Source organism: Aptenodytes patagonicus, chromosome 6 (genome assembly GCF_965638725.1).
Source record: "Aptenodytes patagonicus chromosome 6, bAptPat1.pri.cur, whole genome shotgun sequence".
In the NCBI taxonomy this organism is placed as follows: domain Eukaryota; kingdom Metazoa; phylum Chordata; class Aves; order Sphenisciformes; family Spheniscidae; genus Aptenodytes; species Aptenodytes patagonicus.
This window is the reverse complement of record NC_134954.1, coordinates 59,042,576-59,183,767: the sequence shown is the minus strand read 5'-3', so window position 1 is coordinate 59,183,767 and position 141,192 is coordinate 59,042,576. Positions and strand designations below refer to the sequence as shown.

At 50.0% G+C, this 141,192-nt stretch overlaps 2 protein-coding genes across 2 annotated transcripts; one reads left to right on the top strand and one right to left on the bottom strand.

Annotated features, from left to right (window-relative positions):
• The first annotated feature begins 25,102 nt into the window (after positions 1–25,102).
• IGFBP2 (insulin like growth factor binding protein 2) lies at positions 25,103–88,832 on the top strand. Its single transcript, XM_076342881.1, has 4 exons — positions 25,103–25,505; positions 82,515–82,738; positions 84,222–84,362; positions 86,453–88,832. The coding sequence occupies exons 1-4, from the start codon at positions 25,103–25,105 to the stop codon at positions 86,618–86,620; spliced, it is 936 nt and encodes a 311-aa protein (XP_076198996.1). The 3' UTR covers positions 86,621–88,832.
• A 7,332-nt stretch (positions 88,833–96,164) lies between these two features.
• On the bottom strand, positions 96,165–116,538 carry IGFBP5 (insulin like growth factor binding protein 5). The gene is made up of 4 exons (XM_076342880.1): positions 116,185–116,538; positions 97,339–97,565; positions 97,045–97,164; positions 96,165–96,632 (listed from the first exon to the last, which is right to left on the bottom strand). Exons 1-4 carry the CDS (start codon positions 116,513–116,515, stop codon positions 96,501–96,503), a joined length of 810 nt encoding a protein of 269 aa, XP_076198995.1. The 5' UTR covers positions 116,516–116,538; the 3' UTR covers positions 96,165–96,500.
• Positions 116,539–141,192: the final 24,654 nt, after the last annotated feature.

Below are 141,192 nucleotides of genomic sequence, written 5' to 3'. Positions count from 1 at the left end.
TGATGGTTTTTACAGTATAGACCTTAAGCAGTGATAAGTCATTTCACATTGCTCACTTGGAGAATCCAAGGCATTAGACAGGGCAGTAGAGCTGCCAGTTGCATTACCTCTTATATTTCCAAAGGGTGGAGGTCACTGATCAGAGTGGTTGTACGTAGGGATCAGGCTACTTCATTTGGCCAATGTACTGTCCTCCCCTTTCCCACTATTTCCTTTTTTGGTGTGTTCTCACCTTACATGCACCTTCCTGGAGGATGTGAGGTCCTTGAGGCATGGAATATCTTCTTGTTTTGCCCATCTCTGGAGAGCTGAGCACAGAGGACCCTGCCTGCTGCCTTTTACCTCTGTTGTTCATCTATAGGATGGAGATCACCTAAGCCTTTGAGAATACATTTCAGGAGCATTCCCTGCCATCACTGCAGGAAGATGGTACCCTTTGTGATGGTACCCTCCCTTTGTCAAAGGGAGAACTTGCCATCGCTTGTAGAAAAAGGGGTTGCATGGAAATGAGAGAGAGACTGGCTTGTGGTCTTGCTCTAAATCAGCTGCATTTTTAACATTCAGAAGCCAACAAAGATTAAAGACTCCTGGTCAACCTCGCTACTCCCTTGGAAAAAAAAAAAAAACAAAGACTTGATAAATATTTTGCATTAATAAATTCCATTTGTCTTATAAAACAAAGTTTGCCAACTACCAAAGCAGGGAAAATATTTTACATAACTCTGAGTGCGACGTCTAAAAGGTTGCTATGAGCCTGGTTTGAACAACTCTTTCCACAATCCAGAATGTGAAGGAATGCTAAGCTTTACCCAGGCTAGGACCAAGCTTGCTGTGTGTGTGTGCTTTTCTGCTGGCTGGTTGGTTTTATTGCAGTGGAAGTGGCAGGCTGGCTGCCTTCTGGTGAGTGGAGTCCAGCAGGTGAGAGGTAGGCCACAGAAAAAGAGATGAAGGCAAGAACATGGCCCAAAAGCTGTTTGTGAACCCAAAACGATGTCTCTCACTGTGCTGTGGGAACGTTGCTATAAAAGGCAGGAAAAGCACAGCTGTCTACTATTATTGTTTTGTTATTAATTTTTAAGGATGATGGTGATTAACCGGTGGAGCAGATTCCCCAGGGATGTTTCTCAGTCTGGGCTACCAAGACTTTCTCATTCTCAGGGCTGGGACGGAGCACTGGCTGTTCCTGCTAACCCTGATAGGGTCTACGTGATGGTTGACATCATCCTGCTCTGGTTTTGCATCAGGCTGCGGAGTGGCGGTGATCAGCTGCAGAGTCTAGGGGAGCTGCAGAAGGATTTTCTTGCCACTTGCAAGCCCGCGCCCGTTACCTTGGTTAGCACTTCCCAGCATACAGAAATACGAATTATTATGGGTGGTAGAGGGAGGGGACACCCACGCCTGAGATGAGCAGGGTGCAGCTGAGGTCTGCCTTCAAATGACAGTCTCGAGACCGCTCAGGATTTGGCACTCAAAACTCCAAGCCAAGCATGCTCTTTTGGCTTTGTAGGATGCACCTCATCACAGCTGACCAACCTCCCTCCACCCTTCCATCAGGCCTCTGCCAGTCCTCTCCTAGGTTATCAGCTTGGCTTGCAGGAGCTGGGTTGTTTCTCTGCTCAGTTTAAATCCATCTCCTGGTCACGTCTGCCTACCCCCTTGAAGATGAGCTGGCTGCAGCTTTTTACATGCTTACACTTCTGCTTGAGCCTCCCTTTGCCCTGGGCCATCTGCCACCAGCCAACCTCTTGGAGGGCAGGAGGCAACCAAAGGCTCCCAAGCCTCTGTCAGTGCCAAGGCCAGGCGATGCTGTGAGTTAAAACATGCAGAAAATGAGGGATGCAGCAACTCCGGGTGCACAAGCACAGTCTGGAGCTCAGCTCCTACAAGCATCGAAGCCTCCCAGCCCTGCTGCCTGGGATATGCATACCAGGAAGATATGCCATGGCTAGAGCCACATGGGAAGTGGCCGTTCCCTCTTGGGAAAGCATCTGAAACAGTCGACTAAGGATAAATCCTGAATTAGGGTGAAAATTTATTTGTGAATCCCAAACAATCTCTCTCGCGGAGCTGTGGGAATGTTGCTATAAAAGGCACGAAAGGCCCAGCTGTCTATGATTATTGTTTTGTTGTTAATTTTTAACAATGAGGGTAATTACCCATTGGAACAGATCCCCCCTGGGATGTTTGTTGGTCTTGAGTATTTAAACTATGAGGTCCTCTGAGCAGAGACGTGTCTAGGGCAAAGTGTACGTACAGCACCAAAAACCGCAGCGCCTTCAGCCACAGCTTGTGCAAACCTACTTTCGGTTGCGCTGCAGCAGCCTGGGAGGACGTGTGTGGCCAGACACGCTGTCTCACCAGAGGGGTATTAGTTCCCACTGGGGTGGCAGTAAGTCTTAGGAAAACCTGGAGAGCTGGGTAGCCCCGAGCGCCTGCAAGTCTTTATCAATTTCATCAGATTGGTATTTTACAGCAGAACGTCTTCAGTCAGACTATTTCTAGCCGGCCCCTGGCTGAGAACAATTAGTATTTGTTTTAACAGTGATTGAGGCTCTTAGGAAAGAGTTTCAACAGCTAAAGGATCAGCACTTGGTAACCAAGGGTGGGGGTTTTTTTTGTTTTTCCCTCCCCTTCTCCCCCTCAATAGATTGTGCACGTGCCTTCTCTTTTAGGAATCAGTTCTGGAGCAAATGGAGACTCGCCACTAAATTATATCTCAGAGCAGAAAAGCAATGCCAAACCGGTCCGTTGATTTTGTAATATAGGACACAGCCCCCCTTGCCCTGCATGCAGTCATGCACAGACTCCCTGGCATCTAATTAATAATTTGCAGTTAAGCAGCGGCTACTTCCTTGCATCATTTCAACGCGGTTGCCAAGTGGAAAATTGAAAAGCAAGAGAGAGCCAAAGAAACGACGACAACAACAACAAAGGTTTAAAGTTCTAGGAAATTTCACTATGTGAGGTCAAAATTCCTTGCGCGTTCAGGGGCTGGGCTGTTGGCTGGCAGGCGCCTCTAGTTAACGCGGCAAGGCCCTTTCTCTTCAAAGCCCTGCTCTCCTAAAGCACCTCCTGTTTCACTGGAGTTTCTCAGCCCTAAAATGCGCGTGTGTTTGTGGAGGGAGAGGACGTGGGGAGAATGCAGGATTAGGGCAGGTTGAAGGGAAGTCAAGTGAGGGTTTTTCTTGTGGTTGGGGAGGTGACAAACACTCTGGGGGATGGGGACAGGCAAGGAAGGATGGTGAAGCAGAGCTCCCAGGATAGGGCTAGGAAGTAGATGGGGTGATGCAGCTGAGGGATTTGCAGAGCAGAGGATATCCAAGAGTGGGCTTACAGCCAAGGGAGACATGGTCCTAACTTTTCTGGGTCTTGAGGAACGCATCTTGCCATGAGCCTCTCCTCCCAGTCTGCTGGTCAGCAGTTGGACTGTGTTTGGCCTGTTAATGGCACAAAAGGGCTTTCCTCTGGGTGGAGGGTTTTCTAGCACAGCCCTGTTAGAAAACAATAACAGTAATGTCTTGTGAGTTAGGTTTTCCACTCTTTTATGCTCTTAGCCCTGGGGAAGCGCTGGGGCGTGCAACATTGTTGGCACAGAAAGAAGTACCACAGCTATCAACAGCTGAACTGAGCACTTGGGTTTTTTTATGCATCTTCATGCTCGAGGTAGTCGGAGATGTGAGGAGAAGGGGCCCAACGGAAGGCTGGCATTCAGAGCATCTGACGAGCTGTTTTTGTTTTGCCTGCCTTTCTTCTGTCTTCTCCTCTCCATGGAGGAAGCCTATGGAGGCACATGCTTCTAACTCTTCCCGTTTACAGCTGCAGTAGTCTTCATGAGGCTGGCAGCTCCAGGATCTGTGTGGCTGGAGGCAAGCAACTGTCTGTGGGAGGCAGGCATAAAAGATCAGCAATCTCAAAAACATGACCTATGAGGAAAGGCTGAAGGATCTGAAGAAAGAAAGGCTTTTTGAAAACACTTTTTAAATACACAAACAATTTTGCTGTAAGGTGAAAGGTAGTCATTGGTTCTCCGTATCCATGGCAGACCTGACAAGAAGTGATGGTTGAAACTGCAGCAAGAGACATACAGATTAGGCGTTGGTTGGCAAACATCTGGCCAAGTAGATCTGGTTGGCCTTCCTTTGAGTTGGGGTTGGAGCAGAGACCTCCAGAGGTCCTTTCCAGCTTCAAAATTCTACAATTCTGCGATAGGAACAACTTCCCCGCAATAAGGAAGGCCACATAGCGATGAAGCGAGGTGGTAGCAGTGTCAGTTCTGGAAGTTTCAAGTTGGAGATTAGGCAAACACTTGTCAGAAGAGGCTCGGGTAGAGCTGACACTGTTTGGAGGAGTGAAAGCAGACCGTCCTCCTGAGGTCCCTTCTTGCTTTGGCTTTAAAAAACAGCAGGTCCTACCTTTTAAGCACTGATGTCTGAGGGCACCAGGCTATGCATCCTCCATTTCTGCTTGGAGGAGCTTGAGGCTTCTACAGATACCTGGCATGAGAAAAGATAGGGGAACCCAGGAGGCTGAACGGTTTCATCAAGAAAAATGCTGTTCCTCTGTGTTCACCCTCCTGGGTTTGGGGTGTTCTAGAGGGAAGGAACCAATGGTGTGGATGACTCATGGCCTGTTTCTAAAAGATCCAATAACGCTGGGTTGAATCACTGAGCAAACACAGGCAAAGCTGCAAACAATACCCAGAAGTCCTGGCCTCCTTCCCCTGCTCCCATTTCACGATTTTATTACTAAATCTAAACCTGAGGCTCGCAGTCCTTTCCAGGGAGGTATGTTTAACAGCACGCATGTATCATCAGCCAGATCTCTTCCTCTTTGCCCTGAGCCTTTGTACACAAAGCAATGATGGGGGGGCCTGTAGCTTCTTGCAGTTTCTTGCTTCTGTGGGATTCCCGTGGGCTGAGCATGACTGAATGGCTGCGGTCCTGTGGATGAGAAATGCCTCACACCCTGCTGGCATCGAAAAAGGATTACTGTTCCCCTGCTTAATGCATTTGTTTAATGCCTGTTCCATGAGGCTGTTTCTCAGGCTGTTTTCCTTGCAGGATATGTCTCTGTGTGTGCAATTAGCCAAGAAACATTAGCTTAATAACTTGTGAGTGTCTGAGTTAGGCCCGGCCCCATCCCAGATTTCTGCCTTTTCCCTCACCTTTCTCCTGTCTGAAGACTTTTAATTCTCTGTAGCACAAACTGCCCTGTCATGCTTATCCTGAGGGCTGGATGCAGACAGTGTCTCTTGCTGGTCCCCAGCCAAAGAAACCCTGCTATCACACGTAATTACCTCCTTGACTCATCATGTCTTTTATTGCCCTTTCCCCCCCTTTTTTTTTGTTTTATAAGTTTGATTTTCTCTTTCAAAGCTATTGTTTCCAGCCCTGTATTCCCAGTGGCTCTGGATGACTGCAGTGTATTCATGCAGGAATTACTGGGGCAGGCTCTGTGGTCTGCTTTGTGCAAGAGTTCAGACTGAGTGATCATTTTGGTCTCTTCTGGCTGGTTTCTGAGCTAATGGGTTAGGCAGGGGGAGAGAAGTATCTGGCCAGCAGGCTGCATTGTTCAGGAGCCTGGTGCTGAAGCAGAGTCCTTCACTGAAATGTAGGTCATCAGTTCATTTTCATGAACTGATTGTCTTGGTCATCTCAAGTGGTCCCCAGCAGGTAGCTGAGTAGTGGCTCAGGTAAGATGAAGGGAACACTGATCATCCAGACTCCTGAATAGTGCTAGAAGTTTTCAGGACTGCAAGAGCAGATCTTGTAGGGAAATATCTACCCGCTGTTCTTAACCGTCAGTGATGAAGAAGCCATCACAGCCATCGGTGAGTTGTGCCAATGGGTGATTCCTTCTACCAAGTTTATTTCTAGGCTGAATTTGGCCAGTTTTGCTGCTATACCATGGATTGCATTATGCTTCTGTCTGTGAGGCTGAAGGGCCCCTGTCATATCAGTTCTCTTCTCCATGTGCATAATTATTGGCTCAACAAAGTCACCCTGGGGTTGTGTCATTGACGGGCTGAATGGTTCATGTCGCATTTTCAGATTTAAAGTTACACCTCTGAACCTGTCCTCCTCCTTCACCTTTTGTTCTCAGTCATTTTCTTTCCCATATACTTCAGCCCCAGCTCCAAAACTCAGCCCAACAAACATGTCTGCAGAGGGCACTGGTAAAAGACAGGCTCCTCTTTCTCCGTTCCTGGCTGGACTGAAGCTTGTGCTGGCTCAGCTGTCCGGCTTCTCCTCTGGGCACAAATGGACGAAGTTTCCAGAACCACCAGTGTGGAACTGTTTGCAGTGACCAGACCTGCACAACAACATTTATGGAAAGAAAGGCAAGCAGATCTGGGTATCTTGTGGGCTTGCTGATAGATAAAAGCATGGTCAGATCGTTCATTTGAGCCAGACATTATCTGCCTAATGCCATCTCTGGCCCTTTCCTTAAATGTGGGGACAGGAGGGGTGCTGTACATTTTGGATAGCAGTAAGTCACTTTATCTGCATCTTTGGCCTTGTGAAAGGTTTCATTTGGCATGCAGAAGTGTCAATATCCTTTCCAGTTCCTCCTTCCTCACTCTCCTACCCATAGGTAAGGTCCTTGAATTCATCATCTGCAGCTCACACTGAGGGGACCTGAAGAAAAAAGGGGCGTTTGGGTGGACCATGGTGGAAGACTTTCTTCAAGAATTTTTCTTTGGGTAGGATGTGTGTGCCATGGAGCCAGCTGTTTTGGAGAAGGTAGTTTGAGATCCAGTCTGGAGCAACAGGAAAGTAAGTGACAAGTTCATATCTTTCATTGCTTTTCCTCACCAATTTGCACTTCTAAAGTAGATTTGGCAAGGCATCAGCTTCAGACTTGGCACCAGGAGGAACAATCCGAATTAATTTACTTTATCCTTGCTTTAAAAACTCCAAGACCTATCAGTTTATTGTCATCCTGGAAAGCACTGTGACATTTCTCTTATTGCTCAATACATTGTTCCTATTAAAAAGTGTCACTCATAATGGTTTTTGACGTAGATGGATATAAATCAAATGCATTCCTTTCATTGATGCAATTAATGAGCAGAAGGCATGAGGAAATTGTTAAGCTGTTGAATACTGCAAATTAAGGCCTTCAAGAACAACAACAAATCCCTGTCTATAATGAAAAGAGCAAAGACCTGTCAGTCTTGTTTAGTTACCTGGTTATAGGATGCAGGTTCTTTTACTGACAGTTTCAGAAAGAGTGTGACAGGGTAAAAATATAAGAGTACCAGATCCAGTAGCTCCTATTGAACCAAACCCGTATGAACTATCTCATCAGACATGCTTCTAATTTTCTTACAGGAATTGTTTATCTACAATGAAAACCACTCCTTTTTGTGAAACTGAGCATTTCAACAGGGCACATGTCTCTCTCAGGATTTTTTTCCTGGATTTTTCACGGGAAACTGACCAAATAACCCCAACTCTGAGGTTATTTTCTTTTAAAACAAATTTATTGGCCTTTGCTGAAAGCTTTGGAGGTTTTGTTTCTTCATCCTAAACCTGAGAAACATGTTATAAATAGGTCAAGGATAATGACATTTTTTAGCAGGGAAAAGCAACAACATTTTAACAACCTTTCTTCCTGACCAACTTGGCTAATTCTTCATTAAACCACTGTTAAAAGCCTTAGAGAGGAACAAAACCTCCATGCTTAGGTGGCAGCAAAGCCAGCTGCCTGGAAGGTCCCTCTCAAACAGCCTGGTGATGGTGCCACAACCTTGCCAGTCTGGTGTCATAAGCTGGCCAGCCCAACTCATTTAGTTGCCAGTTCCCGTGACCCAAGCCTTGGAGTTTTGATCCCAGTGGGATTCACTTGCACAGAAGTGAGAAACCTCAGCTTGTGCACAAGCTCCAGTTTTTCCACACCTCCAAGGGAAAGGGTTCTCCTGGGAGATGGGCAGTGAAGCCACCAGGAGCACATGGAGCAGGGACTGGACTCTGGTCCTCATCTGCTCTTTGCATCTTCCTCCCGCAGAAGGCATTGAAGGTCATTGCCATGCCCACTTCTCAGGGCTTGGTTTTCGTTGAGCACGTGGGCTTGGGTTTGCTATCTCTGGCTCTGCTTGCAGGCTCTCTCTGACCCCTGGACCAAACTGTTTCCACAAAGAAAAATCCAGACAAATCCCATGAATAGGACTCTCATGTCTTTCCCCTTTCAGGCCTTGAAGACAAAGCTCCATTTGGGCTTGTGGCCATCTTTAAATAATTAGAGTTGTGTCAAAAGCTGGGTTTATCCCTTCATTTATTGGACAAAGCAGCCTGATCTCTCTGCCTTTCAGGTCTTGCAGTAAAGCTTCGCAAGTATCAGATACGGCTGGCTGAGCCGGCGTGCCTGGCTTCACTGCTGCCATCATGCTTTGCGTTATCAGTGAAGAAGTGAGAACATCAGACACACACAAACGTGCCCATGCACAGGTAATTCCCCCTCCCGCAAACACCACAGGCCAGGTCACCCTGCTGCTGCCAAGTTCTCTCTGTTGGACTCAGAGGGATGGAGAGAGTAAAAGGGGTGCCCGGGCTGCAGTGAGCCAGGGACAGAGGCCAGCTGTCCCATGCACAGGCCTCCAGGGCTTTAACCTCCAGACCACAGTGCTCAGCTCCTTCTGAAAAAGGACAAAGCTGTTCAGCAAAACTGTGGAACTGGGAGGCTTGCGGGCTGAAATGAGTCCAAAAGACATATTAACAGGCATGAGAGGCCTGTGATGAAATAGCTAAGGTATTAATGCAGCCAGAGGCTGGTAATGAATACAAGAAATGCCCACGTTTACCCAAGAGGTCCCAAAGGTCTCTTGTCCAGAACATTGTGATCCTTAAAGGAATCTTAAGAAAGTTAAACCCTAGGGTTAGGGCTCCAGCAACAATATCTGGGCTAGTGTGGTCTCTCAGCTGCTCTGACCTCTTAGCTGATAAGACCCTATTTAGGAACTTTGTGCTTTTTAAAAAGCATGGATATTATCCTCTGGGGCTTGTCACCCAGAGCCCTGTCAGATGAGGGTGCCCCCTTATCCCTATGGATGTCAGTGCCCCGTGGCTGTGATGCAGGTAACAAAGCTTAATTCTCATTTTTCAGATGAGGCTCTGTCACCTAGTGGCAGGGGAAATCCTGAATGCTCAGGTATTACCCGGTGATGTACAATATGCCCTTCTAGTACTTCACTGTCTCTTTCCATCTCTCAGCTGCTGTAGGAAACCTATGAGGTGCAGAGCATGGGCCAGTGCAGGCTAAACTGCTATCGTCACAATTTCACCTTCACTTCTTCTCCTTGTTGATTTGTCCCATTACTTCTTTAATGCACAGAGGGCCTGGAGATGGTCCATCAGTGCTGAGCAGAGCTGGGCTGCAAGGAGAAGGTGGGAGCTGGAGGCTGATGAAAGCAGACAGTTGTTGGGTGGCTGAGCATCCCTGGTGCTGGCAAGCACCATGGCGATGAGGAAACCAAAGCAGATTTGATAGATCTTTCTCTAAAGTTAATTCCAAACCAGTGCCCATCTGACCTGGTTTTTGGAGGAGCTGAACCCACCTTTTAGGAGTCATTCACTGCAGTCAGGCACCTTTTTGACCCATACAAGGGAGACAGTCCCACCATTGGTGTGGGCAGGTCCTGCCTGTCCCCAAGGCTGTACCCACACTGCTCAACCCATGTCTGGGTGTCCTTTAGCCTCTCTATCCCTGAGAATTTGTTCTTCTTTTGTATGTACTTCTTCCCATTCAGGATGCCCCAATGAGGAAGGGCTGGTGAGTGGAGGTCTTGTCATATGGTACTGGGCCCCTTGGCATGAAAACACCACCACGCTGTCGTTATTTGTGCACCTGATGTGATAGTCCTTACAGCCATTCTTTGCTTTGACCATTTACAAGCCCTGATTTTAGTCCAAAACAAGCTTCCTTGAAATAAAATAGTCATTTTCCAGTCTTCCTGTAGAAGCCAAAAGTATTTCAAGTTGGACTGGACTGGCCTAAACACAGGGTGGGGAGGGAGTCAGTAGGTTGGGGACATTTTAATAATGAAAAGGAGAATGTGAAAGGAAGGATTAAACCCAGTGTTTTATGTGTATTTATTGAGTCAATTTATAAGGTGCCTTTTGCAAAATATCTTGAGCACTGCATGAAAAACCACAAAGCAAAATATTTGAAAAATTTGGACATGAAGCCAGCATGTCCCAGCGTACAGCCAGGCAGTGGAGGAGAACCTGGCACTGGGAGCAGCTCCCTAAGCACCAGGCACCAGCAGAAGGAGATCTGTGTCTGTAGGGCAAAGTGAGCCATCAAGGGAAGGATCTGTTCCCTGTGGGCCAGCCAGCCACTGGTGGGTCTCTGTAGACAGCCTGGAGGATGGGGTGGCTCAGGCCACCAGATCTCCTCCAAGCGGAGAGTCTTGGGGTGAAGGACTTTATTGGAGATGGGGTGACCCTGGCTGAGCCAGGAGGCCTGGAGGTAACCCACAGCAAGCCTGGCTGGTGAACACACAGTCCCCAGGAGCGGGGCTGCCCAGACGGGGAGCACACTGGGGAGTGCAACCATTGCTCCTCCTGTACTGCACGATCCCCGGCACTGCCGCCCCTGGACCGGTTTCACGGAGAGGCCAATTTACAGCCCATTACAGTAATTTCACCTGGCCACGGCGAGAGCACAGATGTTTGTGGCACAGTCTCTGTTACGGGATTTTCTTGCTCGCAGTTGAAGGTCAGCATGAGTGTTGACTCTGGCACACTGCCGCACTGACGGCATGTTCCCGTGAGACGTCCAGAGCTTCCCCTTCCAGCCGCAGGGCTCTGCTCAGCCCTGCAGAGGGGCTGCCAAGTGCCGCCCCAGGGTGGCTGCCTCCCCAAAACCTTTGGGAACTGTGTGGGACACCTATGTGGTGAGGAGCACTATAAAGTAAGTGGTTAATGAGAGTGCTTTGCAGTCACAGGTAGCTGGGTAAGCTTTTGAATGGTGGACTGCTTTTGGACAGGCATGTGAAAAATATTCTGTTGAGGGTTTAGCTGAATTAAAGAGCAGGTAAAGACCTCAGAACAAAATTGCAGGACCTCTATTATGTGCTTTCCTCAATCTTTTTTAAGGGTGGCAAGGAACTGAAATTGTGTAGAGCAGAAAAATGACCATGCTGATTGCTTTGAGCCATACAAGATACATTTTTTAGCAGCTGTAGTGTAGTTAATTTCCTGATGCAGTATTTTTCCTGAAAATAGATTACTATAATAAAAATGAAGGAACACCATGCCCAGGGGACAGTGATTAATCTGCTGCGCACAAGGACATTTCTTCAGGGGAGTAAGCATACCTACAAGATGAGGTTTCATTGCAGGAAATACTGCTCACCAAAATGCCGAACTAAACATATTTGAAGAGATAACTTTGTCTTACAGATCTAACTTGTGCAGTATCTGCTGTGGCTCAGGCTGGGGGAGATGAGTGAGATCAACAAAACATTGTGAGTGGGGTGGGCTTCATCACTTCCTTCCCTACAGTCAACCACTTGCCTCTCTTCCAATCAGGAGGAGAGTAAAATACTTAAAAACCCAAGAAAACCAGCTCATAAAACTACATCTGTTGGCAGTGAGGCCCAAGATAGCACTTCAGTCTGGTTTTAGCTCTTGCTTTTGTCAACTGACTGGAGCTCAATCCACAAAATAGCCCTTTGGTTGGCTGGGACAGTTACTACAAATAATAAGGTTTTGGGCAATCTCTGTTGGGAAAGGGATTTTGGATAGGTGTCCCTTGAGAGTGGTCCAGAGTCTTTCAGGTTGGCTTCCCAGTGGGAAGAAGACCATGGTGAAGAGTCAGAGGTGCTCTAAATGTGATCCATTTTACTGATGTATGATCTGCTTGTCCGCCTGTCCCTCTGTCTGTCCCAGTCTTGGAAGAGAGGTGATAGCAAGAATTATGAAGCCCAAACCTTCTGTGAGAAGCATGGGCTGATGCACCCACATCTTGGTGTGAGAAAGATAGCACCACCTGGCTTTCTGTCACGTGGTTTTTAGGTATTATTTGGAGAATCTCCTTGCCTTGAGGACTTTACCAGCTAAGAGTAGAGCTGATTTACAGCCTGATTTTTTTCAGAAATATGTGTGTGCCCAAAGAAGGGAGGTACTTGTGTGGAAGATGTTAGAATAGGAGCTGATACTTGGCACTGCTGCAAAGCATTGCCGGAGGAGCTGGTTTGCATGCAGGAGGACTTGACCTTGAACTTTCTCCTGCAGTTCAAGCCAACATCCTCTACCCCCTAGGCCTGAAAAATGTTCCTCCCCCTTGTTTTAAAAATACATTTGTTATGTCTAATGTTTCTGGCTGGAGCAATGGTACAGACTTTTACCCGCAGAGCTATGCGGGTCAGGGGTGGGGGTGATGTGATTTGTGAGTGGCTTTAGCTGGGCTCACTGAAGTCCCCAGTGCAGTTACACCAGCAGAGCTGTTCTTTTCTGGGGACAGTTTATTGCTGTCCTGGGGGATGGTGGCTTTATTGTCCCAGCGTGAAGTACAGCCCTGCCAGACTTTCTGGGCTCACACTAGGCTGTGGCAGCCACGAGCTAGCTGTGACATCCATGCTGCCAGTTTAAGAGTGGGTTTGAAAGCAGATGCCTAGAGCTCTGACCTCTCATGTTCAAAGGACATGCCAAAGGGCTCAGGCTCTGGATGTCTGTCCAGGACCGGAGCAGTGTCTCTGATCACCCAGAGCACATGAAACAAATCTTGGATCTTGGCTGCAGGGCTCCAGGCCTCACGTGGGGCAAGTGTTCATGTGTGAGTAACATGGCTAGCAGATGAATCCCATTTTGGGGACAAGCTCAGGTAGAGTAGTCACGTCCCCTGTGATCCCACGAGCTAGGTACAGAACACGGCATGGACAGAAGCGGTGATGGAGCGGGTTTGTCTGCCTGTGCTCTCAGAGCCGGGCGCAAAGGTTGCAGCCAGACTGCCTGGTCCCCAGCTGGAACATCTCAGCACCCAGGCCCGGCTGCAGACTGGTTCTCCTTGGGATCATGCACACAACCTCCTCCACCCTGGCTGTTGGGTTTTGCGGGGGGGAGCGGAGGCCACTGCCATGCTACCAGGTGCCTGGGGTGAGTCACGGAGTGCAACACCCCCCCCTCCCCCAAGTCAGTCTAGACACAGGGGAAGTCCAGCTGCCTGCAAGCACCCCATCCCATCAGCTTCCTGGCCAAGCTGCGCTGTCCTGGCTGGCTTGGGTAATTTGGAAAGGGTCCAGCGGAGGATCTGGCAGGCTGACCTCTCACAGCTCTTCCCAGTTCAGACCAATGTGGTGAACTGGTTTACCGAGCACTTCATACTGTTCACTGGGCTTTTGCCCTTCTTCAAGTAATGACTGTGTTTATTGGCAAAATGGCAACGTGCCTGCGGTGACACCCTTTGTCCTTACGTGAGAGGTTACCGTCATGCTGGAGTGGGACCATCTACTTGCTTTTGTGGGAGAAAAGTGGGTTTAGAGGGCAACCGTGGTGATTTTACAAGCAGCAGTGTTGGGTATAGGAAGCCCCATGGTTGGGTCTCATCTCTGCCACACCAGGGTGGGCTTTCCAGTGAATTCCCAGCAGTGGGGGATCTGCGAGGTGCCCTAAGAAAGACTCTACCTGTCTGGGAGGATGCAGGCAAAAGAGCGGATATCATGGCGCCATGTGGCTCACGCTGAGCTTGCTATCAAACCTCTCCAGGTGGATTTTTTTGATGTGAATAGCTTGTCTAGAGAAGCTGACATTTTCCCACAGACCATGATTTAAACCTCGTGGGAGCTCATGTGCAAGCTGCTAGTGGTGTGTGTATACAGGAATCCTGGCTGGCTCCCATGCAGCTCCCTGCCCTGACTTGTCCCATGAAATTAAGAGATGCAGAAGCTATTTCCTAGGAGGTCTTTTGTGTTTATGCTCTGCTGGGTTGGGCTGGTCCACAAAAGCCATTGGGCTGGGGGTTGTTTCTGCAGTGGCTAAGTAGCTGGGGGAGTTTGAAAGCTGGACGTCTTTTCATAGGGCCAGCCGTGCCCCCATCTCCTCTGCGTTGGGCAGGGCAGTCCTGCTTGGACAGAAGGATTGCAGTACCCTCCTGACATCCAGCTCTTGCTCTTCTAGGCACATTAATGCAGCACTAGAAATTAGTGTTAATCTCCTTCAGGAAGACAGACGCCCCAATCTTGAGAACCTGAGCTAGAAAAAGCTTGTTTCATTGAGACACTGGGCACTTCAGAGAGGTACAAGTGGCAAGAAGAAGATGTTTCTTCTTTTTTTAACTTGCCCTCCATCACTTTCTGTATCCATTGCAGTTTCTAGCTCTGCCATACCTTGTGTTCAGCTTTTCCCTACCCCCTCCCCTTGCAGTTCCCAGTGCATGCAGCCCTGCAGAAATGCAGCACTGGACTGTAAGAGAGCTGACTTTAACCCTGGTGCTCTGGGTATCAGGCTGGGCTCGCTGAGCTCCTGGCATCCGGCAGAGGGCAAGCGAGCTAAGAGAGCAATCCTGTCCCTGTCCCTCCTGCACTGCTCACATCAGGCCCAGAGCAGCAAATACAGCAAATTGCTCAGGAAAGATCCTTTGGGATTGTTCTGGGCTCTCATCAGACAAGATCACATTATCCAACCCCCTTTTTCCCCTCCTCACCTGGCTGCATCTTGCCATTTCTCCTGGCCAGTAACACCATATTTTATTCTTTGCTACATTGGTGTCCTGATTAGTACTGACATGATCTTATATTAAAAATTTTTAGCTATTTTTCAGCCTTACTAATGTGGCTAGATACAAGAAGTATTTTTTGTATGGTTTTTGTTTCCTGTGTCTGTTTCCTGCTGTTTTGGAAGACATCTTCCTCTTTTTTTGGTCCACTTTGGAGCACAAGCCCTGGGGTCTTGAAAGCTGATTCCCTGGAAGAGCTGCTGTTTCCCCAGCCTGCCTGCTACAAGCAAGGAGCAGTTCTGCCCAACGTGTGCACAAACATTGCTCAAATTGTGCCTGCCGCTCCTTTACAGCTATAGTGCATCCATACATTCACGCTGTTACCTGTTACTGTTCCAGCTGGCAGGTATACAGTCCCACGTGCTCCAGGACAGAATTTTCCTAATCAAATCCCCTTCTTTCTGGGGATGTGCACTGTTCACCCTTAGACGTGGCTGAGGTTTAAGATTTAAGATTTAACCAGCAAATTAAAAAAAACAAGTTTGAAGTGAAGCAGATATTTCTGTCTTTTTTTTTTTTGGGACGCTCTCTCTTTGTTCTCAGGACAAATTAGTGTGTGTGCATCATCAAAGTGATTTAAAGTGTGGTTCAAATCTCAAAGGACACTGTGGAAAAACAGCACCAGTTGTTGTGCATTTGCTTCCTTTGAAGGGTCAGAATTGGGCTGTACTTGCTGCAGGCTGGGAGAGTTAAAAATGCTGTAGGAAATCATGTACTCATTTGCCTTTTAATGCCTGCAGTGCACAGGCTCCTGGTTCTCTTAGGCTCTTCTGAAAAATCCCAGCAGTGAAGGTAAGTAGACTCTACTCCAGCTCATAGCTGTTCTGGTAGGTAAAAAAGTGAGTAACTGGTTTATTGCCTAAGATAAGGGCTGTGTTTTCTCTTGACTGCTCTCTATACCCCCCTGCAGCCACACCAGCAGTGCCCACCGGGACAGTGACCCATGGGAGAGGAGAATGCTGGAGGAGAAGGATGGATCCAGCACGGAGCAAGAAAGCGGATTAGCAGGTGCTGGCTGGGTGGACATCCCAAAAGCCAGGCTGTTGCATAGTGTTTAGGGAGGTAGATTTGGATCCTTTGTTTTAGAGCTCGTGGGTGAGGGAGGAGAACCTGCATTTGCAGAAGGCTTGTTAGAAAACAGCTCTCTTTGGTGGGATGGGTTTCATCTGGAGTCTGCGAGACACAATAAACAGGAAATCCCGCAATGACATTTTTATACAGCTGCTTTGCAGAGTGGGGCTGCGCTTAAAGTCCAAATTTATTTTATTTGAGTGGGAGCATCCTTGGCTTTAACGTCCGCTTGCTTTCAAAGCAAAGTGATAGAGCTTGGCTCATGCAGCTCTGATGTCCAGGCAAACCCGTGATCTGGATCCCTCCCGTATTCTTCCTAAAAACCATCTGCCCCTTCATTGGGCTACGCTGGTGCTCATGCTTTGAGATCTTAGCTGTAGTGTTTTTGTGACGGGTTAATTAGCAAGCTGTGTTCTGCAGCAGAGATGACTTCATTTTAAGGTTTAAGTAGCTTTGTACATCAGGCCAGTAAAATATTCTTGGAAATAGACACAGAGCTATAAACCTAAAATCATGTTCTACTGCTGAGTGAGACACCAGAATCTTTAATAAAAGGTCTGGTTAATAACTAGCATGTAATAGCAAGCGATGAGGAGAGGCTGTTGCCTGGGTTTGTTCAACCTGGAGAAGAGAGGGCAAGACCTAACTTCTGTATTTGACTCTCCAAAGGGGGTGTTCAGAGAAGATGGAGCAGGTCTATTCTCAGAGGGGCACCACGAAAGGACAAGAAGCAACAGGGACAAATTGCTGTGAGGGAAGTTCTGTCTCGATAAAAAGAAATTAAGTTCACAGAGAGAGTGGTTTAGCCCAGAGAGTCTGTGGGATCTCCATCCCTGGAGATACTCAAAACTGGACCGGAACAGACCCTGAGCAACCTTTTCCAGCTCTGAAGGGAACCTCTGAACATCTCTAGCCAAACCCTCTGCTTTGCATGGCATCTGTTTGCTTGTGGTGGGGAGCTCTAGGAGGTACTGGTTTGTGGGGTCACCAGGGAACCTTTTCTTGGGGTGGAAGGAATATACAGCCTTGGGCAATGGTGGCCGATCCTTGTTACTTTTGTCATGCATTTTCTTTGGCAGGGTGTCCATGTCAGCAAGGAAAGGGAGAGTTTGTTAGTCCAGCTCCTTCTGTGTAACAGGAATCAGTGAGGATCCAGAGCGGCAAGCTAGAAATGAGCAGTGATGCTTGGGCAGAAGATCGTGGATGAGGTCTTGCTTGTGGGTTGCATGTCACTGCTTGTATTCACAGGCTGGTACATATAAACATACTGAAGAAATGGAAAGACTTGCTGCCGTGGGAGTGTCCTGCAAGGGGAAACCCACCCGCCAGGCTGCCTGGCTCTCTCAGCAAGACTGCAACAGTGCAGGAGGACTCATCGTGTTACCTTGGACTGATATCATCCAGATCACCTGCTCCCACACCTGCCTTGACAGGTAGCATGCTTTAAAGCATATGATTAAATATTCTGAGTGGAGGCCCTGTGTTTTTCTGCTGGCTTCTTGGTTAAGTACCGTTATTGGTTGAACGGCTGTGATGCTCACCAGAGATGTTCATCTGTAGCTGCTAGCAGAAAAGGACACTTTTATACAGGGTTGGTTCCTCAGTCTTTCTCCTGTGCTGTTGCTGAGGAGGGCAAGGGGTTTTGTCTGGAGGCAGAAAGGCAGAGCTGGTGTTGCCCCGAGATGCCCTATGAGTAGTCTCTGCCTTTACCACTGAGCAGGGACAGAGGTGGGACAGAGGTTGTCTGAGGTCAGGGGAGCTGTGGGATGAGGACCTGTTTCTGCAAGATGCTCTGTCCCCTCAGCTCTTGGATCCGTCTCCCTCTGCCTCAGCCACATCTCCAGAAATGAGTCAGACCCGAGAGAGGTGCAGGCACAGGACCAGGGAAATGGGACTGGGGAAATTTTTGTTTTAAGAGTTGGTAGGGGGTCGAAGGCAGCACGGCCCTGCGTGCTCCCTAGTCCTGGAGTAGCTCCTGTTCCTCAACAGCCAGGAGATTGTAGGGGCCTGGGGTTTCCTTTGTGTTAGAGGTAAATATCAATGCACCTTCAAATACTTCTCTTGCCCTAGGAGAGCCCTGTGCTCTGGGTTAAGATCTGAATGGTCTGCCTTGTCCCCGGCCAACACAAGACTGTTCCCTGTATTTTTTCCAGTACTTGTTTTATTTGCCCGAGGAGACAAATAAAGTTACTTCCCTGAGGAGGCTTTGACATAGGCAGCTAGTGACCAGCAGCTGGAGTCTTTTCTTGATATGTAGTTGCACCACACTTTCCTTTCCTTCATCCTGTTCCATCTAAGCACTTTCCGTGGACTCGTGTAAGCAATCCCTGCTCCTCCTGGGGCTGCAGCCCCTTTCCACTCCATTCCTCCATGCAATGTTGTTACTCAAAGCAGTATCCCAGCGTGGTGCCTAGGAAAGAGCTGTTTTCTCTCCTGAGTAGGTTCTCCAAAGCTGTTATTACTTTTCCAACAGCAAATACAAAGCAAGTGGAAATGTTGGCTGATGCTGCAAATAAAATTCTTAAGCATCTACGTGTGCTTTGAAATGCTTTCATCCTGCTGCCCTGCTCAAGGGGTACCAGACGCCGAGGGAAAGCCTGTCAATGTAAATGTCAAAGGGATCTTTGGGTTCTCATATTTGTCAGGGGGATCCCACCTGTTTCCTATTCCCACTGTGTCATGGGGCTGGGAGGCTGTTCCAGCCCTCTCCAAGGAGCTGGACCCTCTAGCATCTGGGCTTACTGAAACAAAGGGAATTTGAATCTAACTTTTATCTGGGGTTCTAAATCCCCATGGAAACCAAGGAGCACGTTGGAAGACTCAGTAGGTGTAAGCAATGTGGTGGCTCTTAAGCCCAGACCCGTGAGTTTGTGGGAGCACTCCTACCACTGAAGGGAAATCAGGGTTGAGTGGCCTGGAGAGGGAAGGTCTCTGAGGCCAGAGGAGCAGGTCCTCAGGTAAGAAGCTAGGGCTGTTAGCCACCAAACCCAGAGAGTATTAACCCCCGTTCCCTATAGGTTAGGGCTGGGATTCTGTGATGTCTGAAAAGGTGCTGAAGTTTTAGGGTCTTTGCAAAGAGGTCACCTTCTGCTGATATCCTGAGGACTGCAACTGGGAAACTGTAATACAGAAGCTGTGGGTAGTACCAGGTCCTTTAGCCACCCAAAACAGAGATTTGTTTGAAGCCACGGGAGCTCATGGGGTACCCGTGCTCCTCGCACCAGAGCCAGCCAAGCTCCAGAGAGCAAATGCTGAGGGAAGCATGAAACATGCTGGATGAGTTTTGGTGGGAGGGAAGGACAAGACACTTCAAACAGAGATTTGTTTGAAGTAGGAATATCTCCGCAAAGATGCTCTGCTACCTTGCACTGAGATAAAGGCTCTTCCTTCCCCTCCCTCAGATACATCTCCTTCATCCTCACCAGGTCTTCTTCCAACAGCAATTAACCCTGGTACCTGCTGAAGTCAAGAACAATCATCTCCACACAAATCCTCTCTGCTCTTGTTTTATCATCCCTGTAAGCCGAGTCACAGTGCCTGACCAGCCTAGGTCAATATTTAAACCTTTTTGCATCACCTCCTCCTGGTCAGCTGCTTGTTTTCAAACTGCTTTGTGCACCTGAGACTAATGAAGGCATCTTTGAGGGATGCTTAAGGATGAGCGAGGAGTTTGGCTACGAGGGTGTCCAAAATCCACAAGCCTCTGCTATGTATGGCAACTGCAGACCAGACAAACTCATGGCACCCTGCTTCCCTCCCCTGCACCCTCGCTGGAGAGTGGCAGTGCCTAGGAGACGGGCAGGTACAAAGCACCTGGCCCCTGAGCCTGAAAACCACCACTGCTTTATGCCTTCCGGCTAATGGGTGGTTTTAGCTCTGCTAATCTCTAATCAGTGCTGGAGAAACCTAAACAAACTAGCCTGGACCACTCCAAAGCATTCGTAATTACTAGATCAGGCTCATAGATAATGCATTTAGGGCTGCTCTGAAACATCTCAGATAGGGTAAATGTAAAGAAAGTGGCCTGTAATTGACCCTTCTGCTGACATCTGAACTCTGGCCAGGCTGATGCACCTGGGGAAAACAATTTGAGGATGGAGAGGGGGGCCTGGGGCATCAGGCAAGTTCAGACCTACCTCTGAGTGTGACCTGTGGAGCAGCAGAGCTAAGGGTGCGGATCAGAGCCACAGGAGCTCGTGGGGTACCCGTGCTCCTCGCACTGGAGCCAGCCAAGCTCCAGAGAGCAAGTGCTGAGGGAAGCATGAAACATGCTGGATGAGTTTTGGTGGGAGGGAAGGACAAGAGGCTGAGGTGTAACCGCAGGGCAAACAAAAGTGAGTCACCACCAGGGGCGAAGGCTGGAGGGCAGGGACAGGCAGAGGGTGTGCTGGGGAGACGTGCAACATCCCAGGTGGTGCAGCTCTGTCCCTGCCTTGTGCGGGAGCAAGGGGAGTGCTCGGAGCCCGCTCATTCCTCAAAGTGAGAAAATGAGCTTCATTTCAGATGAGAACCATTCCCACTTCCATGTTCAACCACTTCTGCTGACCGAACCTGGTGGGTGGGCAAAATCTGGTCTTGCACCACTTGAAACTTTGCTCCCTCCTGCCTGCCCTGGCATGGTAAGGTTTGCAGCAAACCTCTGGGCATCTAACCCTGAGGAGGAAGAAGAGGTGATGCTGGCAACTTATTTCTGGGCCATTCTTTTGTTTCCTCGAGAGCTTGCCATTTTCAGCGTGATTGCCTTGGGGAACAGCTAGCACTGTGGGCAGGCTGGATCAAGTGGATCTTGCAGTGCCACCCTCCTCCCTGCAGTGCCCTGCTCAGCTCACTCCCACCACCCCGACTGGTGGGCGAAACTGCTGAACTGGAGTGTCTGGAGGCAGGTTAAGTTTTGCCCTCCCTGCTCCTGCGGTCAGGGGGCAAGGCAGCATGGGACTGGTGTGTTGGGGGCCTATGGTCCTAGGGAGCATGTGGGGGGGGGCAGGGAGCTATTTCCCAGATGCCAGCGTAGGGAAGGGGAGCTGGGCTTGTGGGTAAGGTTGGATTTCCCTTCAAGAGCATGTGAGGGGAGGATCAGGCCCCCAGAACTCGGGCAGCATGCTTGATCTGCTGCTGAGGGGAAAAACTTGCTGGCCGGCAAGGGCCAGGGCATCACCCGAGACCCTGAACGCACACATGTCTCATGAAGAGACTTGGCATCTTTGTAATTGGATTTTAAGGCTATTTTGTTCCTTTTGAGAGGGAGTCAGGGTCCCCCCTGCAAAGGACAGGGATCGGGGCAGAGCTCCTTCTGCCCCCACTACCAACTCGGCCTGACCTTGGGCATGTCCCCCTGCCACTCCCTGGGGAGGGACGGGGGCGAGGGAGGGCAGACCCCTCGCTGTCCCACCCTGATGTGCTTCGCTGTGAGTTGGTGGCAATTCCCAGGTCCCAGCCCCCCAGCAAACCTTTATTCATGGCCGAAGTTTGCTGAATCTCCAGGGAGAAAGCAAGATGCTGGCCACCAAATACTCACATCAGGCCCAGCAAGCATCCTCGCAGCCTTCCTCCTCGCAGCTTTCCCTTCCTCATCACCTGCCCCTCACCATGCTAGCTCTGGGACACAGGAGGCTTTCTCCAGCACTCGCCGTAAAGCACTTCATGTCAGTCTATTGAAAAGGAGGCCTTTAAAAATAAGAAGACTGTTTTATTCTTCTTTCCTCTTTTTTTTCCTTCCCCCCCCCACCCCCATTACCCACCGAGCTAAAAATGAGGGAAAGAAAAACGCAGGAGGACACATTGTTTTCTCCCCCGCCCCCCGCACCCGGAGCTGTAAAATACTTCTTAATCATTGGGAGCAAGAGGATCTCTGTGCTGGGCCTCCACTTTTTGTTTGCAAGTTTATTTTTCCTAATTCATCCTTGACAAAGGACAGAGCCATAAAAGAATCGACCAGCACGTCTGTGGGAAAAAACTGCCCTGAAAAGGGTCGGAGGAATACTGTAGCATTTCCAAACAATTCCAAGGGCTAAAGCCTCTGTGAGATGCAGCTTCAGCTATAACTTGCCTTTCTAGGAACAAGCCTACATCTGTTTGGCAATGCCATATTTTGTAGGGTAAAATAAACCCTTGAGAACAAACAGGCCAGCTTATCCAGAGGGGTAAATGCCTGGGAACAGACCTCACTTGTTAATCCTAAAACTGTCAGCAAAGACCCACTGGAGAAATTATAGCCGGCCACGGGCATTCAAGCTGTTTTCCCTCTGCCTCCCCGCCTCCCCCCCATCCCCACAACAGCTGTAAAATCTTCTTTATTGTTCTGCTCGAGTTGGAGAGCGGCAGAGAGAGGTCTCCCGGCCGAGGGCTGCAGCAGCAGGGGCAGGGGGAACATCTGATCCATTGTATCTGCACCAGCTTTATTGCTTCGGTGGCGGACAAAGAAAATGACGGCGATAAAAGGAGGAGAACAGCCCAAGCACCTACTAAAGAGGCATATGAACAGGAAATCCTGGCTCATTCCCACATCTGAGCTGCATACGGTTTCTTTCCCTCCAGGATCATTATGTTTAATGTCCTCCTGCAATTCAGGCAGCTGAGCCGATGGAGCCCCTTCCCTCCCCCTCCTCTTTCCCTTCCCTTCTCTCATCAGATTTCGAGCCCTCCCCATGGAAAAATGATTTGTGCACAAGCAGCCTATACAATGGTGCTCATAAGGAATTTGCCCCTGCCAGGAGTTATTAATAGCACCCCAGTAAATGCCCCCAGCAAAACGGGCTGCTGCAAGCATCAAGTGCGTGTTGAAAAATCGGGTTTAAATCGTCCCTTGGGGAATGACCTATTGGCCACCTAAAAAATGCAGGATTGGTTCGCTGTATAATTAAGTTCAGGCCATCCCTTGTGCTTACACATGCAGAAACCCAGATGTCAGCTTGGTACGAGTCAAAGTGCTGGGCTGCTTTTAAAGCACCGGGAGAAGACAGACCGTGGGGGCATAACATTTGCCACTGGAAGAAAACCTACTTTGAATACTTGGAATATTTAACTGACTGCAACAGATAATTAGCCAAGCCCTCTTACGCCTCCAAATATAGATTCATTAGTCATATGAAAATATCTCATTGGAACCAAATGTGAGTCATTAGTGAAGTCAACGACAGATCATAAAAAAGGTACTGAGAGCCTCCTTCCCCCATCCCTGAGAAGGCGTGAGTGTGCGGTGAAAATAATTCGCTCCATTTTCTATTGAACATCTGCTGGCAAATCTGTTTTAAAGGGAGGCTTTTGAGGGGCTGCTTGTGTGCAGGGCTGTGCATCCCGTTTTCCCACTTTGCGATTTGTGGGAGTAATGAATGCAAAGTCTGTGATGGGCTTTTTTATATATATATTATTTTTTGTCTTCTTGAAGAGACTTCCTTGAGTCATTCAGGCTAAAATTCGGGTTCTGTAATACAAAAAGGGATTTTGTAACGTGAAGTGGAATAAAAATATCTTCGTTATTTGTTTCTAATTTCAGGGGAACATTTTGTTGGCTTGGAGTTTCGGAGTCCCCTACACTCAGAGCAACGAGTGCCGAGAGCAGCAATGAGTGCTGCTGCCACAGGGACCCCAAAACAAACTGGATTCCTCCAGAAGTGAAACGGGGATGGGTAAAATCACCACCCAGCTTGAGCGAGGTGCAAACAAGCAATAGTACGTTTTAAAAAGTAAAGCAAATGGGCAGCTCTTCCACGACGAGGTATCTGCAGAGCGATGGGCAGCCAGAGAAAGGGACCATGCTTGATTAAATTCTTTTAAAAACCGAGTTATTGCTTGGGAAGACACAGGGGCCGAGATGGAACCACGTGCTTGGTCCCAGGATGTTTCACAGGGATTTCACAGAGCGTGCTGAATGCCGCAGACCATCGTCCCACCCTGCGCTCGTCGATCCCACAAACATGTTGTTGTATAACTCCAGGGCCATGAGTAATCCTGTGCCGAAAGTTGTGCCGCGCGAGTCATCAACAGCAGCATTTTGCATTTTTCTTAATTTGAAAAAAACAAAACCAAAACAACAAAAAACTACAGCAGCAAATGTTAACTTTAAGTGCCCCAAAGCTGACATTCCCACGGCTGAGGGAACTCGGGCTGCCTCAGTGCCTGACTTTAACCATACAACCCCACAACGGTATTAACCGAGTTTTCCAGCTTCCTTAGCTTGGTTGCATTCCCTTGGCTTTGTTGCTATTATTTTTTATTAGTAAAGAAAGGTTACCTCTGTGTAATACCCCTTGTACTTAAAATCCTCTGTGTGGCCTGTGACAGTCAGGCAGCAGGGAGAGGAGTGTGATAGGGTTTGAAACGGGTATTTCACACCAAAACCCCAAACCCCGGCTTTCGGGCACCCTCGCGGGGCAGTGCCGCAGGAAAGGCACTGAGCCTGCTGCAGATGGCTTTGGTCTGGGGGTGTAAATGCCCGCTGGGGAGCCAGGCTGGAGATGCAGGCAGCCCTACGGGCCTGGAGCCTTGCGTCTCCAAGGGGGCTCACCCGACCTCAGGGTCCTGCTCCCCTGGAGGCAGGGTGGCTCCCAGGCCCAGCGTTTGGTGGGGGGCTGGATGGTGGGACTGTCCCCGAGCCCAGGTTTTGCCCCTCCATCCTCATGGTGGGACCTGGCCTGAAATGTGGCTGCTTGTGCCTGGCCTGGCGCTTCTGGAGCAGTGGGGTGAGAGTGGGCCCCCACCTGTCCCCCAGCCACCCTCTTGTCTCTCTCTGGGGGTGTGGAGATCACCCAGTTCCCCCCGCAGCACTAGATGTCTCTGTGGGGCAGGCTGCAATCCCCCCTTTGGGGCAGGCCTCGATTCCCTCTGGGTTTGGCCCCGCTCTACCCAGCGGGGCAGACCCCAACCTCCTTGCAAGGCAGATCCCCATCCCCCGTGGGGCAGACCCTGACTCCCATTGCAGCAGGCCCTCGCCCCATGTTGGCCACCATTTCCTCTTTGGGGCATCCCCAACCTCCCGTGCGGCAGCCCCCGACCCGCTCTGGGTCTGATCCCCTCTCCCCTTTGGGGTAGCCCCCCTCTCCCCTCCGGGGCAGCCCCGACCCCCGCGGGGGGGGGGGGGGGGGGGGGGGGGGGCGGGCGCGGGGGCGGCTCTAGGACCCGGCGGCGCCGCGGCGCGCCCGGCCCCGCTCCGCTCCGCGCCGCGCCGCGCCGAGCCGCACCGTGCCGTGCCGTGCCGCTCGGCTCCGCTCCTCTCCGCGCCGTGCCGTGCCGTGCCGCGCCGCGCCGCGCCGCGCCGCGCCGCCGGGGGGCCGAGCGGCGTGTCCACCTGCCGGCCCCGCCGCCCGTCAGTCCCGCCATGGCGCTCGGCGGGGTCGGTCGCGGCGGCGCGGCGCGGGCCGCCTGGCCGCGGCTGCTGGTGGCGGCGGCGGCGGCGGCGCTGGCGCTGGCGGGGCCGGCGCTGCCCGAGGTGCTGTTCCGCTGCCCGCCCTGCACGGCGGAGCGCCTGGCCGCCTGCCCCCCGGCCGCCCGGCCGCCCTGCCCCGAGCTGGTGCGGGAGCCGGGCTGCGGCTGCTGCCCGGTGTGCGCCCGCCTGGAGGCCGAGGCGTGCGGCGTCTACACGCCGCGCTGCGCCGCCGGCTTGCGCTGCTACCCCGACCCCGGCGCCGAGCTGCCCCTCCAAGCCCTGGTGCAGGGGCAGGGCACCTGCGCCCGCCGCCGCGACACGGCCGAGTACGGCGCCAGCGCCGAGCGCCCCGCAGGTGAGCCGCGCCCGGCACCGCGCACCCCGCGCAGCCGGCACCGGGGACCGCGGGTCAGGCACGGCGCACGGAGAGCCGCGCACCGAGGACGGGGCGCCGAGCGCCCTGCGCGGCGCGCTGCGTGCTAGGGACCGGGCACCGCGCACCGGCACCGGGCGCCGGCGACCTGGTGCTGGGCACCGGGCACTGTGCGCGGCGCTCCGGGCACCGGGTGCCGGGGACAGTGCGTTGTGCACTGCGCACCGGGCATGGGGCACTGGGCACCACGCTGCCGGGACCGAGCGCCGAGGGCAGCGCCGGGGCAGCGGGGTACCGGCGCGTCCCGAGGACAAAGGGATCCTAAAGGGTGGCCTAAAGGGGATCCTCGCGGGGCAGAGGGACCCCTCGGGAGGGCAGGGAAGGGGGATCCCTGCGGGAGAGGAGAGAGCGAGAGTCCAGGGAGGGCAGGAATGAGAGGGGCGCTGGAGGCGGGGAAGGAGCGTGAGTGCATCCCTGGGGGTGTGGGGAAAATGGGGTATTTGGGGTGCAGCTACCCCGGGAGTTAGAGAGGTTTCCTTGGCACAGGGCAGGAACCCCAGGGGTGGGGTGTGGCGGGGGGGAATGCAGGGACTGCCCCGGGGGGCAGGGTGGAGGTTGGGGTCTTCTAGAGAAGAAAACCCATGGGGGCAGATAAAGGTGAAGTTTGGGGAGATGCAACTGAGGGGAGGGGGAGTCCTTCGGGGAGCAGAGGTTCAGATTTGGGTTTGGTGGGGGAGTAAAATCACCCTGGAGGGTGACGGATGCCCCAAAGATACAGGGAGAGGTGGTGTGGGAGGACTATGAGCTGCCTGGTTGGAAGAGGGTGGCTGAGGGACTGCGGGGGCCCTGCTATGTGGGGAGCCCGCTCCCTATGGCTACCTTCCCAGCAGAGCACACCTTGGAGCTGGGGTGGCCGCTGCCGGCTCTTGTGGGGGTCCTGGCCCCTTCTGCCCCCCGTGGTCCAGGCACTGGGTGCCAGGGGAAGAGGAGCGTCCCCCGAGGGCACAGCCCCGGGGACGGGGACGCGAACAGGCTCCTGACCTGTTGCTGCGATTGCTATGGGAGGGAGCGCTCCTGGGGATGCCGATACAGCAGAGCCTGCTTTTATTAATGCCTCCTCTCCCTTGCGATCGGCCGCAAGCTCTTTCCCTTTCCGTGGGATGTTGAAAATTGCCGAATCAGGTCTGGGAGTAGAAACCAGCGCTTTTGCCTTTGAAATCACCCGTCCTTGACTTCTGCATCCTTGCTGGTTTTGCTCCCCTGGCTACGACTGGGGCTCTGACCCTGTTTGCATAACTAGTTCAGCAGCACTACTTTGAATTCCCTCCCTTCCCTCTTGTTGAGGCTTTATTTAAAAGCGCTCTGAACCGGGCTGTACCTCTCGGCTTCGCTCCCCGGGAGGATGGGAGTGCAGCCGGGTACCTGCGCACGCTGCTCCGCTCGAGGGGGAGAGATGGGGAGAGGGAAGTGAAGAAAGACCAGCAGCAGGGAAAACTTTGCACCTTGCAAGCTGCTGCTTCTGTGCACTCAGGCTGCGACTGCTGCGGTCCCCACTCCTGTCCCCACTGCTGTCCCCCTTCCTTTGCCCAGCTGCAAAGGGCTGTGGAGAGCCGAGAGTCTGGAGAACACGTTGATGTGAAATCTTCCTTGACTACAGAATATGAGTGTCAAGGGAGTGAATTTTACACTCTCCAGAAGAAGCCAAGGGCATTTAGATTTAAGGAATCTGGCGCTGACTTCCAGGCTTATGCTTTTACAAGAAGTTGGGGGGGTGGGGTGGAGAGCATTGCAGTGATGGGTTGAGAGGTGATTTTCTGAGTTAATGCTGCTTTTTTTGCTTTTATGGACTTTATTTCAGAATTATGTTACTTCACGGGGTATTTTGCTTGATTTTATTATCTTTATTCCTTTACAATGGATGTGATTTATTTGACTGTATCTCTGTGTGTAATACACACACACGTAAATAGCACAGTTTAAGAACACTTTAATGTATGTGGTGCTCTGTAATGTCCATAGGGGGTGAATAATAAAAATACTGGCACATCCTTAACCAGCGTGATGTGAAACATGCAGCTGGAATATTCACAGTTGAGCATGTCTTGGCAAGAGGAGCTTGGACATCCAGAAAAGGGTTTGCTCTCTTCAGATTACAAAACTTTTAACAGGTTGTTGTAGCCATTGGAAAAAAAAAACAAAACAACCAAACCCACAACAAAAACAAAACCCAAATCTGCCAGCTTCACTTGGTACTCTTCTTTTCAGACTCACATCGTTGCTTCCATCTGCAGCGTGCCTGCAAAACATATAAGAGGGAGAGGTTGCTTTTCGTTTAAAGCAGTGACAGGGAAAGCAGTCTGGCACCCGAAAGAGCAGGGATTGGAATTCCCTTTCAAATGCTGATGTCAAGCTAGTTTCAAGAGTGCCCGGAGAGCAGGTTTTTGCCTGCAAAAGGCAGGTGTTGAGTCTTTTTTTTTTTTTTTTAAATGTGCTTAAAGGTATTTGCCCTTTTTCCCCTTTCCAGCTTGAAAAGGCTCCTTTGGCTGATTCAGGGCTGGAATGCAGAGCTCGTGCTATTCCTAAATTAAGAGGTTGGCAAGTTTTTTTGTCCCTGATGAGAGGCAGAAGGATTGCCCAAATGAAACAAGGAATAAAACTCTGCAAATTCTCCTGCTGTGGCTCCAGCATTGTTTAGTCTTCCACTTAGGTCTGTAAAGCCAATCCTGAAATGGTTGTAGGCGGAAAGTAACATAAAACACCATGTAGCTAGGAAGCAGGGGATGTTGCTCATTGCACAAGAGGCTTTGGGTATTTTGAAGATGTTGGGAATGTTGGAACAAAATAGCAGCAGTCTGTGGAAATCAGGCTGAGAACTTCTACCCCCCTCCCCGGGGAGGTGAGTGCACGAACTCCCACCGATGGTGGGAGTGAGACGGAGGCTCAGCACCTCCAGGGATCAAGGCCTCTGAAATAGTTTCAATGCCACTGGACCACACTGTTTTGCAGTTCATTTCAGGTCATCGCGTAACAAACTTTATGTACCGCTGACTGAAACCGCCTGAACTGGGGACAGAGGGTTGTTATTGTGCACGTGAAGCTTGCGGAGAGTTCATGCCAGTCTCAAGTATGTTTATTCTCTCAGCACCTCAGCGAGATCGGCACGCTGTTTTGCATACAGGGAGCAGAGTGAGGACTGTCTGCACATCATGTTAGGAGTCTGTGTCCTAGCAGATAACGTCCCAGTCCCCGATAGCCATCTTCTCTCCAAGCAGGCCTAGGGTGTCCGAGGACCAAATGGGTCCTGGAGACATAAAGTGCTTTGAGAGGCATTTCAGGTAACGTTGGGGTCTCTCAATCTCTCCAATCTCAGCCAGAGGGTGGGGATGCTGCCTTCTGCTTTGGCCATGGCAGACTGGAATCGGGGGCTTGTGTGGTCTTGTCCAGCTCTCAGCTGCACCGTCCCTCTTCCTTCTGCTGGGTTTAACTCTCACCTTGTGTCAGAGTAGGCTGGCTCAGGAGCTAACCCTGCAGAAAGCCATTCCCGGGAAACAAGTCAATGATTTTCTGTCGGATCAATGATCTCAACTGGCTCAAGGTGCAGCAGGGTACCAGTGCTGCTCCAAGGTGGGAACTTGTGCTAGGGGGTGGAGCAGGTCTTAGCGATGTCAGCAAATGTCCTAAACTGTCTTGTCCGAGTTATGAGAATAGCTGAAGAACATCTATTTTCTCCTAATGGAGACAAGGTCCTAGGAATAAAACTTGTTCCACTCTGAAAAAAAAGGCTCTCGAGCCACTGTTCAAAGCTGACCAGTTAAGGGATTTTTTTTTTTTTTCCCCTTTGCCAGTGCAGTTCAGTTGGGTTTGTAGTATTGTTTTATTTTGTTGTTGGGATATTTGTACTAATTCAGTGGGATCTGCCTCTGAACCCACTGCTGGCTATTGAGTCCTGCTTTGGAATCTCACTTTTTTATTAAAACAAATGTGTATTTTTAGTCCATGCCAGTGCAAAGTAACCTTTCCAAATGGAAAGAGAGCTGTGCAAAGAATGTGGCCCCAGGCAAGCTTGAACTTGCAGGGCTGGGGTTGCCTCTTTCACCTGGTCAGGAACTCCACTTTGAACTCCCAAGATACAAAAACAGCGTCAAAATAATTAACTGTTAAAAACACAAATCGTTTTAGCATCCAACTAAAATCCTTATTTGGGTAGCCCCAAATGACACACATCCTTCCTTATGGGTCAAATGTCAAAACCTCCATTTCCCCTTGGCAGGCAGCTGCTAAAAGACAGTTTAATGTATTGCTCCAAAACACAGAAGACTCTGAGGTTGGAGGTAGCATAATATAAGTGGAATTTTAACAGCAACTTGAAAACCATGCCAGTAATGCTATGAGTGCATTTTTCATGTCCACTGAGTTGCCAGGAAGACTTCTGCTTTTCTCCTGCTTTTATAAGGAAACGAAGCATCTGTCATGATATGTGTGTGCACGTGTGTATCTGTCCTTCTGCCCCCACAACTTCTGACCCTGTCAGTCAAGTTGGCCAGATCTGGCACAGCAGTGGAGGTCCCGAAGGCACCGTGTTGCTAGAAAGTGGACGAGGGGTAGAGGAGAGCCAGGCCATGAGTGTCCCCTTCGCCCCGTGCTAGATGCCTTTTGAGGCAGAAGCATATGAGCAAGAGGGAGGTTAGTTACGAGTCCTGCAACCAGGCGTGCAGCCTGGCTTATGCAAGCTTGGACATTACTAGACATCATAGAAGCCAACTGCAAGAACCAAATCCACAGGACTATGTTAATACGTCCACAGCCACTACAGCGGCTCTGCCCAGGCTAAACTGAATGTCTGCAGAGCTCCTTGCCATGGAAAGAAAAGTATTAAAAGTGAAATGCAATTAATACCAGCTCTAAGGATGATACGTGAAAGAAAAAAAATCACACAGCTTATCTGTCCTTGCTGCCTCTGAGGCTTTGCCAGTAGGTGGACCAGGTGTCCAAGCTCCTTCGTGGCAGCTGTGTCTGGTCAAGAGCTAACCTGGTCGGGCTCTGGGCTGGCTGTCATCTTTAAATATTAAGACAATAAATAACACCTTGTGGAGCAGCTTCTTGAAAATAATGCTACCCCCTGCCCCAGTCTCACTTGAGTTTGCTGTAGGGGGGTGATGGTGGTGTGAAAATGGTGGTTTGGAGGGAAGGGGAGGCCAGGGAAGGTTTAAAGGCTCTGGCCCAAAGGAGAAATGTGTTTTCATGCTGTCTCTTGGCAAATGATCCATTTCCTTCTTGCCCTTTGCAGTTGTTTCCTTTCCTCTGGGTTTCAGGCTCATACTCGCTGAGCATGGTATTTGTCAAGGGAACAGCAAGAAGCCCCATCTGTGAGAAAGTCCATGTCATTTGTTTTATCCACATCCAGGAATTGAGCTGAGATAAACAATTCAGGAGGCAAAACAGTGAAAACTGGAATGCGAGAGGTGTGTTTGTGTATGGCTCTGTCCTAGACCTGGCTGCAGTGTTAGCTGGGGCTAATTTGTCTGCCTGATGGGTGACTGTCAATGTTACCCACAAACATGACTGGATTTGTGAAGGCAGGGTTTCATCCCAGTGGCCAGCAGCACTCCTATACCTGTTTTTCCTGGTCACCTATTCAGCACTAGCGATCTGGGAGGAACAGCAGTTTCCCTGGTGGATTTTTTGTGTTTCTGCTTGGATTGGGCAATTCCAGCTTTCTGATCATGGTCACAGCTGCCTTCCCTGCTGGGGCTCTGATTCCTTCAGGGAGGGTCTTTTGCTTTAGGCAGACAGAATAAGGCGGCGGCCAAGGTAAAATGTAAAGAAGCTTTTAAAGCATTTCTGTTACAGGAGGAGGGCTGAGCTTGGTGGTATACTGAGTTTCCAGGTGTAAGAATACCTGGTTTCTTTCCTTGAATCAGGGTGCAATACATAACTTTGAGCCAGTGGCTACTTAGCAGACCCCTTCTGTATCAGAGGGATGCAAAGCCATTGCCATTGCGTGTGCTTCCACTATTGCTTCCGCCCATCTTCACCCCTGGCTCTTCCTTGGGGAGGTGCTGCCTGAATCAGTGCATGTGTGACTGCTTTTGAGGGTGTTCTTTAGCAGCACATATTGAACACACTGGGCTTGGCTTTCCAACTTGTCCTTGCTGACTGTTTGCATTTGCCAGAAGAGGCAGGTTTGTCCTCAGTGGAAGAGCGAGGCTTTACCAGATAGTATTAGCCTTGTGGAGAAAGCTGTGTTAGGGACCTGTGTCTGCCTGGGGGAGGGAGTTGTGTTACGTGTCCCTTTGCTGTGTGCCATGCAACACCATGCTGCTTCATGGATGCCGAGTGTGCTATGTGATTTGGAGGCTAACCGTAGTGCATGCTCCTGGTGTGGACTCAGGAGAGAAGGAGGAATCCTTGCTGGGGGTCCTAAAATGTTGTTCCTAACAGATTATTCTTGGCTGCCTTTCATCCCTGCTGAGCTGATCTCATGGCAGTCGTGCCCTACTCTCTCCCTGTCCTTGTGCATATCCTCGTGCTCCATCATACAGGTCTTGGTCCTTGTCTGGACCCTGGGTGAGCCATGACAGGCAATCAACCCAACAAAATCTTCACTTTTCTGGAAGGATGAGTTTTCTGCCAGTTTAGCAGATTGCAAATCCAGTTTTATTATTGTTTCCACAAAGACAAACTACCTTCAGCAGACCGAGTCTCTGACTGAAACATCCTTGCCCACCTTCAGCAGTCACTGCCAGCAAGCTGGGAGGTGTTCTTCATTCATGAACTGGCCAAGTGTGACCTCATTAAACGTGTGAGTTGACATCTAATTACAAGTGAACATGATGTGGTGGTTATCCTGGGCAAAGGCTTAAGAGAAAGGAGTTAGTGCACAGTTATTGGAGCTTTGCTGCAGCCCAGCATTTGACAGCTTGTTGTAACTGCATTATTGATTGTCTTCTGTTCAGTGTTTTACCCCACATGTAATTTAGCTAGATACCTGTGGGAAGATAAAGTCTCTTGCTGCATCAGCTTGTGGTAGAAATAAATTGTTTTAGAAAGGAACGGGTCAGTAATCACGTGCCTTTCTTACGGACTGGAATACTGGGATATATCAGGTCACTTTTATAAGCCTTAAACTATTCTTTGACATTGCAGCTTTTATTCTGAAGAAAGCTGCACTGTGCCTCTTGGCTGGTAAGGGAGCAAGTTCACTGCCTGGTGCTCTCTGTAGTCAAAGATCTCATTAATTCTGCCGGCCGTGAGGAACGATTTCTTGGTATTTCATTCTGGACTGTAATTGAGAGTGACACAAAGCGCTGGTGGGAATTGGACCATGTTGAAATCCCTGCTTTTCCTTACAATTTTCTGCAGATAAACCAGCTCAGGTGGGATGAGGGGATTTCTGATGCTCTGCCTTTGAAATTAATAATGTCTCTAACACCTTACTTGCTGGAGGCAATTTTAGAGAGGAGCTTTTGTGCCTCCTTGCAGCTTGTCCTTGTAGCCAAGTGATGCAGGATACCTACAACAGTGACATGCTGTTGCAGTCACTTGCATGGCGTTGTCTATGGGAGAGTCCTGTAGTCCTATAATGTAGGGAAAATCCATTAAGCCTTGCCCAGTGTTTCTGCTTGAGACCGCAGCAAGACTTCCCTGTAAGATCTTGCTTTTCAGACTTCAGCCAGGGCAGTCTGTTCTCAGCTCTTCTGGCTAGTTGTAGAAGACCCAGTCCATGCTAATGGACTTCTCTTGGCTTGGTGAGGAGGTTGTCTGATAACCTTCCCATGTTTTCCTCTTGCTGTTTTAAAACTAGAAAAGGGTGGGCACCTGATGTCCACATTCCAGGAGTGCTTGCTGTTCAGTCTTGGGGTCTGGTGGGTGCAGTGAGTTGTTGAAGGTGTTTTTGTGGTTTTGAGTGTCCTCCAAGACCTTTTTGGTACCTCCAAAGATCAGGTGTGTCCCCCCCAGCGTGACCTGTCTCCTGTAGGGGAGGGAGTGCCCTGTATTTTAGAAGACCCAAATTTTGCTCTCGAGGGGAGCAGGACAGATCCTGAGCGGCCCCAGTGAAGGCAGAAGAGCAGAAGCAGTGAAACTGGCCAGAATCTAACCTTTTTTTGCGTCTGGAAAGTTGCTCAGGGGTAATTTTCTGTTTGAATCCAGGAGGTTTTGTCTGTGGTGCTCGGCACACTGTTCGGCTTCGGGGGGAGACTCAGGTTTGCGACCGGCGCGATGGCAGTCCTCCCACACAGCCCATGTGGAAATGCTCGTCTCCTGTTGCTTTCAGCGGGCGAGCGGCTCGCCTCCATCTGGTGCTGTTTCATCTGGCACTTCAAAAGCAAGCAGAAATGGAGAGAGGAACTCAGGTTTAGCAAAGAGGAATGGCATGAGGAGGAAGAGCAGGAGGGGTGGCTGGCGTGGGGCTCCATCCTCCCGCACCATTGGAGCCCAGGGCTGGTGCTGGGCTGCTGCTGCCCTGTACCCCCAGCAGGGATGTGGAGCTACTGAGGCTGTGGATAATCTGAGGTGCCTGGCCTGGGGGCTCCCCAGGTGCCTGGTTTGTGTCCTCTGGGTCCTGGCCACCGGGAGAGTTCGGTGTGGGGGTTGTAGGGTCAGCGTGGTTGGCCACCATGGTGTTTCTGTTAGCGGTAAGGCTAACCCAACAGCCCTGGGGCTTTCTGTGGCTGTTTTCTGTTCCTCCTGGTCCTCCTTGCTCACCTTGCAGTGCCTTTGCTAAAGATAAATTCCAGTTATATTGGTGAATTATGTCTTTGCTTCTTGGGGACACTTGTCAGCGGTGCTGCAATGCACATGGTAGCTGCTTTGCTCTTCTAGGTTTGCAGCTGACCCAGTGCAAGGAAAATGCTGAGTGATAGCACTGTAATGAGTCTTACCACTGTTTTCTGAAGGTTAGAAGAACTCCTCCAGGCTCCATCCCAGGCTCTGGCAAGGCATCTCTTAGTCCAGTTGGTCAAGGATAACATTCCTGTGGTGGAACCTTCTCCCTATCTGCACTACTGGGCTCCACAGCTGTTCTTTTTCTAGCATAGTACCCACCACTAACCAAGGGCCATGAGTTTGATATGGTCCCTGATGTGTAGAGGGCACTTTCCTTTCTTCTGAACATCATATGAACTGGATTGATGTAATGGCAGGGAAATCACTGCTGCACCATCTTGATCTGACTGTGGTATGAATGGACAGGTAAATCATCTGCGATGATGGAAACTGGGATGAGGAGGCCTGAGGCAATTGGTGGCCATGGCCACCTCTTCCTTTGGCCATGGTGAACAGTGCTGCCTCTACAGCTTGTGCAGAGGCAGTTTTGGGAGGATTTTGTTTAGACTGTTAGAAATCCAGGTTGTTACAGATAGTCCATTACACAGGACATTTGGGGCAGAAGGTCTGGATTTCTAGTGGTGTTCAGGGAATATGTGCATTCCTGGGACTGGATGGTGGAACAGCACTAGAGGTGCTATTTAGAGGCTAACCCTCTAACCCCTCACTGAATTTAAAGAGCAGTCCAGAATTGGGAGACTATGGCAAAATGGTGCCTTCTTACACAACAGGTCAGCTTCCTGTGGGTATTCTGAGTAATTTTGTTGTTGTTGATTTTAGTGACTAAACTAAGTTTATTCCATGCTTTTTTTCCCTGCCAGACCCCGCAGACCCTGTCAACCCCCAGCTCGCAGGGAGTGAGACAGATTCCATTAATTCTTGTGCATTATTGAGGGATTTCGGTCGATGAGATTCTTGCCTGGAATTTCTCTGTGGAGGAGCCCAGCTTCCCACTGCCTGCAGATGGGACCCGAAAAGCTCAGCCTCCTAGCATGCCCAGCTGGGTGGTGGGAATACAACTTGTGATGTCTCCAGGACAAATTCGGTACCCTGCTCCCTTCAGGGCACCTGTCACTGAGAGCATCGCCAAAGCTGGGCAGGTGGAAACAGTCCGCAGAGCTTTGAATAATGCTGAACTGCCTGATTTAGGCTGATTTTGGAGGTCTAGATCTCTGTGCACATGACTGGGGCATGCTTGGTCTGGGGGCACTGGGAGGAATTTGGCATGGAGCCCTCTGAGGCAACTGTCTTGTTTAGTAAAGCTCGGGCTGTGGGAGTCGGTGTGAGGAAATAACAACATCCACTTTGGTTTCTGCAGTCTCTGTCCCGGGGGCCAGCCGAGTGTTGCAGGAGGCCACAGGAATCCTGCTCGTGACCACAGCCAGATTAATGGCCATTTTGGCAGCTTTTCAGGAGTGAGGAATTTGGCCACTTTCACAATAATGGCTAGAAATTCCACATGAATTAATTAGTTTTATTACAGGACATGTCCCTCCTGCTCCTCCAGGGCTGCCTGAAATACTGAACTCATTACATGAAGAAATGAAAATTGTACTAAAAATAAGAACTGGTATCCCAAGCCTTTGTGAGGAAACACGCAGAGTATACTGACATCCTCCACCAGACGTGCTTCCCAAGCTGTGGCTTTTGGCCAAATGAGATCTAAACCCATGTTTTAGATCAGTTGCAGCCACTAAAACACCCCAGCCTGCTCCAGAAGGGTGTCTTCTCTCAGCCTTTTGGCCCCTGCTCAGCTTAAGCCGTTCATCTAGGTTTCTTAATTACTCCTACAGTTTCAGTTTGATGCAGTGTTCAGATCTGACCCTTGGATGTTGCACAGTGGAGCCTGCACGCCTTCAGCCTCCTCTCCCCCGTGGGATGGGTTTCCATAGCACTGTTCCTACCTTGCAAGGACACTGTTTGCTTCTATGCTAGTAAAGTGCTTGGAAATACCCTTGGGAAAGGGTGCTCTGCATTTGAGTTTTGGTCAAGGGTATGCCATAAAAATGCCAGCATGGGACTTTGGAAAGGTCTACTTGAGAGCGGCCAGAATAACATTAGATTGAGTAAGTATTTTGGGAGCCCAGAGCTGATAACTTTCCCTTGCTTACGTTTGTGGGGAGTCAGCCTGTAGAAACTTATCGCCTCTCATGTGACTTTTTAAACAAAGGTTGTCCATGGACTCAGTGTGTTTTTATTTTAATCCCTTTTTAGAAGCGCTGACGTTGTCTTGAGATTTGCCTGCTGGTAAGGAGCAGGTGTGCAAAATGCATGCTGCTTGCCAGTCGTTCCAGTGTTTGCTTTACGAATATTGCTTCAGATACTTGTGTTTGGACAGGGGGTTCTCCTTTTGAGTCTAACCGCTCCTTTCTGCTCAGCCCCACCTTTGTGAACCAGGGCTTGACTTGTTTGCTTTTTTTTCCCCCTTGTTTGCTTTTTTTTTCCCCTTGTTTTGGATGAAGTGAGTTCAACATGGCAAAGCTGGCCAGGGAGGTGGTAAAGTTCTTGCAGGTCCTGCACAAAGCATGGTTTGGTTGGTGCTCAGCCCTCTTGAGAATTGTGACCCTCACCCTGCAGGGACTAAGGCCAGCTGAGCTGACAAAGGGCTGAAACACAAAATTTTCAGCATTAACAAAATGTGCCCAGTAAAAAAGAGTAAAAAATGATAATGCAGACATAGATTCTTCTAATCGCAGACAGTTAGAAAGCTTCTGTCTTTCTAGTAATGTTTGTTATTGATTTCAGTCATTGCTTTCCTCCATTTTTCTGTTTATTCTTTTTATCAGGCTGGTTTCAAGGATTTGTTACCTTAACCCCTGGCCATTAGGCTGGTCCTGCAGTGCTGAAACCGACCTTTGCAAATTCAACCACGCTGAAAGCGCTTGGGCAGTGCAGATATGACTGGGCAGCAGACCAACCTGGCCAAAGGTCCATCAAGTCCATAATCCTGCCTTAGGTGGTAGCCAGCGGTGCACAAATTGGGAATTTATGAAAAATGGAATGAGCCTTGTGAGGTGGGAACAGTGCTATGGAAACCCATCACGCTGCTGACACCGCTCAGCCCGCGATTTCAGGGATTTCCAAAACACAGCCCAGTGTGCCAGCTGCTCACAGAGGTACCTTCTTCGTTGGGTGAGCTGCCCTCCTGACCTCTAGCAGTGGGGCTTCAAGCACAGGGGGAGGCAAGCAAACCCTTGATTGTGTACATCACTGTACATCTTGAGACTTGAGGACAGAAATGTCTCCATGGACAAGACCAATTTAGGGTTGCTCTTATGAATCCAGTTTGCTACCTGCTCCTGTCTCCCGCCACCTCATGCATCTAGGAGCAACAGCCGTGACGAGAAGGGAGGTCGCATCACTTGGGCTATGCCCAGTGGAAGCACAACTGTGCCCAGGTCTGTTTTTTCCCTGAGTTACATGCTAGGAGAGTTCAGCCTCCGGGTTGTGGTTGTCGGCAGTGTCTTCTCCCCTGGAACTGATCTGCCCTAGCAGAGCTGAAATATCTCAGCTGACCTAAAAAACTGCTTGCGATTGAAATGCAGCAGCCCCCTATAAATATTTAACCGAGTCTCTTTTTTTTTTTCCCCCTCCAGTTCTTCTCTTTTATTTTTCCCTGCCTATGTGGGGGTAGTCAATTGAATGCATATCCCCTCCATGGCATCCTGTGATGAAGCTGCATTTTTGGCAGTTAAATCATGCATCTTGCTTGTCTCCCGTCATCATTACCCATGTTCAAGACTGACATCGAGCTCAGTGTTGAGTGTTTGAATACTCCTGGGGGAGTGTTTACAACCCACTGTGGGCTGCCCACTGCCATATAAATTACATCCTGAGAAACTCTGCAGCATCTGCAGTAAGCTTTTGCAGCTCTTCTCTTGAAGAAGTCCACTGTGGACTCCATCAGATTTAGGAAACTTTTTTAATGGGGGTAGTTCCCACTGTTTTGTCCATGAAAGAGCTGTGAATGTGTGGGACTTCAGGCTGTGTGGCAGAAAGCCTCTGCAATGCAATTAGTGCTGTAACACAACAAAGAAGGTACCTCTGTGAGCAGCCGACAGACTGGGCTGTGCTTTGGAAATCCCTGAAATCCCTGGCTGAGCGGTGTCAGCAGTGTGACCTGAGCTGGGCCGACGGCCTGATGCCGGTACCTGGGGCTTGTTGTGCAAGGTGTGCAGTCTGCCCTGTACTGGAGTAACCCCGAGCTGGGTTGCTCTCTTCTCGCCAACAGTGGATGTATGCACAGTGCCTGGAGGGCACGTAGCCACAACCCATCCCTCCAGGCTGGCAGGACATCGCAGATCAGATACTGTCCTCATGATGGAGCTGGGGAGTTCGGCTGGGGGTGCTAGCTTCATTGCAGGAGCAATGCCATGAGGTAGGGTCACTCACCGTCACAGCTCAACGTGGAGCAAATGCAAATTCCCCATCATGATGGTGGTGATTCGCTGCACTTCAGAGCCGGAGACGCGGCGTTAGTTCTCCACTCCGAACCCAGCCTCATGCAGCGCAGAGGCTGGTGCAGTGCAGTGCTGCCGTCCTGTCCTGGCTTGCATATCGCGTGGAGAGAGGGGCTTTGCTGTTCTCAGCTGGTGAGTCAGACCCTGAGCGGCCTTAGGCCGGGGTTGCAGGTTTGCTCTTTTTCCAGCGAGACACATGCATCTGTTTTAAGGCAGCCAAGGCACAGAGCGGGTGAGACTGAACCTCCTCGAAAACCCTGCAGCTGCCCAAGGAGCTGGAATGGGGACCTCGGAGTGGGTTTAGACACCAAAGTTTGGGCAAACACATGTTGCAGTGCTGCCTAGAGAGACTTCTGTCCAGGGGCTTTCCTGTAGAGAGACATACCCGGGAAGCAGAAATAGCAAGTGACTAAATGTCACGGTTACATTCCTGCCATCTGAAAAGAACTCCCTATTTTCTTTTGGCTGCGAAAATTAACTTCCCTTTTCTCCTCCCTGAGCGGGCGAGCTGGCTCCCAGTGGCCGTGCCCTTGCAGCGGATACACAGGACGGTCCAGGTCAGGCTGAAAGGAAAACTGTCCTACTGGGGGCTTTTCACTGTTGTGCTCCTTTCTAAAGAAAATGTGCAGGACTTTTTCTGGCCCTTGTGAAGGCCAAGATGCAGGTCCGTAGCTGGAATAGGGGAAGACTGGCCTCATTTGGGAGCTCATCTGGGTTTTGAGCTGCTCGCTTCCCTCCCGCATCACCTGTGCTGCTGTCTGAGCTGCGTGGGGTGGGGGCTGGCATCTGGCTTTTTGTTATTTGTGTAATTAATCTCATCCCTCCCCGACTGTGGGTCTGCTGCCCCCAGACACGGACTGGCCCTGGGCAGCTGCATTTGGCCTCTACTGCACCATGGAAAGCCCCACCTGGAAGTCAAGGAATCTGAGGCAGGTACCGCTGGGTGTGTTGTTCTTGAGGATACGTATCCTTTGGTCCTGGAAGACCCAGTGATGGGATTGTATCTCAGGAGAGCAAGTTTCTTAGACTGAACAGCCTGCTAGTTTCTCCAGTGATGAACACTACAGAAACCATGATGGTGCCGCATGTCATGTAGTTTGAAGATGCCAGGGTGAGGAAAACACTAAAAAACCTCCAATGCAAAGTCCCCTGGGATTTTTTGGAGTTTATTTTAATATTCTTTCCAATAGCAGAAGCCTGGACTTTTGTGGGATGAGAGCCTGATGGGTAAGGAATGATCCAGTAGCTGCTGCACCCAGAAGTCAGGAGCTTGGTCCTGATTTGCAAAAGGCTTTCGGGGGCCCTCTGGGATCTCCTTGGTGCCGAGAAGAAAATATCCACCGTTATACCCATGCTGACCATGTGCATTCAGACCAGCATGTTCATCCCAGCCCCTCTTGCCTTCTTCCTTTGCTGCTGTCTTTTTCCCTAGAGCCCTGTACATTTTTCCCATTGCGGTTTTTTGGTCAGCAAGTTTATTTTTTTTCTGCTATAAAGTGCTGCGCTCTCTTTCTTCCTCTTGTTTTCTCTTGCTGCATTTCTGCCAGCCTCACCTTCTCTCCCCATGCCTGCTCTCAGATTTACTTTGCATATTTTCAGCAGGGTGCTGGCAGGCTCATTTTGACCTGTCTGGCTCGATGAAGACCTGCTGAAACCTGCCATTGCTGCAGAGAGAGAAGCTGTCAGGGGCTATCCTGCTGGGGTGGGAGGGTCAGGCTCAGAGCTCTGCGTGAGCACGTCTGGGAGATGTGGAGGTGACATGCTCTGGGTTTGGAGTACGATGGAGTCCACATGTTGGTTCCTGCTTGGGGCTGATCATTTCGTTTTGGCTGCCAAACCATTAAAAAAAAAAAAAAGCAAAATCTAAGGTTTTATACAGGTAACTTTGAAATATTGGCATTTCTCTTTAGAAGCATGAAGAAACCTCAAAACAAACTTGCAAAGATGTTGAGGGAGACCAGCAGCAAAAATAGTTTCCCATTTGAGCATTTTTAAAGAAAGCAAAGGCAATGAACAGCCAGACTCTCAAAAGCGTCCCCAAAGAGCATGCCATCAGTTTACCCAGTGACCCAGGATGTGTGAAAAGTGGCCCCAAACTCTTCCTTTGCCTGAGACATGAACACAGGCTGTCTGGGCTCCTGCACTGTAACACTTGGGTCTTTCCAAATGATGGCATTTCAGTTCACGTAAGCAGCTGGTGGTGTTTGGGGGAGAGACTGGAGGAGTGCAGCCATCCCACTTGGCTTGGTGACCCTCCTGAGCAGCAGCTGCAGGAGCCCCAGGATCTCTGGCTCAGTGGGCGTGGAAGAGTTTAGTCCCAAATGGCCGGGCTTTTGGTGGCTTGTGTTTCCATTGCTCTTCCAGTTCTTGCTGAAATTGTGCCATAAACGTACCTCCTCGGTGGAGCTGCTGGTACACAGGCTCCCCTCCACCCAACTGGCCCCAGTACTGACTACAATCTTCTATTTCTTTTTCCTCTAAAAGGACCAAAAGGAAGCCTTGGGTTTGATCATAAGCAGACCTTTTTGACTTGGTTGCTGTTATTGCTGTGATTAAACCCAAACAAAACCAGAACCTGGAACATTTTCTATATGTCCAGTTGTATTTCCTTTTTCCAGGTCATCAGCCAAAGCAAAAGGCCCCAAACAGACCCCAGGTGTTTGCACAGTCCTGGTTTTCACGCAAACGCACTGTTGCTTTATAAAAATGTGCGCAAGGGTTTGAACTACTTCAAGGTTTTCCTACTCGCTCTCTTTCTCAAGGGCATTTGGGGAGAGCTTCTCTTCTCTGTTGCAGCTGTACTGAGATGGTTTAGTCCTGGCACTCTCCCTTCAATATGGGGCAAGGAGAAGGCCATCAAGAAGCTATGGAGAGAGCAGTGTGACTGTGAACCCAAGTGGACTTTGGAGCAAAGCCCTACATCCTGGGAGTGTCGTTGACCCTCCAGATGGGTTAAATGTCTACATCTGTAGTCACCCCTTTTCCTCCCTCCTGCAAACTGAACGGGGCTTTCCTGGAAGCCCATCCCAAAGCTGAGGCTGGTGGCTTGCTGTCATGTAGAGAGGTGCAAATCCAGTGCCTGGACTGCACTTGGACTGGTGCCCGCCCAGTTTCCAGAGGCCGGGGGGGGAGGGGGGGCAACTCCGCAAGGAAAGTTTTCCCAGGTTTTGGCAAGTTGAGTGACCATCAGGGCACGTGGGCTGGGACGGATGTGGATCTTCATCTCTTAGCTCTTTTTTTCCGGTTACCTGAGGCGCTGTCTGTCTCCTCAGCATGCAAATTCCTCTCTGCTTTGCATCGCCCGTAATTCAAACCAGTGCAAATTGCTTTTCTCCGCTGCTGATCTCCGTTTTCTGACTTAGCGTTTCTGCTGTTGTTGAGTTTTGGCCTTCACCCTTTGGGGGCTGGCACCCACTGAACCCAGCTGAGAATGTGGCCCTTTGTGCCGGAGCTGTTTGTGGGAGCCGGGGAGCTTTGCCTTCCCTGCTGCGAGCCTTTTTGGCTGGCGAACGCGTGCCCTTTTCTGGTGGGGAGGGATTTAGGGGTGAGGGGGAGGTGAGAGCACTCCTTGTGCTGGAAGAAAAATGATGAATGACTCTCTTGTGCTTCTGAACAAAACCAGGAAATCGGGGGGGGGGGCAGGGGGGGAAGCAAAAAAGGAGGAAATGAGAAACAGTAAAGAGGCCTCCCCCGCCTTCATATAAGCAATCACTCCACAGCATCTGGAGCCCAGTAAAAGGGCCGTTCCCAGGAGACCTCACACTCACCAGCCACACAGATCTCCTTTATTGCAAACTCCCAGGGCTTGCACCCCCACCTCCCCTGTGCTGGCTCGGAAGGCAGCCCCGCACCCAAAAACAGCTTAGCAAGGGCAAACTGAAGCTTGGTTTCTGTGGCCATCAGCACCGGAGATGTGTGTGTCTGGCTCGGCTGTCAGGCCGCGGTCTGGATCCGGCCCGAGGACACAGTTGCATTGCTGTCGAACCAACTGGAGCACCCGACATGGTGTTTGTGCTGGCACGGTGCCTTGCAGCGGCAGGGCTGACATTACCTTGCTGGTGTCACGTTACAGCGGCGCAGACGATGCGATACTCTATCCAGCGTGAAATCTGCTCGAGCAGAGTCACCCCTCCTGCCCTCTCCCCCAAAATTGTTTTGGACACATTAGATACATCAGGGATGAGCGCGGAGTGGCTCACTGGCCATCGTGGTTTGGGTCTGATTTTAAGCATCCTCAGGATGGAGTTAGCATCTCGAGAAACCCTGACGTAAGTGATTTAGTTAAAATGATGTGGGAATACATAACTCTGGTGGGGCTGGAGGTGATGTCACTCCAGCACGAGCCATGGCCGATGAGGTCTCCATGCGGAGAGTGGTGCAGCAAAGCTCTGCTGCGGCTTGTTCTGACGTAGCCACATCCACCTCTATCCCTGCGAGGCTTTCAAAGCACACTGCAGTTTGGTGACTCAGCTTGAAGAAGCTCCTTTGCTGTTTGTTAAAAAACATACCTGATAGGGACCTTAACAGGCCAGACTGTTCCTCGGTGTAATCTCACTGGCATTACTGGTTTACTTATTGTGGAAGGGGCTTGTTGGCAGTGGGAAAGCTGTTCCTGAGCGTAGCTTCAAAACCATAATGCTGGTTTCAGAAATAGAGACCCTATTGGTGAGCGGCTCTCACCTGTTTCCAGCTGGAGATGATCACAGTTGAAGCAGCTGAGCATCCTCATCATCCCAGCCCAAACACTGGCCGCTGACTTGGTTGTAGCTCTTATCCTTCTGTTGTCTCCATCAACTCCCACCTGAATTTAAATGTTAAGTAGAGGTAGACAGGGAGGCTGGCTGTTTGGCCTTCCCAGGCTGAGATGCTATAGAGGAGCTCTTCTTCCTCTGTATGTAAGTCTGTTGTGTGTGTTTTACCAACTGTTGTCCTCTGGTATGAGGATGGTGAGTGTTTCTAGCGTGGTATTTGGGTCCTGCTTGGGAATTTTCAGTGTTCAGGGCTCTGTAGGAGAATTGTTAGTAACAGCAGTAACGCAGATACTGTGGACCCTCTGTGCCGATGAATGCTTTTATTTCTTATACCCAGAGATTATATTTTCAGCCAGGATTTAGCACAGTGCTTCCTCACCTGCTTGTGTGACCCCACTTTCATTCTCAGAAATCTAGAGTATATGGTGTGTGTCTGAAAAATAGATTTGCTGTCCTGTGTGGGCATGGGGAGAGAAAGTTTCCTCTTGTGAAAAGGACAGTCTAAATCACCACCTTGGATATTTGCAGCTGCTTTTGAAGGCCCCTCTTATCACCTTGTGAGCAGAAGGGGATCCTCATCCTATTTCACAAATGCAGTGTCGTCAATGTGTAGCTCTGCTCGGTATGTTCCCAAAGGAGCTTTCTCTTGAGGGGCTGAGGAGAGGGATGGCTGGGCTTGTGAAGGGGTTGTGAGTGCTCACATGAAGGAAAGTCAGAAACACCCTAATTGCAGAGGAGTTGCAGCCACGCCGCTGTTACGGGGAAAGACAGCAAATAAAATTAGGTTGCATCCTTGCAAAGTGGTATCTTAGGTTTTCCCTAACTAGCTAATGATGGGGTTGGAGGTGATGCTAGGGATTTGGGCTGTTCAGCTGGGGCAGCTTCCGTGTAAGTTGGCTGGGCTCAAGAGGAAAAGCAACGTTGCTCTTGAGTTTAGAGCAGCTTCCAGGATTTCTCAGTCTTTAGAGGGGGGTGCTAAGAGGGACAGTATTGTAAACCCCCTTGTCTCTTCTGCTCACAACTCAGAGGGCAGCACCTTCCTGAACTTACTCTCTCTCTCCCCTTGTGTCCTTGGCACTGGGTGCTCGAGGAGGGTTGTGGGAAGCCAGGCAGTGCCTCCACTCTTTCCATTGCCTGTGTGAACCCCTGGGTCATCTTTGGGGTGACCCCTGAATTGCACGAGTTTGGGGGCAGTGATCAGAAAAGGCGCTCTAAGCCCTGCCTGCAAGGTCTGAGCTGTGCCGCTGTGGGCTCCTTAGCTGGAGAGTAATTCTGTGCGTGGCAGGTGGCAAGGCTGAGTTTTGTGTTTCATTTGGTCAGGGACTGGGCTAGGAGCTGTGTATTTCTTTACAGCCGTTGTTAAGATGTATGGGGAGAATGTAGGGCTTTCTCTTTGTGCCAGCAGTGCCCATAGGAGTGTGGTGAGGAGTGTCTGGTCCTTAAAGGAGGGCATCTTATGATTTCCCCCGTGCCTCCTTTTGGGTTTATACCAGCGATGCTTTTAAAGCAGGGTCCTTGAGTGGCCAGGGAGGGGGATGGGCTGAGTCAGCACTTGTTGCTGCCGTTGTATCAGACCCTGGCAGGGATGTGAAGTTTTGGGGAAGCTCTGGAGCATCGCAGCCCCCTCCACTGGCCACCCCTGTGCGAGGGGGACCTTTCGCTCTCATTAGCGCTGGCACAAATCAGTGGCATTTGAGCCTGGTGAGTTTACTTTCTCTGGAAGTCACTTGATTGGAAACCCTGGGCTGGGTGGCTGGATGACTGCTTCATTTTTGTCCCAAGCCCTTCAAATTAGCTGGGCCCACTCAAAGGGAGAGAAATCTCCAGGCTCGTCTTCCTTGGGGAAAAGCTCCTGAGGGAAGTCTGACTCCTCTGTGGTTTCCACAACACCATGCTGAGGTGTCTGCGCATCCTGATGTCTTACTAATTTGCCAGTGATGATTTTTTTGGAGTTATTTTTAACAGGCGCATTGTGCAATTAATGGGCTTTTTATTGGTGGTAAACAAGCCGAGCTAGGCAGGAATGCTGCTGAGGCTAGACTGGCAGGCTTGCCTCTCAGGGCTGTAGAAATAACTTGTTCACTTTTTTCCTTTAAAAAAAAAAGAGAGACAGAAATCCTGTGGCTCTCCTGCAGCCTGATGTTACTGCATCCCCACTAGCCTCCCCTGTGGAAGCAGTGGCAGAGTGGCTGAGGTGCATGCTCTGCAGCTCGTGGCCTGATTTTTGGGTCTAAAACTGCTCTCTGTTTTGGGGTTAAAGGGCTGTAACCACTGGTGGGGAGGTAATGGCTTCACCCACCGTAGCTGGATCGTGCAGGGTCCAATCCTGCCCTGGCACAAAGGGCTGCTCCCTGCCAGGCTGTGGCTGGGATGCTCGGGGCTGAATGCATGGAGCTGATGGGTCTTGGCAGGGGCTGTGGAAACCCCTGTGTCTCTTACCATGCTTCTTGCTTGATAAGCTCAAAGCTGGCTGTGGACACACAGCATTTCAAAACCCACCTGGGACGGGAGTGAGGTTGTATTGGAAGCTTGTACAATTGGCAGAAATGCAGATACTGCTGCAAAGTGTGTGGCTGTTGCCTCGAGCGCTCCTGGTGACGCTTGGTGTGTGAGCCCCGACCCATCACCACAGGGCTGTACTTGCGGCACGGGGGCTCGCACCAAGCTAGGAGCTGCCCATGGGCTCAGCCTCCGTCCCTGCAGCATGTGTGCCACCGCTGTCCAGGCTAACCTCAAGTGAAAAGTATCAAACTTCAGTGGCCAAGAAAAGAGTGCTGACCTATTTTGGACACTTATTTATATTCAAGTTGCTTCTCTCTGTCTCTGTGAAAAAGCTGTTGTGACTCTAATAGTTTTAAAAAGTTTTTCCCCTCCCATAGCTTTTATTTTTAACAGGATATAACCTAGGACTAACATCTGTATTTTCCAGTAGTCAGAATAAATGTCTTATTATCTTTTCTTTTAGTTTTCTTGCTGAAACAACACTTTTACACAGCAAAGCCAGCTCTGTAATACAGCTAAGCCTTTGGTTGCGTTGTCTCTCTATTTTTACAGGTTCTCTTATTTAAAGTCTTTCCTACAATTCAAAGTTTTCAGACCAAAATGGAAAAAAGTTGAAAATGTCACTGCTGTCTCTGATCATGAGCCACAACAAAAAGCCATCTAATGTAGGGTCACAAAAATTATGGAAAGCTGGTTTTTTTCTTCTGTCACTTACTGGCTGTATCACTTTGCTGAAATCTTAACCTTCTCCTGAAAGGTCTTATTGGTGAAAATGTTTTGGGGTTTTTTTGGTCTTGTTTTGACAGCTAGCTATTCTCTAGCTTTATATGCTGCAGTTCACAGTTAATTTCTGATGTCTTTTAAATTGAAACTGTAGTGTCTATGACAAAATTGTATCATTGGAGTAATCATAAAATGTGAACAGCTCAGTCAGTGCAGCTGTGTGCACTGATCCTAGCTGGATACTTGTCATCCTGCATTTATTACTGTCAACAGTAGGAATATGTTAGATACTTAACCATTAAGAAAAACAAAGGCAAATGCTATGGATATGTCATCCATATGAATGGGTGACGGTTGTTTTAGTCCATTGTATTCCATGATTTTTCCTATTTTAGCAGCTTTTTGTGTGTATCTGTTTTCTTTTTTTGTGTCTTTAAGACCTGAAAGAGCAAGGGTGAAAAAACTGGGAGCAGCTTGATTTATGGAAATTGCAAACCCTTTAGCTTCACTAGCCGAGCTTGCAAATTCACTGAATGTACCAGCCTTATGCTTAACTAGCTGTGCCCTATGCAGCTGCATCTACATGAAGATCATATCCAACTCCCAGAAGGTCAATGGGAGCCTTTCCATCATCCTTGCCTGCAGTTGGATTTGACCCAAAGTGTATCTGAGAAGGATTAGGGAAGTTTCTTTGTTAGACAGTTGTGATATGTGACTTTCATGTTTGTCATATCTGTGTTCCTGTTTTCAGAGTGTCTGTTGTGAAATTGCCGGTGTCACATGCCCAGACAGACACACAGCCACCTATACCCATATGTGCACTGAGATGTCTCTGTGCATCAATGTGGCTGGATTTGGGACAATCCCATGGCACTGTGGCAGAAGGGCTGTGCTGGCTGGTGCCCTAGAGAGCGCTGGCCCCACGGGCTCCCAAGGCTGATGGCTCTGTGGTTCCCATCAAACATAGCTGCTCTCTGAGCCTGGCCAGGGTGTGACTGTCCTCTGCTCTCCGGGCTGGTCCTGTGCAAGGCTTTGGAGAGGAGGACTGGAGCCTGTCTTGGCCCTACATGCTATAGTAATGTTGATCACTGGGCAGCCAGATGCTGTGATGCAGTCAGGGGGTGCTGAGTCTGTGGGTGGTCTTCGTCCAAAGCCACCAGGGAGTGGAGAGCTGGAGGTAGAGCAGTCACGATACAGCAAGGAAGAGGTTTTTCAACTTCTTTCAAAGAGGAACAGCAGTTGAAGTCTGTAGCCTTTGGTCCAGGATGTTGTACTGATGCAGAACTGTCCTGAGAAGCTCAGCATTGCCCTTAGCAGGAGTGGAATAGAGCCTGGCTAAGTGAAGGCCTCCATGCTGTATGCTGGGGTTTGACATGCTAAATGCTCTTCCACTTTCAGTGGTTCATGTCTGTTTAACGTTGTTTGTGACCCCTGTGTATTAAAAGCATTTGTAAAGCTCCTCTGAAAGGAGGTAAGCCTGGAGCTGAAACTAGTTCCTACTGCTGCTGGGGTCAGAGGTATACAACAGCTCTGTGTCCTGAGTGATGTGTTGCTCGGGTTTGGTTGTTCAGACTTGGCCATGGAGAGACCAGAGAGAAGTATTTTTTTTTATATTTTACCTGTGTATAAACGGTTTCAATGGTCACCATTTCTTTGCTTTACGTAGAGCAATTCTAGGTGACCAATCACCCTAACAAAGAACATAGCTTAAAGAAATGATGGGCTCCAGAAGAGATGCTTATTTTGTCTCCTGAGTACCCTCCACAGGCTGCTGCAGATGAGCCATGCTGTTGGCACCTCCTGGTCAAACCTGCTGGGGTGCTTGCAAATCAGCAAGGAACCCAGGAGTTTCGCAAACTCATCTGGGATCTGCTGGATTAGGCATGATGGGAGGCTGCTGAGTGTGGGTGCCCAGGGACTCTCAGGAATTAATGATGTGTATATAGTCTGGATTAGTTCTATCTATAGAAGGTTTAATGCAATACACTTATTGAGAATTGAAATGCTCCTTGTTCAAAGTAAGCAGAATTCTCCCTGCAAATAAGAAGGCAAACTCAAAGGAGGGATGCTCTGCATTGAGTTGGCATGTTTAACATAGTTTAGCTACTCTGCTGTGAAAGTGAATTCAGATTAAGCTTCCCCTGTGTAAACAAGCCAGTTGAGGGATTTTTTTTGTGTGATGAATTGATGCAGTGAAGTGGCATTTGTAAAGGACATCTGTCCTGAGCACAGGGAGCGTCCCTGGAGCTGGCATTAACTGCCCCTGGCTGGTGACATTGGCAGAGGTGGGGATGGAGAACACTTTGGGGAATGCGTTAGACCCTCCACTTCAGTGCTTAGCCCCCATATATCCTATACATGACACATTGGGTCTGAAGCCACAATTTTCCTATACTGGAAGCTCATGGTGAAGGCTTTTTCTTTTTCCTTGAGTCCCTCAGAATTCAGTCCCTTGTACTTTTGCTTAGTTGTCTTCATGGTGCTGCTGGTGTTGTGTACATGTGTTGGCACCACACCTTACACACTAGAATGTCAACAGGGTAAATTTTTGATAAAGTTACTGAGGAAAACTCTTGGTATTTGGAATTGTCAGTTTGCAGAGGTTTGGATCCAAATCTGAGGCTTGGGTGTTCTTCTTTCCCTTTATTGCTGCTACCATATTTGTCTCTAAGCAGGAAGGCTCTGATTAAATTATAGTGCACCTCTGTTAATGTGCAAATATGGCAGCTCCCTTAAGTTTCATATTAGTTTTATTTTTCATGTGGTGAGTAATCATGCTCACACATCCAGAGGATTGAGGAAAGAGCAGTGCACAACAATTGCTGGATATGCATTTCAAAATTCTCCGTGGAAGAATGTCTAATTAGATTTAATGAGTTGGCTGGTGAGCATGCACGTGCGTGTGCGCTTTCACCACCCCTCTCTAGCCAACAGGATCAGAAGTGCTCATGTGTGTCTGAGGTAAATTGGATGAGTACGTGGGAGAGATGTTTTTGCACTTGCAGAGTGCAGGCTTGAAGCAGACTTTTACCTGCATTTCTCATGTCTGTGCTGTAATGAGAGACTTCCATTGTGGAGGTGAAGTGTTTGATAATGCAGGTGGTAAACTGGGAGTGAGGTTTGCTGTGGTTTCAGCTGCTTAGGTGAGGAGGGATGGGAGCAGAGCATCTTTGATAGTTGATATCCCATCCTTCGTAATGTATTCCAAAGAGCTGTTGGTGCAGGGGGGTAGCAGAGCTACAGCAGGTCACAGGATGTGTGCCACCAAGCTACCAGGGGAAGGTTTTAATTAACTGGAGGCAAACGGTCAGTGAAGCTGGGATTTCAGTGGGTGAGGTGGATAACAACCATCAGGTTTGCACCTTGCTGGGTCTCAGGTCTTCTCTGCTGGCTGGCTTTCCACCCCTCCATCGCTGGAGACAGCCCTGAGTTGGCTGTGTGTAATTTGGCTTTTTTGCAGGGGTCATGGCTGTGGGTCAGTGCTCTGTTTCCAGGAAGGACCAGTCTGGGTAGAGAGCCATGCCGAGAGAGTGGCCATTTTAATGAGGGGTTTCTCTTTGTGTTTTTTCTTTTTTTTTTATTAATTAACCTTTGTTTTCTGTGAAGAAAGCTGTCCCGAGGCACGACTTAGCGAGGCAAACATGCCCAGACAAAGGGAGCATTAAGCCTGCACAGAGTGAAGAGGGAAGGTTACACCTCTAATTACTTTGTGTGCATGTAATTTTTTTTTTTTTCCCCCTCTGGTGACTGATGGGTCTTGAAAGGACTTGCTGGGGTTGGTGCATGACTCACTGGGGCAGAGCGTGTTCTGGGCTGAAGCTGCAGGCTGTCTGGGGCCTGGATGCCAAGGGCAGGCGATGCCCTCGCGCTGGTGTTGCTCATGCCTGAGTCAGCGCTTGTGCAGCATGGCTGCTCCTGAGCTGGGGGTCAGGCTGTGGGTTTTGCTGCTCGCGCTCCAGTCGAGCTGGATGGGAGGATGGAGAGGCTCGGTTCTGCCATGGGAGCGCTGTCTTGAGTGGGGTGGTTTGGGAACACATGGAGTGGCATCTCCTGGTAGCAATGTACCTTTGTGGGTGCTCAGAGCCATCCTGAGCAGAAGACCTGAAGCACTGAGCTGCAAAACTGCTTCTGCCAACCAAGGGACTAGAGAAGGAGACAGTCCTGAACCTCTTTCATGCATTTCTACCCCTAAATAGGGACACAAGCAGGGAAAAAGGGATTGGTGCTCTCCCACCCTCCCAATGAGCAGCAGCCTCCAAACCACCCAGCCTGCCATCCTGTCCCTTTCTCTGGTCTTCATGCCTGGCTCTGGAGCTCATGATAGACACCCAGGCTCTCCTGAACAAAATGGGATCTGGGTTTGGCCGGGAAGGGAGTTAGGGCTCGTGATATTCATGTGGGAAGCAAGAAGAGGGAGGAAGGGGAACTGGGGTGGAGGTGGAACATGGTGAATAAGCAGTTGTGGGGATGGTCTTCAGGGTAGCGGAGGAGAAGCTGGGGCTGCCCGGGAGAGGGGAGGAGGAACTTGTGGAGTGGGCTGCAGTCCTGGTCTTGAAGCGGATGGATTAGGAGGGCTTGGCAGGGAGTTGAGGATCTGGTTTTAGGCAAACAGTGTAAAATATGATGTGGAATTCAAGGAGGGAGCTCCAAAGCCAGTGTGCTTGGCTCCTAAAGATCCCACCGGAGGGAATGCATTTTAGCCAGATTTCTATAAAGGTCTTCCCTTTCCCACTAGTTTTTTGGATCCATTGACCAACTCCCTGCAGGTGGGGTAGGGCAGAGGTCTGACCGATGATTTGCTTCCTGAAAGTTTGGTGAAAATCACTGGCCAGGTAGAGGATGAAAAGCCCTGCTAGTGCCTGCTTGGAGAGGAAGGCTGTAGTGTGGGTTCAACTACCATATTAGACATCAGGGCATCTATGTGGGTGCTAGTGCCCAAGATGCACTCATGGGTAGCACTGCTCCCAAGATGGCTGGCTCTCCCTTTGGGAAACAATGCACTTTCTGCACCAAAATCATAGAATCATGAGTTTGGAAAAGACCCTTAAGATCATCGAGTTCAACCGTAAACCTAACGCTGCCATGTCCACCACTAAACCGTGTCCCTTACTGTCCATCTACATGTTTTTTTAAATATCTGCAGGGATGGTGACTCAACCACTTCCCTGGGCAGCCTGTTCCAGCTTGATAATCTTTTGGTGAAGAAGTTTTTCCTAATATCCAATTGAAAGCTCCCCTGGCGCAACTTGAGGCCATTTCTTCTTGTCCTCTTGCTTGTTACTTGGGAGAAGAGACTGACACCCACCTTGCTGCAGCCTCCTTTCAGGGGAGGGGACCCTTCCTTGTGCTGGGTGGTTCCAGGTTTGCATCCTATAGCTTGAGAGGTGGGGCTTCCCCACTTCGGGGCATGCCACTCAATAACTTGAGTAGCACTTACTGTTGGGACTTTTTTCTGCTTTTCCAGCCTTCCCTTCTTCATTTCACCAATTCCTCTTTCCTGCTGGGAGGTGATCCCATGCTTTAATAAATCTCAGTGTTTTAGAGAAAATATTTGTCAGCAGATTTCCACCCCTCCCATGAATATCTTACATTGTTTTCATTAATGAAAAATTGTCTCTAGCAAAAGGGAATGAACATCTTTGCCATTTTGAGCAAATTTCTTGTCCAGCCAGGGTGGGGAAATGTCTCGTGTTGCCTGTTTGGTTGGTTCCCCCAGCTCTTCTCTGCTGATGGAAGATCAGCTGCATCTTACAGCTTGCAACAGGGTTATAAGCATTTTTTGGGGGGGAGGGGGGGAACCCAAAACCACCAAACTGTCTGGGGGTTCTTTCATTAAGTGGAGCTGAGGGACTGCAGCAAACTACCTCTTTTGCAGAATAATCCCTTTTGGCTTGAAAGGAATTATTCATGCAGTTATGCAATCCATGTTGAATTTGCAATTTGTCACAGTTTCCCCTGCCCCCTCCCTTTTGTCCACCAGCCCAACTAGGCTCCTGCTGAGTCTCTTCATTGACTGACATGCTTTAGAAAGAGTCCTAATGTGTAGGTGCAGTCCTGATCCGGCAACCCTCCGTGCTCCGAGATCTCTGCTTGGAGCAAGTGGCTGCGGTGCAGAATGTGGGTCTAGAGTCTCTCCCAGTTTAAGGTTACCCCCGCTGGGAGGGAAAGCCATCATTTTTCATCACAAATTCTTTTCTGAGAGGCTGCGGTTGCCTGGTGTCTCGGCTTCCCTCCCTGCATCCGTGTGGGGAAAGCCGCTAGCATTTCCAAACAGTTCGCATTCCTTGCAGGAAGAAATCTCGGAAGTGGAGGACTGCATGATCCTCTGCAGCCATAACCTGAGCATGGTCCCAGTGCAACGGTATTGGGAAAAGCTCAGGAGCCTGCACTTTATTTTGATCGAACAATTTCAGATGTGGGATGGAGGTGTTCACTGCTTATCCTGATGTAGAAGAGCTCTGCCATTTGCTCAGTAGGAACCTGAGCTGCTGCTGGCACCTGTTAAATCTCAAATAGGAGCCTACCTGTGCTACGCATCAGTTTTAAAATCATAGTTTGGCATGGATTATTGCTTCATTAGTTCTATGTAAAAATAATCCTCCACTTCCAGGGAGCCTGTGTGGGGTTTGAGTCTGTGTAAGCATGAGCATCAGCATCTTGCAGGGCAGAGGTTTTTCCTGTTGGTGGAAGTAGGGCCATTGAGCACAAGCCTGCTCTTCCTCCACTCCAGTTGTGGAAAAAAAAATGGCATAGCCTAAATTACCCCAGATGCTTGAGTTTCTTATGAACTGGCTAAAGTGGAAGCGAGGGGCTGGATATATTGAGACTCCTGGGAGCACTGCATGCAGGTGGCTGCCATGGCTCAGCTGGTGGCCCAGGAGGCTGCTCTGAGCAGGGTGTGAGTGCCCTGTGCTGCCCCAAATGCACTTGCACCAGTGCTGCTGTCAGGTCAGGGGGATCCTGTGCATGTGCAACCCTGGTGGGATGGTGCGGAAGGCTCCTCCTGTGCCCTTGCTCTTGCCGCAAGGCCCGATGGTTGCAGAGCATCTGCAACAGGAATATGGGGGTGAGGTTGTCCTGAGAAAATAGTGAGTGTGGCTCCTGATCACCTTCACTGCCATGTGTTTTCCCCGCCCCAGAGGAGAGGGGGTCTGAGCTGTGGGGTGGCCTCACACTGAAGGAGCCATGCAGCGGGCGATGCCTGGGCAGCACCGACACACACTTTGGCTCTGATTCATGGCGGTGATGCAAATGTCTGTGGATTGTGGGCTGGAGCTGAACTGCTGTGAGACAGGGTAACGTGGATTGTTTTTTTTTCATTTTACTCCTCCCATTCAATACTTTGCAAGGATCAGTGGAAGGGACTACGGATAACAAGAGCTAGCTGTTGCCATTCACAAAGAATTTTCTTTCGACTCCCTAAAAGCTCCAGCAGAGAAAATAATAAAAATTCACTTGCTGTTCTTGTTTCCAGGGTGTTCTTGCCTTGGACATGCACCAAGATGGTGGAATAGGAAGATCTAAGGGATGGTGTACATCTCCTGGGGCTGTAGTCAGGAGTCTGAAGAGCTGTTTAAAACAAATACAAAACAAAGCCAATCAACCCTTCCCTCAAGACTACTTTTGCTGCTCTCCCTTGGTGCAGCACAGGCCTTGAACCTGACACCCCCATCTTTCCCTGTGCTGATTTCTGTTACTAATTTCTCTTGCTGCAACAAGTGTTAAAACCCCAGCTGCTAAGCAGCAGGCCTGGGCTGTGTTTCAACCCCCCTGCCCCCCCCTGCCCCTTTCCCAGGGGCTGCTGACATGCCTGTGCTTGCATCCTTTGTGCTGTCCTCCATCCTGATGCAGCTTTTTCCTTTCTCTCTCCTCTCCCTCTGCATCTCTCACTTTTGAAGAGTTCAGGCTGGGGATGTGATATGTGGTGGGTTTTTTGGGGGTATGTCAGCCTTGACAATGTTCCTTGAAAACTGTCCCAACCTGAGGAGAGCAGAAAATTTGAGAGAATATTTGAATTGCTGACTAGTTCAATGGCCTCTTGGGTAACACGGCACAAAGGCAAATACTGCTCCTTGCAGATGAGGCTAACTGGAGTTGAGAGGTCTCTCACCTGGAGAAGGTGCCCCTGAATTCCTCAGTTGCAGTGTGGCCAGCCCAGCCAGCCGGCAGGGTCCCCGTGACCTACTGTATTTTGTTTGGGTCCTAAAGTTGCTTTAAGTGAATTCAAACCTAATTACTCCTGCTTGATCCAGCCCTGACCCTGGGTTTCCTCCACATGGGATGTGCTGGAGTCAGAAATATGGGAACACCTCCAGGCCTGGATGGTGTTTGGGGTAAAACATCCCATTCCTACATGCAGGGCTGCCCATCTCTGCCCCTTCCCTGGGGTGCTCTCCTGCTGGCATCGTGCACGCAGGGACCACGTCTCCTTGCTGCAGCAGCTGGGGACAGGCGGTGAGCAAGCCTTGCCTGCAGGCTTTGGGAGGTGAGCAACTGGCTTTCTGCTTCCCCGCGGGCTGCTCTGTAACACGTCTGTCCCCGCTTGTTCATGCCACCGCCTGAGCCCCAGGGATGGGGAGGGCGGGTGGGATCCCCTGCACTGCTCCAGGGCCTGACACCGAAGCTCTCGGCATCTTCACTTAGCGCAGGCGAGTGCATGCATGTGTTTTGTGAGGCTGGGTTCACTGTGGCTGTTCTTTGCCTCTCCCCCACCCCTTAAAATTCTCAAATCTTATGTTTTTGATCCCTGTCATGTGCATGCATGCTTCGTGTACCAAGAGTGCTCTAAGCATCTGATTACAGCCAAAGTGCAGATCCTTCCCCCTTAACATCTTTGTGGTGTGCCATGCCATATTAACTCTGTTGGGAGGGCATCTGGGTGATAAAGTGCAAACATGGTCCTTGTTTAGCTCTTGCATGCAGTAAAGACTTTTCTTTCTTGTTTTAAAGCAATGTACTGGCTGTCCCATTTTGAGCATGGCTTTCTTCCAAATGAGCCTTGTGTGTGGGCACGTGTGGATTATCTTTGTCTCTATGGCTACCCTGAAAACTCTTGAACCAGAAAATCCACTGGAGGGATTGAGCTCTAAGATACTGGTTTCCTACAGCTTTTATGAAAATAGTTGCTGGGTGGTGGGACTGTACCTTGTTCATGTCTCCTGATGGGTTGTAACAGAAACTCAGCCAGTATTAGACTTCAGAGAACCAACAACCAACTCCCAAGCACAGTCTCAGGAAAGAGCTACATTAAAAAAAAACCTTAAAAAGCAAGCTTTGTTAGTTCTATCACTCCAGTGCATTAATATTAATTAGGTCATTTTACTAATTACCTGTTCATCTCTATGTAAGGGGCAATTGATAGCTTGCTGATGGGTCCCAGTTGGAAACTGTAGAGCATGAGAAACAGACCTTGAGAGTCACGTGTGGGCAAGAGGGGGCTGATTATCACCTCCAAAAGCTCTTGTTTGCTAGGGTTTTAAATCATTTTGGCAATCCCTAAGGTTGCGTGTGGAATGGAGAAGTGCTCTCTCTGATGAGGGTTAAACGTGCTTTTTAAGAGATAATTAGTACATGTAAGCTATTCTCTGGTGTGTGCTTGCTAAGAGCTGCTGTCAACATTTTGAGAAGATAACAAGTAACATCGGTTACAAATATCATCATCATTATTATGTTTTGGCTTTTTTCAGGCACCTCCCCAGTTGGGGATTTAAAGATGTTTCTAATTAGTCAGTGTTTCTGGCTCTGGGAGATGACTTGCTGAGACTCCTGTCGCAGTGATGTTTGTCTTCTGGGCCTCTCTGGAGCTTATCCTGGGGTGAGCGTTGTCTCTGCTCCCCTCATGAAGGTCACACGCTCTGTGGTGAGCGTGAAGAGCTAAAGCAGGGGACTGGAAGGGGAACGTCATGGATTACCTTGTATTATCACGTTTCCTATGGGTGTTAGGTCTCCTAGAGGGGAGACATTCATTGGAGACTCATTGGCTTGTCTTGCACCATCAATTGGATGTGCCGAGTCCTTTTTCTTTCTGCCTTGTCCAGTTGCAGTGGCACACAGCTACTGTCTGGCACCAGGAGATTTTCCAGCTCCACCTTGACTGTGGGTGCTTCCATGCTAGGCTGGACTTTGGGGATGGGTAATGCTCAGGAAGGAAAGATTTGGTGGTAAGCAAATGTATAGTCTCTTGTCAGTCTTTCTAGACTGACTAAGGGAGTCAGGTCCTATGGGTGACTTCTCAGCCTGTTTTTAAACAAATATAAGTGGTGATATTCCCCATGTTTCAGTCATTCCATTGCATGGCCAGTGTAATAATCTTTGAAGCCATTTAAACTATGTTAGTCATTTTGTGAAAATTGGCAGAGAAGAGACCCTTTTAATGCTTTGAATTTGATGTCAGAGAAATGCATGGAAAGCATTCATCCATGCTGGTCCCCTGGACAGCCGGCCTCCTTGGTTCTGCTCCCTGGGGGACCCACCAGTGTATTGTCATTTTGGGCAGAAGAGATGCTGAAACTGGCCTCAGCCTTCCCCAACCCAAGAATATTCTGGTAGAAATCTGGCCATTTTAAGGCAATTGTTCCTTTCTGTCTTGTCAAACCTTTTCTTTCCTATTCTCTGCGTTCTCCCTGAGAGGAGCTGCTGCTGCTTCCACCCCTGCTGATGGCAGGTTGACATCTATCAGACCTTCCTGGTTCCTTCCTCAGTTCCCTGAGCCCAGTTCCCATTCTTCAAGTGTTTCTTGATCATGCAGCACAGCACAACCTTCAAAGGCTCATCCAGGTGGGAATCCTCATTATGGAATGGGTTTGGACTGGTACTTATTTGGCATCAGAGCAGAAGGGAGGACAGGGTCACAAACTAACATTGCTCTCGAAGAGAGACAGCAAAGGCTTGATCCAGGATGTGGAAACATGGAGGGGAAACAAAGAAAAGAGGGAAGAGTGTCCTTCCCTGAAGCGAGCTGTTGTTGCTCAAAGCAGCGAGTGAAATAACATTAGATATAATTGATGTAGTGGCATAAGTGGTGGAGACAAGGCAACAGAAACATGGAGGTAGCTGCCTCTGGACATCTGTATGTGAACGAACAGCTGTCTCAGGAAGAAATTCACTTGCCCTGTGAAGAAATTACTCTGGATGGGAACTGGTTAGGGCAGGTTTACTTAAGCACAAGGTTGCATCATGCAGCCTTTTTTTTCCCCTCCCTGTAGGCCATCTGGGGATTTCCTGGCCAATCCTGTTCATGCTGCTTTCCCTGAGTGCTTGAGATAGCTCTAATAGGTGCTTGTGAACAGCTGTGGTGGAAGAGCACAGAGCTGGCCTAGCTCATTAAGGGAAAATGGATTCAGAGCAACTAAGGTGATCTGGGTGCATTAATCAGTGCCTTCAGTGGAAGATAAGGGTTGGAGTTTTTTTCTTGTCGTTGCAGCAGCCTACTGAAGGCACGATGGATCTGATGAGATAGGTAAATGTCTGCTGTATTCATGGAAGCAATGAAATAAGATTCTCCACTGCCCTTGGCAAGAATCCTTTGCCCTGCTGTGTTGCTTCAGCAGGGCGCTCTCATCTTCCAGTCATTAGTCATCCTCTTGTTATTTCATTTTGTGGAAGAGATTATAACCAGCTGAGGAGATAGGGCAACATGAGAGACCAGGCTACATCATCTACTGCTGTATTGTTCCTTTGTCTTTGCCTTGTCCTCCTTCCAAACCCATGGCCATTGATACCCTACAGTGGAGACCAGGCAAGAGCATTCTTTATGGTGGGAGGAGCAGCCAGTGCGGACTTGTGCAAGTCAAGTTGCCTAACCCTGGAGTTATGCTATCCATTGTGGAAAAAACAAGGGCTGGAGTCTGGAGCCCGGGATGCTATTCCCGGCTCTGCCACTGATGCCTGCATGATCTTGAGCAGATGATCCTCAGTTGCTCCAACTTGCCTGTCTGCTGTATGTAAGCACTGCGATGATGCAGTGTTGATTTCGGAGAATTTATAAACCTTGATGCATTCAAGGAGAGTGAAGGCTCTGGGCTGGAGGATTTCTCCATAATGTGGCTGGTTACTGCAGCCTTTGAGTCAGCCAGGCCCCAGGAGGTTCAGCAGGAGCAGGTGGATTTGAGGGAGTTCAGCTTCAGGACCTGAACCTGAAGATCCATATTAGCTAATCCAGTCATGAAGCAATGAGATTAGGGGTGCTCAGCTCTTCCCTTAAAGCCTGACTGTTTTTCTTTGAAGTCTTTAGGAGACAAGATTATCTCTAAATGGGTTTGTTCAGCAAACTGTATGCTGGGACTCTGTCCTGAAGGGACCTCAGGTCAACATGTTCATCTTAAGTGATAACAATAGCATTTGATGAAGTGGCTCAGGTGTAGAATTAGATTTATCACTTCTAGGAGGCAGAGTCTGACCTTTGCTCCCAGGGTCTTACTGTTCTTTCAGGACCAAACCTTGGTCCCTCTGAAAATGTTCACTGACTGGGAGCAACTTTCTCTCCATGAGTAAATAGCTCATTACTGCCTAACTTTTCTCAAGGGCAAGTTGGAGACTACTGTTGCTTCTTATGTGCCCAGGCTCACGTGTGTTTTGGCACGTACACCTCTTTGATATGAAAAATGACTGGGTTGAGGAAATGCAAATCACTTCTGCAAAATTGCTGATTCTTGTTCTATGGGAGGAAAAAAAGATGCACCCAAATCTTTCCTGAAAGTCCCAAGTTTGAGGAGTGTCCAATCTCTGCCACACTCAGTAATCGCAGTGCCTGATGCCAAGCAAGAATAGGAGTTTTTCAGCATGTAACAAGGTGATATGGTTAGGTGGATTTTGTTTGGTGCTGTGGGGAAACAGCTGCATTTGCCCCACCCTGCTGGGTGGTTTGGGGTGGGAGCCATGTCAGGGTAAACATTCAGCTGTCTCTCCTGGGTTTCTGCATGGGGTCAGCTTTGCTTAATCTGCATAGCCTGAGATAAAACAAGTCAGATGCACAGCTCAGGGTTAATGCCTGGGGTTGTCTCAGTTTGGGCAGCTGCAGCGCATGAGTTTTTCTTGTGAAGAGGCGATCTTTGGAGTGAGGTAAGCGAGGTAATTACCACAGTCCTTTTCCTCTCAGATTTCACTAAACAGCTCCAGCCTTTGCAGGGCTGAAGAGAGAAAGAAACCTGACTTTCCCCCCCTGCCCTCCTTTTCACTTTAACCTGTACGCACAGAGATAATAGTGTGCCAAAATAAAGTGGAATTATTTATGTGGCACTAAAAGCATGGTCAGTGTCAGAGTAAGGGACCTGCACCTCAATACCTATTCAGTGTGGCTGTCCTTGCCATAGTTACAAGGACTTCCTTCTGTCTGATGGCTTGATGCTAACAGTCATTCTGTCAAAGATGGGATTTTTATGATCCCTTTTTTATAGATGTGTACTGCTGGATAGAGTGATGAAATTACTTCCTCAAGGTCTCTTAAGGAGGGGGAAGCAGGGTAGGAGGGCTTGAATCCAATTTTCTTGAATCCCAGTTCATTAACTTGGCCCTGAGACTGTTTATGGGACCCTCCTGGTGTCAGGATTGACTTCCCTGAAGTCAGCTATATTGCACCAGCGTAAACTGCCTTAAGCAGATTATGGCCAGGGCCACATTAGCTGCTTTCAAGGACTTTACTGTGAAACACAGTGCACAAAAATTGGAGTGGGAGCAGGAACAAAGACAGTACTGAAAGCAAAGCTCTTTGGCCTCACAGTCAGTAACAGAATGGGCACTGGGACTTTCTTAGTCTACCAGAATCCATTTTTGTCTTAGTCTAATTCATTCTCTTTCATTTGCATTTCCTTTTTTTATAACATTGGTTTTGATGAAGAAACATGCCAGAGCCTGTGACTTCCACGAGTCCATTCACAGTCCCTCACATTGAGACAACACTCCTGACTCCGTCTCAAACAGACCAAAGATGAGGACACCACTGAGGATCATTTAAGTCTTTGCTACTGAAGGGTTTTTGTGGTGGTATTCTTGTATGGTGGTGTGTTTTGTTTTCTTTAATAGTATCCTCAGAAAGGAGGAGGGTCTGGATGGCTGTGATCAGAAGTCAAGGGCCCTAGAGATCGTGACACCACAAGCACTAGCATGTAGATTATGTGGACTGGTAGTGTTGTCCTAGCCATAGTAGTCTAAAGACAAGGCAAGCTTTGTGGGGAAGCATAACCTCTCTTATTAGGCTCGTGGCCAAGCTTTCAGGTACCTGAGTTGAAGTCTGGAACAGAGACAGTAGTCTTCAAACCTACATTCAGCTTGAGAGCAAATACTCAGAGCTTAATAAGGTATGTAGGTTGTTGGAGAGAAAGATAATTCATACCTGTATATGAGAGGGGTGTTAGCAAAAAAACCTGAAATTAAGGAAATTACCTTCTATGGGGAAGAGAGAGGGAGAGAGAACTTACCATCTGTTGAACATGGGATTAGCTGGGAGGAGGCAGGACAGAACTACAGCAGGCAATAAAGCCAATCTCCCTGTTGAAACCAGGATTTCTAGTATCTAGCAGAGTTATAAATGCTTGTTTCCAAGCTCGCCTTTTGAAGGTGTTTTATGGGTCTCTTCTGAGGACCACGGCTGAGAGGTCAGAGGCTGCCCAAATAAAGGGATGTGCCTCATCAGTAGCTGAGTTGTGGGACTACTTTCCAGAGGATGTTGTGAATGCTCAAAATTTCCGAGTGCTCAAGGGGAGACTGGGGAAGTTAGTGGGGGTTAAAATCCCCTCAACAGTCTTTGATCTCCACCCACTTTTGTCTACTGTAGGAGATGAGGCTATGTGGACCTGTGGTCCGAGTTGGTACAGTTGTTCCTGTGATGGGCTGGTTGTTTTGAGAGACATCCTGGTGATAGGACCACTTGAAAGTATTCACAAAATACCTTAGGAGACTGCAGTTCATCTAAGTACTTTGGGAAGTACTTAGCCATGGGAGGATAGATAGATAGAGCTGCAGATTTTGAAATGAGGGATGGCAGGGGTTGTGTGGATAGATCTCTCTGTAATGTTATTAGAAAGATAAATGTTACCAAAATAATATTGCTGTGGGAACTTAGGAATGTATCTTAATATCTAGGAATACACATTGGCAAACACATTGTATTAAAAAGGTAAAACATAGATATTCCTGGATGTGATAGCCCAGATTTTTTCACTAAATAGTAACAGCACCAGCAAATGGAGGTGCTATTTTAGGTTTTGTTTTGGTAACTAGTGTTGATGTTACAGGAGGGCCTGGTTGTACAGAGGAATCTTGGACTTAGTGCTCATAAAACGGATTCCTTTTAAATTAAATGGAAGCCTAAACAAAAGTGGGTCTGGAACTAGGATACTTGTCTTTGAAAGGGCAAACTTTGAAAAATGAAAAAAACTGGTGGGTGAAGTCATCTGGGCAGAGAAACATGAGAACTTGAATGCAGAGCCTCTCTCTAATTCAGAGGTGCAAAAACTATCTGGACCAGGGATCCCAAGCAAAGGAGGAAAACACAGCAGGAAAGGGCTCCAGGCTGAAGCTGGTAAATAGCCACCTTAAAAAGGATAGTTGGGATTAAACAGAGTCTGTAAGGAATGGAAAAAAAGACTAATCGGTAAAAAAGCAATGTCTTAGAAGTCAGGAGGGGTAGGGATAAAATGAGAATTGCCAAAAGTCAAGCTGCTTTAGGCCTGGCAAAGGAAATTAAAACAAATAGCAACAGGTTTCTCAGCTATATAAATAAAAAGAGACTTGAAGCCGCTGTGCAGTGAGGACCAACTGGAGATTAAAGATGATCTAGGTATGGCTCCAGTATTAACCGAACTTTGCTTCGGTGTTCAGTACAGTCGGACGGCATGAGGACATGGAAACCTCAAACTGAGGGGGAAAAACCAGAAGTCAAAGAATTAAATTGACTGAAATTGGTCAGAGAGCAGATGCCAGGAACACTGGCCCCGCTTTCTGAAGGGACCAGGACAAAAAAAAAAAGAAAATCACTGTCATGTATAAAGATTTTTTTTAGGTCATGGTGGTAAATAGGAGACAGGGACCCAGTGTTTCAGATCGCCAAAGGTGGGGGAGTGATTCAAACAAATACAGACCCATTAATCCAGCCTCAGCTGTGGATGACACTGGCAGATCTGGAGGATAGAGTGATAAAGGACTTGAAGGTAAACGTCAAGCAGATGAAGCAAAGGTGGATCATGCCAGGCTGAGCCAATACTTTTGTCTGATACAGTGCACTCTTCTGAAAAATCAGTTATCTGGTCTGTGTGATCTCCTATGGAGCAGTAGAAACAAATGTATGTGAGAAAATACTCCTTAAAATAGGGACAAGGGGAGTGAGTTTGAGAAGTGGTGAGGGAGTGACAGAGGCTTGTGCAGGGATGGTGGGATTTGGCTGCAGAGGACCCCAGGGATAAGAAGTGAGGTGTACCTGGCTGTGGGTTTGCAATGATGGCCCTGGTGGAAACCATAGGTGTTGAACACTTGTGATTGCACTGAGTTAGGTTCATTGTCATGGAGAGAGAATACTCATGAAAACTCTTTAGGATAAGTGATGCGGAGGGGTGATAGGGTCATGAATGGGGTAAAACTGAATAGCACAGAGTGCCGGGATGGGCAGTGAAAGACCAGGCTGAAGACTTTGAATGGGACTTTTGCTAGCAAAATATGTCAGTGGACAAATAAGACCTGTATGTTTTAACTGATCCCAGGGTGAGGGTGGACTGCCACTCGGGTCCTGCTTTGCAAAACCACCCAGGCTCACCCTATCTATATCCAGAGAGAAGTGTCCCACAGGGGGAGGGAAGCGTTAACCCCTCTGACAGCAGCTGGCAAGCCCTTGGCTGCAGTCATGAGCTTGAAAAAATGGATGTGGGCAGGCGCAGGTGCAGGGACGAGCTCCAGGGGAGTGGGAGCATGTGCCATGAGGAGGGCTTGGCAGGGGAGGACTTGGCTTGCTCCCTTGAGATACAGGAGGGAAACAAAGACGGGGAGGGGAAAGAGCGCCATAAGCTAGAGAAGAGTGTTGGCATGAGAACAGCATACCATAACTCGGCCCTAATAATATCCTATCTAGAAAACATGGCATCTTCTGCTGGCTGGAGCACTGTCCTTCTAGGACATCTTCTCCAGGTGAACCTTGAGGGCAGGGCAGATGCTTTGCTGTTCCCAAGGAGGGTTGTGTGATGTGGCTGATGGCAAGTCTCACATCCAGTGGCTCAGGAGGCCCTTGCATTAATACCAGGGAGGATTTTGTTTTTCCCTTGAATAAAATTTTTTTAAAGGTTTTTTTTCATTCTGTTCGTGGGCCCAGCAAGTTTTGTCAGCGCACAGGGAAATGGAGGGCCAACCTTGCCATACTAATGTTCCTTCAGCTTGGCAAAAAGGAAGTTTTGTCATGGGAGAGTGGTTGTTAAAGATCAATATTTATCCATCAAATTCAAAATAAAATTGTGATCTCAGAATTTGGGGTCTGGTTCAAAGTGCAGTTGGATCTAGGCTAAAGAAGTGCTCCTCTTTCACAATAAGTTACTGTACTGAATTTTCAAAGGGAATGGAAATGTAGAGTGTTTTTGCTGTCTTTGTTAATACTGTTTTCTAGGCGCAGGACCCCAGTCTGCCTGTCTTTTCTTTTTTAAATAGATTTTGTTTTTAATTGTAGCAAAACAAGCAGTATGACATACTCTGACCTAAAGTGAGTTTCCATGTATTTATTTATTTACTGAGATTTTATTGCTCAGCATTTCAGGGTAACAGAAGTGTCCTATGTGTTTGTTTTCTGTAGGCTCTAGAGTTTGCCCTGCAGCCAAGCCAAATTACTCCAGCTTTGGGGGGAACTGAAATGAGGAAAGCTGTACTTTGTGATCTTAAACTTTTAATGAAAGGGGATTTTGCGAATGGAGAAATGGCAAGTGCTCAGAAAGTGAATATTTGCAACGGGGAAATGGGGGAAGATTTTAAAACAAAGGCCTTGTACAATACCAATAACTAGATAATGTGGTAAAGCTAGGAAGCCCATGATAGCGAATCAGTTGCTCAAGAGGAGGTATCAGGTACATTGTCTGAGGCCAACAGCGCTGACAGAAACAGGGAAAAGGATAGTTGGCATCTCTGATACTTTAATTGCAAATGAAACAAAAGCTGGCAGGAGAGAAATTGAGAAGTGTCACATGCCTTTAAGGTCTCCAGAAGGCTCTTCCCCAGCTTACAGTGGTCCTTTATAGGTTGCTGTAGAGTGATTTATTCCTGTGACTCAGTGAGGGTTGGATTGTAGGCATTTGCTTCTCCCCACCTCCAAGCTCCCCCAGCGTGGCTGTGCTGCCTTTGGGGCAAAGGAGCAAGATGCACTTCAGACTATTTATGGCTCATTCTACAGTTTCATTCTGGGAACATCCCAGGGAGGCTGATGGCTGTTTCGGCGCCAAATATTCATCAGCCTTCTGCCATTTTCCAGTTAATTTGTCTGGATGACTTCTCCAATGACTTCTCACATTTTCCACCACCTGATGCTCTATTAAGAGTTTGTTCCTTTGTCCGTCTCTGGGGCTGTTTCGTTGTATCGACGCTGCCTCGTTTCCTGTCTGATTTAAGGATTTATGCTAACTTCATCAGTCATGGCAACTGATCAAGGCTGCTTTTGTAAGGAATCATCATATGGAGACCTCCATCCCACGCTCACCAGCTCCACAGTAGCAGGTCTGATCTCAGCACTGCCCTTTTCTTTGGCAGAGGTACTCGGTTTAGGGGTCAGCCCATGTGACATCAGGTCTTCTCCTAGATGCCTTCATCTCTGGTACTTTTCAGTTCATTTTTCACAGCTTTAAGGCCAGAATGAGGGTGTCCCATCCTTAAGCCTGACTCTTGGCCCAGTTCAGACCACAGATTTTTGCTGTGTGAATTGCTGTTTTGACTACAGCATTAAAAAAGATATTCAATTTTGACTTTAAAATCACTCACAACAGGAGATGCCATCACAACCCTTTTGTAAACTGTGCCAGTGGCTAATTAACTGGATCGTCCATGTCTGTCTCATCCAGTAAGGTCTTCATCTCAGTAACAGTTGACTATTTGCAAGCGTCATTAATTCCTTTCTGGTCTTCATAAACTTAACTGTAGGTGAAGTCAAATTTTCCCTGGTTGCTCTTTTTCCTTTTTAATATCTTATCTGACCAATTTATCCTGCTTTGTTCTGTGGTGCTCCACTATAGTTGTATTTTAGGAATGAACAAGAAGCTTGTGGGGAATTTTCTCTGCAGGTTTTATTCACTTTTGCTTTTCACTATTGATTAGCAGTTTCCATTCTCCTCTTCTGTCACACTCCCTTAATAATAAATATTTGTGCTGCCCCATCAATTTACATAGTATTCTGCAGACATCGAGAGGCAGAGTCCTGCCCCACTGATCTCTGGTCTTTCCATGCATCTCCCATGCTGCTGGGGGCACATTTGGAGCAGAAATGATACAGCTTTGCTGGGGAGGACCCAAATACTGGAGGTGCTGAGTGCATTTTGCTCCTTTGGAGCTCTCTGGGAATGGAAGACCTTCCTAGTTCTCCTTCAAAGAGAGGGGAGGACATACCCACTGGTGATATTTCATGCAGAGAGAGCGGAAGTACTCTGATAATTTGCTCGCTGCGTCTAGAAGAGGTGGCCCATGCAGTGCATTACGCAGTCTGGTCTGTGTATGGAAACAGCAATTGTTGTTAAAAACCCACCAATCTTTTGTTCTCTGTGTGTTGGGCTGTTGCATGATGAGACCCACTGACAAACTTTGCAGGGCTTGCTCAGCCTGCTGCATGGGGGTCCTCCTCTGCTGGGGCGGAGGACCCAGCCTGCTTCCAGTGAAACTGGACCTGCCAACTCTGCAAATCCTGTCTTTGAATGCTCTCTCCCTGCAGAATTTGCATTACTACTCCTGTGAGGTGTTAAATGCCACCAGTAACTCTTCACTGCTGACTACGAACCCTTTCCTCCAGGGCTACCTGTTTGCTGCTCCTCCAGGCACACTAAATGATGTAAGAAGGAGACATAGTGAAATGAGTCTATAGCTCAGCTGTTGCAGCTTTAGGGATGTCTCTGGTCTGGATGAACTTGATGGTGAACAGATCAGTGGCTGTGTAGAGACAAACCCAGTGAAGCGGGTAGAGATGAGATCAGCCCAAGGATTTTCTTACCCTGGTATTCAATAGGAAGAGTCAAATGCAAACATGCTGATTGCAAGCGCATGTGGCTGTCCATCTTGAGGCCTGTTCAGTGAAAACTGGGTTTATCTGTTTGCCAAGAGCAACACGCTTTTCCCTTTAACCCTTAGCAAGCCTTCCAGCTTTAGCCTGGCTGACACCATCACCGTTTATTTAGCAAGGCAAGCACAGCGAGGCTGAGGGAGTGGTGTGAGAGAGGCCACGGCTGGGCTTTGTGAAAAGCAGGGATGGGGCAAGGGAGAAAACAATTAGTAAAAAGCAAGTGTTTTGGTGCAGAGTTTGAGTGGGACTTGCAATGTTCACAGTGGTAAATAGCTGGTTAATCAATGCCAGATTGTCTGTTGGATGTCCTCTTAATTACTTCAGCCTGTGCCAGACACCGATATCCTTGAAACCTGAAAAATCCCATTAAAAGGTGCTTTCATTGGGGCCCAGCCAACATGCTTTGCAGGCTTTTGAGAAAGAGCAGCCTGCGACAAGAGCAAGTGCTGATGGGCTGGGGCTGTTGGGGCAGCAACAGGGGTGGCACTGGAGGGGTCTCTCCCTGTGTCAGAGCACCTCGTGCAGCTTGTCAGGAGCTTGCAATGAATCCCTCACTCTGGGGTGGCGTCCTGGCTCTCCAATTAGACAGGCAGCAGTAAGAACTGCTGCTGTTGCTGGTTTCCATGTGCTTTGGCTTTGTTCCTGTGCCCTCAGCTTGTGCCAAGGCCTTCTGTATTTGAAAAATGCCCGGCCTTTTCACATTCTCTTTAAAGAAGAGGTGTCCTGGCTCCCAGCCCCTCACGAGGGCTGCTGTTGATTTCGGAGGTGTGATGGAGGCATGCGTGGCACACAGCAGGTGCACATTGCTTTCTGAAGGTCACCCCTTGATTAAGTGGTCTTCAAAACCTGTCTCAACAGAGTATGCACTTTGGTGTTTAGGTCTTTCTGCTGACTTGTTCCTGTGGGCTGAGATGGATAACTATGAAATTGTGAATAGAGGGAGGAATGAGAAGATCACTATTTTTCAGTTTCATTCGGCATCCCATGAAAAGATCAAGCAGCACATCCAGGGGAGCAGGGCACAGAATTTAACCATGAAAGTCATTGCTGTAGGAAGTTGGAAATGTCCTTGGTATAAATGGCTTCAAGGAAGTACAGAAATTCAGAGGGATGGCTGGCTATGAAATATGAAGATCCATGTGCAGCCTCTGGCTCAAAGTCCCTACGCCATTGGTTTCCAAAAGCAGAGGAAAAGATGAGTCCTTATGCTCCTCCTAACATCTGCTGCTGACCACAGCTGTAGCAGCTGGTGGATCACGGAGATAGCAGCCCGGTGCTGGAAGAGCACACTGGTGCCTTGGCAGGGAGACGTGAAGAAGAGTCATGTGCTGGGGCCTCAAACAAGCTGCGTGCAGCTGGACGGGTCTGCTCTGCTCCTCCCTCAGTCTCTGCGTGGATGAGCATCTGCGTCATGGTCAGCTTGTATTTTGGACTCGTGACTGGTTTGGTCTCCACACGAGGAACCGCCACAGCCCGCTCCCTCTCTCGCTGGCGAGCATCGCTGCAGATGCCCTCCGCTGTCTCCTCTGCATGGCTCTCAGTTGGAGGGAGGTTAACATGGGTTGCACGTAAGCCATACTCAGCTCATGGGGCACATGGACACTGAGCGGAGGATATGCAGTCAGGGGCTCTGGTTGCAGGTTTTGCTTTTTATGTACTGCAGTATCTAAATTCTCTGCCTTCCCCAACTTCGGAAGATGGGGTGTCCTTGTGAGGATGACTTGGGTTGGTCTTCCCACGGGTAGAGCCCAGCTGGGTTCAGTTGGAAAGCCTAAGGAGGGATTTTTTTTGATAGGAAAGATGTCTCTGCTTTGTACATGAGAGCCTTGCTGGGAGGAAGGGAAGAGGACAGGGAGAGGTTTAGAAATTGTAATTTGCTTACTGCCTTCCTCCCAAGGAATCCAGAAGAGCTTGCCTTGTTAAAGACAGGACTGTTTTCCTCTCCAGTGAAACTAGAGTGCCTGAGTAACTCTCAAACCCACAGCAACACCCACTAACAGTTTGGGATAGGAAGTGCAGAGCGTAATTCCATTTTGACCCTCTTTCACTTCACTATTCAGATATTTCTTCTCCTGGGCTTGAAGTCTTGTTGGTCTGGGGCATGAAGGACCAGGGGAGCTCATTCGGCTGCTGCTAGTACGCCTTGCTTTTTGCTCGCTTCACCGGTGGCTTCTGTGTTTAGACATCTGAGAAAAGATACCAGGCAGTGGGGATAAAAGATGGCTGGACTCAGCACTGCAGCGTGAAATCAAACTGAAACATGGCATTGGGAAAGCTGACAGTGCTTTGAATATTCTACTCTTGTAGGAAGGGGGACAGACAGAACATCGACAACTGCTGCTATTGGAAGAGTTGAAAGCCAGAGCTTACAAGGAGGGATCAGAGTGATGCTGGCTGAACAGGACTCCCTTGTGGGTGGGGGGTAGGAGAATACGTAGTTGACGGTCAGGGCAGCACATTTGGGGAGATTACTGGTGGGGGTGAGGAACATACCTGACGGGCACAAAAAGCAAGTGGTGTCACTGAGGAGCTTGCTTCTGAGTGTCTGAAACAGATTGTGGGGGTTGCTGCATCACAGCCATGATGTGTGGTGATGTGATGAGGCATCACTTTTCATCTAGCCGCTTACCCTGAAGCTGCAGTAGCCCTGATTTCAGCAGGTCATCCTGCTTTTAGCAGGTATAAAGCTCCTGGACTGCATGCATGGGTTGCATCCTGTGTTAGCATCAACTAGCATAATGCATCTGCTGTGCATTTGGTGCTTGGTGAAAGCCAGGCTGCCTGCTGAGCGGTCCCAGCCTCAGTCTTTGGCAAGAGAAATACTATCTGGGGCAGTGTTTTAAAGCCAGGCTTTGGAGACGCTGCTGGTACCTGCCCATGCCAGATCATGGCCTGAAAGCTGTGGAAAGATGCTGGGCACAGGTCCCTGGGAGGATGCTGCAGCCCAGCAATGGTGCCCCAACTCCTTCCCGTAGGAGGGACAAGTCCTGTTGTTCTCCCAGTGGCTGGGAAGCACTTGGGGTGGCTTAGCGGGAAAACAGCCAACTTTGCAGCCAGTACTCCTCTCTGTTCCCAGCTACTGTGTGCCTGGCTTCTCCTTTCACAGGGAAACATAAGCATCTTCCAGCGTAGGAGCTGGCAAAGGGGCTTGCGGGTAACCTTTCCTCTGTCTCGGGGCATGAAGGACCTTTGCGCTTCCTGGAGGGGATTTCAAGTGCCCCATGCATTGGATGCAGGCTTCCTGAGCTGGGCTTTTCTGTTGTTCACGCCACCTGGAAGGATGTGCCAGAGGAGGCTTGTAGCGTGATTGTTTGTGAGCGGTAGTTGGCACTAGTGCAGCCTGTACTGGGTGGATTGAGGGGGACGTGGGGGCTGTGTTTTGATTCTGCTTTTCCTGTTTGTTGTAACTTGGCAGAGGCAAAGTTTCAGAGACTTGCAGGGGCAGCAAGATCCTTTTCCTTTTCTTTCTTTTCTCCCTGGCATGTACTGCGACACCTTCCGCCACTAACTCTTTTTTTTTTTTTTTTTCCAGGGGAGACAGAGGGAGAGTGGGAGGGGAGGGTTGGTGTGTCAAGGCTCTGCAGCTTTGGAGCACATAAACCAGAATATTTAGGATGGGGTTCACTGTCTAGAGGGGAGACTTTCCTAAAGGCAGCCCCCAGCATACGAGCAACTGTCACAGGAGCTTTTGTTCCTGCTTCAGGTGGGATTTCAGTGGAAAAAATTTTAAGAAGAAAAAAAAACCCAAACCCAAACTGCACAAAACCCTCTCCCCAAGGCCTGTTCAGAAAATGGAGATAAAGCAGCAATAAAGTCAAGTGCTCAATTAAGCCAGATGTACGTGCTTTAAAGCACTAACAGATGTGGCAACAGTGGCTCTAATCAAGTGGCGTTTTATGGACTGAGTGTGATGGAGGCGGGTGCATGTGCCCATTGCTTCCCGACAGGGAGTGGCACAGCAGTGCTTTTTGACTGGGGGCTCATGAAAGCCCTCGGTGGGCGTGTGGGTGTTCAGGGCTGATGTTTCCCACTGTCCCCTTGGCTCCTGCCCCCTTGCCCCTGGGATGGCTGCGGTTACGGTGGTTTTCAGTTGTGGTGGTCTGTCTGAGAGCAGTGAGGGTGGGTTAATTATAGCATTCCGGGGCAATTTATCTAATGACAGCCTCCCACCTTAGTGCTTCTGGGAGGTTGTGGTGGCCCCCTTGATGTGCTCCTTCCCCAGACCCTATGCCTGGGGAGTTACATGCCCTTAAATGACTGCCACATTTTGTTTTGCAAATTTGGAGGTTCAAAAATGCAGCAGAAAGCTGTGGTATGCTTTCAGCTGTAAGAAGATGGATAAAGGCCAGGTAAAACCTGTTATTCACATGCTGTACAACACCTGCAACAGACAGGGTGAGTGATACTTGTTGCAGAGCAGCTGGCTGAGTTTTGGCTGGGGAGGCTCACCTGGGCCAGTCTTAGACCACATGCAGGGTTGGTTTGGAGAAGGACTTAAACATCAGTATGCCACAAGCCAGCTGAAGTTGTCCAGTGTTTTGGGGTGAACTCCATGCGAACACCAGTCCTTCTTGAAGCCAGGGGATTCCCTGGCATTTTCTTGCAGAAGCTCAGTGTTTTAACCATTTGGCTTGTTAACACAGGCATGGGTGGTTTGCTCTAACTTAGGGACCATCCCATCACCACATACCAGCAGCTCCCCCCTTTAAAGGGCTCTTAGCCACAAGCCTGGGTATCTTCCAAGCCTTTTGGCGGTAGCCAGATCCTCCCACCAGGAAAGGGGTGCTGTGTAGATCAGGTGCACAGCAAACACACCAGGGCACTGGTGCTGAGCGTGCTGGCTGGATATATGTGAAATGGTTTCTGGAGCTGTTTGAGTGGAGAGCTGACCGTTGCACATCCGAGCTTCCCTTCCAGTGGTTCAGCTGGTTTATCACATCTGTCTCCATCACTCTGTGTTTTGTGGTGGTCTGTTTTTTAAGCTTTGCAATGCCTGCCTCCCTCTTCGGGAATACAGCCAACTGATCTTCCCCTTTCTTTTCTTCCTTCCTCTACCACAGTTTTATGACTCTCTCTTCCTGCCTTTTGCTCAGCAGGAGTCTGCATACTCCTGAGGTTGGAGCTTGGGCAACTTCATGGGTGGCCCAAAATAGAGTCATTTAGAAACAAAGTGAGATCCAGCCCCTTTCTCTATAAAGGCAAGAGACCAAAGCAATGACAGCAGGGTGAAGCAGCAGGCTGCCTTGCACTACTTCCCTCCCACCTGTGTGGGAGGAAACTCCCCCTTCTGAAGGCCAAGTGACATTGATCTGGCCATGCTGTAGGCTCTGGAGGTTGGAAGTCACTGAAGGACCATAAAGGTAACTTACATTACTTGCATATATATGGCTGTTGTATGCCATAAACAGTTATTACAGATCAGCTGATCTGCAGTAAATTGCTGCCTTCTGGTAGCCTGTCCATGAGTCTGAGCCCTTCATGGAGTTACTGCGTGTGTGCACGTGTGGGACAAGTCCGCAAATCTTAATTTTGGCAAAACTCTTGTTTATTTCAATAGCAATGTTGTATCAATAAAGACTTCATGCCTAGAGAGTGGCAGTTGCCTTATTTCAGTAAATGCACATAGTAAGAGAAATAGTAAATGTGCACAACAAATACACATGCAAGACGAGGTTCAGTCCCCCCTCATGGTGTAGTCTAACATGAGGGTTCAAATTCAGCTCTGCCCCTACCTCGGAGAAGGATAAAACAAGGGTTAAAGTTTTGCAGTCGCTTTGCTGGATTTCTGAGTGAAATATTGCCCCAAGAACAGATGAACAAAGTGTTTTGACATAACCTGAAACAATTGCAATGTTTAGCTTGAACATCAAATGAGAAAAAAAACCACAATCTGTGAACAGCTCAACTCAGGACTTAAATGTGGGATATGGCAACTCGGTAATAGCCCCCATGAGGAGGGAAGGATAATGTCTGTGAGTGCTGGAGGCAGCTGGGAGATGCTGGTGGGCAGAAGAGACTCAACTAAATTACAGCAGATACTGCCCCTTTCCACCTACAATTCAGTGCTCTGGTTTTATTTGGAGGCACTTATGCTTTGTCCTTGGGGAATGCAGGTTCCTGGGGAAAAAGCAGTCACGGGGTTGGCTTCGAGGGCTGGTACTTGGCTAGGGAGCTGCATGGGGACAGCAGATCTAGCAGACCTCAAGGTGACACTGGTGGTAATTGCCGTTGGGCTCTGGCGGGGTTTCTGAGGAGAAGGTAGGAAGGAATTACCATAATAGTAGTGCATTTTGAAAAAAGCAGACTTTTTGAGGAAACGTGCAATGAGATTTGGGTGTGTGGTGAGGGGAGTGCTGGACTGAGCCGCTGTCTGGAAAATAGACTGTGGAAAAGTGAGATGTTATTTAAAAACTAGTAATACAAATGGCTGAAGTTCATTCCGTTTGCATGCAATAGTCATAATAACCGAAGAAGCCAATGTGGCTGAGAAGGGAGTGGAGCAATACCGGAGATAGGCGAGAGACAGCTCTCGCAGGCAGGGCGAGGCACTGCTCTGACCTTTTGGGGGTTTTAAGTCTTTTTTGCTTGTAGTATTTTTTCCTCCTGATTTTGAAGCTTTTCCACCTTTCTGCAGGGTGGAAGGTCAGACTTTTGGCCACTCTGCACGCAGCCTTCCCAGAAGGCGTGCAGAAATACTCTGCTGTAGACTCCTCTTATCATGCCCTGTCCAGAACTGCTTCCTCACCAGCCGTTGATCTCGGTGGGGGTCGTGATCAGGCACCAAAGGGCACAGTTGGGCTTCCAGAGCCAGAGGACATCTTTCTGGTGAGCTAAGCCATCCTTGAGGAGCCAGAACAGGCAGAGGGTGTTGCCAGAAGCAACCCCTATACTATCTCCCCTAGCTTCTCATTTGACAAAGACCACAAAATTTCCCTCAGCCATCTCTCCTTGGAGCAAGATGTCTTGTATTTGGCTAAAGCACCCTATTCAAGACACACGTTACATGGGTTTGAAGACCCTGATGGGCAGATGTGAGCACTTCTTCCAGTAACACAGCTTTTCTTGGTGCAGGTTCAAGTTGACTTTTGACAGTTTGTCTCCAGCTAACTTGGTGTTTGCTTGTCACTGCCTACACCTAGAAGGGTAATCATGTTAAAATAGGAGAAGAGTCTCTGAACAGGTCCTGTATATTATACTTTTTCCAAAAATGTGTGAGGGAGGCAGAAATGTTTAGTGTGAATTCAGAGAAGAGTTTCTTCGTGATTGTGTGTCCATCAGATCATAAGTCCTTCATCAGCCCTTTCTGGCAGGCTGCAGAGTGTCATACCTGGGAATCAGCCTTGTTAAGATTCACAGTTCCTGTAACTCTGCCAGCCTCTGGCTCTCCCGCAGGAAAGAGAGGTGCAGCATCCCAATGCCAAACAGAGATCATCTAGGTAATTAACATGCAGGCACCCTTATGGAGGCTGCGGTAAGAAAGGCTCTTCTGTGCTTACGTAGTCTGAACTGTGGGATGCAAAAGTCCTGATGGGCTTGGACTCAGGGTCAAAGATGAGGCTGTGTTTCCTAAAACAAACTGGGGAAATAAAGGTAATCCCAACACAGCAGTAAAACCTGTAGGAAATGAATGTGCTCCGGTTTTGTTCTGGAAATTCACCAGAACTAAGGATTTAGGAGCTGAGCTTATACTAGAAGTCGGTGCAGGCTTTTTGGCGTGGCTGGGGCACCGAAGACCATACGGATGCATGCAAGTGACTGAGGAAGGAGAGCAGAGACTTGGCCTGGTAAGGTTAATGGCTTGTTTCACTCAGGCAGAAGCCCCTAATGACTAAGTAGCAGCTACTCTGGGGATTTTACAGATGGGGTCAAGGTCAAATCGGGAAGCTGCAGTGCAATTAATTTAAGCTTGGAAGTGTTTTCAAGTTAATTCATTTGGTTCTGCTGGGAAGGTTGCAGCTTTGCAGTGGGCTAATTGGAGAAGTGTGTTGAAAGGGCTGAGATACGGTTCACTAACAAGGGTGAATGCTTTTATGGTGGCAGGGAGCTCAGAGAGCCTCACTCAGCAAAACCTTCCAAACACATTAAGGTCTTTCCCCTCAGCAAGCTGCCTTCACACAAGTTGAAGTTAAGCACACGCTCAAAACAACTGTCATCAGCCACAAGATGAGACCCTCTGGCTCCTCAGCTTTTAGGTGAGTCCGGAGAGCCTCTGCTGTAGGTGTGCGTTGGGATGCTCAGCAGCCCCACGCTCGGGGGAAGTGGGTGAAAGAAAAGCAGGATTGCAAGTGGAAGTTGGGTAAATGAGGGGACTTGAAGTGTTCCCCTGCATTTTTGAGGGACCTGAACAGCATTTTCCCTTATCATTCTTGGCACGCAGTGAACAGCTGGCGCGGGAGGGAACAGGATATTGCAAACAACACTTGCAGGCTCGCTGTTGGTAGGAGGAGGGCTGGAGCAGACCTTCCTCAGCAGTGGTTTGTGCTCTGCCTGGCCCACACAGAGTGGGCTGGTGATGTGCTACACGGCCCATCAGTTGAATCGTTTGGCAAGAAAGCTAACAAAACAAACCTTGCTATTTTATCTCTCTTCAGCTTGGCTGCGCATTTCCATGAAATGGTGGAAACTTACTACTTTTGAGAATTCTGTTCCTGTTTGGATGTAGTTGGCATTTGCTGACGTGTTTGTAGATATATTGGGAGGTGGAGGGGGAGGAGGACTAATAGGGACACAGGCAGTCATGCAAACACGTGCACATGCAGAAACACATAGAAGCAGGCTGTGTTATTGCACAAGTCCTGTATCCTTGGGAAACCAGTCTACAAACATGATTTAAAAAAAAAAAGACTGTTTGAAGTAAAGCCCAGGGGAAGGGACATCTCGGTCCCCCTTCTTCCCTCATCTGACATCAGCTCCATTTCAGTATCACTTCTGTGCTTGCTCTAAGGTGCCAGAGGAGTTTGTGTGTGACGGGGCACAGGTGCACTATAGGGCACTGTGCACTGGGGAAGAGGTTTTTCTCTGGCTCTGGACCTAGGTGGATGGAGGAGGGAAAGTTGCTTTCTCCAGTCACCAGGAATGGACAGAGAAAAGAGAGTGAAGCAGGCTGCTGAAAGCTGCGCTGCCACAAGTCAATGTCCCTGGCACTTTGGAGGAGCATAGAGCATTTCCTGCGGGACGCCCAAGCCAAAGGAAGGCGCTGGGTGCCCCTTGGATCACCCCTCGGTGCCAGCCGCTCAGGGCACGGAGAAGAGCTTGCTAAGCAACCCCTTGCCAGAACATGCTGTTCCCTCCCTAGTCCTGCCCTCCTTGCTGGTAGAGATGGGCTGAAAAGATCTCATGGCAAAAATAAAGGGTGTTTGCAGAGCCCCAGGGGATCTCGGAGTGCTCTGTGGACAGCTTATCACAGAGGTAAAACAAGCTCTTGGAGACCGATGCAGGAATTTTCTGGCTGTGGTGTGCAATCGCCTCGCTGTTACTGGGCAAGTTGGCATGATGAAATAACCCTGGGGAGTGCAGGCAGGCAGAGGATCCCAGGAACCTGCCCTGAGGAGCTCCTTGGCAGATGGAGAGATCCTCCGAGCTGATCTCCATCTCTGTGTTTCATGGGAGCCCATGGTTCTGAGAGATTTGGGAGGCCAGCCTTTCTGCCAGCCCTCCCAAAAGCTGGGTGGCATAGATACCCCTGGGCTGCCAGGAATGCTGGCTGTGTCCTCTGCAGCCAAATCTAGTGCTTAAACATCCGCGTGTCACCTGTGCATAATTGGATGGGGCTAAGCAGAACAGGCTGCTGCCTGGGGAGAGGGGACCAGGAGGAGGTATGAGGCGGTCCCTGTAGTTGAATCCAGAAAGGGATCATACATGACTCCTCCCCAGTTAGGCCTGTCAGTGGCTATTAAACCCAGTCTAGATGCAACCTTTGGCTCCTGAACTGCTGATTGCCAGGAGGAAAGCTGGGGAGGGATTGCTCTGTAATTGTGTCCTTTCTTCTGCTCCTCCCCTGAGCATCCACGGTTGGCCCCTGTGAGAGATGTTGTCCTGGGGCAGGAGGGCGGCTTCTCTGCTCTGTAACCCTCCTGGATCCCTTCTCCCATCGCCCCCTCTCCTACATGGCCCATTGCTGGTGCTCCCTCTGTGGCATTTCCCAGTTGTGCTTTTTTTTTTTTGTGTGTGAAGTGAAGAGTGAAACTTGAGCAGCTGCTTTGGTTTCGTCTGCCTCTGGAGAGCTGCATCCAGCCTGGCTTGATTACGACTGGGGCCAGACCACGTACCGGTGCCCCCGCGTTTCCCCTCTGCTGCCGGCTGAGTGCTGACGGATGCTGTGCCGTGGCTCAGCGCTTTGCAGTTTGGCAGCAGTAATCAGCAAACCTTGGGTCCTTTTTGGGGTAGGATGGGCCAGAGGGCCTGGGGGGGACTTTGTTCTTGGCAGCTCCTGCTGCAAGGAAATTGCAACGCCGATATGATCCCTGCTGGCAAACATTTTCTGAGGTATCCAAGCTCCAGGTCAACAACACCCACACCAGAGCTATTGCACAGGAACCTTTGCCCAGGGCTCTCCTAGAAATACTTTGCAGACTGATGAGGCAGAGGTCACCGGGGCTGCAGTCGGTGTTTGTCTGCTCCTTCCCCACCTTCCTGCAAGTAATTCTCCAGCCATGGCTGTAGTGCATGTTAAAGGTCAGGTTTAAAGGCCTTGTCTGCTCTCAAGCTGTAAAGGACAAGTGCTGGGTTCCTGGCAGCCCGGGACAGGCAGCTCTGCTCCTTAAAATAAAAAATGGCAAGCAAAACCCAGAACAGGCACTTAAATTATCTGAAATGGTAGAACTCGTGGCCACAAGAATCTGGGGGGGGGGGGAAGCTAGATGAAACAGACAGCGCTGCTCAGGGTGAAAAATCACTCTCTGGATGCTGCATTCCCACAGTCCCAAGTGTGCTTGCTCCTGCGTACAGTGCAGTGCCAGGGCAGGAGCGCAGGTTCCTGGGTTCACTCATTGATTCTCTGCGAGGCTTTGGGCAGTGCTCTCAAATTTTTCCGTGCCTTTGGTTTTTACCGTGTGCAACCCACGTTGAACACCTCTTTCTCCAGGGTAATTAATGAACTGCAAAGCGCTTTGATGTCTTCAGAGGGAAAGTGCTGGTCAATGGAGGCTGTGATTGCTGCGGGAGGGAGATGTAAGCCCCGTCCAGCCCAGGACACAGCTGGGACCTGAGTCTAGCAGGGCTCCAGGCAGGTTGTTGAAGGCCACTTGGGTGAAACTTTCTGTGGGTCTGGGACCTTAATCAGCACTTAAACACTATGCAAACACACCGGACAGATAAGCAAATACATGTGAAACCCTGCGGGCAAGCTGTCGTCAAAGGAAAGCAAGTGCAGAGACAGAGCAGCGCTGGAGAGGGCAGCTGTGGTCCTTGGCATGGTGCATGCTCCCCGTGATACAGGCTGGCCCTCTCGTGCTAAGTGAGTGCTACTGGCTCAATCCCGTCCCACAGCCCAGATACACTTTGGGGCTCTTCAAAGGGATAAAGATGTATTTTTAACTTTAGGCAGCTGCCTTTTTTTGTGCGGTGCTTTTTTTCTTGTAGCTCTGGAAGTGGCAGGTTGTTTTTAAGCCCTTCTGTTTCTCAGCCGTCTCAGCGGAGGTCCCTAGAGGTGTCAAACCAGATTCCCGAAAATTTCAGCACTGGAAATTGGTAGCCGCTTTTGAAAATGTTGGCGAGACTGTGCAGCTTCCTACAGACGTTAGCTGATGGCCATTTGAACACGCTTTCACATCAGCCAAGTCCTCGCCCCATTGAAGCCAATGGGAATTTTCCTTGAAAAAGGCCATAAAGAAATCATTTTCTTGGCATGGATAGAGGTGTTTCATGGGCTCCACATCAGTGTTCAGGAGAACTTCAGCTATCTGCTTTGATTCCTGCCACACTTGTCCCACCCTACACAAAGTGCTCTACCTTTTGATCCAAAATAGCACAGGAGATGTTTTCCACATGCCATAGTTCTTCCATTTTCCTATAAAACTTAATTGTTTTGGAGTTTGGCACCACTCCGTTCACAGATATATTTAGTGTGAATTGAAATTGGTCAGCAAAAGGGCATTTGCCAGGGTGACAGATGGATTAGGGTTGTATATCTGAGGCAATTGCATACCTGCCCATCCCATGCCGGTAGGGTTGATGGGTGGCTTAATTGATTCATGGATAGTCATAAACAAGCACGCACAACTTGCTGCTTTTGGTCAGTGTTAAAAAGCATTATCTGGCTGTAAAAGGCGTTGTTTGGCTCCTGGCATGCTCAGTGTTCTCCCAACCTCGAGGCTTGATGTCTCCGCTCTTGTCGTTGCTACCTGGCCCATTTGCTCTTTGAAATGTGGTTCATCACACCTGATGTTCAGCCTCCTCCCGTGCATGCAGCTCATATGTGAAGGAAACACCGGTGCTTTGCATGTGGGGCCAACCTCTTCTGTCCCATCTCCCTTGCCCAGTGATTGAGCCATCCCTGCAAGCCCCAGGTCAGGAGAGCTCCTCCTAAGAGCAGCACTGGATTTGGGAGAGGGAAAAGCTGTGATGGGGCTCTGGCACCAGCCACAGGTGTATCAGTCCAGCTTGGCAGCAGGGCAAAGATACGGCTCACCGTGGCTGGCTTGGCCTTGGAGAGGAGAGCTTGCAGTTGATACCAGCCAGACCTTCCTGGTCTCTGCTCCTGTGATGGTGCCTGGGGAGCCAAGACCAATCTCTCCTGTCCCTGGGTGTGTTCATGCACATGGGTTTGCACATTTTGCTCCCATCGGTCGTTTTCTTTGGGCTGATATTTGTTAGTATTGGAAAGTGAGAAAAATGAGCAAAAATACTATCAGAAGCAGGTTTTGTGAATGAATCAGCTGACAAGAGGCTTACCAGCTCGCCTTCATTTACTAGCGTAGTGCTTATTTGGGCAGATGTCTATATATTTTAGTTGGAGGTAGGAAGGAGCGAGAATCGATGGGGGAAGGCACCACTTCCAGTTCACTGCTTTTCTGTCAGTTTGTACCATTGGTTTTCTGAATGAAGCAGGGGACCACAATTTGTCTGAGATGCTGCCCTGCTGTTGTGCTCATTCTTCTGCTGTTGTTGACAGCTTGGTGGGACACCAAGGAGAGAAGCACAAAAGATGTCAGAAGGCTAAAACCTTCCTAAGCAGCTCGTTGAGGATCAGAGCCTGGGCAGCCTTGCCTGTCTCTTGCACGGTGCTTTTTCATTTGATCCTGTCTGAAGGGTGGCCTCATGGCCTTTTCTCTTCTCACTATGTGTTTCTAATTAACGGGGAGACTGGTGTATAAACAGAAGATTCCTGCTCAAAATATTCCTTGTCCAGTTCCTAGGATGATGGCCAGACGGCAATCGCCAGGCAGCAGCCCAGACTTTGAGCTCGCCCATCTGGCTATCAAACCTGCTCCCAGTTCTCATCTGGAACCAGTATTCAGGAAAGTCATGGACTTTGCCAGATTGGTTTTGCCCCGTGTTTGCTTTTCAGTTGCTACCTAAGCAGCTAAAAACCTGCAGGCCAAACGCAGTTAGTATTTCTGGGAAGTGAGACGATCCCAGTACTGGGAGATCTGAGGCCAAAATGGTGAGGAAGTTCAAAAGGGTATTGGACAAATCCATTGAAGGATGGGTCTGTTGGTGGCTTTTAAATCCTGTGGGTCAGATACAGTCTCCAGCCATGAAAGTGCTTTTCCTGCTGGTCTGTAGCACAGATTGGGAATGGTGCTTCTGATGTGTGTCCCCAAGCATCTGCTGATGGTCTCTTGTGCATGGCATGCTGGGCTGGGTTGGCTCTTTGATCCAGTCCACTTGGGCTGTTCTCTTGCCATCAGTCTGCAGGCAGATTTGCTGAGTAAGGTCAGACAAAACTCTTCTTGCAGTTTCCCCTGTGTGAGCCTGGGGTTGTTACACCTGAAAAGAGCTTAGAAAGCTGTGGCAGAAATAAAACACTTATTATTATGATTTTTCACTTTGTCATGATAGTAGAGCTATGCCCTGACAAAACATCATGATGCAGCTTCTGAAAAAAAGGAAATGTTAAAATCTGTAAATGCTCTGAGTGCTTGGTCTTCCAAGAAGCAGGAGAGATCCATAAATTAAGCATTGTTACACAAGCTAAAGCATTACTTGCCCTCCGTTGTGCAGAGTTTGATGTGATTTCTTCTATATAAGTGCTGGAAAGCTGAAATTGGAGGTGCCGGAGAGAATGCTGATGTTGGGAGGCTGGGTGCTACAGTTTCTCCTTGGCATATGCTAAAAGACACTTCATGTTTGTCACCACTGTAGGACCAGAATGGCCTGGTGTGTCACTCACTGTGGAGCTGCTGAAGAGCTCCTGTGTACAGAGATATATACAGAGATGTACTTAACCTGGGTTATTGTGGTGAAAGGTGATGTGCGTGCATGGGTTGAATCTTAATTTGGGCTGGAAAGGACCTCTGGAGGTCTTGGTCCAAGCCCCTGCTTAAAGCAGGGCCAGCTTCGATGTTAGATCCAGCTATACAGTGTTAGATGTGCTAGCTCAGCCAGATCACACCAGGCACCAAGGAGGGGTCAGCTGTCACCTTCTGGGCTTCTGGAGCAAGCAGGAGGAATTGAGATCTGTCCTCATTGCCACTGCAAAGTCCAAAGGGACTGGTGTCTGCAGCATCGTGACCATCGTGTCCTACTTTGGCAAGAATTGCTCTCAGAAGCAGCACCCAGTGAACTGGGAAAATGCACAAAGGAGAGAGTGAAGAAGGTGGAAAAAGTCCAGTGTTTATCCCCAGATTTCTGCTAACTGATTTTGAAACGGCTGAATTAGCTAGGGGTCTTGCAGCTTGCAGCAGTGGCTAATTTGGGCCTGGGACATATCGGGCTGTTACACAGTCAGCAGAAGTGGCCAAATGCAGAAGTAGGTAGAAGCTAAACAAGTAATGCACTGTTTGACAAACGATGTGAAAGACAATAAGGCAAGGACGATCACTGAAATGGCAGGATCTCCAAGGGAAATTAGGGTGGCCATAAAACAGAGGCAAGGTATTTTTGAAAGCAGGCCTGAGAATCTATTTTAGCACATTAATATTGAGTAAGTATTCCTGGAGATACTCTGGGGGATGATAGATGGACTCCAGGTATTGTTAACTAATCGCTGTGGTTCTAAGTTTTGGAGCCGAAGTACACTTGGCATCCCTAACCCAACTGGACTTCTGATGGGAAAATTACATTCTTCGGGAAGTAATTTAGAAGGTCAAAGAAAAACCAGAAAGAGCTTCTCCAGCAGCGATTTCCCCTGCTCTCTAAACTGTCTTTTAGTGTGGTAATAATGCCAGAATGAAAGGATCTAATCTCACCTTCCAGATGAAAGGGCTAATGCAATTTAAAATTTTTGCATGCAAAGATTTTTATGGCTTGGTAACCGGCCATGCTTGAAAGTGATCCAGGACGGGATGAACATGTGAGAGCGCCTGGCTGAGCTTGACCCTTTCCTTGTCTGCCTTGTCTCCTGTAGATAATGGCGATGACCGGTCCGAGAGCATCCTTGCTGAGAACCACGTGGATGGCACCACGGGGATCCTGAGCGGAGCCAGTGGGAGGAAGCCCATGAAGACGGGCATGAAGGAGCTGGCAGTTATGAGGGAGAAAGTGAACGAGCAGCAGCGGCAGATGGGCAAAGTCGGCAAGCCCCATCACAACCACGAGGACTTGAAGAAGTCACGGCTGTCGACGGGCAGGGTGAGAGGGCAGGGGGCATGGGGAGCTAATGGAGGCAGCTGTGGGCTCGCCAGGAAATGCTGAATGCAAAAGCCTTAGTGACATCTGCAACAAACGGTCTTAAAAAGAAAAGGAAAAAAAAAAAAAGGAAAAAGGGGGGAGAGGGGCAGAGGAAAAAAAGGAAAAGCAAACGTTTGTTTTGGCCTGAAGCTGGGGCCGAACACACCATCTGATGAACTTTGATGTGCTGGCGAGGAGGCGTTATTTTCATTGCAGCTTCACCTCCTGACAGCAGAGCTGGGGAAGGGGGGTCCTGCTGGCTCAACACCTACCTCCACAGGGGTGCGAGCGTGCCCTTTGCCTGTGGGCCAGCTTTCTCACACCCTTTTTCCCTAAGGAAGTGCCAGGGATGGCCCAGGGGCATTTGGGAGGTGGAAGGGTGTCTGCTTGCTGCAGGGCAGCCCCAGTCCAGGTTGGGGGGGGGGGAGGCAGAGCCACCGAGGATGGGCTGTGGGGCTGTTACATAGCAGGAAGAGTGCCCAGAATCGTCCCTGTCCCCTTCTTTCCTGTCCCTGTCTCTTTACCCTCCAGTCCTTGGCCGTGGTTTCCCTCTAGTGGGCAGCTTGGTCAAGGCAACGAGATGGGATGGGGATGGAAAGCCACCCCAAAAGGTCCATAATACGTATCTCTATAAACATATAGGGTATTTATATCTGGGAAGTGCAGGGACAGAAAGGAGCTTTAAAAGAGAGCCCTCATCCCCTCCAAGGAATAGGCAAAGCAGAGGTTCAAAATAAGGTGCAGGCATCGTCAACTTAGAGAGCTGCCACACTGCTGCTGCTCCTTTGGAAAAAAACAGCAACTGCAAAAGCAGAGAGGTGTGGACTCACTCTGGCTCACATCAGGCATAATTCAACCAGGCTGCCTTGGCTGGGAGCACTGGCTTGGGGCTGCTGTGGAGCAAGAGGGATGACTCCAGAGGCTGCCTTTGCTGGGTGCTCTCATTCCTGGGGCTTCCCTTCGACTCCCATGGGGTCTCACATGCTTTGAGTTGCACTTCTGGGCCAAAACTGCATCGCAGGTGTGGGATCTGGGCTATGCTCATGGAAACCCTCCTGGTCTGTCAGGATTAGTCCTGCTTCATATCACTTGTCACCACCAGTGGGACCCATGGGAGCATCTCTGAGGCTTCTCCTCCTCTGTGCCTCCAGGGCCTGTGACCTGGTGTCATGTTGGCTCTTGGCCATGTGAGGCGCATGGGAGAGATATGCATGTCTCCCTGTGTGGATCTCCACACATCGGCATGTGCAGACGTGCAGCGCTCTGATTTTGGGTGCCTGCAGGTGAAGTCTGCAGCGGAACCCAGTGGCAAACCTGTGTCATGAGGAAGTGTATGCAGGTGTTCATCCCTACTGGTGTTTCCGTTGTCCAAAGTGTTAACATTGAATGGTCCCGTTGCCCTGACTTTTTTTGTTTTGTTTTCTGCTTTCTGGGCTCTTTTCAGACCCCTTGTCAGCAGGAGCTGGATCAGGTCTTGGAACGCATCTCCACTATGCGACTGCCGGATGAGCGAGGTCCCCTGGAGCACCTCTACTCCCTCCACATCCCCAACTGCGACAAGCACGGCTTGTACAATCTCAAACAGGTAAGTGGGGAGACCCAGACCCCCAGGGCTGGCCACACTCTTAGTGAGATGAGACCCACATCTATGCTTGGCTGCAGGCAGCCCAGAGATGGAATATCTGTTTAGTTCAGAGCCCCTTCTTGCCTGTGAGAGCTGCTTATCTGTCCAGGTCTGTTTTCATGTGCTTTGAGCCAAGTCTTGTCCTGGCTGGGCCCTGCTACAGGGGAAAAGCAGAGAGGGTCTGAATGCTGGCCAGTCCTGCAAACAAAGCAGAAAGCACTTCTCTTGGGGTCAAGAAGGTTTCTAGCACACTTTACTGGTTTTTCTCCACAAATTGAGGCTGGTCCCACAGCTCCAGGAGAGATTCTTTCCAGATGAGGTGGGAATTGGGGGCAGCATCCTTCCGAAAGTATTTACGGGGCCCAAAAGGACTCAAATGACTTGATGTGTGTCTGAATTTTGACTTCTTGGCTTTGTTCATGCAAAACCAGCAGGTGTCAGTGGCTGATGCATGGGGGAAAAAAAAAGCCAGGAAAAACCTCTTGGGCAGCAAAACACCAGCTTGTCAAGGGTTGATTGGCAGCCACGTGTGAATAGTACCTGGATATGAGCATCCCTTACAGCTATGTGTAACTGAGCCTTTGGAAGGGACCCCAGAAAACCTGCTGTTTTCATGGCTAAGCCTTTTTCTCAGGCTACTTTCACCCTTTTATCAGGAGCATTAAAAAAAAAAAAAAGCATTAAAAAAAGAGAATGCTCTGAGATAATCTTCCTCCGTTCCTTCTCTCTTCCCTGTCCTGCCTGGACCCTCACCCTCTGCCTCCCCCCGAAGAGCCCCACGGGCTGGCTGGATCCCCCAGCAGGAGCACACTTGGAAGGGGTGCATGGAGCAGAGCTGGCAAATTCCCCATAAGGAGATGAGCCGTGTCTGGGGAATGAGCCTGGGCAACGCAGCGATGCAGCGTGCGCTGCAAAAGGAAAGACAGTCTCTGCTGCTCCTTGTGCCTGGGAAACAAGTCAGCCTGCACTGAAGGGTGCAGATGGGTTACACACTGGTCACTGCTGCAGAAAAACCTTCTTCCCTGCCCTGTCCTGGTTAAGGGCAAACAAGGCAAATGTGAAGTGATACTCATTTCCCTCCATCTGGGTTTCCAGAGCCAAGCATCAGCTCCTTTTCGTTTGCTGGAAAGTGGATGCCAGCAAAAGCATTCCCAGTTGCTCCCACTTCTTGTGGGCCTGTGCTCGGGTGGAGGGTGCCTGGATGCACTCGCCTGCTGGGGAGGCTTTTTCTTCCTCTCTTTTTGTGCTTTTTATTTCCATGAACAAGGCTGCATTTTGACCTCAGTCCAGCTGCAGAAAATGGCTTGAATTCAGCCTTAGAGTGCACACAGGCTCGCCTGCTGGAGTAACCTCTGCATCTCCTGCTATGCCTTATTCAGAGATATGTCTGCTGGGGATGGAGCGATGAGCATCAGGTTTGAAGTGCCTACAGCCCTTCCAGGGCAAGAGATGGATAATAACCATTAGGGCAAGAAACCTCTCTCTAACCAGACCAGGCTGGCAGTGGCAGAGTCCAGGTCCAGATGCGCCATGGTCCCTACCTCTCTTCTGGGACAAAGTGAAACCCTGTTTGGAAACATGTTTGCATCTGGCTGTGGGGGCCTTGCTGTCATGTTTCAGTTTGTTTAGCCCAGTTTGCAGGTGAGAAGAAGCTTACACAGCTCCTCTGTCAGTCTGTTTCATCCCTCTTCCCCCAGGGATTTTTGACTCCATGGATGCTTTCATCCACAGTTGACAGAGCACAATGCATCTCAGGGGCAGTTGCCCTCGTGGTTCGTTAAAATTGGCTTTTTGGTCCCTGGCACAGCCCCTGGGGGAAGAGGTCCAGCCCTCAGCCTGGACCACTGGAGCAGCGATGCTGGTGTAGCACAGACTCTGAGGTGTCTGAGTGTAGCATCCATGAGTCTTGCCTAAATCCAAACTAGTGCCAAATCACTGAAGAAACCCCAGCTCTGCTTGTGTTAAGGCTTTGGGCTGGTGGGGCTGGGAAAGGGGGTTGTTTTGTCCCTGTATTTTCTCCTCTGATGCCTTGCCTGTCCCTTTCCATACAGTGCAAGATGTCGGTGAACGGGCAGCGGGGCGAGTGCTGGTGTGTGGACCCCATCCACGGGAAGGTGATCCAGGGTGCACCCACCATTCGTGGGGACCCCGAGTGCCACCTTTTCTACACAGCCCATGAGCAGGAAGACCGGGGAGCACATGCCCTGCGGAGCCAGTAGATGGACGTGATCCTGCTCGCTGGAGGCAGCTCGCCGTGGCCCCAGTGTTGGATTTTACATGGGTTTCAGCGTGTCTCTTTAGGCTCTGGAAGAGACTGGGGTTGGGTCCTGCGTGCTGCCCTCCTTCCCCTGCTGCCCAGCTGCTGGGGATGGGAGGGATGACAGGAGGGGAAGGGCGGTGGGGGGGTTGCAAGGAGAAGGGACTGCTTTCCTATAGTCTTTCACCCAACGTAAGCCAGAGAACTGGTCTTTTTTGCTCCTCACCCTGTGGCCCTGCCCTCCCTGCTGCTTCGCGGCATCTTCCCGCACCCTCCAGCATGGAGCGCTGTGTGCTTCCCAACACCTCCCAGGGGGCAAAACCCCTCACCACGGGCAGGAGGGGGACAAAAAACAAAGGAAAACCCCCACCCTTTCCCCCTCTTTCCCTTCCTTCCCTGAGACCAAAGACTGTAAATACTGTCGCCTGCCTCTTGTATCCTGCCGGTCCCCTGTGCCACAGCCTGGCCATCAGTCCTGGCATGGGATGTGGTGTGGGAGGGAGGGAAGGAGGAAAACACCCTGGCTTCACAGCTGGAACATGCTGGTGTTGTCAGGATGCATCCCCAAGGAGGCATCAGTGAGGGAAAGGGCTAAGGATGAGACAGCCTGCCCAAAACACCCCTGGGTGCTTCCCTTCCTGGTGCTGGAGCACAGCCAGCCCCGCAGGGACCTGGCTCCAGCTGCTGGTCCAGGAGGATGGGGCCTTTGAGTGACGGTGAAGCTAAACACTTGGTTTTCCAGGGGGTTTGAAGGGCTATTGCCCAGTATTTCTTGGGATCAGCTTATGCTGAGGGAGCTAAAGTGAACTTGCTGGGGCTGGGTGGAAGGATGCCTGTGTAGATTTAGGATGACAAGCCAAGGAGTCTCTCTCTCTCTCTTTCTCTCTCTCATTCATTCATTCTTTCTTTGTTTCTAGATAGGAAAAAAACCCATCTAAAACCTGCACTCCCAAGAGCAGCTGCCCTTGTCCCTCCATTTTTGCTTGGGACTGGAGTGAGCATCTGCTATTCAGCACACACTTTTTCTTTTTTTTTTTTTTTTTTTTTGTAAGTAAATTACAGTATATATCTTGCTTTGTAAAGGCCCTGACACACATGCACCCCTCTGCCCACACAGACATTTGTATAGATTAAATCCAAGTGATTCCAGGCGCTCTGAGAGGTTTTGCGCTGGACATGCCGCTCCGAGGAGAGATGTGTCTCTGCTGTTATTTCACCTGTTGATTTCTTTCTGTACAGAACACACTGATGCTGAGAATAAATAACTTTCCCATCGCCTAAGCAAGGAGATTTTATTTTTTTTTCCTTTTTATTTTTTTTTTTCCTTTTTACATGGAAACCATTTGCAGAGCAGTTGCAAAAATCCTCTCCTTGCAGTAAAAGTCTTGGGCTTTCCTTAAATGAAATCAAGGGTGTGTGTGGAATAAAGCATCTCCCAATTTCTGGCAAATGCTTCTGAGTAGCAAACAGCCTCCAGATCCCAGGTCCTCTGTGGGGTTAGGTTGAATAGGGTGGAGGAAGGAGGTTCCCTGGCAAGTGTGGGGTCTGGCTGACCGTAACCCACAGGGATGGGACCAGCCCTTGGTAGCTCCTGGCACACCTCAGAAACACCAAATGGTGCTGGAGAAACACCATGTTGGGGTCCCCACTGCTGATACCCCCCTCATCTGGGGACTTTGATCTGGATAAGGAAAAACAAAAAGCCCAACAGGCTCTGGAGGAAGGGGAGTGCTGGGGTTTGTTGTTTTTTCCCCCCTTCTTGGCCCCACATTTCAGATCCTGAGTGCAGAGGGCACAGGTGCTTTCTGCACATTAAGCCCCTCACAACTTTGCAGGGGTTTGGACGTGACAGTGGAGGAGAAAGGGAAAGGAGCCCCTTTGGAAAGTTGGGTGAGGGTGTGTGCACATGCATGTGTATGAGAGGGAGCGAGAGCGCATGAGAGAGAAAGGAAACACCTGCATGCAAAGCCAAGTAACTGTAAAAATGCTACCTGTTTTCTGTTAACATCTGAGGGTGTTCTGCTTTTTCATGTAAACGTTGCACATGCTGGTTCTCATCTGCAGTTTGTACTTTTTGTTTTGTTTAGGAATCAGGAAGTTTTCTTTTGTGTTTTTCTCTTTTGGAAAAGCTGAACTGCATAAAGTTGGAATAAATTAAATGGGATGCCAGAAAACTGTCATCTTCCCCCTCCCCACTCCCCTCTGTTCACAGGACACGTTTCCTGATGCATCACACACAAATTTGGGCCTGTTCAGCTTTTGTCCTGGGTGTGTTTAAACAGTGGGCCGGACAAGCAGCAATGGGAGTTGGGCCTTTTATCGTTACTGGTCCCAGCTGGATGAGCGGGGAGGAACTGGTGTTGCTCGTCTGCCGGCCTGCTACATTCCTGCTCCACATGTGGTACCTTGTGAATCTGCAAAACACAACTGTGCCCTTTAGTCCTCTCGAGTCAGCAACTGGCCAGTGCCTGTGCAGAGACCATCTCCCTGCCTGACAGCAGCTATATTTGGTGGAAAAGGGTGGTTGTGTCCTGCTTTGCTGGGCAGAGTGCCCTGTCCGGCGTGATGCTCATGGAGCTCCCTGAGCTGCCGAGAGGCTGCTTGAGCAGGGGAGCAGCTTTGCAAGGGAAGGTCCTACCCAGCGCAGAGACCTCAGGGACCTTGGCAGATGCTTGGGCAAAGGCTATAAGGAGAAGGGAGCTCTGCTCTTTCTGGCTTCCCAACCTTGGTATGTCAGGGACTTGTTGCATCCAACCGTGCTGTTTATTAGCCAGCAGATGGACCTGTTCTCCATGAATCATCCAGGCTCCTTTAAGCGTCTCGCTGTGGTTTTGGTCTCCTCTGCACCTCATGCAAAGGGTTCCTTGGCTGAGTGGGGCACTGCAGGGAAAAAACCTCCATGGATTTCCGTGGAGGACCCTCCAAGGGTTCTCCCCTTTTCTTGCTCAGGGAGAGCAAAATTTGAGCCAGCCAAAAAGCCAGCCTTAGTGTTTCCATGTGAAGTCTTTGCCCAGAATGGGCTGCTGGAAAAGTGCAGGAGGTCCTGGGCTGCGTGTGGGATCAAGGCTTGGCTGAGGTCCTCCACTCATGGGGCCGTGGAGACAGGTCCCTTGAAGGTCCTGCACCTCCTCCCAGGGTGAGAAGTGCTGCCTAAGGGAGCATGATGGCACAGCTCAGTGCTTGGGGCTCCATGGGGAGGCAAAGAACAATAATAATAAAAAAACCCCAACGCATACTGCATTCAATTAAAATTGCAGCCTTGAGGGAGAGGCCCTGTGTAGCCCCCAACTGCCAGCATCCAGGTGACTGCGGTTTCCCTTTGGCCTCCCCAAAGGAAGGCAAAACCACCGGGTTGCTTCCCCATCTGTTTTTTCCTACCCCATGCCAGGACGTTCAGTGGGATTGATGCATGCAGAGGGGCTGGGCAGCAGTGGGGAGCACCAGGAAAATGTATGGGGACAGGAGGCAGTGAGCGCATGGGACTGCAGGGGATGGGGAGGAGGACAGCCAGGATGGGGGGTGGGATATAAGCTGGACAATATCGGAAAAGGATCAAAATTAACATTTAATACCACCCCGTTTTGTTCCCCTGGGGGAAGCTGGTGGTGGCTCAGGAGATGCCATGGGGGGTATGTCAGTAGCACTGTGGGGCACAAAGATGCTCCAAGCCAGGTGCTGCCCAGGGAGGGCTGAGGGTGGCAGAGGTGCCTGAGCCCAGCCATGCCTGGGGCCATGCTCCAGTTCAAGGGCTGGAGGTGGCCTTTGCATCTGAGTCAAGAGCCTGAGGAGGACAGGAGCCCTCAGCCCAGCAAAGGGGGCTTGCAGCCTGCCAGGATCCTTGCAGAGCGGCAGACATTCAGCAGTAAGGCAAGGGGAGCAAAGAGCTTCTGGTTAGGTTTCCCCAGGGTTGCCACACAGCCTTGAAGGCTCTGTGTGTGTGTGTGTGCATGTGTGTGATGGGTGTCACTGCTTGCATCCTGGCTCGGGGGTTTCTTCTGGGCCGCCTTTGTGCCTTCTGTACTCTGGATAATCAGGTGTGCAGTTGGGCATCGGGACCTGGCCAGCAGCACGTGGGGTACTAGCCGAAACCCCAGCAGCTCTGGTGTACACACACAAAAGTTATCTATGCTGGCAAACTCCAGTTTTAGTGTAGCATAAAAATTATACACTAGTATAATATAAATAATACTTAGTATAAATAATTAGTATAAGGCTGTATGGCTGTATCTATGTATAGCTGTAGCTGTAGCTTGTGGGTAGGAGTATGATTTACTAACCCACTAGCTGGGGCCGGGGGGGAGGAGCACCAGTGCCTGTGTGGCTGAAAGCAGCAGCAATGCCTCCCTGCCCGGCAGCGCAGGCAGCGCAGGCAGCGCAGGCAGCGCAGGCAGCGCAGGCAGGCTCGGCGCGCCGCCTGGTGCCGGCTGCGGCACCGTGCGGCTCCTGCACCGTGGGGTGGCCGGGGGGGAGCGGGCCCAGCCTTGCGGGGTGGCGTGGGGGGGGCAGCGGGGTGCAGACCTCCCTTACCTCTCTCGCTTGGGCTAGCAGGTTTGGCCCCAGCTGTGCTATCGGGTGAGAAGGCCATCGGGACCGGTCGGCTGTGCCAGCCCCGAGTGGTGCAAATAGGATGGGGATACGTGTTAGCACACCCCTGGCAACCCACGGTCCCCAGTGGGGGGACAAAGGGGACGATTTTGCTTCCCACCCTGCTCTGGGCGCATGGGGTGACGCTGGTAGCCGGGCAGATGGAGGGGACTGGGGGGACACAGGAGGAGGGAGATGAGGGGTGTGCGGGAGGATGAAGGGTGATGGCTGCGTGGGCAGAGGGTGGGGTCAGATACGGCACTGGGGCGGACATGGGTCAGTGGGAAGGGCCACCGAGGGCTACCACGAGGTGTCTGACCACCACAGCCTGGCTGGGCTGGGCTGCCCCAGGGATGGCACAGGGATGCTCCTGCACACTGGGACCCCGGGGCAAATCTTCCCAGATTGCGCCCAGAGAGGTCTGAGGCTCAAATATCACGTCAGATCCCAAACTGTGGGGCTCAGTTTGGGATAGAAGCTGGGGGGCTCAGCATTACTGGCAGCCAGGCCCTCTCCCCCCATAACCCAGCTGAATGCGGGTGCTGTGCCCCACTGCCACATCCATGCAAATAAATTGCTAAAAAAACGAGGACAGCTCTGCTTTAAGGATGCTCTAAACTCAAACTCGTAATTTTACCACTGACTTAGCAGATTGCTCCAGTATTAAAGGCTCTCCTAAACTATTGCCACCACATTACCCCACACCCTGTACCTCCCCCCACACCCTATGGAGCTCGCTGAGCCCCTCAGGGGCACAGTGTGTCCAGCTGGGGGATGCTTGGGGCCGGAGCAGCTCGCTGGCGGGCCCTGGCACACAGACGCTCCACGAGGGTCAGGCACAAGCTAACTGAATGCATAACTTTATTAAATAAATGCTTTGTCATGAGAAAAGACAAAGATCAAAGAGTAACATAAATTATAAGTTGAATAAATAGTATACAGCAATCTTCACTTTTTAATAAAATGTGAGATTTTTTTTTTAAGTACAAAATGCTAAACAGAGCATTAAGCTCTTCTTCCATTGTCAGTTTTTCACAAACTGCTTTTTTTTTTTTTCCCACCAGTAAGATTATGAGTATTTCTTGTTTACTGGAAAAAAAAAAAAAACAACAAAAACAAAACAAAACACAGAGCTACCGTATGTATGTAAAGCTATAAAAAGCTACCGTAAAATGTGTAGTGAGTATTGCTTAAAGATAAAAACCAGGCAGGAAACTCGGAATCTGGTGTGTTTTAACAACTGTGTTACAACGGTGGGTAACGTGCGCAGTGACGTCTGTCCCGGTGGCAGTGGCGGGGGGCTGGGGGGGGGGGGAGGGGGGGGGAGGGCACAGTAGGCAGGGCTCCTAGCCAGGGCCAGGACAGCAGTCTGGAAGCGAGGTGAACTGTCAGTCTTTAAATATACAATGCTCCGTTTGGGAAAAAAAAAAAAACGACAACAACAAAGAAAAACCCAACAACAAAAGGAAAGTTTTCATGGGGAAGGGGGAGAAAAAGAGAAGGGAGGAGAGAGCAGAGAAATAGTGCAAAATGCTCTTGTACTAGTGGTTTTCGAAGTCCACTGCAGTACAGACAAGGGGTAGCCCAGCCGCTGAGCGCTGCTCCCCGGGGAGATGTGGTGGAAGGGCTGTCCTCACCCCTGCACCATCCTTGTCCTCTCCTTCCCAGCCAGCATCCCGGGTACCAGCGTGGGCTCGGTGCAAACACCATGGCTGAACCCCCGAGCCTCGCACCCCCCCCCAATGCACAAATCGCCAACATCTCCTCATGTGCCTCGAACCCCTGCCCTCCCCAGCTCCCAAATCTGCCCCTTTTGGTTTTTCACCCCAAATGCAAAGGGATGCTGCTGGGTGCTGAGAACAGGAGCACCTCATCACTGCCACCCCAGGGGGTGGCTAACCCCTCCTGAAGCCACTCTTGCCTCCAGCCCAACCCCAATCCTAAATATTAGTGCAGCCTGCAAACAGCCTCGTCCTGCCGGGGATCCTCGAGGGACTGGGCAGTGGGGGGGGTCGCTCAGTGCCCCATCCTGAGAGCCGAGGTGGCTTGGGGGGGGGGCAAGGGTAGTGCAAGCCCCCTCCTCTCACCCTCCTCTCCCCAGGTTGGTGGGGACAGGACAGGTGGTGCCGTCCCAGCGCTGGAAGTGCAGGGAGGGAGGGAGGCTGTCCAGGGTGGGTTTTGGTGCTCTGGGCTCCCGGAGCCATGGCTGAGACTCGCTTTGTAGGGGGAGGTCGGGGAGGCACCCTGTGTCCCCCCCCAGTATCACCGTGGTGGTCACGCCATAAGACCACCACTGGGCCCCCAGCTGGGCTGCATCCCCCGTGAGCTGACCCTTGCCCTGCAAAAGCACCAGCCCTGAAAGACAAGGTCCATGGGGAGCTGCCATCCCTCCACCCGCTCCCATCCCACCCCCGCGGCACGTCTCCTTTCTCTGCAGCCAAAGGCTTTCAAGTTTTGGGAAATCAAACAACAAAACAAACAAACAAACAAAAAAGCAAGAAAGAGGGAGAGAGAAGGAGGGAAGGGTCCTGGGGAAGGTGGTACTGGCCTATAACAGTCAGGAGGTTTTGCACGGGGATTGGCGAGCAGAAGAGATGGGAGACAGTGGCGACAATGGTGACCTGTGGCCCTTGGGGTTGGCACAGGCTCCTCCTCCTCCTCCACCTCCCTTCTTTACCTCATTCTTCACCCTAACTTCACCGCACCATTAATCCCCCACCCTCACCAAACTGACCCTGCTCCATCAGCCCTGCAGGGCCCGGAGGGGTCCCTCCCTTGGCCCCAGCACCCGCCGTGCTCCTCTCCAGCAACATAGGGGTCACCCCGCCCCTGCGGGTTTTTTGCGGGGAGAGATCTGCATTTGGTGGCACCCCCTTCTTTTCGGCAAGGGAAGATGCCTCACCCCCAGCTCCAAACGTGCCCCACTGGGTCTCCATGGAAGTCCATTGGCAAAACTCACCCCCACCATAACTCCGGGGGAAATAACTGCGGGGTGTCCAGTCCTGCTCTCGATCTGGGCAAGTGTCCTGGTGGGGGGGCCTGTAGGATGCTCGAGGGAGCGATGCCCTGCTGTGGGAGGCTACAAGGGTGCCCAATCCGTGATGGAGAGGAGCCTCCACCGGAGCCCCTCAGTGTCAAATCCCTCTTGTCCCATCCCTGCTGGTGGGGACCCGGTGGCGCTGCAGACCCCCTTTCCTCCCTGCCCAGCTCCAGCCTGCTCAAAGGGGCTTCAGGGACGCAGAAGCCTTCCCCCTGAGATCAGCTGTGTCCTTTGGGCAGTGCCAGCTGCCAGCTACAGCTCTGGCGGTGAGATGTGGTCCCCGGTGGGTGCGTGTTTGCCCACTGGGACCGCAGCACCCAGACCCAACGGCTCGCTTTCCTTTCCTTCCTTCCCTTCGCTGCAGGTTCTCCTCCGAGCACCAACATCCTGGAGACCCTTGTCATGGGGAAACAAGAACAACAGTCCCAAAACCGAACGTAAAAATTAAAAACAACAAAAAAGTCAGGAAGGCAGCTGAGGGCTGTCCCAGCATGCCTGAGTCAGTGGGGCTCTGCGGCGTGGTGGCTGCTGTCACTCAACAAGGAGCTGGATCCCCGGTTAAAGGCGAGGGCCCATCGCAGGATCTTACTGCAGGGTGGTGGTAATCAGACGTGGCAAGGTGAGCAGTATCCTCAATGTGAAAGGATGGAGACCGGCGTTTTCCTACCCATGGGGAAAGCTATAAACCAACCTTAACAAAAATCCAAGATAAAACAAAGTATAGGTTTGTTTTTTTTTTCCTCTGGAGCAAACCACTTTTTTGGCTGTGGAAAAAAAAAAAAAAATCCCCATAGTTGTTCTTCCGCACGGTGGCAAAGGGTGGTGAAGAGTTTTGGCCCCGATCTCCCTGTCCCCATGCAGGGATGCTTCAGTCTGGACAGCGATGGAGTATCTGTGGGGTTGGCTTGGATGCAGCCCTTGGTGTCGGCGGGGCCCTGATCCCGCAGGCACCGATGCTCCTCCATAACTCTGCTCCTGTGCTTAGTCCGGCAGGTTATTATTATTTTTTGGGAGGGGGCAGCATCTCTCCCCCTGCTTACAGTTAGGCCCTCCAGATTGCAGGTTTTGAGGTGAAGTTTTGCAAGGAGGAAAAGCCACATCTGTGCACACACATGCTTGCACACACGCACACACACGCAGGCGACAAATGCTTCCACACCTGGATGGACAATGGTCAGAGTCCCGCTTGTCCAAAAAGATTTCTGACCTCCCGTTCGAAAGGAACCAGACGGAGAAGGATATCTTTCCTTTTTGGATGATTTCTTTTTGAAGTCCACGAATATTTTGAGGGGGGAGTATTCATGCTGTTGCAGGAGCTGGGTTTCCCTCCCCAGCTCATCTCTAGACACGAAGCCAGCAGTCCCACTCCTCCTCCCAATGTGTCGAAATCTGCCGGATCCGGGGCGGTCATTTGAGACTGAAGTCAAATCAAATCGACTCGAGTGAGTCCCAGCAATGTGGGGAGGAGACTCTGGAGGACCACGGCAAGGAGGGGGAACGCTGGTGGCTGCAAGGTTTTGTTTTGAGACCCTTTAGGAAATGACTGGCTAACCCAAAAAAAAAAAATTAACCCGCCTGAAACCCGTACTGGAAAATCACCAACTCGGAGAGCTTCCTACATCGGGGTGGCCTCTGCTTGCAGCAGGAGGGCACAGGTGGTGTTGGGGAGAGGTGCGGGATGGCAGAGCGGCCGTGGCTGGTTTGTCTCTGGCTCTGTCCTTTCCTTGCTGAGTCCTGTTGTCAAGAGGCTGCTGTAGATTCCGAGTCCTCAGTTTCTTCAAGGTTTGTTTTTCTCTTTTCTTTTCTCTTTTTTTCTCTTCTTTTCTCTTTTCTTTTCTTTTCTTTTCTTTTCTTTTCTTTTCTTTTCTTTTCTTTTCTTTTCTTTTCTTTTCTTTTCTTTTCTTTTCTTTTCTTTTCTTTTCTTTTCTTTTCTTTTCTTTTCTTTTCTTTTCTTTTCTTTTCTTCTTTTCCTTTCTTTTCTCCTTTCTTTTCTCTTTTTGCTTCTCCTTTCTTTACTTCTTTCTTTCCCTTTCTCTTTTTTCCTTTTCCTTCCTTTCTCTTTTTTCTTTTCCTTCCCTTCTCTTTTTTCTTTTCCTTTCTTTTTTTCTTCTTACATGAGATGAAAGGAATCGGAGTCCCGGGGCGCGGGGAGGTGCGGAGGGGAGGGTGGAAGGGAGCCTGGGTAGGTAGTGATGGGGCAGAGGGAGGGGATGCGACTTCACTCCACGTTGCTGCTGTCGAACGCGTGGCACTGCAGGTCTCCGCTCAGGTAGTCAGTCCCTGGCAGCTTCATGCCGTATTTGTCCACGCACCAACACAACCCACGCTTCCGGCCTCGGGAGGGCTTGCACTGGGGAGACACCCAAGGGCAGAGATCAAGAGCTGGCCACCAGATGCTGCATGGCTCCCTCACGCTGGGGATCAGGCTCAGCCCTGCGCTTTGCCCCTTTCACCCCAGCAATGCAATCCCCTGGGTAGGACCTAGCTCCTGCTCTCTGCTTTCAGCACATCTCCATCCCCGCTGCTACCCCAGCCCGGGGCTCTCTGACTTTTCCTCCTCCCATACCAGCTCCTTCAGGATGCTCGCCTCAGGCTGGCCGGTGCTCAGAGCCATCAACAAGGCCACCCACCAACAACTGTGCCTGGAGATGCTCACAGCAACCTCCCCAACAGCCCAGCAGCGGAAAAACCTCCATCCTTTCCATCCAGGGCAGCGGACCCTCGCTGGGTGGGAAGCATCCCTCTGTGGGGCTCTTTCTTACCTGTTTCCTCTTGTAGAAGCCTTTTCGGTCGCAGTTGGGGAGGTGGACGGCGCGGGGGACCATCCGCTGGCTGCTCTTGAGCTCCTGCAGGGATGCCTCCATGTGCCTGCGGCAGGGGCCCTGCGAACAGGGAGAAGATGGAGCATGAGAAGGGGAACACCCTGCAGCAAGCCTCCAGCTTCAATGACCCAGGTCCCCTGTCCCCCCTTACTGACACCTGCTCCCCAGGGGGCAAAGCCCTCCCACAGCCCCCTGCCTGCAGAAGCCCTGCAGAGGGAAGGTGAAAGCACCCACCAGCTCAAACTCTTGCCGGAGCTCTGGGATGACGATGCGGGGGTGCGCTGTGTTCTCTGCCATGCCCACAAACTTGGCCAGGGTCAGCTTCTTCCGGCGGTCCTTCTTCAGGGCCTCAGCCTTGAGCTCGGAGAGGCGCCCGTGTTTGGGCCGGTAGGCCTTGGGTGGGTAGGTCTCCTCTGTCATCTCTGATGTGGTCGGTTCCTCATGCTCTCGGGACTCCCGTTCTGGAAGGGAAGGGGTACCAAACCGTCAAGTCTCCATGAGCTGACTGGGGCTTGCTTTTGCACAGAGAGCCTGCTGTCCGACCCCAGAGGATATCTTTGCACCACGCAGGGTGGGAACAAATGACCAAAGAAATCCCTTTCCCAGGTGCTGCCTACAGCCCTGGCTTTATCCCAGTGTGTGGGACTTGGCATGGCTTTCATGTGACCCCTGAGCTCAGGACAGGAAGCTGTCTGAAGGCATGGAGGAGTTGGGGATCAGGATGGGCTCCTACATACATGGCCACCATCGTTTGCAGCGTGTCAGTGGAGAAGGGCTGGTGGGACCATTATCCCAAACCCAGAAAAGACCAGATGACACACAAAATGTGGCAGAGAAGCCCCTCTTTAGCCATGGTGAGAGGATTAAGTGACAAATTCACACCCCACCTTGCCTTGCAGATTCAAGAGCAAAAGCCAGGGATGCTCAAAGATGAGACAACTCCAAAGTCAAAGTCAATCCCGCAGCAAAGCCACCATGTGATTGGGCAGACACTTCGACAGCAATGCCGAAGACACGTCTGACAAGTGCTGGGATCTCCAGGGTCCTCAGTCTGCAGCCCCACGCTCATGGGACCAAACCAGCCCCCATCCACTGGCACCCACTGAGCAGCTGGCAAAGCCCAGGGTAACACTGCTGAGCAGTGCTGCCTGGCCGTAGCTGCCACCGATAGTACCAACGGCAAGGGAGGAGCACGTTTAGGCTCTGCCCATGGCAGTTGCCTTCCTACACACCCCCCGGATTGCCCCAGCGTAACCTGTGCTGGCAGGATGCAGTCAGGAGCCCTGTGCAGTTATATATAGGAGAGAGCTGGTGACAGGCTAAACTTAGATGACTTGTGACATTTAGTACAGCCGCTGGAGTGAAAAAGGGTTATTTCTGGACTAAATTTGAATAGAGTTTAAGGCTCCTGAGGCTCCCGGTCTCCCAGTCCCTGATTCCCAGCAGCCCTGTGCTGATGCCAGGTTTGTGCTGGGGCCAGCGGGCAAGCACAGGGGAACCCACCGCGGCGGGAGGAAAAGCATCAGAGCAGCTGAAATCCCTCCCTGTATGGTATCTCCTGCGACTTCAATGCCAGTGAACCTGGCTCATCCCCTCCTGCAACCCTATGGTGAAGATAGCAGGGCACCAATTTTGCCTCTTATTGCAACGTCACTGTTGGGACAAAAGAAAAAGGCTCAGGACGAAAATAAAAGCAGATAACCCCCCCCCCCCAACAAGGCAAACAGGAGTCTCCCTGCAGACCGGCTGCTCCCTGGAGCCCAGATGCACCCCCAGGGGGGAGGAGGATGGCTCTGCCCCACCAGGCTGCCCAGGGGTGCCTGGGGGACACCTGGGAGGGGGGACAGACGTGCTGCTCAGCAGCAGATGGCAGCACTGGCCTGTCACACACACCCCCAGTGGGGTGGCCTTGGAGGTGGCCGAGGGGACAGGCTGGTCACTGGACACCCAAGCCTGCCACAGCTGCCAGTCTCCCCTGCCTCCTTGCCAAGGCGGACCTGCCCTCTCCCAGCAAAATTGCCAAGTTTTCCACAGCCACTTATTTATTAAAGCAGCCTTTTTTTTTTCTCTTTCCACAAGAACAGAGCTGGGTCAGCATCCCAGACTCAGCACCCTCCTACCTGCCCACAGCAACACAACTAACCCCATGCACCATCCCCAGGACTCGCACGTATCCCCAGGATGGGATTCTCTTGCCATTTTGCCCCGTGATGCTCATATGTTTGTTTTTTTTTTCTTGCTGCAGGACTCAAAGGCCCCCACAGGTTGGGGCTCCTCTATCATAAGGGGATGACAGACAAGGGATAGGGAAGAAATTGATTAAATTGGGAATGATCTTGTCCCGCAGGAAATGACACTATACGAGGTGCAGTAGAAAGCATCCTTTGCCACAAAGACGTTCCAGCAATCCGAGGTCCGAAAGGAGACAGGAGACATCTGCAGTGACTAAGCCCTTCCATGGCAATGAAACACGCTGTGGTCTGTCCCAGGAATCCCCTCTGGCACCGACTTCCAGGGCTGGACACAGCAGAGCCAGGGCATCTCCCTGGGCTGCCCTACGGTAATTAAGGGGAGGGGTGGATTCACACCAGCACAGGCAACCCTACAATAACACAAGAGGGGCACAGCTCATTGCCTCTGCAATAACAAATATGAGAGGCACAGCTACCTGGGCAAACCTAAAATAACAAACAAATGAGACAAGGCAGCAAGGATTCAGTCAGAAAAACAGCACGGGGTGTCCAGTTCCCAGGACGCGCGGTGCAATGGGTGTTTGCAGTAGCTCAGCCTGCTCATAAGGTCAGCAGCTTCAGCCTCTGCAAACACCTTATTCTTCTGCTTCCTGCAAGCTGCCAGCCAGCCAGAGTGGGCTGCGAGCTAGGGACTAATGTGGAGCTCTTTCAGCAAGGGGAGATGGGAGCCACGGGAGCCCAGTGCTCTGCAGAGGGAGCCGGGGGCTGGCATGCACTGAAAGCTGCCCAGCTCCCAGTCCAAGTCCAATGCCTCCTGCAGGGCCAAAAAACCACCTGAAACTGACCCCCTTCGTCCTCCCTGGCACACAGAGGTCCCTGCTCAAGTAGCGATACAACAAGGGATGGCTGTGGTGGGACTCCTCCATCTGCTGCTCAGCAGTGGTGTCTAGTTTGGGTCTTTATTTTCCAGTGAGAACCCCATGGATGCCTTGGAGGGATCCCTTTCCTCCACCCTCTGATGTTTTTTATAGCCCAATTTCCTTCAGCAACAAGGCTGAAGCAGTCCCTGCTCATGCACTCGACTCTCTGTTCCCTAATTTGATACTAACAAGACAATTTTGACAAACTGAAGGGCAGAGGTCTCTGACACACAAACTCCTGACAAGCTCTGCACAGCTGGTGAGGGACTTTCCCGGTGCCAACACAAGAGGGAAAGGCAGAGCCGGGGCAGGCAGCACCCACGCAGTCCCCCCACTTCGCCTCCTGACCAGCTCATCCACATCAACCTGCAGCTGGCCACTGCAGCTGGGACCAGACACCCACGTCAGCATCTCCAGAGCCCCTGTACCCACCTGCCCAACCTCACCCACCAGCTCGTTTGTTAACCTCCATCTGCCACCTTGGGGCTGGCTCATGGCGGGCAGCGCTGGCACAGCTGCACCTCTGCTCCCGAGGAGACGCCGTCAGGAGCAATGCCCAGTTTCCCCGAATGAGCCCTAATTGTGCCTGTCTGAGACTCAGGAAAGAGGCTGGAGTTCCTCCTCCCTTGCTGTCAGGATCTGGCCTGCTGCGCAGCCCCTTCCTGCCTACTCCCATCCACCTTGCCAACCCGGCGATTGGGTTTCAGGCAGGCGGCTGTTTGCAGAGGCAGAGTATGCTACATCTCCGTATTTCAGTTATGGGCACAAGGCATAGGTAGGAAGGCCCTACTCACCATGTCCCCAGCCAGGGGACAGCGGGATGCAGGAGGTGGGAGGCTCTCACGTCTCCATCCCTTCTCCCCACTCCTCAGGAGGAGGTGACCTCTCAGCAGAGGTCCCAGGCTTGCTGTCCACACAGAAGAATGACATTGCTGGCCAAGCCAAGGATTCCTGGCTAGCCTGGAGGTGGGACCTGGGCTGTAGGCACCTCAAGGGGATGTTGACCCTACAGCCAAAGCAGGAGACTGAACTCAACTCAGAGCCACCCCATGGCTTCATGTCTGGTCTGATGCTGCAGTGCCCGCGGAGGACCCAGGGAAAGAGGGGCGAGCATCTGGAGACGCTCCTGACACAAGTCAGGCCAGAAGGACTGTGCTATTGATGTCCTAACTCATGCAGGCTCCCATGAGCCCTGGGAGGCAGAAAATACCCATAGCAGAGCATGGGCTGTCCTCTGCCCTAGGGCTGAGGGCTTGGGGCCCTCTCCCCACTCTAGGCTGGCCGGAGGGAGCTCCCTAGCAGGAACCATTTCCAACCCTTTCACCCAGCCCCTACAGAAGGGACACAGAGTAGCAAAAGGCACAGTTTCTGGGAAGCTGCAAATTGATCCTGTCCGGCTGCCTGCTGTCCTTGACAGACACCACCCACAGCAGCCTGTGCACCTTCCTGCACCTGAGCCAAAACCCAGCCTGGGTGCTTCTGTGCTCCAGACATTTTGGACATGCGTGAGGTCCCCACAGGGGGTGTGTGTGTACACATGAGGCGTGTGGGAACACTGCCTCCCTGCTTGCTGACATTACAGAGAGAAGCAGGAAGCTTGTTCCAAATGGCTACGAGGCTTGAATTTTTGTAATACATTTTCATCAGTTTCTGGCAGGAAGGTAGGAAAAGTATCTATTGACCGCTGCTCCTAATGAACCATGCTCGTTACATCCACAGCCCAGTGCTAGAGGACTTGCTGTCCTGTTCAAACACCCAAAAAAAAGCACATGCACCGAAGACGGACAAACACAACCATAGCACAACCTTGATAAACAGCCCTCTTGATTATTATCATCATTTACAGCATAATACACCACTTAAGCAGGAAGGTGTTGGAGAAAGACTTAACGGGGATCTCAGTTAAAACTCTAGCATAGGAACGACAGCAAATATCACTGGTGGAGACCTTGAGAAGTTGCCCAGTCCTTCCTTTGCCCCCCAAACTCATCCATCTCTGTTCAGAGGTGGTCACTGCAAGATGGAAATTAAGGCTTACATTACCCAGGGCTGAAACATAGCTGTTTAGAGAGCAGCATCTCCCACTATACAGCACAGTGCAACAGTGCACAATGTCTCTGCTCTCCACTGGGGGAGGATTTCCACCCAGGATGAAGAGTCACCTCTCAGTATTCCCATGAAGGGAATATCCTCAGCTGCAGGACTTCACAAGTGACCCCACACCCTGCTTTTCCAATGGGGTCCTTGTGATTTTGGGCCCTGGCAGCAGCTGTCTTTGGAGGACTCCAGTTTCTGTCCCACCACTGCTTACAACAACGTGGCATTTTCCAAACCTAGCTGGGTGATCTCTGACACCTGGGCTTTCTTTTTGTGGGGAGGGACAACATTTTGGGATCAGACACCTAGGCAGCTGACGCTGGCGACGGAGAAGGGAAAAAATTTGCAGGAGAGGCTGGGAGAGAGAGGGAGGGATTTTTCTGCAGTTCCCATCGATTGGGACCCCAAAGTGCTAATCAGAGCCAGATCCGGACACCCCCTCAGAGCTTCGCCCATAGTAACAGCTCCCCAGCACAAACAGCTGCACACTCCTATCTACGGTGGCTCCATTATCTGCCCAGCCCCATGCCGGTTTCTTATGTCTTCCTGCTGGACTTTACACGCACAGGCAGGCAGAGGCAATGATTGCTGAAATCAGTATTTGTCTTCTTCCCAGTACCTGCTGGAGGGACAGGATCCTCCCATTTCTCCTTCCTCCCCTATCCTTTATGGTACTGGTTTTGCTGGGCAACGCAAAGCAGCTTCCCTGGGCTCCCTGTGGCTGGGAGAGGAGGAATATCAGTGCTGTCCCTGAAAACAGCTTTTGCACTTGCAAATCATGTTAGAGATATACCTATTTTTCTTCAGATTGGGTCTTACACAGTCTGTGCTCAGGTCCCTGACTGGTAAAAACCTCCATTGTGCATTTCCCCCAGCTGCCCTCCCCACTTGTCCTCACTCCAGAGGAGGCAACGTGCCTGACCTACGCTGAAACCTCCTGGAATCAGCAGGCAAGTTTCTCCCCAGCCTGGACTTGCACCTGTGACCATGACGGGAAAATAAAAATCCCTCCCTCCTGGTCAGCACACAGGGACAGCCTCTGTGTTTGCATTCCCAAAATGCAGGCAGGGAAGGGATAATGCAGGCAGGGAAGGGATGCAGAGCGAGGAGGGTCATCTCATCTCGCACCCTTTGGCAGCTGGAGAGCACAACTGCGCAAAAGCATTCCTGAGCTCCCCAGAGGCCACCAGGATCAGCCCAGACAGAAGGGAGCTTTCACCGCCCTAACGAAGAACAGCTCATTTATGTTCCCATCACAGGCACAACCCCCCAGCGTGGCGGTGAACAACCCCCAGCCCCTCATCACAGCCTCTCAGGGGTGGGCAGCGGAGCTGGCTCAGGCACGATGCCCGGGGCCGGGGTCACTGCTCTGGACCACCGCCCCGGTGAAGTCAGGCAGTGATCTCAGGCGGCCGCCCAGCCATCTGGCACCCACTGGAGGAGGAGCAGCCAGGGCTGGGGATGCAGGCTGTGGACAGTCCCTCCACTAGCCCAGGGCGTTGGCTGCCGGAGAGCCAGCTGCAATGTGCCTTGGACTTTCGACGAACTTTTGTGCTTTGGTGGGGACTCGATGGCAGGCCGGCGCGGCCGGTCTGGTGGGGACTGGCGAGGGAGCATGCTGGTGATGCTCGCAGGCGATGAGAGACTGGGAGGAGACACCACACACCGAGGACCGAAAAACAGCAGCCCTGCTTGGACTGCCACCCCACCTCCCCCAAATCCCAGCAATGCGCAACAGGCATTTACAACAGATCTATGTCAAATAACGCCTGTCTGCTAACACAGAGGTGTTGGGGCTTTGCTGGATGGCTCAACTCCATGTCTAAGTCATTGCAGAGATGCTGCACCCTCCAAATTGTGACTAGCCCCATCATTTGGCTTGGACACCGATTTTAGGGTGGAACAACGTATCTCTGGAGGCTCCAGCCTCTCTTCCCGTGACTCCAATGGTCTCACTTAGGCCTCCAAAGGTCTGAAGTTAAGAAAGATAAATCCCACCACCTCTTCAGTACTGGTCCCCTTGCAGCCTGTGGTGCAGCGCTCGTGGGTGGCAGTGCCAAACTGCACAGGCACGGGAGCAGCGGTAAGAAAACCCAGACCCTATTTCCTTCACTGGGAATTAGATACCTCAACGGCTGCCAAAGGCAGCAAATCACCTTTGTGATTTGCAGAGTGTGGAAGGAAGTGTTTAGCAGTCAAAGCATCGTGGAGCACCCACAAAAACTAGTCACCAGTCACCTACCAAAGACGTGATCAGAGTCCAAATACACGGCCCAAAAGCCACACAAGGTTTTGGAAGAGAGCTCTGGGATATCCCAGTACCTTAAATCCCTGTCCCAGCCAGAAAGTTGCTGGGACCTCACCCTCTTGTCCCACAGAGACACCTATAAAGAGAAGGATACGGATCAGTGGGACCAAGCTCAGAGAAGAGATGGGAAGGCAGCCAGACAGCTGGAAGGACTCAACCCTAGGTTAAGATTTATCTCCATTTTATTAAGCCAAGGCCCAGTAGGATGCTTCAGAACAGCTCAGGAATACCTGAAGAGCCTCGGAGAGCGAGGATGGATGGCAGAGGGATGTGCTATGCTATGGCCTTTTTTTTTTTAAGTTATCGTTTGGGCTTTGCTGAACTAGCCTGGAAGACCAGATCTTTCTCAGGAGATTCTTGTCTCCTCAGCAGAAACCTGCGGATGTGGATTCTGCTGCATCAGCCAGGGCTCACCTGCAGAGCATGAGTATCAGGTGCTTGGGCTGCCCCCAGGTTCACAAAGGATTCATGGGAAAGGGAGATCATTGTCCTGATGACCTGGGTGTCCTCATACAGAGCTGGATGGGGGAGAAATGCAGCTCAGCATGTGGGAAAGGAGCTCTCAAGGGAACCAGTTCATGTTTTGGTCTGCTCTGGAAGCGCAGGGCCTATCTGTAGCAACGGATCTCTGGGTCAGCACCACTTCTCCACAGTGCCAGCAACTGCTGCGGAGGTGGGAGAGGTACGGCTATGGGAACTTGAACCGTAAGGAAGGATCTGTGCTGCTGTGTGCCAAATGATACTTTCCTGAGCTGCCCTTCCTTGCTGCACCCACAAAATAAAACTCCCTAGGAGCAACTCTCTAGAGCAAGGAAAAAAGCAGGTTTAGAGATGGGGAGCTCCATGATGTAAGCTCGTTCCCTATACGTTGCTAGCTGTTAGTTCAGCAGGCTCCAAGCATCTATGCTGTGCTGGAAGTGCCAAGCTTGGGCATCAGCTGGAGGGCTGGGCTGGTTCTGACCTGGGATGTACAAGCAAGGACTGGGGCTCGCTGTTTTCTTTGACTGGTCTCTTCCTCTCCAGAGAGCTCCTAAATCTGGCTACGACCAGTTCTCTTGGGACTCTTGGGAGCTAGCAATGCATGTACAGGACACACCAAGTTCAGGAGAAGGTCTGGGCCTGTGGTGGACAGGCAGCATGGCCGGAGACTTCGGGTTTCCAGCAACAACCATTTCAGTGCAAGAGAGAACCCAAAATGTCTAACCAGTAAAAGAGTTGGGAAACTTTCCGGAGTTTCTCCTTCCAGTAAAACGATGAACAAACATCCATCCATTGCAATTAAATGATGCCAACGTGCGCCATCTTCAAAATTGCAGGCACTGTTTCTAGATAGCTGCTTGTATCAGCCTGACATTTCCTGAACAAAGTTATCTTCCAGGGTACTGAACTGGCAAGTGGAGGGGAAGGAAGTATTTCAGGATTAGATTTACATCAAGAAGCTCCTGTTGCTGATGCACTGATGATAGGAAGATAAAACATATTTCCTTCACATCATCTGGAGACTACAGATGTTCCCCATTCCGTATGCTGAAACTGCAGAAGCTGAGAGCTGAATTGGAGAATGACCCAGAGAAATCTAAATAAATCATCTTTCCACATCATAGTGACCAAGACGTATTTTTCCTTCCTGGAAAGGATGAAATAATTCAGTCTTTCTTAGTCTTGCATCTTTCCCAACAAAGCCACCTTAGTGGCAGATTCCATCGGTTGTAATAAAGGCAGCAAAAAAACTACCAGGCTGCCAAGGAACTAAGAGCAGAAAAGAGCAAAAAAGGAAAACTCAGGGAAGAAGATTGCATGACAGTCTCTGCCTAACTGACAGTAAAGGTGAGGAAAATCTAAAGCAGCTCCTGACAAGCATCATTTAATTGTTTACCAGCAGTTTCTCCGTGCGGTTTATCTGTGGCAAAAAGACAGGAAAACCCTTCCTAGAAAACAAACATATTTTCAGGTCTTCTGAATGAAAACAAAAGGGTGTGAACTGCTCATCTGGCCACCAGGTGGGAAGGGATCACCTGAAAAAAATCTCTCTATGTCTTTAGGAATGAAGGAGGTATGATGGGTTGGAAGAGAAGCCTAATAGCACCCATCAACTATCATTATTGTATGAGAAAGAAGGGGACAAGGAGGATCTTTTCGGATGGAGGTAGCTCAACAGCAGTGGTGGAGGAAACGTCACTAGGGAGGAAGAGTAGGTAGCTTTGCCCCTTTGGACTATGTGGGGCCTGTCTCCAAAACTCAGCTGAAGGTGGGTGTCAATATACATGAGATGTCAAGAAACCTGGACTTGAAAGCAGGATGCTGCCAGGACGCTGACACTATTTTGATCACTGAAACCCAAACGTGACAAATCATAGTAGAGCCAGGTGCTAAGAAGGCCTTAGAAAGAGAACCATAACCAGGAAGTATTGCTGGCAGCCATCAAAAGCTGGGATATCACTGTGGATATTGTAGCATTTTACCCTGAGAACAATGTGCAATTAAGAGGAAACCTGTATATTAAAAGAGATGATCCCGAGAACAGGATGTCCTACCAGAGGTGTAGCCACTACAGTTTACGCTAAGCTCTCTGGCCTGCTTATGGATGAAGGTGGCTTTTGCCTTTTAGCTAGGGTGTTGAATCTGATTTAGTTTCATACAGAGCAGAAGCTTTTAACAACTGGCCTACTGGAACTGAATCTGGGAGAGGTTGCTCCCGCTGGAGGCTGGTGGTCTCCATCACAAGATCCATCCTCACTTACGTTATTGAGGGCCTCTGTCAGCCTCAACAGCAGCCAGTAACTGGAAAAGCCAAGAAAGCCAAACCTTTTGCCCGCCCCAGAGAGACATAAAGGCACATCAGGTGAAGTCTGGAGATGCACCTGTGTCAGGTGCTGGACGAGAACTGGTCCAACACCACAAGTATTTCAGGCGTGAAGCTGTGATTGCAACCTCCAGCCTAGCCTGGATTAATTTCTAGGCCTTCAGCCTGACTTTCACAGCTCTGCCTTAAACCAGATGGAAAAGATCTGTGAGATCATCCATTGCTCATCTCTGTGTCAGCACCAGATGACACATAGTCACACGTACCATCCGACCTGACTTATGAGCTCCAAGTGATGAGATTTCCACCTCTGCCTTCAGGACTCCCTTCTACTTTATTAATGGCTCCTTCTCTCAGAAAGCCTTCGCCTGGAGTAGGCCTGGCTATTATTTAATCTCTCGGTCCACCTAAGTAGTACCACAAAAAAGTACCAGAAGTTTGATGTTCATACTCTGACAATATTGATAAGCAGAAACTTGCCCAAGCTTGATCCTAACAGGTGACTCTTGCCTCTCCTAGCCATTTTCCTCCCTGCAGTGTACCGCTGCATACACTAACAAATTCCCTTTGGTCCAACATGATGCAAAGATGCTTTTCAATGTTAAAAAAATATACGGGTCCCTTGATGGAGCAAAGGGTGCAGACCTCCATTTTGGGGTCTGAAACTCCAAGAAAGACAACTGATCACCCTTTGCCACAGGTCCGGAGCCTTTCTGGAATGATAAAATCCCCGTTGCACTTCGTTGTTTCTCCTGCAACCTCAAGCTGCCTCTGCTATTACAAAGCCAAATAGCTGAACACTGAAATGGTTATGAAATGATGCAGTAAAATTTCACCCATTTCTGCTATTTCTTCAGGAAAGCAGGAGTCACAAGTGAAAGCAAAGTGACTGTCACTTTGTGTTTAGACATTATTAAGATGTATTAAGACATACATGTGACTGTGGCAGCACCATAATTGACTGCTGGACAGGTATAAGACATGCAGTCCCTCCCTAATAAAACTTTTTTTCTTTTCCAGCATCTCCTTTAAATTAAAAAGTGGAAGCCAGGATCCATAGTTGTTCACTGGCTTATTTAATTACTAGATTTTCATCATTAGTGCAATGCATAACATCTGATTTCTTAAGCATGAATAATAAATGGGTCTGTTGATTTAATTGTCTTCTGAGGATGAATCCCATCTGAATTTGGAAAAAGAAAATATTTCTAATGGTTTTCTACAAAAAGAGTTATGACTATTGGCCAACTTTGCCCCCAAAGTTGCCTTTAAGATACATTCCCTCTCTTGTTTAGCTAGGGGATCATTTCCTTAAGTATCTGTCAGGATTACCTTCTTGCCCTTAAATAGCAACCAGACCAGTTATCTCCATCAACATAACAATTATCTCCATCAGTGAGCCAGCTGTGTCCATCCAACAAGCAAACAAACCAAACTGCAATAATAGCCCTCAAGGCAGGCAGCTGCTAAGAGCTTTCCCATCCTACTGAAGCCAACAGCCTCTTCAGCTTTGGCCTCACAGTCCTTCGAGGACTGAGGTAGCTGGCTCCCACGAAGGGGATTAGGTGCCTGAAAGCCTGTGATGCTCTGGGCCTAGTGAAAAGGTGCTCAGCATCTTGCAGGATCAAGCCCTGCCAGGCTAATAGGGAACGATGTGCCAGTTTGCTGTGGGGGGTATTGACACCCCATTTCCACATTCTGTGTGAAAGAGGCAGTACCAAAAGGGTGGAGGCACAGGGAAAAATTATGGGAATATCAGAGGGGTCTGGAGAACAAGGGCAATAGTGAGAGCAAGGCTTTACGCAAACACACACAAGAAGTTCCCACTGACTCCACAGGCATAAATTTAAATGCCTCCTCAAGGTTTAGCCTGTTGACCAGAGTCTCTCTGCAGGCATATCTTAAGGCAGGTGTGGTCTCTCAGCCAGAAGCTGATGGTTAAAAGACATGAACTGATGGGCAGTTAGCACACTTGTCCTGGAAACATCATAAACAGACAGGACATCCACCAAAACATGCTGAGAAATGGCTTCCTTGAGAGCAAATCTGCCCCCATGAAACCACTGAGAGTCCCAAATTTCTGCAAACACATTACACTGGCTTCCGCTGGGATTAACTGCAAGCCATGGATTGACATAAACACTAAGGGGTCCCCTCAGATCACTAGCATCAAAGAGCCACGTCAAAAACAACATCTTGCTGAGAGTTACCTTGGCTACATAGCCGAAGGAATAGAGAGTGTCTCATGGCGCTTGAGTGGTGAGAGGATGGAGAATTTCACTCCTCCATCACCAGATACGACGTGACCCTTCCCGGATGGGCAGAGGCATCAAGCATGACTCATGCCCAGTGATCTCAAATAGACAGCCCTGGGATCCGGGAGCGCTGGCAGAGCTGCCACCCCACTCTGTGACCCATGGGCAGCCCTGCACATCACCGCAGGGAGACCTGGCATGAAAGCTCTCGCTAAATGGGCCTGGGGGGTCCAGGTCTTAGAGGATCGCAGCACGTGGGCCAGGGCTCCCTCTCTTCCTCACCAGCAGAGCCTCCTTGTGCTTTGGCTACACCTGTCCTGAGGATAAACAGATAATATCTATCTTTTTACCTGTAAAAAATATCCTTACAAATGACTAGGTGGTTATTATGCTGGCTGCCAGTGAGTTCACCCAGGCCAAACTCTTTGGATCATCTTTGACCTCTGCATGCACCATGTCTTCAAGTCCTGCTGCTTCCTCCTCCTCAACACTGGAGGTTGTTTCTCCTGCCCTCAGCTTCCCACATTTCAGCAAATTTGCCATCTTTTCCCAATTTAGTTCTTCTTTCCTGCTTTCCCAAAGGCCAGTTGTTGCTGCCTGGGCAAAGAGAAGTTTGCAGGGTCCCAGCACATCCAGTGCCCCTGGTGCCATCTCCTCTACTGATGCCACCAGGCACCACTGCCCCCTACACGTGTCCTCCAGCCGTGGCATGTGGCAGCAGGATCAGCTGCCCTCTGCAAGCCACAACCGATCCACACCTTCACTGGGATATCTCTCAGGGTATTTAACTAACATGGACTTAGTCCATCCAGAAAATACAACCCACCTCCAAACACAGGGGTTGAGTTCGGATCCGCACAGCTGGCTGGGAGGAATATTTTGCCTCTGTCTCCTTCCTTGCCGCCCCTTGTTTGATATGCTCACCTGCTGCACCTCATTTCTCAGCCCTTAGTGGATGGATAGGGTAGGCCGGTCTGTACGCCAATATCTGATCTTGACGGCAAAATACCGATGTGCCAGTCATAAGCAGAACCACTGCACCTAAGAGAGGTTTGTGTGTGCTGCCTGGAAACCATTCTGCCTCCAGAGACAAACATGCTCCGTGTGTGTGTTTGCACACATTAACTGCTTGTGCAGGCATGCGTGGGCGGGTACATGTGTGCATATGCTCACATGCATATCTTCCTTATGCATATTAATCCTACTGCTCTGCAGCCCACATCGAGGGGCAGGTATGTTCCAGCCAAATTCTGCTTTTATTTATGTCCAACCTTGAATTTGCACTACTAAGTGCTTGGTAAAAAAATAGGCAGGATTTGCTGTGCCATGGGCCCTTTTATCTCCCCTGTGACATAGCACAGGTGAAATGAGCTGCAACTGTTCTTAGCAGCTCACCCTGCTGAGCAGAGGAGAATGAGCCCCAGAGGGGCTGACGTTCCTGCCTCCCTTCCCAGACTGCTCCCAGGCTTTCCAGTTTGGGTGAAGAGCGCTGGGAACCACCACTGCTATAACAGCTCCCACAGCTGCTCCTACATCTGCGACGCCTTTCGATCCAGCGTGGGTAAAACTTCCAGCGGACGTTAGGAGGAAGCAGAGCACCGTGCTCTGTGCGAGGAAGCACCCGCTCGCTGCTTCTCCTCCTCTCCTTCCTCCCTGGCTGCCCTGACACACGTGTGGCAAACTACACAACCAAAAGAAACCAGGGGCTGTCCTGAAGCTGGCACAAAATGTACCCGAGCTCTCCTACCCCTCTTTTCTGAGCCTGACGGGACACCTCCCCCCGTAGTCATGCAAATGCTTCCAGTCGCACGTGACTCTGCTCATGCCACCGACATGCCAAAACCGCGACGGTCATCTGGGCACAGGATGCTGGTGCTTAAATATCGACACAAGGAGGCACACAGCCTTCCTCCAGCATCCCTCAGGTCTGCAGAGGCTCCCATTTAAGGCCAGCCCCTGTTTTCCACTGCAGTGGTACAGGATCTGGAGGAGCTGCCTTCGTTCACCTGGAGCGGGTCCAGGCTGACAGCACTGCGCGGGAGCTCAGGACCAGCTCTATCACTCATGCACGCACACACGCACGCACAGAGCCACGTCTTTTCTCCGGTGAACTCTGCTGGCACCCAGCAGGAATTTCATTTGTACCAACTACTTAATATTCTCACTCCTTCCTTAGAAACCAGGCTGCCGAAAAATCTTTCCAGCCAAGGCCCCTCCTTTCCTGTTTGAACCACCCCATCCCTCCCTCCCCCGTACACACACACCACAGAAACCCGGCTCTCTTGCTGGCACCTGATGGATTTCACCCTCTTTTTTTTTTTTTAATATATTGTTATTGTTGTTGAAACTTCAGATCAAAAGAAAAATGGAGATTTTCCTGTTTCAGATCCGAGGCTTTGCAGGCCTGTTGCTACTAGCTTTCGCCTTGACAGCTCGGGAGCTGCTTTGCACAAAGGACCTGCTGCTCAGCACCAGCCGGGTCCCTCCCCGAGCGATACATGTTCGCAAGCCGGCGTGTCCCAAGCGCCCCGCTCCCACGACCCCTGCCCTAACCCTCACCCTCGCCCTGGACTTCGGCGCGGGGCTGCCCACCTGCCCCGCCGCGTCCCCATCGCTCGCCCCTGAAGCCCCACATCCCCGAACGGGAAGGAGAAACGGGGTGGGGGAATACGCTGGGGACGGATAAAGGACTGCACCGAACATGAGCCGCAGGAAACTTGGGCTCGGCAGCACTCCTCCTCTGCCTACTTCCAGCTGACGCAGCAAAGACAATTTTCTTAGGGCTAATTCTCCACGTCCCCCTTTCCCCTACTGGTTATCGTTGGCTCACGGTTTCGTGAGGAAACTTGCCAAGTCTTGCTCGCTTTCTAGAAAGAGGGCAGGAATGAGAGGAGAAGAAAATATTTGACAACCTTTGTTTTTCCACGAGCCTTTTTAGGGCAGCAGGCTCCAATCTGTGCCCTCCGCTCCCCGGCACTTGGCCTGACCTTGCTGTCTCAGCAGAAGGAAGTCTGGCGGGAGCACGGGGGAGAAAAATGGAAAGACGTGGTGTATTTCAAAGGAAACCTAAACAAAACAGAGAAAACCCAGAATCCTGCAGCCTATGCCATAAATGAAGCTCATTCATGTTTTTTTACCAGGAACAGTCAATTACAGCTGTGATGTTTTGGCTTTCGGTAAAGGACGGTGTCTGAGTGTTGTGCCAGGAAGGACTACAGGGATCGTCCTGTCAGTACCTACACATCTGTCTACTTAAAACGAGCCTTACCAAAGCTCTTTAATCCCACGCTTGCTCTCATTTCTGACCTCTCCGCAAACCAGGAGCACATCCTGCCCAGCAGCTCTGGTGTTTCTCAGTACCGCTGTGCCCAGCTTACAGATAAGGAAACTGAGGCACGGTACCTGGGAGCATCTTGTCCTCAGGCAAGACATCTGGTCTACAGGAGAGCCAAGCCCAGCCTCCCAGGCTTGGGCTCTTGCAATACTGCTTGTTGCATCTCCACCTCGACTATAAGGAGGAAAGCATCTGCGATTTTAAACTCGGCCAGTGCAAGAGCAGAAATAGATAGAAATGCAGTTTGATCTAGTCCTCGCCACTGTCACATAGTTTATTTTGCAGAGTGCTGATTCTTTCTCAGCGGTTCGCAGCTCAGGGCCAATTTTGGTCATTGATAGATCGGAGGGCCAGGCCAGCTTCCCCAGCACACGGTCCCTGCACTGCTGGCCAAGCTGGCAGAGGCCAGAAAGTTCAAGTCAAACTTCATTTCTCTCCTTGCCCCGTTGCTTAGAAACACGCCTATGAAAATATACTTTGTTCTCACACGCTACCAGTCGAATGCCAAGAGAGTTTTTTCCCTCTCCCGTCCTCAGGAATTCCTGATTTATTTTTTATTTCTTTTTTGCAATCGCGCAAATCTCAAGAGGAGCCTGTCGGTCTCCTGCGGCTTCCTGCAGCAGCCTTTCCGATCCAGGCTCATCTCCCAGCTGCAAACAAAACCCGTCAAAAAGAGACCCCTGCAGTGCTCGGGGAGTCCAAACTGGAAGTGCAGGTAGTGCCAGGGAGTTAGTTTTGCAACAAACCTGCAACCTCTCTCCTGTCCCTCTCCTTGTTCATTCAACGGGTGCTCCCCATCCCAAGAAAACCAAAAGCAACAATATTATGAGAGGACTGGCCAAAGTTTTCACGCAAAGCACCTGCCAAAAGACCAGTTTCCCTGGGAAGAGTGAGGCAGGTGGAACAAAAGGAGACTCACGCTGGGAGCCAAGCGCCAAAGCTTTTTCGGGTGCCTTCGGTCTGCACAGGGCACCCTTGGACTCACTCTCCCAGCCACCGCTGCGTTTTGGCTGCATAGCTTTGCCTTCCTGACCACACTGCCTGCCCCCAACCGCGCACACACACGCGCAGAGTAAATAAACACCAGGGATGACGCGCTCCAGGATACTTCACATAGCTCCGCTGCCAGTGGGTTATTGCCCGGCTTCCTGGGCTCCACGGCAGGAACGCGGCTCCTGGCTTCATGGCAGGAACGCAGCTCCTGGCTTCACCCTCCACTCCCTGCACAGGTCCCCTCCCAGCCCTTGCCTGTTCCAGCTCCCCTTCAGAAAACCAAGCACAGCTTTGCTGTTTCTGGCTGATTTTAAGGGAGTTTGGACATTTGTTGTCATTTGAGGGAGGGAGGAAGTTATACACACAGAATTTGGTTTTGCTCTGAAGGATGGAGTGTAGCAACACAACCACTGCCTGCAAGCAGCAAAAGGGAAAAATAATAAAAGCATGAAGATTTATTAGGTGCTAGAAAAGAGAAACTGATTCCCATTGCGCGGGTATAAGCAGAAGCTTGCTAACAAGCAAAAATGACTTTTTCATGGACCAAAAAAAAGCGGGGGGCTTGTTTCTGGGGTTTTTTTGCCAAGTGGTTCCCTGGTCCCCTGGACATGCAGACATCCTCCCTGCTTCCCCTTCACGCCGTGGCAGAAATACAGATGTATTTGGAAGAATACAGGGAAAATGTCCTTGCACAAGCTGCAGGATCCAGAAATCGGAGTTTAACACGTGCCAGAGTGAAGGAGCACTTTCTTTCGTGCTTTTGTCACGTGCAAGGTGCAGGCATTTCAGAAGCTTGGCTTTGCACTGCTGCTACCATGCCAGCCTTCATGCTTGCTTTTAACCTATTCTTTCTGATTATTAGCAACACCATCATTATTTTTTGCCTTCATAGATTCCCTGTCCCTAATGCACCTGCACCTCCCTGGGCTAAAACTCATTGCCCAACAAAGACGTCCAGCAGCGGGCAGCCAGGAAGAGCAGGCTGCAATGACCGCAAGGAGAAAGCCAGAGGCTGAGCAACAAATCTGGGGGGGGCTGAGGACTTTTGGAATGGGGCAGATGGTTGCAAGGAGGTGCCCTGTCCTCCCTTGTATCTCAAGCTGCAGAGGCCAGCTCGGGCCCCAGAGCAAGGTGGAGGATATGGTGAGACAAAGGGGTCAGGGAGAGCATGAAGACAGGGATGCAGGAAAGATGTAAAGGATGCAACCGGGGAAGGACTGGGATGCAGCTGGGACTAAGAGGGTGCATCTGGGAGGTGGGGGAAGAAAAGCTTTCCATCGGGGATGGGACAACCCAGAGGTGATGATGGAAGGGGGGTGGGGGAGGCTGTGAGATGATGCAACAGGAGGTTTGACCAGGGCATGGATGGAAAGAAGGATGGGAAAAGCAGCAGGGGGCATGGAAGAACAGCTAGGGGGATGGAAGAGTACCCACAAAGATGGAAAAGCAGCTGGGAGGGCTGTGGAAGAGCAGCCGGAAAGATGGAAAAGTAGCTGGAAAGGTGGAAAAGCAATAGGGGGATGGCAAAACAGCCAGGGGAAGCGGTGGTGGTGCAGAAGCAGTGGGAAAGCAACCCGGGGCTTGGAAAAGCTGCCGGTGGAGGGGGTGGGGAGGGGAAGGAATGGGGAAATAGCTGGAAAGATAGAAAAGCAGCTGGGGTGTGTATATGTGTGTGTGAGAGAGAAAAATCAGGCAGAAAGATGGAAAAGTAGCCAGAAAGATGGAAAAGCAGCTGCTGGTGGTGGAGGGGAATGGAAGAGCAGCGGGGAAGGCAGAAAAGCACACGGTGGGGGAGGGGGGATGGAAGAGCAGCTGGGGAGGGTGGGGATGGAAAAGCGGGCGGAAAGATGGAAAAGTAGCCGGGAAGGCGGAAAAGCAAGCGGGGGCAGGGAAGAGCACCTGGGAAGATGGAAAAGCAGCCGGAAGGGTGGGAAAGCAGCCGGGGGGGCAGGGAAGAGCAGCCGGTGGGAGGGAGTAGAAAAGCAAGCGGAAAGATGGAAAGGGAGCCGGAAAGGCGGAAAAGCAAGCGGAGGGGCATGGAAGAGCCCTCGGAAAGAGGGAAAATGCAGCCGGGAGATGGTGGTGGGGTGGAAAAAGCAGGCGGAAAGATGGAAAAGGGGCCGGCAAGGCAGAAAAGCACCCGGGAAGCTGAGGATGGGAGAAGCGGGGGTCACTCACCGGCCTTGGCTTGCTCGCGGTAGCTCTTCTCGCTGAGGCAGACGGCGGTGCCGTGGAGCAGGGCGTGCAGCGGCTTCTCCTCGCCCTGGCGCGGGAGGCAGCGGAGCCCGCGGGCGCAGCGCTCGGTGTAGACGCCGCAGGGCTGGCCGGCGGGCAGGGCGCAGGTGAGGCAGCAGCCGCAGCCCGGCTCCTTCACCAGCTCGCAGCCCAGCGGCGGCGGCGGGCAGAGCGACAGCGCCTTGCCGTCGCAGGGTTCGCACTGCACGAAGGAGCCCAGGCACCGCGACAGCCCCGGGCAGGCGCCCAGCAGCACCAGGAGCCGCAGCAGCATCGCGGCGGGGATGCTGCGGGACGGGGCGCGGGGGGCTGCCGCCGGCGGGGGCGGGGGCGGGCGGCGCTTGCTTTCCGCTTGCCCCTTCGGGGGCAAAAAAAAAAAAAAAATTAAAAAATTTCAAAAAGGAAAAGGGTCGGAAAGCGCAGCCCCTCTTGCAGGCGCCCCACTCTGGGGTTTATTCTCGGGGTGCGAGACCCTCCTGCTTTTGGCGTTGGGAGAGGGGGGCCGTCTGGGTTTGCTTTTTGTCTTTTTTTTTTTTTCCTTTTTCTCCTTCTTTCAGCTTTTTCTCGCCTCGAAAGGGGGGATTCGCACCGCGATCCGCGGGAGCGCAACAAGAGAGGGGGAGGGAAGAAGGGGGGAAAGGGAGAAAAGCCTGCAGGGGTTGCACAGCCTACAGGTTGCAGGGGGAGGCGTGGGGGAGCAGGGGGGTTTGGGGAGGTGGGACGACGATTTCACACACTCACGCACAAGCAGAAGCACACGCACACACACACGCGCTTCCCAACGGGCTGGGAGGAGGAGGCAGGTTGGGAAGGGAGCAAAGTTCCTTGAAAACCAGTGTCCTGCTATTAATGCATCGAAGCAATCGGGGGCCGGGGGGGGGGGCGCAGGAGAAGGAAGAGGGGATGCAAAGCTCCCCTTCCCTCTCTCTTCTTCTGCAGGAGGAGAAAAAGTCTCTCCCGACGCAGCGAGCTGCTGGGAAGCTTGGTATGAAGCAAGTTGTGTTTCGATCGGCTCTGTTCAACCCTCCCGCTTTCCTCTTCCAAGATTTGCAAAGGCAAAAAAACCGGGGAAAAAAAAAGCCAAAAAAAGGGCAAAAAGAAAAAAAAAGAAAAAAGAAAAGTTTTCTGCAAAGTTGGAGTGTTTTGTTGCAAAGTCTGCAGAGGAGCGGTAAAAAACAAGGGGAGGGGGGGGAAAAAAAGAAAATAGAGGGAAAAAAAATCCACTTTGTAGATCTCCCAACACTTTTCCCCTGGAGAAGTTTCTAAAGAGACTGAATACTGCAGAACAGGCTGTCTTTTAAATAGACTGCCTCTGGCTGCCTGCCAGCCCCTAGCTGCAATTTGAGATCCCAATGACACCTCAGCTTGACTAGGTGCCAGCAGCGAGGGCCCTATCAGTGCACACTCGAGCCGGTGGGGGTGGGGTGCACAGCTTCTGACTTCTGGGCTTCAAACCCCGGGCAGTGATCAAGGATAATATTATGAGGAGAGACAAGGGGAGGAGGAGGGGGAAGGGGAAGCCGAGGATGGGGAGGGGGGAAGTTCAGATCTTCACCGTTTAAGAAAAAAAAAAAGGAGAAAAGTGATTGCAATTGGGTTGCAGGGCAGCCTGGGCTGCAGGGAGTCTGGGAGGGAGAGGTCAGGGCTCTGAGTTTGGGGAGGAAGGGGGGAGATTGTGTTAGCAGGGCCTGATCCTGCACACTGTACCCTGTGCTGGTGGGGCATGGACCCCCATCTGCTGCCTGGGCAGCTGGTGGACTGGGCACCCTCAGAGAAGGGGGAGCCGGTGCACACACCTTCCCATCAGCTCCAAAGGTGAGCACAGCAGGGAGATGCCTGGATGAGCGCCAGGGAGCCACTCCTGCCCGCCCTGGTCCAGGAAAGGAGCCTTTGTGTGTGCAGGGTGCCCAGCTCTCCTGCCCCTCTGCCCCGGGTGAGGGGTAAAAACGCAGTGAGGCTTTGCCCAGTGCCAGGGTGTGCCCCTGACACCCCCAAACAGTAAGGGTTAACACAGCCGGACAGTGAGCAGGAGGGAGGGCTGGGCTGCTTGTAAGAACTGTGTTAGATTCCTCTTTGGAAAAGTTCACTGTTGCTTCGGGCATGCCAGAAAACAAGGGGAATTTTGCCATGTGAAGTCCAATTTGCACGTTTTAGCTCATTCTTCTCCTGCCTCTTGCCCTGCACAAAGTGGGGAGGGAGAAGGAAGAAAAAAAAAAAAGTGCTTTGCAATGCTCATCCTCTGTCCTGGACAGCTTGGGGTTTGTTGTCTTTTGTTCCACTGCTGCATTCCTAAGGGTTACAGCTCTCCGGGCTGTGGTCCTTCGCACTTGCCTCCCTCAGTGCTCATTCATTGCGAGGAGGGGGGAAGCTGGAAGCATGGCGCAGGGAATCTCCAAAATTGCAGTGTGCAGCCCCGTGGTCCGCCCAGGCAGCTGTGCACCGGGATGTTACACCTGGAGCAGAAGGACGAGCTGAACCCAGCCGGGAGGAATGGCTGAGCGAAGGGGTGGGAGTTCGCTCACAAGCACAGGGTTATCTACCAGCGGAGTGGGAAATTAAAAGGGATCAGCCAATTCTGGTGAGGTTTACATGCGATTCAAGTCAACCCCCCTTCCACATATGCACACACTCCTCCAAAGCCTCATATTCCCCAGGTTTCTTTTTAGATCAGTCATCTGTGCAGCTGCATTGCATGGATTTTGCCACTAGAATGCACCCTTATCTATGGTAAGAGGACGGGTGGTTGCTTAAAAGCATTAACTCCATCTTCTCCAAATTTTCCAAGCTTAAGACTTTTTTTGCACCTCTCAGGTGTTCCTTGTTTTACTGCCTTCCTGCCCCACGTGGACTCTGTAGTAAAGATCAACTCCCTCCTGTCCCCCCCCCCTTTCAAAAAAGAAATCCACATTTCAAAGCTTTTTTTTTTTGCTTTGCTTTCTACCAAGAGGTTTTCCATAGGTTTTATTTAATTTATTTAATACTACCTGAATCTCTGATTAGACCACAGTTAACCTTAAGGTAAGAAAAGCCACCCCCTAGGATTTTATCTAGAAGCGTTTTTAAATGGTTTCTCCAGTTGACACTTATGACTTTTACAGCATATTAATTGCATCCTGCCGCTCATTTTTATGAGAATCTGCCGCCGGTCTGAGTGGGTGCTTTGCAGAAAATAGCACCAGGCAGAGAGCAAGCACTGTTCACCTGGAGATCTGGAAACACTTTGTGAGAGGTCTTAAGGCAGGAGAGAATTTGCTTTCCTCTTTCTCTCCTCCACCCCTTAAGAAACAGTGTGCCCCGTATATGGGGGTACAGGGACAGCAAGATATCTAGAGGGGTGGAGGGGAGGTTTCACTCCCGCTCCAACCTGCGACACACAAGATGGTGAGGCGTGTAGAGAACTGCCTCCATTGAGCCCAGCTGCAAGCCCTGGCATAGGGGGCTTGGGCACGGCTGGATCGCCATGGGGCAGAGATCCTGCGAGGGATCCCTGGGGAAGCTGCTCTAATTTAGGTCTGCCCAGGAACTTTCTCCTGGGCTTTCAGAGGGGGCCAAAATCCAGGTGGTGTGAAGTTGCCTAGCAGCCACCCTCACTTCACTCCTACGCTGTGCTGCAAGGACCTTCATCCACGAAAGCGCGCCTGGAAACTGAATCATATCCTCAACCAGAAGACAACAAGGTTTTAGCCATGAGATGTGCCCTGATGGTGGGTTTTCTCCCACATTATTGAAGTAGCCTCAGCCATGGGGATCTTGGGGCTACCACCTGCATTGAACCACTGAGCCCAGCAGTCAGGATGCAGTTGTAGATGAATGCCTGGTCCATGCTCCTTATGAGGGCTATCTTTTTGGCATCTTTCACTGATGCTCCAGAAAAACACTACTACCCTGGGAAAGCAACGGGGCAGTGTGCAGCGTACGGCTGGTTGTGAGCTGTATGAGAGCCTGCAGCTAACAAAAATCACATTTCTCCTGGCTTGCGCTCTTCCAAGGGAGATCACAATCATGCTTTATGCTTATAAGACATGCTTTCTTATTTTGGGGGAGTGAACAGAGAGCGTTCAGAGGAAACCAAGGTTTCTATCAGTGTCTTCTAATATACTTCATTGCTATAGGCTCCATGTGTTACATATGGCTCTGTTGCAAAAAAAGAAATAATTATTTGGAAAGCAGTTACCGTTCTTTACATCGCAGATACATCGCACTTCATTACGACACTCTCTGTAATGTGCAAAAGCACTGAGTTTCCTAGGTATGATAAAGAGGATGGAACATACGCTTTAATCAGTTTGGGCTAATCTGTGTGTTTTGGAGGCACTTAGAACATCAAACAAGTTCAGGCAATCTAGAAAGATTAAGAGCTGAATCACAGATACAAGAGTGAGATTTTTCTTTCCTTCTTCCAAAACCACTGTCCAGTTTGTGTAGATTTGAAACTCATTAGCAAAATAATGGTTATACAGGAGAATGTATAATTTTTTTTCATGTGCAAGTATTAAAAAACAGCAGCAGGTTGTGAAATCAGGTGCCTGAAGCATCGTTATGAAAAAAAGCCAATATTTCATCCTTGGAGGGAAAAATGGCAAGTGGCAAAAGTGGAACTGATGGGGCAAGTCTGAGACTGCAGTGCAGAAAGGGAAGATGGGCAACAGCAGGCGGTGCAGATATTGACAAGATATTTCACTTTGCATGGAGACCGGGTTGAGTGTCAGAAGTAAAATGTGATTTCTTCCCAAGATATTTGTCCTTCCCTTGGACAGTGCCTTCTTACTTGCAATGATAACCCCAACAATTGTTCACGGCTTCATGCTGGGAGTCCCTTTCCAGCAGGCGCGAGCAGCCCGTCCCACAGTAGTGGGTGTAGTAGAGCTAGCGAGGGCTAGGTGGCATACTGGATACGTTGGAGAGTCACCTCCAAGGACTTCCTTCCACATCCAGCAAGGGCTAGGCTGAATGAAATTATCTCTTTGCAAGCAGCTTTCTGTGTCATTAAAAAAACAAAGCAACCGATGCTTCCAGTGAAGACAGCATCAATGTTTTGCTTTCTAACATGCCTCATGGGGGTATCAATTTTAAACCGCATGTAGAAATGGAGTCTCCCCTCACCAGATCAGCGCCTGGGTGTTCTGCGGGGCTGTGTTGGCTCTGTTTCACATTATCAAGGCTCCGCTGCCAAGATTTCCAGCGGTGACTGGTGACTGGGGTGCCTCCATCTCCCTGTGGCCCACCTGAGTCAGCTTGCAAGGTGGGGGGATTCAGTAAGTGAGGGACATCAGATCCTGAGCATCAGGAGGTCCTCGGAGTCTTTCATGAGGACTGAAGCATAAAGGCTGTACTGGATGTTTAAATGATAGAGGCAGAAATGGCTCAGGGGACAAATTCCTCTTGCCTGAGCACAGACAAAATTAGTTTCTTCTGCTAACGGGGAAAAGACAGATGTTTCATCATGAGCAGACAACAGAGGTTCCCCTTTGCACCTTCCCGGACGGAGCGGAGAGCAGAGGTCATTGCATTGCTGGTGGCTCTCGAAGGACCTGAGAATGGTTCCTGAGTGTGGGGCGAGTGGCTTGGCGTCCCTCCCAGCAGACGTGCATGGCCCAGCAACGAGTGGGTGCTGCAACTCTCCCACCCCCCCAGCCACGAGTGCCATGGGCACGGGCCTGCATATGGGGTCATGATTCCCTGGGGCATCGGGAAAGTGCAGTCTGGCTCTGGGGAGGAAGCTGGCCCTCTTCCAGAGACTCTGGATGACCAGGGATGAGTTGCAAAAGCAGCTTCAGTTTCCCCTATCAGCGCAACAGGGCTGATGAGGCTTCTGTATCTCGGAGGGGACTGGGTGGGTTTAAAGGGCTCTCTTTGAAAGCAGTTGGAGATCTTGTTGAGGCGCTCTGCAAGCTGGAAATATCCCTGTGATTCGCTTGCTTTCCACCTCCACCTTCCCCTGCTCTGTGCTGCCCACATTCTTTTTTTGTTATTAATTGTTTTAGATTCAGACAATGCCTCTCCTTTGGCCTCAGGCAGACGCACTGGCTGAATCACTAAAACACTTTAACACACATCTGCTGAGGCAGCAAAAACCAGTATCTCTCTCTTTTTTCCTCTCTCTTTCTCTGCCTCTCCAGTATCACAGTCAAAAGGTGACCGAGACACAAAGTAGATCTGGAATTGGCTGAAAAGGGAAAGTGCTCCCAGCTGAAGTGCAGAAAACACCTGCATCTAATAAAAACAAATGAGAAACATCATCAATAACCAGAAGAAAAAATGGTATAAATAAAAGGAAGAGTATAAATTCAGATGGTCTCCGAGAAACTTGAACAGATGCCCCAGCCTGCTGTCTTCTGGAGGTATTGTCTAATTATTTACCTTGTAGTGCAATAAAATACAGGGCGTTGCTGTGTCTCTCTGGCATAGACTAAGGAGCTTTAGAAACCTTGCTGTGCAGATGGATGCCATGGTGATGGGTGACCCAGAAATACAATAGATTGTTGCTGTGGTGGGAGAGGGGCATCTCCTGGAAGAAGCAGTTGTCCTCAGAAGGATGCTTCTTTCTGCCCTGTAAGGTTTTGCAGGTTCTGCTGTGAGCATCACGATAATGATTTAGTGTAGAAAATATGCTTGGAGTTGACCGAGAATCCAGAGGTCCCTTACAGGGTGTGCTGGGTGTGACGTGGGATGCCCTCTGCCTCCGTGATCACATACCTGCTGCCTGGCCCCGTGAACTGGCAGTAAGAAGTGCTTTACCTGGAAGAGATGACTCCTGACTGTGACCATCAGCTCCCTCCAAGATGCTGTGCACGTTCATTCCTGAACCTTTGCATAGCACCTGAGGAGTTGGTGTGAAAATAACCTCTTGGGCCCTGCTGATTACTTTTTTTTTCTCTTTTTTCATCTTTCAACCACTCTCGATTCCCTCCTGCTCTATGCATGAGCCAAGATGGATTTGGGATTTTAATTTCCTTTTGCATTGCCACTTGCCTGGAAATGTTCTTGTCTGAATCGATATCACCACCAGGAACACAGCAAAACCCCTCTCCAAAGGGCAGGGAGGTGTAATTTTCATGGAGAGCCCCATGGGTGGGTGTCTGGCTGCACCGTTGACAGGAGTGAGTATGGATGGTTTGGAGGCTTTCTAGAGATGAGGAGATGTGACCCCTACAGCCTGACTCTGAACAGCGCTCAGAAACCAGGCTGTCTCTTCTGCTGAGGTGCCACAGAAGTTCTCAGGGACATCCAAACTACTCTGGGATGTGGGGATGGGAAGAACTGGCTGTTCCCACTTATGGCCCTTTTGACTAGGGAAAACTCTCCTTTCTTCTCCCTTTGACTATCACACCTCGATTTCTTGCAGAGTTTCCTGCTAGTGGAATGCCTGTGTACAGCTGCCTTCATTACATACCCGCAATGAGTAGAGCAGTTGTGTTATTCAAAGGACAATTAAGATCCTCACCGATCTAATCCAGGCTGCAGCTTAGACCCTCAGCTTCCCCGTTGTGAGAGGAAAATATCTTGTCTCCATCCTGTCCCAGACACATGCATGGAGCCTCATCCCTGAAGGTCTGCAGAGCGCTGTAAGGTCAGGAATGCATGTAGTGTTTTGGGGTCCTGCTGAGACACTGGCGACAATAGTTTCTGTGATGGGGACGCAGGCTCATGCAAGACGGGAGGGAGGTGGACCCAAACCAGAGGGGCCCTCAAACACTGTTTGGATACATCCTCTTCTTAGCCACCAGTAACTGGCCTGGATGTGGGCTCATGATTATATCCCTGAAGTAATTCCCTGGACTTCCCCTTACCCCGACTCTATAATTATTCATAGTTATTTTCTAATGGCTGTCCTGCCACTTGTTTTCTTTCTGGCTTTCTTCTTCTTCCGAGTAATGAAAACACATCAATGGCCTTTCTCCAAGAACAGTTATTAAGGCAATCACCCCTGCCTATCCCCCTTCCCCTCGTTTAAAGCCTATCAAGCTCCATTGGATTTGTGGCCAGAGTTTGCATCAAATTACTATTTTGGGGTTGCCAAAAAAAGCACAAACAGAAAGTTTGGAGGGGAGGTGGGAAGAAGAAGAGAGAGAGAAAGTTATAATCTTCCCAGATCACTATTAATTACATTTACAATAATTACACTGTTCCGGACGGTTACACTGCTGACAAGCAGGAGGATCAGCTCTTGCAGGGGAACCTGTGTGCGCATTTTGGCCTTTGCTTTTCCTCTAGAACAAGTCCTTTGTGACTCGCAGCTGCTGCTGGGACACCTCCATCCCCAGTGGGACGGAGAGGACAATGTGCATGTGCAGGGAGGGCGGATGGCTTCACCCCCTCGACAGCAGAACTTGCTCCCGTGAATGGGTCCTAGCTTGGCTTGCCAATTTGCCGCCACCTCTGAGGCTGAATTTCAGTGCCATGTTTCGTTAACCCAGTCCCCTGAGAGTCCGGAGCATGGCAGAGGCAGGGTGCAGGATGCAGGACTGGGGGTGACTGTCTAAAGATGTTACTCAAGGCAAAGAAGAAATAAGGGATGCCGTCTCCTAGCTATGGGCTGAGCTATGCCTCATTCAGATCTCCTGGGAACATGCCCTTGCATGGATGGGTCTAATGGATAAACACAGCGATTCAGAGCAGCCCCTGCGAGTCAGACCATTCCTGATTTATCCAGAGGGGTGTAGCAATTAGGGAAGAGAGCAGAGATGTCAAAAGGCACTTGGCTGTCCTCCAACCAGGCCCTTCTTTTGGTGCCTCTTTCTGAGGCCACTGTCCTCCCCAGTCTCCTGCGGTGCTGAGATCCCTGACAAGTCTCTCCCTTGCACCACGGCCCAAGTTATTATCTCCTCTCATTGCCTGTGCCTGACATTTCCTGCTTGAAACCCCCTCTCCTATCCTAAGCCAGAGATGTGGGGACCCAAATACTCATCAGAAGCAAAACCTCAAAGGCATTAAAATAACACATTTTGTCATTGACCCAGTTATCTGCATTTTCAGAGCTGTCTCACTTCAGACCCATCAAAAGTTTTGGATCCCACATATTCTCACCTGTAATATGATATATTTTATGCCTTATACCAAATGCCCTCCCTAAAACTGCATATCACACAGACAACTCAGTGAAGAGCAGAAACACCCACTTACCAGTGGGGAAACATTTTTATACAACATCCACTTCATCTCCAGCCTGTGAATCCTGATCCTCAAGGGTAAGCTAAAATAATACTGACTCTTGTACTAAAATTCATAACTCTCTTGGCTGTGACAAATCACAGCCTCAACAAGAGATATTCATTTTATGGCATATTATAGCTTCCCTTACAATTTACCTGTCCCCCAGGATCCTAAAGGCAATAATTACCCATCTGTCTGTCCATCCAGGACCAACAGCCTTCCCGCCTCCCCTTTTCCATCATCCTCCTCTGCTCTCCAGTTGCCAGCTCCCTTAACACAGACAGGCATAGTCATCACAGCAGAGAGCCATGGGTGGTGGTTGTAAGCCAGGGACAGATCTCACTGGCACTCCTGACATATGGCTTGCAGCCGCCGTCCCCCTTGTTGTCCCACTTGCGCAGTAGTAGCAAAAGTACATAGAGCAAGAGCTGTAGGGCCCCGCTACCAGTCTGCTACCCTAACTCCCTCACCTCATTGGTGAGGGGAGGCATTTTCACCCTGTGAACAAGACATCCTTTCTCTTGCACTTTGTTTTCCCCAGGAAGCATCCTGACTCCCGTTTCTGCAGGCGGAGCGGAGCATCGCTCACGGATGACCCAGCAAGAGTCCTTGCCACCCTCTGATGAAGAGCCCTGGGACACACTGGTCTATAGGGTTGAGACTGGCCCATAAAACCTATCATTGTTTCACTCAATATTAAAAGAAATAATAAAAAAGTGGTATTAAAGCATATGCATAAAAAAGGTAGTTGAAATAAGATCAGATGCAATCCAGGAGGCGGTGAGGGAAAACAGAGTCTGTGCCAAGTACAGAAATAGTGGGGCATTAAACGTACAACTGTCTCTTGGGCTCCCTTGGACTCCCAGCACACATCAAAAGCCTGAACTTGGTCCAAACCATCACTTCTTTTTTTCTTCCTTCCTCCCCCCCACTTTTTTTTTTTGAGGGGGGAATCTCCATAGCCTCATATGAACCAAGTTTCACAACCTGGGCCAGGTGCGTAGCTTTCTCTGGACTCTTCCTATTTTCTTTTCACAGCCATGCCATGGTAGGCTGAGAGAGAGGGACAGGGAAAGGCAGTCCTGCTTGTGCCTTGCATTGGTGCTAACTCCTTGGAAAAGTCATTGGGAGGTTGAGCGGAGCACATGGGTCTCTTGGCAGGAGCCAGCACCCTCATAGGTCTGTGATGGGAAATGGTTATGATTCTTGTGCTTTTGCAGCCTGTGGAAATGTAGTGAGTTAACACGCTCATGCCAGTGGGTGACATCTTCGTGTTGTGATGCATGTAATGGCATCAGGAATTAATTCAGTATTCCCCCCATATGTCAGGCTGACAGGAATTCACTCAGACCGGAGGCATGCTTCGGCACACGTGATGTCGTGTCTTTGAAGGCACTTCTCGAAACGGTCTTGGGAAAACGCCAGCCAACTGTGTGCTGCTTGGCAAAAGGAGGGTAATGGGAACAGGGCAAGGAAGCTGAGCCCTCCTATGAAAAGAAATTCCAGGAGAGCTTCTCCATAGCTGTGGGTCTCGCATTCCACTGGGATCCATGGACCTTTGGTCACCATCCCTCTGTCTGGAGCGAATCTGGTGTAAATGATGCTTTAAGACACTGGGCTTCCTCTAGGGCAGTTAATTTTTACATTTCAGATGGGAGCCTGGGATTGAACCAGTATGTGCAAAATGGGCAACAGAGGTTTAAGGGCTCAAGAGAAATGTGGACCAACTTGACAGGGTAGACTTAGAGGACATAGTGCCATGAAGAGCAGGCAATTTACAACAGAGTTAGGAAGAGGAGCAGGGATCTCCCTCTCCTGCCACATAAGAAAGCTGGAGAGCCCTTTCTTGGTGTTGAAATGTCACATTAGGAAGCAGCACAGTAAACAAGCATCCTGGCAATGACGCCAACTCTGCCGACATTCATATACCAGAGTGATGGATCCTTCCTCAGGACGAGAACTTCATCTGTGCACAAATTTAGGCCAAAGGAAAAAAATCATGCCTCCCACTTGCCTTCATTTTTATGGCCCATTTGCACTCTTTTTCCGGAGTTTTCAGCAGCCTCTTCAATCTTCCTGCAGAAATCCCTCAGGACAGCCTGATCCAATATAAACTTTACTGTAGCAGCTTTCCCAGGTGACTGGCTCCTGTAGCTATTCTCTCCGCTCTAGCTCTGCCTTAAGCCACTACTTGTTGCCAGATCCTTGACGCTTTTCTGAGGTCTCCAAGTCTGTGAATAGTACGTTGCCTGATTTCCCATGTCTTCCTTGAAAACCTTCTTGTCTGCCTCTTAAAGTCTCATCTTTTCAAAGAGCGGGCAAAGTTTTCAGACCTTGTTCTGTATGTCTCACTGTCCACTGAAACCTTCCTAAATCTGAACAAATTTCAAGTGCAGTGGTGCAAGATGTTGGAGGGGTCACAGTGAGAGTCCTGTAAGACCTTCATCTCCATCCTTTCACCATCTCATCCTCAATTTTACTCACTCTTCCAAATCAGTGTAGTAGCCTGTACACCCTAACTAGCTATGCTTGCAGACTCCATCCCACCTCTCTTTACACATCTAAAAGTTGGTTGTCTGGTTGAAGGTAGCTGTTGAGCTCTTTCATGGTTAAAGTTAGGTGTGTGGGATCTGAGTTGTCCCCAGACCTGAGAGTTTTGGTGGATGTTTAGAAATCCTGTCCTTTCCAGGGTCACTTGACTGAGTGGTGACTGCTCCAGTGCTCTCAGGGCTAATGCCTCCAGTCCTTCCTCCAAAACCGCCCGGCTTTCATGCCTTGGACTCCGCTGCTTTTCCAGCAGGCTCGGGAGCCCTTTGGCTGATGACCACTCAGCTTCCAGGACCAGGCAGGGGCAGACGGCTGCAGTCACCCTGGTACAGCTGCAGCCTGCATGGGATGTCTTAGACTCAGTCATGCCTGCATCCGTTCCAGCTGGTGGATGAGCCAGAGAGGCTGCTCTTTTAGCTGAAAGGGTAGCTGGAGAGTAGCCGTAGACAAAATTTGGACTCGGGACTTCTGTTCCTGGAGATGCCTGGATACAGTTTTAACCAAGCATGATGTATGTGGCTGCTGAGTTACCATCCCTAATCTTTTTCCCCTCTACCATAACCAGTTTCCATAAACATTGTAAGACCAGATCTGAAACAAAACAAAACAAAACAAAAACCTCTGTTGAGGGAAAAGATTAGTTAAGTGACTACATTTCCTGTACATCAAATGGCTGAAGACATACAGGTTTCCCAGTTTCCAGGGCACCGTAAACTGAAACAAAATAGGAAAGGGGAATGAGATTAATGGGAAAAACGTCACGGTCTGCTTTCAGCCAGAGCAGTCGCACCAAAAGTGATGGGACTGCACCAGTGGAGATATGAGCAGGATTTGGCCTTGAACCTGTTAAATGAGGACATTACCAGAGTACCAGATTACACAGCCTAGTTCTCTGAAACAAATCCTGCTAAAGTAGAAAGGATTTGTTAGAAGGCTGCAAGGTCAGGAAAGCAAGATTATTGGTTTAGCAGCCTTCTGCTGCGCTGGGGACCCCAGGCAATGGCAAGCACAGCTCTGCCCAGCGTTTCACATCTTTTGCTTTGTCATTTAAAAACTTGTAAAAAGGAGAATGAGACATTCTCCTTTCTTTCTCTTCAATATTTGCACAGTTGGAGTAATTCTTACTCTGTGCTTTTTTTTTTTCCCCCTCAGAAAACAAGTGCTTCAATGCCCTTATTTTCTAAATAAACTGAACATGCCCACACAAGTGCACCCACGAATATTGGCAGCCCAGAGCGCATGACCACAACAACGAACCATTTTGTAGCTCAGTCTTCATAAATATCCTGTTCAGACCAGCCGAGCCCCCTGTTCATAAACAGCTCTATAGTTTCTGTTAACCAGCAGCCCTCCAGTAATGATCCGTTCTGTTCAGCCCCGTACCCTTCGGTGACCTCCCAATAAAAGACCCCACTATCGCTGCGCAACTTGGCCACAATTAATCAATGTAGCTCAGGGCTTGCAAATTACTTTCAGCCTTGCCAGCCATTACTGTCGAGTGACCCTACAATAACAAATTGAGATCCACTGCTGGCAAAATAGTCAGATATTTTTATTTTTTTGCAAATACCTCAAAACAGCTCTCTAAATAATTTTTTTATTTTTTTTTAGCCATTTCAGAAATTAAACCTTACGGCCAGAACTTTGATTAACATGAGCACAAAGAAATAGTAATTTGGGGGGAAAGGCAGAGATTACTTTTAATAGGTTAATTGTCCAATCAGGAAAAAGAAGGAACACCCAATGTCAGTCTGGAGGATCCAAGTCCTGTGGCGCGGCACAGATCACAACTATGGGACTTCATTCTGTCCCCACCCCCCAAAGAGGAGGATGTCACCCATCTTATGCCTGGGCATGTCTCTTGCCTGTGTGATACCCATCCCAAGGCTTAGAAGATGCTATGACAGCTGTGACGAGGAGTGTGCTAGCAGTTACATAGCATAGACAGTCACATGCTGGTGCTTGAGCCCCTGTCCTCTTTAACTTGCTTGTGCAAGTGCAGCCACAGGCTCTGGTTTGTGCCCCCCCCTTTCTCGGGTGGATTTGGTGGTGGCTAATGCTGTGGCTGAGTCACCTCTTCCTATAGCCAGTACTTAATTTCCAGCTCTCTCCTTTATCTGTTGCCAGTTTTCATGAAAACTGTAGAAATGTTACATCTTGGAGGGCCCCTCAGTGCTGTCAGATTGGGTTGAAATGGACCAGTGGGTTGAAAAGCTATTGCAAAGTCATGGGGACACAGAAATGCCCATACCCCTAAGCATAAATATGACTGAGCGCCGTTCAGTCCGCGGTGTCTGGTGTCACAGCGTTGTGGTGGCATTTTCACTGTGTCCTTCGTAAGCCTCTGCCAAAGTCACAGTCTGGAATTTGTCCTGTTTCACCTCGTTTTAGCACCTGGGGTTGAAATGAATTTTAAAAGCAGAGGGAAGCACAAAGAGCTGGCACACAGTGGGGTCCTGGCTCTGATCTCTCCAGAGCCACTGACTCACTCTGTGATCTTCGGCAAGGCTGTTGACCTGCCTGTGCTTTGTGCTACACAGCTGGAAAATGCAGTAAAAAAAAAAGCAATGGGAACTTCACTCAAAAGAGCAGATGCAAAGATTTTCTAGATAAACAAATCACCCAAGCCCTGCCACTCCAGCCCCCCCAATCCTCCTCTCTTCTTTGCACCTTATAGTTCAAGCAAGAAGCAGATTAAAGTGAAAAGTCTGGGGCTGTGTTTTCTTACATGTTCTGGATCCTCCTTTAACTGTGAAAATGTTCAAAGTGAAAACTTGACCTGGCAACAGTTTCTGAGTGACCTCGCTTTGGCTGTGAAATCCACTTCAGCTTTGCAGGAGCAGATTTTTATAGTCTTCTCTGGTACAGGAACAAAAAGATTTTTTATTATTATTATTTTTCTTCAAGAGGAAACTTTATACAGACTGTGTGTTATGCTTTCTCCCAGCACTCAAGGTCAAATCAGCAGTTCTCTTCTCACTGTTCCCCACTTACTTTATATCACCCAAAAAAATAAATCCCTTCCCCGCTCTCTCACTGCAGATACTCCACGGCAGCAGAAAGGAAGGACAGAAGTGCAAGCAGACAGCATGACATTTCTGCCATTGCAGCCACACACAGTAAAGCCTCACGTCTAGGCAATGTGATCTTGTAGCTTAAAGTTGCTAACTATAATTGCTTAATGGAGGTGTGACAAATGCTACTTCCTAATTCAAAGGAGTAGTGATTCATGGGAACACTGAGCTATCCAGGACTCCCAGATCCAAGTTCCTTATACTACAAGCCATGGCACTGGAGATAAACACCTCCAGTGGATTAACTTCAAGCCGTAACTCAAAAGTGGCCAAAGACACCACTGGTGAAGATTTGATAACGAATGCTCTCCAGCTCAGTAGTGAGTGCAGGATCAGAAGCTGTGGCTGAACATCTGAGGCTCAGCTGGAGCTAACTTGATCCTCCTCAAGCACCCTATGCCAGAAGCTCTCTGCTGAACACTGCAGTAACTTGTTGCAGGCCATTTTTGCCAGGGCACTATATGCAGCACCAACCATGTACTGGTTGAGAAAGAGCATTTATATTTGCTGAAAAGGTTTCACTGTGTGTGGCAGTGGCTGTTTGCATGTGCAGCCAATACGCCTCACACCTCAGCAAGACCCACAAGTGCATGCAGCACAGGACATTAGGATTTATGTGCCTGCACACTCTTATGAAGTTGAGCCTTAGGTGACAACTAGTTCTGAACGATGTGTTAAAAAAAGCAACAGATATGCAATAAGGGCTAATCCTAACCTGAAAAAATGCTTCTTTTTGTCTCCTGGTCTGACCCTTCGAAAGGAAAGCCTGGTGTCTGACACTGACTTTCCCCATGGCCATAGGCACGTCTTAGCCTCAACTTTTTAACCTTGAATACTGGGCATAATAAACATTTCCTTTTTGTTGGCTAACTCATACCTGCATTTCCTAGGCTTGGCCTGGGGAATAGCATGTCCCAGGGCCGTTCCCAGTAAGGATTGTGGAGGTGGCTACCACAGCATGGAGGAGGGAAGGGAAGGGAATTTAGTTATGAGCCAAGCTGAGCTGACGTGCCAGGCAGACTCCAGAGTACAGTCCCTGATCTCTTAGTTACAAGGATATATATGGCCTGCATTTCCAGAATTGTAAATGAGACATCACATCATCAGGGTTGAGAGTAACACACTGAGGAAAGGGAGACAGGCCAAGGACATATTACAGTATTATCTTATTATTCCTTTACACTCTCTTTCAGTCAAACTGTGTTCCCCATCCAGCATTTTACACATGATTATGGGCTCTTTGGGGGCAGAGACCATCTTTTAGCTGCATTTGTGCAGCCGCTGAAACAATGAGGTCATGTCCTTGATGAGGATTTCCACACGCTAGGGATGCTAATGATGCCTGGATGCTCACGGGAAGGGCAAAGGAGCGCTCCCCTGCTGAGCTGCTACTCGACAGCAGAGTCGAAGGTCTATTTGCTTGTCTCGCTCATTCTAAGTTGGCGGAGATTTGGTCATGGCCATCTAAGGAATACCTGCATGATATTTTGCAACCAGACAGTTCATTCCTCTGCCAAAGGTGTTCCCACATTGGGAAATGCTCACGAATAGCCTCCCCTGCATAAGAATTGCCCTTGCCACCAGCAGGTTTTGTGCCTACGTGTAACTGAAATGTGAGGTCTAGGGAATATTGTCAGAAATCTATTTAAGGCAAATTTTATTAGGTGTTGGATGTCCTAGTTGAGGGTTATTTTCCCTCTTAAGGGCTAATGTAGCAAAGAATCACACCATCAGCTCAGCCCTCCACAGCCAGCAGACTGTGTCCACAAGGGGAATGGAGGCAGTGGGATGAGCCACGCTAGATTACGGAGTGTGGCCAGATGTGCTGAGGAGTTTGTGAAGCCTGTTCCTTGCTACGGTTTGACACGTGTGAGGGGACTGCTGTAGCTGATCCTCCTGCAGAGCTGGAGCTCGCCGTTGCTTCGAAATCTTCTCCTCCTCCTCCCTCCTCCCTTGCTGTGGGAGGCACTGCTCCATCACTGTGACATCGATGGCTTTTGGGGCATTCTCTTTGCTCTCCTCACACTTCCAAGCAAGCTTTTTTTCTCAACATCTCCAGTGTCCACACTTGTCTTTCTGTCCATCTGGATGATGTACTATAGCTTTTCCTTCTGCCCACCATTTGCCCTGTCACTGTGCTCCAGGCTGCCTCAACCAGAGAAGCTAAGGTGGGTTAGGGAGGGAGGGAAGCAGAGCAGGGAGACAGGGGTTGTAGTGGCCTGAAAAGGCCATTCAAAGGCACCCAGAAGAAGTCACTTCTCCACATGCACCATCCTGGCCCATGCTTTACAGCCACAAGCAGGCAGTGATGGAGAAGCACCTATAGGGAGGCATAAGCTGCTCTGAGCTGAAGCTTTCCCATGCATCACCCCCAGCAGAGCAGAGCAGAGCAGAGCAGAATGGTGCATGGATGTTACGTAGCTCTGAGAAGTGGGTAATAAAAATGGCTTATTACGCACTGGCCTGTGGCACATGCTGAACTTATTCACCCCTGGTACTCAGGGACTTGACAGAGGGGGTGAGCTGGTAGAAGAAACATAGCTATCCCTACTCTAAATCCACTTTCATCCTTGTCCTGGGGATTGGATACTTGTTGGGTCACATTTCTGTACATCCTGTGTAACCCTGCTGCCCGGTGCAGATACGGTAAGATCCTTGAAAAGCCACTGGTGTGTTTGACTGCACAGCTACAGACCACCCAGCAGGCCACGCAAATCGAGGCATTCATGAAAGCCTCCTCCACCAGCCCTTCAGTTCTGCCTGGTAACTTCTTACAAAACCCTCTGAAATCAAAGAGAAAGAAATCAGACAGCCCCTGCCCAGGACAAGCCCTGGTGACTAGATAAAAAGGAACAATCCCCAATTAGCAGTCAGTGCAGAGCCATCTGTGCTTATACATAATCCGCTGGATGTGGACCATGTGAGGAGAGGAGAGCCTGGTGTCGGCTTCTTGTGAAACCTACTGCGATGGCAGGACAGCAGGAAAAACTTTTGGGATGCTTATGGCAGGATGAGGGTGGCCAGTCCCACGTGGGCAACATCATGTCAGGCAAAGCAGAAAGGGTGGGGGGGGAGGAGGCGGTGGGGAAATTTAGGAGATGTATCGGTGTGGTCATGACTGTGGCTGGGATATTTGCTCAGCTGAGAAGTGGAGAAGCTGTCACATTTGTTACATCACAGGTGACCAGGATGGGAGAGTGGGGAATGGGAAGTCCATTGAAACTGTAGAAAACAGTAACTCTCAGGGTTACATCCAGGGGGGACCAGGTGGGGGTAATCTCCATTGTGAGCACTCCTGCAGTTCAGTGCTTCTCTTTTCCTTCCCCTGGGGAAAGGAAAACCTGGTTGAAGGGGGATTTGGCTTCTGTTTTGGACAGAGTTGGATATTTCACCTGCTTTATCTAAACCAGTCCATGTTTTACAGGGTATCCTCCTGTAGCAGCATTTCCACATCATTAATCACAGTTTTGTTTTGGTTTTTGTTGTTGTTGCACAGATCTGAACTGTTTTTGCTTTTCCCAGAGGGAGAAATAAATGCATACTATTATATTGACGAAGAGGTGAGGTTTACACAGCATCCAGATGTGCCTGGTAGACAGTTGTACCGTGTGTTATGTTTCTGTCTGGCGTTATCTCCCAGGTTTTGACCCCAGTGGTGCAAAGCAGAGCACCTCAGCGAACAGCACACTTAGAGGGACAGAGAGAGAGCAGCAGCCTTGGAAAATGATGCTTTCCTCCATCAAGTGCTGGGTGATTGCATGAGACAACCCCAGATTTTGATACTTTTTGTTTCCAGTGGTGCCTGGAGTTTTGGCCTATTGCAGCCATCTGCACTCACACTGATTTTGGTGCTGGCTCCCAAGTCTTCCTTCTAGCAATCAGATCTCCTGCCTGAAGTCACACTCAGGCCTGAGTGATAATACCACACTCACGTGTTTTTCAAGGGCTGGATAGAACTGTAGAGGTGGCTGAACCTGGGAACAAATGTCCTGTTATGCACAGAAACACTGTTGTGCTGATTTTTGATACACCCACTTTGTGCAGCCGAGGTGCTGGCAGGCAGTCAGTGTTTAGTTGCCCGCGGTGCAATGGGGTGCTTTATGGGACTTACAGCAGAGTATGCAAAGCTGTGGGAGGTTGGGTTCTCTTGCCGAGAGCACCGTTTGCGATTAAGCCCATAAAGTGACCAAAGGTTGCCACCTCTCTTTAGCATGAGATACACAACCAGCCAGTAAAAGGTAGTAACTGCCGACTTTGCCATTTTACTAGGCTGTTTGCAGTCTTCCAGCTGGCTGTTAGCTCTCACAGTCATGTTGTTCTCCAAGCTGAGCTGTATTAATTGTCTCGAGAGACCCAGCATCAGCTGCTTTATTGTAACCCAAACTTGTGACAAGTAATTCATTTTCTCTTGCTGTAATTGCTAGTAATAAAACAATATTTCCACCCATCAGAAGGTCTCAGTGCAAGAGGCAGGCGCTCTTAGGCGCGGTTGTGGCAGCCTGTCAGAGGAGTACCTAGTACTTGAGACTTGAAGTGCACCTGGATTTTGGTGGTGCTAAAACCAGCACATGATAACATAGAAAGATGGGAGTTGACATCTCTCTAGCAAAGACCTGTAAGGAAATGGGCCATGGCTCCTACCTGAGGCAATTTCAAACAGATTTCTAGCTGTACAGGGGCCAACTCCCCCCAGACTGTCAGTCCTCTTTTCATACCCCATCCGATGTCCATTTTTCTGTTGGGTTTCTGTGCTGTGCTTAGGCTTGGTGGGTTCCCCGAACCATGCGGAGCTGAGTGATTTAACAGCATGTGTGTGTGGTTTGTAGGTTTTAAGTTGCAAGATTTGTAAGCTATTATAAACAGAAAGGTCCAGCCAAATCTTGCTGCCTGACTGAGCTATCAGCATCTCTAGATGTGTAGGACAGGCCATCCTTCCCACATGTTTATTTGTAACACAAGGGAAAAGAAGGAAGCATAGTAAAGCTTAGTACCACATAATTTACTGAAGAGTGACAGCTAATTTGCATTTTAGCTAAGACATCCAACAGCAAAACGCAATTGCTTTCACACATGCTCCAGGATTCCTGCTACATGATCTTGGACACATGGATTTGATGGACAATGAGTTTTGCTGAAGCCCATTGCAAATAAGGAAGAAACATGATGAGGCTCCAAGGAAGTTTTGAGTGTTTGTGTGAGAAGGTTTGTGAGCTCAGTATTTCTCCACCAAAAGGTTTGTCTGTGCCCCTCCTGTGAGGTGGCCAGTTGAAGAGGTCCACAGTGGATGCTGAGAGATGGACAGGAGGGAGCTGGCTGAGAAGATGACTCCTGAAGAAAGGACTGACTCTGAGGTGAAGAATCAGGCAATCGGGACAAGGACTGTGCTCATTTTACTCTGGTGTCCCCACTTAGAAATCCTCCACTTGGTCATTTTAAATCTTGCTAGTCAAAAGTAAGGGTTTTTAAATTTGTCTTTCCATAATATCTAGAGAAGCTGGCATAGTACTGTCTGCTTTTTTTTCTGAGGACAGAAAAACTATCCTATCATAGAGACCTATTTCTGGTGTGTTATCAGCCAAGCATGACAGTGGAAATCTCTATATTTTGTTATCTACTTTACTCCCCCCCTACAAGGAGCAGTCTGTGATCTGAGTGTGCTACTGCCAGACCAGGGCGCTCCGTGCCTCTGGTTGCCAGCGTGACACACGACTATTACTCATGACAGCTCCTTGGGCTGAGGTTCAGGCTCAAGATCCTTCTGCTGGAAAAAAGCCCTGCATCTCACTCCAAAGAGCATCACTTGATTCTCCTCACCACCAGCTAGCTGAAAAAAATCCTCATATTTCCTCCCTCTGGGCTCTTGTGAGTGCTGGGGTGTGCAGCTCTGTGCCACCCCTCCGAAAAGGCTACAGCAGGGACACAGCCTGCCTTCATTTCCTAGGTCCAAAAGCTGAGCCCCACTGGAGGAGGAAAGCAACATGGACAGATAACAGGACCAGCATCTCAGCGCTGCTGTCCACACAAGTACCGCAGGTGAGCTGAAAAATGCTGCTACAGACCTACCCTCAGGCTGGGAATTCAGATGAAGGCTGCTCTTTCATGTCTCCCTCCCCTTCCTTCTTTTTTGCCAGATAATATAGGGCAAAATCAGGACTCACACACGTCGTGCAGGGCCGTAGTGTCTCCTTTCAGCTGCCATTCCCAGGGTGGGCTTGTGTTCAGGGTGCCTGTCCTGGCTGGAGGTGAAGGCACACCCTGCTGGAGACACGATACGACCAACGGGCTGCACCTGGGACCATAACTAGTCACAGTTGGATGGGTTTCTGCTTTCAGACCAGCCTGCTCCAGCCAGCTACATGCATCGTCCAGGCAATTTTAATGTTCCTGGAAAGTCCTCCCAAAAACAATCACATCATCCAGATCAGCCGAACATGTGGCCCACTGAACAGCTGCCAAAATCAAATCCGTGTGCCTTTGAGAGGTGCTAGGGGAATTGCAGAGACCAAAAGGCGTCATGTTAAACTCAGAGAGAGAGACATGCTGTCTTTGGACAAGCTTCTCGATGAGTCTGCCCTTGGCAGAAGCCACTGAGCCCATTTGGAGAGGAGCACCGCTCTGTGGTGCGGGCGAGTGCCTTGGGCAGCTCCTCTGCCTGCTTGCTTTTCCTTTTGCCTTCACTTTTAGTACTCAGCTGCTCAGAGAAATGCTGGCCACTCAAGCCCAGTCTCCCCAGAAGAGCGCAAGCTCTGCTGAGACCACCCAATGGAGAGGCTGGGTGCGAGGGAGCCACTCTCCTGCTGGGTTTGGTTACCAGAGCTCATCTCGTCCTTATTCTGTTAATACAGTGCCAAGAACAATGGGACCTCAATCCCTGCTTTGGGTCTTAAAATAATGAATAACAGCATCATCAACTGAGGCAATCAGGCCATATTTGGGGAGGACGCACTCTCTCCTTCCAGGAAACGAGCCTGTGGAGCAGCTCAGCCCCCGTCGACAGCCTGAATGTGAAACCTGTGCAACAATAATGTGTTGAAGACCTTCATCCCCCCTTCGCCTTCCCTCTGCACTACACCCACTGCATTGCCCTTGACACTCATGAGAGGTTTTTTAATAACCAAGAATATCAGCAACCCTCAAGGGTATTTTGGAGGATGTGTCATTCCTACCTTCTTACAAACAACAAAACTAAACCCAGAGTTTCCCCTAGTTGCTTTACCGAACAGGCTTTTCCTTGCTGGCTCCTGGGAAATGTGCTTGTATGTTGCCACTGAAGTCTTAAAAGAAATGGATGGAAAACACGTGACCCCATGTCCTTGCAAAGAACTTATCTGATAGCAATCTTCTCCTGTTGCTGGTTTGTCAGACTTACAAGCCAAAGGAATGTTATCAAAGGGGAGAAGGGACAAGATGTCAAATCTCTGGTCTCCCCCCGCCAACCTCCCTTTCCACCTAACATCTGCCAACACAGGGCTGGATGCAGAAGAAATAGAGGCTACGCCTGCCAGATGGCTGATGGATAATGGCACCATTGTAAAATTTGGCCAGAGCAGCTCAGACAGCAGACCTGCCACCCATCACAGCATGGGACAAAGGCTCAGATGGCTGTCATTCAGCTCCAGCCATAAAGCAGGATCTTCGCTCCAAGACCCAAAAGACCTCATCCTGCCAGGTGCAAAGCTCTCTGCAATCTCCTGATTTAAGTAGGAGTGGAGGGTTGCTTGGCATCTCTCAGGAACAAGCATTAATCCTTTTGGGTTTGTTGTTGTGGGGTGTCAGGAAAGGGATGGCTCTGATTTTGCCAGGGCAGGCTGTTGCAGAGAGAGGGTGCTGGGATACCTCCTGTAGGACCTTCTCCGGGGCTGTCAGCCCTGATACATTCCTAGCTTCTTTTTTCTTCCATCTCTTCTGCTCATTTGTGCTTTTTTGGATTGCTGTCAAGGAGGAAGGTTTTTATATTGGTTGAATTTATACCTCAGTGACTCAGCACTGGGCTTAACCAGAAACTCAGTTACCCCGAGGAGATATGGATGGAAGAAACGATTGTGCATGTGTGTGTGTTGGCAGGGGGCAACTTATTCCCCAACCTCAGCTATTCACACACTTTGATTTAGGAAAGCCTGAAGAAAGCTTTCTTGCTTCCTCCTTACTCATGCCGAGCAGAAGCAGGACAGGCATCATGCTCTGACAGGCTGAGCCGTCTCCTTCCTTCATGCTCAGCGGCTTTTCTCCTGGTGCACACGAGGAGGTCTCTGGAGAACAGCACTCCCAGCTGGATTGTAACTCCAAAATGTGTCAGCTGATCGCTATCTTGTCTCAAATACCTGTTTAGTACAGACCATGTGTGGAGTATTAACCCTGCAAAAGAGGGACTGGAGCACTGGAGCAGGGTGGCCGAGGAGCTGAGCTTTAACTCTGTCACTGCAAAGGTCCCTGCTCACTGGTCACAGCCACCACATGTTAGCAGTACCAGTGCAGGGGGATGCAAAGCCACCCACGAGGATGCACAGGGACCGAGGTGGGCACCCATGGGGTGAGCACCAAATGGAGCTGGTGGGGATGAGTCAGAACCAACCAAAGGAGGCAGTTCCTCCTGTGGCATGTAGTTGATCTGTCAGATGCATGGCCAGAGGGTGTCATGGATGGACAAAAGCCTCCAGGGGAGACTGGAGTTCATGAAAAAGAAATTCACTGGGGATTAATAAATATGCAGAGACTAAACATGTTCAGGTAGACCTGGGGGAAACAGCATATATACTTGTCCTGTTCTTACTTTCCCAAGGCTGCAGGGCTAGATGTACATGTGGTCAGACCCAGCTCAGCTGCCCTCATGTCCTTACACAATCTTCCAGCTCCTTGGCAGCTGCCTTAAGCTGAACTTTGCCTGGGATGGGCCACAGACCCTAAGTATGCCCTTCCTGGAACTGCCATGAGTGTTCCTAGAGAATACCAAATACTTCCCTCTTGGTCGTCATTAACAGAACGAGGGGAGAAATGTTACTTGATGATAAGTCAAGATGTTTACGCGCAGCTGCTAGTCCACAAAACAACATTGCTTAAACACACTGGGGGAAGTTTCCACACTAACCATGAGAGCTAAATGCTCTCCCTTGGTTCCTCATGTGCAAAGTGTGTGCAGTAAAGCCTGCTTTCCTGCTATAGCTTGTATGGCGCTGGGTGACCATACAGCCTCACTACCTTCCTGGCATTTTGCTCCCACCAGACTAGATGTGTCCAGTGTCCAGCCACCTGCATCCAATCCAGAGCCTCCTGCTCCATGGTAGGTGTGGAGCAAGACACAAATTAATAAGCTTACCCTGACTCATTTACTGGACCTGGCTCTGCCATGCAGAGGCACTGCAGGGATTGTCAGAGGTACAGGGAGAACAGCCAGGGGACACAGCAGGGGTTTTAGGTGTTGGATGGTGGGAAGCGTGACCTGCCCCAAGCAAGGGTCAGGAGCACTCATCTGTGAGGTTATTGGAGTGGCAGCTAGAAGATACTGCTGGCAGTACCCCCAGGCATACCATGGCTGTTAGCTGGGGCGTTAGTACTAAAATGATCTCCTTTTAGTACTTTCAGTACTATCAGGCATTTCTGAGCATCTTTCTCCTGTTCTGTAATCCCAGTTAAGGTTAAACTCTGTAATCACTTGGAAATGAAGAGGCCAAAGCCCCCTTCTTGTGCACCCTGAGAGAGCAGGCTGGTGTTTCTGCTCCCACAGAGGATCTTTGTTGTCTCCTTGCTCTGGAGGACACCCACAAGGCTGAATCTTATGCAACACATTTGGCAAACAAGACTGTGGTGGGATTATGGCTTTGTGACCAGATGAAGTGACACAGGGTGGGAAAGTCCCCAGAAATTGCACCTAGAGCAAAAGGGACAGACGTAGAAGGGAGAGAAGACTGCTGTTGTGGTGGCATGAAACAAGAAGATCTACCAACTCAATGAAAGGCTGTGAGGGGGAAAATATCACATCAGGGAACAGCAAGATCACTCTGCTGTCCCATGGGGGTCTGGCACAGCTTTACCAGAGAGGGAAAGACCCAGCAGGTTACAGAAACAGGATAAAATGAAGGAATTCATCCAGTGAGTGGTATGGTTAATGTTACATAGGAGGCCAGTCTCAAGATGGGGTCGAACTCATCTAATTTTAAGCTGTCTAGTATTTAGGTATTTG

What these genes read in the sequence shown, in the direction of transcription:
- IGFBP2 (XM_076342881.1), top strand. Translation starts at nt 25,103, where the DNA reads ATGGCGCTCGGCGGGGTCGGTCGCGGCGGCGCGGCGCGGGCCGCCTGG. An exon ending in CAGCGCCGAGCGCCCCGCAG is followed by an intron (nt 25,506 to 82,514) that starts GTGAGCCGCGCC and finishes TGTCTCCTGTAG; the next exon opens with ATAATGGCGATGACCGGTCC. An exon ending in CACGGCTGTCGACGGGCAGG is followed by an intron (nt 82,739 to 84,221) that starts GTGAGAGGGCAG and finishes GGCTCTTTTCAG; the next exon opens with ACCCCTTGTCAGCAGGAGCT.
- IGFBP5 (XM_076342880.1), bottom strand. Translation starts at nt 116,515, where the DNA reads ATGCTGCTGCGGCTCCTGGTGCTGCTGGGCGCCTGCCCGGGGCTGTCG. An exon ending in TCCGGCAAGAGTTTGAGCTG is followed by an intron (nt 97,165 to 97,338) that starts GTGGGTGCTTTC and finishes CCCTGTTCGCAG; the next exon opens with GGCCCCTGCCGCAGGCACAT. An exon ending in GCTTCTACAAGAGGAAACAG is followed by an intron (nt 96,633 to 97,044) that starts GTAAGAAAGAGC and finishes GTGTCTCCCCAG; the next exon opens with TGCAAGCCCTCCCGAGGCCG.